The 144,179-nt window shown below is 36.9% G+C and overlaps 3 protein-coding genes and 1 long non-coding RNA gene across 25 annotated transcripts; 3 read left to right on the top strand and 1 right to left on the bottom strand.

Annotated features, from left to right (window-relative positions):
- Window positions 1-14,370: 14,370 nt before the first annotated feature.
- Window positions 14,371-16,492, bottom strand: LOC148782768 (uncharacterized). The gene is made up of 2 exons (XR_016052225.1): window positions 15,253-16,492; window positions 14,371-14,980 (listed from the first exon to the last, which is right to left on the bottom strand). It is a non-coding gene; the product is annotated as an uncharacterized LOC148782768 (long non-coding RNA).
- A 2,306-nt stretch (window positions 16,493-18,798) lies between these two features.
- On the top strand, window positions 18,799-19,638 carry LOC105420389 (uncharacterized). Its single transcript, XM_011623815.1, has 2 exons — window positions 18,799-18,900; window positions 19,072-19,638. The coding sequence occupies exons 1-2, from the start codon at window positions 18,799-18,801 to the stop codon at window positions 19,636-19,638; spliced, it is 669 nt and encodes a 222-aa protein (XP_011622117.1).
- A 2,139-nt stretch (window positions 19,639-21,777) lies between these two features.
- Window positions 21,778-22,233, top strand: LOC105420388 (putative ribonuclease H protein At1g65750). The gene has a single exon (XM_011623814.1). The coding sequence runs from the start codon at window positions 21,778-21,780 to the stop codon at window positions 22,231-22,233; it is 456 nt and encodes a 151-aa protein (XP_011622116.1).
- Window positions 22,234-29,098: 6,865 nt separating this feature from the next.
- Window positions 29,099-119,229, top strand: LOC18430839 (protein MICRORCHIDIA 6). 22 transcript variants are annotated; one of them, XM_020665167.2, is made up of 21 exons: window positions 29,108-30,181; window positions 36,252-36,316; window positions 36,403-36,619; window positions 37,169-37,243; window positions 37,383-37,417; window positions 37,645-37,723; window positions 37,875-37,964; window positions 38,048-38,123; window positions 38,300-38,362; window positions 60,011-60,089; window positions 79,078-79,212; window positions 84,132-84,230; window positions 84,531-84,629; window positions 85,183-85,329; window positions 85,955-86,047; window positions 110,063-110,117; window positions 110,382-110,493; window positions 117,673-118,072; window positions 118,326-118,405; window positions 118,764-118,806; window positions 118,897-119,229. In XM_020665167.2, the coding sequence occupies exons 2-21, from the start codon at window positions 36,305-36,307 to the stop codon at window positions 118,996-118,998; spliced, it is 2,091 nt and encodes a 696-aa protein (XP_020520826.1). In that variant the 5' UTR covers window positions 29,108-30,181; window positions 36,252-36,304; the 3' UTR covers window positions 118,999-119,229. The 22 variants fall into 22 exon arrangements, with proteins under 22 accessions (XP_088718319.1, XP_020520826.1, XP_020520824.1 ...); XM_088862201.1 differs by having other exon boundaries at window positions 29,282-29,415; XM_088862200.1 differs by having other exon boundaries at window positions 29,565-29,592.
- The last annotated feature ends 24,950 nt before the right edge of the window (window positions 119,230-144,179 follow it).

The raw sequence follows: 144,179 nt of genomic DNA, 5'->3' as shown, positions 1-144,179 counted from the left end.
AAAACTGAGAGTAAATGAGACTTTATCTCATTAGAAGAGGAAACAACCCAAAATCTCCATGAGAACCGCTTTTTTACAAGAAACCAATATCTCAACAAGAGTCTTCAGGAGGCATCATCAATGTTTCTCTTCATAAAAAGCTCTATTCTCTCTAAGAGAAAATTGCATCTTATGTATAGAAGGCTCTAGCTCCCTTTCTCTCTAGAAGAACCATCATTCCCATATGGTGACCCAAATAGGGTACACAAATTCGCTGTACTTTCATCTTCTATATATAAGATTAGCAGTACATAGTAAATAATAAACTTCCTATAGATATTATATATATCTCAAAAAACCAAGAGATAAATCTAAGAGTCCTAATCTTTTTGGATTTCTATTTCTTTTAGGTAACTTATCAATATTAATATCAATCTTTAAGGGAATATCTCAATCCCACCTAATATGGGAATATCTCAATTACACATAAGTTTGGAATATCTCAATGTTTGTGTTTTGGGATATCACCAAATCCAACAATCTTCACCTTGATATCAAAATCACTTGCTCACTATGCCAACATCAATTGGATAGCTTCATGAATTCTTCATCTTTTGCAAAATAAATTTTTTCATCATTCTTGTTGAAAAATAATGCTTGCTATCAAATTTCTCGACCATGAACTTTATATTCGAAACCTTTCCTGCCATTCTGAAAACCCCAAACCGGGCTACCAGGCTCTAATACCACTTGTTGAGCTCTAATACCACTTGTTGTGCTCTGATACCACTTGTTGTTCACGTGAAAGCAATAAACCTGATGGGTTAATATTTGACAAATAAAGTATGAGAAATAAAGTATGAAACACATACCAAACCCTATGGGTCAATATTTGGCAAATAAAGTACGAGAAATAAAGTATGAAACATATACCACAAGAATACAAATATTTACGTGGTTCACCGCAAAATGGTTACATCCACAGGTATGGTAAACTGAAATCACAACTGTTGATCTCTTCTCTCTATTTCGTAATTAGATATTTGTCAAGGAAAAGAAATTTGAGAGAACAAATGAGACTTTATCTCACTAGAAGGGGAAACAATACAAAATGTCCATGGGAACCGCTTCTTTACAAAAAACCAATCTCTATACAGGAGTCTTCAAGAGGCATCATCAATGTTTCTCTTCATAGGAAGCTCTCTTCTATCTAAAAGGAAATTGCATCTTCTACGTATGAGGATCTAGCTCCCTCTTTCTCTAGAAGAACCACCATTCCCAAGCTGACCCAAAAATGGCACACGAAGTATCTGTACTTTCATCTCATATATATAATATTAAGAGTCCATAGTAAATAAGAAATTTCCTATAAATGTTATATATATTTCAAAAGATCAAGAGATAAATCCAAGAGTCCTAATCGTTTTGGATTTCTATTTTTTTTTGGAAACTTATCAATATTAATCTCAATCTTTAATAAAATATCTCGATCCCACATGGGAATATCTCAATTCCATATTATTTGGAAATATCTCAATGTTGGTGATTTTGGATAGCACCAAATCCAAGTGCTCTAGCTCAAGGTGGTTTTGTGAAAATCAGAGATACCCATTTCATAGTTAATGGTTCCCCTTTTTATGTTAATGGCTTCAATGCATACTGGTTGATGCAAATGGCCTCTAACCCTGGGTAAAGTAACTTTTGTTTTTCAACGAGCTTCAAGCTATGGCTTAACTGTAGCAAGGACTTGGGCTTTCAGTGATGGAGGTTACTTGCCTCTGCAAATTTCTCTTGGTTCCTAAACTGAAGATATGTTCAAGGTAAACTTGAATCAACAAATCCATATTTCATCGTGTTATTCATGGAGAATTACTTGTATTCATTGCTCCTTTTTTTTTTTTAGCTTGATGAGATGTGGGTTTTGTGGCATGGGCTGGATTTTGTGATTTCAGAGGCTAGGAGATATGGCATTCGTTTGATACGGAGTTTTGTGAACAACTACAAAGACCTTGGAGGAGGGCCTCCGTATGTTCAGTGGGCCAGGAACCAGGGCCAATCTTCGAACTCTGACGATGATTTTTACACAAATCGTGTTGTTAAAGGCTACTACAAGAACCACGTTAGGGTAATGCAAATCTCTCTCTCCCTCTCTAGTTGAAAGCCCCTGCATGCATAGGCAGAGAATGAAACAGGCAGTTGTTGTTTGAATTGATTGAAATAATCCAATGTAGCCTCTCTCTCTAATTTACTTCTTCCATTTATGCATATCTTCGATTTGTAGAATGTCGATCCTCCTTTTCTGTATGATGGTTCTCTCCTTTTCTGTCAATTTATTTTTCTCAGTCTCTTATTTTTTGCTTTTCCAACTGCTGAAAAAGCTGGCCAACCCATAGAACAGTGAGTGAGGGGAGAGAGATGGATTCAAGCTTGTTTTCCTCTATACGTGCATTCTCTTTTTTTCTACTTTGTATTTGGGAGGAGAGAGAATGAGAAGAGAGATGAAAAACATGAAGAGCGAGAGAGTAGGATGAGAGAAGTGAAGGGTTAGATGGAAAAGATGGAGAGATAGAGAAAATGTGCGGGGAGAGAGATAGAAAGAAGTTTGGGAGGAAAGCTTTTAGAAAAAGTATATCTTTCGAGATTTGTTTGGCTTAAAAAAAACATGTTTAAAGTAACTAATGAGTTAGAAAAAATAAAATCTACAATTTTTATGTCTCAAGATATATTTTAAAACCTTAAGTGTATTGAAAATAAAACCTCAAAATAAAAAGTATGAAGATATTTTTTTTTTTTTCATATTAAAACCCAACTCAAAAGGTGAAGCAAGTGAAAACCAAGTTAAAAAGTGACGTTAATGGAGATTAAAGCTGAAAAATCAGCAACCTTACTAAGGAACTTGAACTCTCTGCGATTGGGAGGGCGCCAACATTGGGACAAAAAGTAGCCACGACCATCCTGCTTCGAGAGTGCACAGATGTAAAAAAATTTAAATTTCAACACCCTATAATCAAAACTTTCAAAGCAAATTTACATTTTTTATCAAATGGGTTTTCAAAATGAGCACCAACAAATTTCCTTGTCAAGAGAGGGAGAGGCCAAACAAGTTTTTCCCATACGTTTGGGTCCTTTAATACGCAAATATTGGAATTGTCATGATACTTAGTTTTGCATGAGTCGTGGTTTCTATAAGGTTGCAACCTTAAACAATCCAATTAAGGCGCACTTCCAAATTTTATCATAACATATAACTTTGGTGTAAAAAATTCTTAAGATTATCTCAAAATCTATTTTCATATCTCATTATAAAATTTTAAATACCAAAAATATTTAAAATCAAGTAGATTTATAAATATATGAAAATCTTGAAAATGGATGGTCTAGATAACGTGTTTCAAGATATAATATTTTTAAGACTCAAAATCTTTATTTATTGTTGTCATATTCATACATCTTGATAGTGAGATGATCAATGAAAGAGTTTTTCAACATTAAAACAACCTTTTTCCAATGGAGTTTTGAGCTGCATCTGTACTTTTACATTTTAAGGTTGTGACCTTATATAAACTTAAACTTTTTCCATTAGTATATGTAAAGGGAAATTGTTTAGTGTGTCCAAGCTTGCATTTGATACTATGTGGGCTTGAAAGATCTACACCATCCACCAAAATTTGGTCACATAAATAATAATCATTCAAAGAAAAAGTAAAATAGACAATTCAAATATTTTCTCCAAAAAATATCTTTTCTAATTTTTAAAATATATTTATTTTTTAAGTAATGATCTTATTAGGTCCTCCCATATACAGGCTGTATAGGACCCCATTTTGTTACTGTCCGATCTCCATTTGCATCTCGAGGAAAGATGCAGTGCCACGTCCTTGGTAAAGCGGTAAAAATCAACCCATTGAAACGGTTGAAAAAAAAAAAAAGCAACAAACCTATCTAGTCTCACACTCGGCAATTAGATAAAGGGGAGCTCTTTGATCCGATGAACCTTCTCTCTTTCCTCTCTCTGGTGGATCAATTTGTGGAGGGTCCGCATTTTCCTGCATTATCCAATACAATGACCACGACGACAGAAAAGCAACTATTACTCCTAAAATAAATGAATAAAATTCAAACGAGGGGCAAAATAATAGGATGAGAGAGCCAATGTACTCAAAGAGAATCACAAATAAGGTGGGTCGATCACGGAGAAAAAAGATAGTGGAGGAATTAGAGAGAAAAAAACATAGAGATGGTAGATCTGAAGAGCGAGCAAGAGAAAGAAGGGGGAAAAGAAGTGAGAAAGCCTAGTCAGCATTTTTTATTTCAGGACCTTGAAAAAAGTTTGGGCTCTCTGGTTTTTGGAGCCTTTGTGTTTTTTCGTTTTGCTTCTGTTTTGGTCTTATCACTCCTGATTGTTCTTATTTTATTTAACATTTTTATTCTCTTATCCTCTTCTTATGCTCTTTTTTTTTTTTGATAAGAGTGTTGAATATTATTTAAATCATGGAATCATTACAACCATAACAACATAGAAATTGCAACAAGGAAACCAAAGTTAGAACAAAGAAAGGGAAACCCTTAACGAGGGAAGGGATGCCCCCTTCTTAGCAAGGTCATCTGCCAAAGTATTAGCCTCTCTATATATATGGTTGAAGGTAATGTTGTTGCCAGCAGATAATTCTTTAATGTGCAACCAAATATATCTCATACGCCAAGGTGTAATAGATAAGCAGTTACACCAGTCCATCGCATTCTTAGAGTCCATTTCCACAAATAGGGAGTCCCCCAAGCTCATCTCCTTCCATAGCTTGATACCTTGCAGGACCGCTGCCATTTCAGCATAGTTCGCAGTAGCATCACCACACAGTTCTGTAAAACAGAAAGCTAAATTCCCACTTGAGTCCCTACATACTCCACCCACCCCAGCCCTACCTGGAATTCCTATAGAAGAGCCATCAACATTCAATTTAAAGCAACCACTCAAAGGAGGCTGCCAGCTGCTTCTTGGCTTCACCTTAATAAATCTTAACGAGATTAGTTGATCAAGATTCTCATCTACATCCATTCTTGAAGTCCCCCAACCTTCTTTAGTAATTCTAAACCATTCCATGTATTGAGTAAGATCTTATTCTTTAAGGTTGCCAAAGCCACTGCCACGCCTTCAAAGGTCATCCTATTTCTTTCAAGCCATACTTCCCATAACAATGAACCACAAAACATATTCCAAAGAATTCCCCCAACCTTTGGAACTCCAACAATTTTCAATTGATTCACAATATGCCAAAAAGATAAAAGGAGATTCATAGAAAACCCAACTTTTTGCAAAACCCAATACCAAAGTGCAGAAGTAACAGGACAAAGTAAAAACAAGTCATCATACGTTTCCTCATTACTTTTTCAAACAAGACAAACATTAACCATGATCTTACCTCGTTTTTGCAACTTGTCCCCTGTTAAGCATTTACTTTGTGCTAAAATCCAAACAAAAGCTTGCACTTTATGAGGGATTTTCCAACTCCATATATCTTTTAAAAAAGGATGATTCCATCTTACACGATCATGGAACAAAATATCATACGTTGACCTTACCAAGAAGGCACCATCAGATTCCAACTCCCATATGGCAGCATCCCTTCAAAACTTGAGATAAAAAAATTCCCCAAGACACTTTGCAATTCCAAATATTGATCAAAGGCAACAACAGGTAATCTATTGTATAAGCAAGTAACATTCCATACAGTGGACTGCCCACTGCTACTACCTACTTCATGCACGGTAGCCATCTGTTGCAACCTTCTATGATAAATATCAGGGAAAAATGCTTTCAATGGGAGGTCAGATGCCCATTTCGAGTGCCAAAACAAAGCCATATCACATTTACCCACTGTCCATCTTAAATGGCAAAGGAAAAGATCGCATAGACACTACTGTCCTCCAAATGGTTGACTATCTACCAACATGACCTACTGCAACCATATTATAACATGGATCAACTCCATATTTGGCTTTCAAGACATCAATCCAGAGATTACCATCCCTACTCAAAGACCGCCACCACCATTTTGCAATTAGAGATTGATTGACAAGCTTTAATTTTCGAATCCCCAATCCCCCCTCAGCCTTGGGTGTACAAATTCTATCCCAACTAACAAGATGATATCTCTTCGTTTCATCATCAGATCCCCACAAAAAGTCCCTCATCAACTTTTCCAAATTCTTGATGATATCTGCAGGCATGAGAAGCATTAACATTTGATAAATAGGGAGGTTAGAAAAAGAAGACTTAATCAAAGTTACTCTTCCTCCTAACGATAAATGTTTTGATTTCCAAATATCAAGTTTAGAACTAGCTCTCTTAATCACCGGATCCCAAACCTCCTTAGGCAACCTAGAATCTGAAAGAGGCATACCCCGATATGTAATTGGAAATGATTCAACTTTACATTGAAGCAATTGTGCCAATATTTCCACCACAACTTGATCACAACAAACCCCAATAATAAATGTTTTAGTGAAATTAACTTTAAGACCCAAAGCAAATCCGAATACTCAACACTTGTTGAGAGTTTGCCTCACAAAAAACTAGCGTACCATCGGCATATTATAGATGAAAGATTGATGGACCGTTAGGGCTCACTTGAACACCAGAAAAAATATGACTATCCACCACATTTTTAATCATCAAACTGAATGCTTCACCCACCAAAGTAAGAGGAAAGGGGATAAAGGGTCTCCTTGTCTAATGCCCCTAGAAACCTGAAAAAAACCTTAGGGAGAACCATTAACCAAAACTGATAAATGTGTTGAAGACAAGCATCCTGAAATCCACTATAGCCATTTAACACCAAAATTCGCATAAGGATTTCATCTAATACAACCCATTATATACGGTCAAATGCTTTTTCCATGTTGAGTTTAAGGTGTCCCATTTTCTGTTCTTGCATGAATGCACTCTTGGGCAATCAGAACCCTAGCCATAATCATTCTACCCTTGATGAATGTCGATTGAGTGCCTGAAATAATACTAGGAAGAACCATTTTTAATCTTTCAGCTAAAACTTTGAAGATGATATTATAGAGGCTAGTCAAAAGACTAATCGGTCGGATATCATTAATACTCGCAATTGAGGATTTTTTAGGGATCAAAGCAATGAAAGTTAAATTTATACCATTATTCAACGATCCCCAAAGCAAAAACTCATTAACCATCAACAAAACTTCATCATTAAGCAAATCCCAGAATTTATGAAAGAAAATCAAAGGGAAACCATCTGGCCCAAGAACCTTATCTCTAGGCAATGCAAAAACAACATGTCTCAATTCATTCATATCCACCCTCCTTTCCAAAAAAGTTATTTCCACTGATGAAAGTATTTTAAAAGGGAGTCCCTCATAATGAACCCGAAAATGAAGCTCACTAGTGAAGGCCTTTTTAAAATGGTTAACAAATTCATTCTCACATGCTACATGCTCATTATTATCTATACCACTAAATTCAATACCAGAAATATCATTTTGTCAACGCCTGACATTGGCAATAGAGTGAAAGAATTTAGTGTTAAGATCCCCCTCTTTCAACCACTTGACTCTCGATCTTTGTTTCCAATATATTTCATCCATTCTCATCAAATTATGCAAGTTCCTAACCAAATTCATCCTCTCCATAGCCAAAACATTTGTAATCACTCCATTATTCAAAGAAGAAACATCTATATTTTGAATACGATTAGCATTTCGTATACCTATTTGTTATACAAAAATTCCTTCTTTTTTTTCCACTGAAGTAACTTATGCTTGACAATAATCAACTTCTTAAACAGTCTAAAGCCAGCCTAGCCCATAACAACATTACTTATCCAAGCATTTCTAATAATATCACGCACTTCATGATCTTCCAACCATACCACATCCATTCTAAAAGGCCTATGTCCCAAAACAGAGTTTTCAGTCAGGATAAGAATAGTTGTATGGTCCGATGAAAATCTACCCAAAGCATTAACCTTGGCTAATGAGAATTGAGATTCCCAAGCCCCATTAATCAAGAATCTATCCAACTTACTCATGATCAAATTATTCACTAAATTATTTGTCCAAGTAAGAACAGTCTCATTCAATGGAAGATCCATCAGCAAATTACGATGAATGAAATGATTGAACAACCGCATATAAGAATTGAGAGGAGTATTAGAACTAATTTCATCTGGCCATCGAATGAAATTGAAATCCCCTCCCCCCCCCCCCCTTCCCCCCCCTTTCCCCAAACAAACAGGAAGATCATAGCTCTAGATAATATTAGTCAAAGCATCAAGAAAACCAGATTTAATAGAGACATCATTCGGACCATAGACATTAACAACCAACCATCCGAAAGCTCCAAAAGGACCTTCCAAAATAGCACCCACAAAAATTCTCCCTTAATAACATCCAAAACCAATGGTTTAAAAAGCGGATCGGTGACCCGAATCAGGCACCTCAAAAATCGATCCGGATCGGCGAATCGACGATCCGGATCGAAAATCGGCTGAATCGGTAGGATTAAAGCTTCAAAAAAATCCGAAAAAATTATTAAAATTCATTATAAATGTTGTTTTTTAGGAATCCAATAAAAAATGAGGGTACTACATTATTAACTTTCATTTTTTTTATCAATTTGTGAATATTGAGATGCTCTTTCCCTGTATAAACTTATTTTAACTTTTAAATTTGCATTACATAAAAAAAAAATCATAGAATTATCATGGATAAAATATATAATTATATATGGACTATTATAAAGAGTAGACTAATCAATCAAAGAATGGCCATTAAAATCTCGTTTAGGCGAAAAACCCTAATCCGCTAAAAAAACCCAAACTATTACAGCCTAACTAACTATAATCCAAAATTATTACAACCTCACTAATTATAATATTATATACTGAAATTATAATTATTAGTTTACATTTTATAATTATTTTATTAAACAAATAATAACAATTTTAAAATATTTTATAATATTATTTAATTTAAAATATATTATTGACAACTGTAAGAAAAATAGTACATTACATGATTTATAATATAAAAATTCATAAATAAAATAAAAGATTTGGTTATCAGTCTAAAAATTAATAAATGCGTACAAATTTTGGAAATAACACTTCCATTTTTCAAAAATTTATTTTTTTAGGTTTCTATAATAAATTTAGTAAAAGAAATTGTTAGTAGAATGCAACACATGCCCAAGGGGATTCGACCTTGAGAAATCAAATAAAAAGACAAAAGTCATAACCACCAAGCCATCTAACTATATGTGATTATAAATTGCTGATTGATAAACTATATTTACATTTCGTTTTCATTTAATGATGTTTGGAAATTATCCCACATCGAAAGATGGGTATTCAACTTTGGTATATAAATACCTATGTAATATGAATAATAACATGTGTACAAAAATATTAGGGCAACCTCACACGTGCGCTTGGATACACGTGTGCACACGTGAGTGTGCGTGGAGCACGCTCGCACGTGCGCTTGGACACACGTGTGCACGCGTGAGTGTACATGGGGCATGCTCGCATGTGCGCTTGGACACGCGTGTGCACGTGTGAGTGTGTGTGGGGCACGCTTGCACGTGCGCTCGGACACACGTGTGCACATGTGAGTGTGCGTGGGGCACGCTCGTACGTGCGCGTCATGCGTTACGTGTGTGAACCGGGACCACTTTTTTATGTGCAGCCTTCCTAAAAGACAACCATTTTTCCGCCATATCAAACCCCAAAGAGGAAACGATCTTATCCGCTTGAAAAAGAAGATTAGCCAAAGCAAAAATCACCTTTTCCTTACTCCAACAAATGGGTTGCAACAATTCACCGCCTTCCTTTTCTAAAACCGTCTTTACTGAGGCGGTATTTTTGCAGATAGTATCTGCAATCACAACATTAGAGGCAGGCGGCTCCTTCTCCAACACAAAATTAGCACTGTTGCTTAAACGTTCCACATCTTTGGTCCCTGAGCAATGACCATTCCAAGGCTCCCTACTTCCTTCCACATGTAGGAGCTCCTCAATCTTCTCTTCATTCAAAGAATCACGTCCCCTTATCATAAGCCTCAACAAATTGAGAATCCTCACTAGAATCCAAAAAATGTTTGCTACCATCCAAAATAGAGACCACCTTTTTCCCCTTATCGTGAATAGAAGTATATCCATATTTCCTACGGATGCCACCTCAAACTTCTTTTTCTTAAGCAGCCATACTTGCTTCTTGAAAAAAGGCAATTTCTTAGAAACACATGAGAGGATTGACTACCTTTCCATCCTCTACATGGTTGTCCCTGACCTTGCAAATCGGATATGCAATTTCGTCCGTTGAACTCATCATTCCGTACTTTCAATCACCGACCTTGCAAATCGGATATTCAATCCTCTTCTTATGCTCTTTAAACTCAAGGAAATTTCAATCACCATACGTTCACCTTTTCCTCTGATTTCTATCATCCAAATGTATTTTCCGGCGGTAGTTATATCTACTGGTCTTTTCTATGGCGACCCACTCGTTTTTCCGATTGTTAATGGTGGTTTCTATATTTGCCTGAGTTGGCGTCAAAAAGGAAGAGAAAGAAAGCTTTAGGAGTTTGGAGGAAAGGAAGCTTGAGCCAAAACCAGAGACATTCAACTTAGACAGGATCCTCCGGGTGACCACTAGGCCATAAATTGCCCCTTTGGTTTTCAAATATAGTAGTTTTTGGTGGGGCAAAGTGTAGTTTTCAAGATCCAATAGCATCAAACCCTGCAACTCATGAAAGCTACTCTTCCATTTTTAGTGAGAGAAATAAGCACCTGTAGTGAGAGAAACAAGAAAGCTAACTTTTCTTCCATCAAAACAGGACTCGTCAATTTTAGTGAGTGAAACAACAAGCCCAAAAATTGAAACATAAAAGAGAGATGAAAGAGAAACTGCTCCACGTCCATTTCAAGTGAGAGAAACAAGCAGCCCAAAGTGGAAACACAAAAAAGAGATGAGAGAGAAACTGCTCCACGCTCGTTCAATGCTTCAACCAATCTCAAGAAACCAAGTACGATGAACTCCACGCATGTTCAATGCTTCATCCAATCACAAGAAACCAACAACGATGAGCTCTCAACAAATGTAAAGCAGTAAAAATAGAATATTAATTTCCTCACCTTTACCATTTCACCTGGTTGAGTTTTACCATTTTACCAGAGACTTGGCACTACACGTTTTTTCGAGATTAAAGAAGATCAGACGGCATCAAAGTGGGGTCCTATGCAGTCCGCATGTGTGAAAGGCTCATAGGATCATTAATCTTATTTTTTTTACAAATTAGAAATCTCCATGTTAAAGATTATATATTCTTTAAAAATTAATATCAAATTATATTTCAAAAATAAATTATTAAGGGGCCCGCATTTCTACATGTGAGTCTATTGACTTGTACAAACTGTGTCCATAAGTAAAAGCTAAATTTGAAAACAATGTTGTTGAGCTAGTTGTTGGAAAAACCAAGTATATGAAAAATACCCTGTTTGGTACCATGAAGATAAAAATCAGGTGTTGATTGTTTGCTAGTTTAGCTGTTCATTTTATAAGTTGATGAATCCTTAATAATACATGGCCAATAAATTCTTTTTTTTTTGAGAATAAATTATCAATAATATAACAAATAAATTAGATGCTTCTAATCATATTTTTTAGTATTTTTATAGGTCAAATTATGCTTCTCTATAACTTACTCTCTGTATATAAAGATACATGACTAATGATAAGTCATTCTTATATTACATCATATCCATAACACTGCATCTCATTATATAATAAAGAAGTTAAAAATTACGAATGCATCAGACAGTTTGGGTAATATTTTCTTATCTTTTTCTAGGCCGAATTATGTTTCTCTTTCTTTTTTTCTATCGCTCCCCCTATACGTACACAACCTATAATAAGTTATTCTCAAATTGCATCATATCCATAACTCTGCATCTCTGTAGATAATGAAGAAGTTAAATACAAAGTCCCCAAGATGTCCAAAATTGCATTTTGCATAGGTTCTGATTTTAGTCTTCTGATTATAATGAAATTAAATTGTTCCATATACTGCACCATGCCATGCCCTTTGCAAAAACTTGATCCATGAGCTTCATAGGTGATAAAACAATGTTGAACTACTTCCCTTCAGCTTCATTAGCCTATGCAAATACAATTTATAAAGTTTCAATAGTTGTCCCAGTATGTGGGTTTTTTAAAAAAAAAATTACACCCATATTTTAAAATTACCTGAACATACTCATCCCAAGTGGGCCCCGTTGTTCTCCTAGTACTTTCATCAAATTGGAAACTAGGTTGATGAAAGAGTTGTTTAACAGTCCTATAAGTATAACTCAAACATTTAACTTTGTTTTTTAGCCTCTCTATGCAAAATTTGGGTCCATACTTCTCACATATGACATATGATATTTCTCTCCAATCCTTCTTCTACATGTTCGTAGCACCCATTTCTACCATGCTCTCAAACAAAGTTTTGTCATGTTCGGGATCCCATTTGACATACCTTATTTTTTTGCCATTTGGTAGAGTAACATGAACGACAACCATCCTGGTTTTTAAACAATATATACGAAATTTGTGGAGGCTATGAACATTTATTACCAATCGGCAAAATGAAAGAGTTAAAATAGGTAAAATAAAACTGTCTGAAAACAGAAGTTCATGAGAGCATTACAATAGATCAAAGTGTATATACATTGATACTAGGCAAAACAAAGGCATCTTCCATAGGGTCTAGTAAGAGGAATTCATGAGGCTAAAAAGCTAACAACACAATTTACATTATCCCAACCTTGACTTAACTAGAAAGATAACCATTAACATAACAATAATGGCCTTTGTGCCTCTCTTTCAGATAGAAGCCCCGTCCTCGATGTCCATATTAGTATTTTGTACCACCACATTAATATTAATGCAGGTATAAGTTGGGCGATCATCCCTTCGATATTATAGGAAGTGTTCCTCTGCTTCCTGCAATGTTCGACAATGGACAGCCTTGGAGAAACCATTCACTTGATGGTTACACACCTCCCAAGTTCTATAAATCCCAGGAACGCAACCCACAAACATTACATAATAACGTTGCCGCTACATTGTCTGATAGTTACCACAACTTTTTTTTAATTATTATTGCACTCTTAAATAATTTACTATAGTGCAAAGTAGAAAAATTTACTATAATGCTCCAGTCTCCTATATGTTCCTTGGGACATTTGTATCTGGTTACGACAATTGATATTTGTAGTATTAACAATGTCCTCATCTTTTGTCGTAGGTGATACCCTTATAGGAATCGGTCTAGTGATACTCTCCACTACCAGAACACAAGCTGTATAGGCACCTAGCAAGGCTACTTTGACTTTGTTGCTCTTCGTAAGATCATCTTCCATTGTATCCATGCTATCGTTTGTAAACATAATTAGGAATACATCCTAGATAGAAGAAGGCTCTAATACAAGGACACGGTCTGCCAAAATACTAGTCAACAACTCGCTTTTAATACCAGTTTTAGCAAGGCATAAACAGATATTAATAAAACATAATAATTCATTAACAACATGCTAATGGGCTGGTAAATGATGCTTATTTCCTCGAAATGCATAGCACTATATGAAGTAGATATTGACATATTTCTCAGATAGAAATCAATATAAAAAGAGAGATTCATCAGATAAGAGACGAGTTTATCACTACCTATGCAATGAAAATTAGATGAAGAAGAATACATGTATTTTAGACTGATCACATGCATTGATGCTTAATGCATGGTTGTGGGTCATGTGAAATCTTAAATAATACTTGTACGTTGTAACATTCATTTGACTCAAATGAAGATCAACAGTGCATTGCTACAATGTTTATTAATATATGCTTTGATGACTAGTACTTCGTAGGGGAAAGGCTGGTTAACTGCAATACCATGACGTTCTTGTGAATGAGCCGAAAATGGCACGAGGTTATTTTTAGATTGATTGGAATTTTACAGTACTACATAAAGTGTATTGCAGAAGCCAAGAATTTATGGAAACTAGAACCCCAGTTAATCATTCCACCATACTATCCTAGTAGAGAAATTTTTTACAGTTTTACTCAGCAACAATTATCTTGTAATGGCAATATCCATTTCTTGCTCAGAAGAACTACCATAAAGAGAAACAATATATAACAGTATCTTCTTCATTGCAAAAATATTAACAAACATAACACAAAAAATAGAGATTAATAAAAAAACTGCATAGTACCATATGAAGTAGAGATTGACATATTTCTCAGATAGAAATTAATAAAACAAGAGAGAGATTCATTTGATAAGATGCAATAAAAAGTAGCTTTAAAAATAAAAATAAAAATAAAATAACTTTCAATGGTAATTTCCATTTCTTTCCCAGAATAAATAGAAACAATCATAGACGTTACAACACAAAGTAGAAAAATTTGTGGGGTATAGAAACTACAACAAATTGACGCCAAGTCAAACCAAACTAGCAGCGAATCCATCAGACAAACCCCTGTTTCTTATTCAGTTGCTTCTATCCATATTTGCAAATAGAAATCAAAATCAGAATAACATCGAATCCACTGAGGATAGAGTTGCAAAGAACAACATCAAAAAGGAGAAAAACGTCCTAGAAATCAAACATAAAATGCCTAAATCCTTACCAACCAGTAGATGGAAAATTACATAAACAAGCCACAAAAACGATATCGATTTGTACTTGCCAATCTTCAAAAGTCACACAAATGAGTCTTCTTGATGGAGGTTTTTCTCTTTAAAAAAAATCCAGTAACAATGGAGTGGGAAATGCATGTTTCAGGCGGGGGGTGCAATAGCTTGGGGAAGAAATTAGGGCTGGAGAGAGAAAATGATGAGGCCCGAGTGGAACCCAATGGGCGGCGTCGATCACTAGGCCAAAGCTAGGCTTCTACAATTATCGGATTCGTTCCAGGTTTCTTTCGGAATATGCCTGCGCTCATTTTGGGTGCTTTTGAGGATTAGCCAAAACTAGTTTTGACGGGTCCAAATAGATTCAAACAACCCAACAGGGGTCAAAACTAGGTTATCTGAAACCAGGTTTTCCATATGATAGGTCCCAAACGACCCATAGGCTCGTAACTCCAGTAAGACCCCCAACAGGCAAAAAATAAATAAATAATAATAATAATAATAATAATAATGAATGGCTTTAAGATAAGATAAGATCTCGAACAAAATGCCCAAAATTGATAAAGGACCAACCTGAGTTCAACGCCTCCACCAGCTCAACATCAAGGGACCTCGCCACAATGTCGACATGACACTGGAGAACCCAATGTCAACGGCAAGACCGGCAACATCCAATGGACAGTGGTTCAAGTCACAAAATTGACACTCTTATAGTGTGGTTATAGAGGGTCATGATTACTTTTGATGCCCGAGGTAGCAGTGTTGGTGCCATTACCAGCAACATTATTTTTTCATTGGTGCAAATTGCCACCAATTACGTGACATTAAAATGTTCAAACTACGATAAAAAGTAATCATCATTTCCCAAGGGATGGGGGTACCACTATTGAACGTGGGCACCACTAACGTCTGTTTCTCATTAGCCAAAACCATTGCCCATCGTCAGACCTCAAGATGCCCACATTGTGGCAAAAAGTAACCATCTATGCTTGGATGGTGGAGGCAAAATGAGAAGAGGAGGAGGAGGAGAGAGAGGGACAATAGTTAGGGTTGTGATGGTAATGAGGAGGGTGAGATTTTTTGCAAGGATTTTGAAGGATTTTTCAATGATTTTGGACGAGCTTTGAGCATGTGTGTTTCCACTTGTATTTCATCCATCTCTCTCTCTAGAAATTGGTCATTCACAAACAAGCTTTTCTCTCGAAGGTCACAACCTTATATGAGGTTAGGGTTTCATGGTTACAGTTTCTAAGATGTGAGAGGGTAGGGACTGCTGCTGATTGGAAAAACCATGGATTGGAGGAATGTTTTGGTAGGGACTCCCACGATGGTGGAGTGAAAGGGGACGCTTTGAAGCTCTCATCGTCTTTGGTAGAGGTTGATCGTAAAGAGCTAGAACTTTTCGATGTTAAAACTGAGTTTTTGATATCAGGTTCATTTTCACCTCCTGCGAAGGATTTTTTTGACTTGGCTGATTGGGCTCAAAGAGAATGGAACATGTCTTACTGTCCTGATGTTAAGATAATTGGTTCCAACAAAGTCATCTTCAAATTACGCTCGAAGGAGGAAGTGTCCAAGGCGTTGTCTAATAGATTTTGTAAAGTTCGAGGTAGTCTTTTATCTCTAGAATTATGGAAGGTATCTGACCATTCTTTCGTCAAACGTATGGATCATGTTTGGATCAAAATGTGGGGTATACCTTTATCGACTTGGAACCTGTCCATTATGAAAAGGATCACATGACAATGTGGGGTCTATTTGGATGTAATTGGGATTCATTTCTTAGCTCAATATCTCATTTTGTTCATGTTAAGATTGGTTTATGTACTGGTATGATTATCCCTGGTTCGGTTGTTTTGTGTACTGCTGATGTTCTTTTTGAAATTTTCATCTTGGATGATGATGGTCTTCGTCCCTCCAAACTATTTTATGTGGAGAGGAGTAAGGCAGAGACAAAGTCCGTATCCGATAATCCTAAGTATGATGGTAAGCCTTCTGGTAGTGTTCACGATGCTTCTTTAGAAAATCCTGGTCGGAATTTTTCCCAAAAAAATTATAGGGATGCCAAGAATTTCAAATTCAAAAATAAAAAATACGTTACCTAAAAAATTAGGAAGCGGTGGATACCTACCCAAAAAATTAGGAAGCGGTGGACACCTACCCAAAAAATTAGGAAGCATTGGATACCTGTTGGACAGTTCCCGAAATCTTCGCAGGGTTTTTCTAAAATATTCTCGCAGATTGGGGTGGATAAGTGCACGTTGATTGGTTCTCATCTTGGCTCGAGAGTTCATGAGCCTATTACGGGCCCTTCTATAGTCTATCATGGTGAGCTGGTAGGACCACCTTTTGTGTGTTAGGATAAAGGTTTGGAAAAAGGAGAGATGGCGACGGTAGATCCCCCCATTTCGGAAGGTTGCTTGTTGGATAAAGATAGTAGGGTACACGTGTCTTTTCTTTCCCTTTCAATTTACAAGACAAATTGGTTCTCTCTCTCCTTCTTTTGGAAAGAGATTGAGTTGAAAAGGTTTGTGGGTGTTCACCTCTCTTCTTTGGTGCTTCTCTGTTGTCTTGTTATCTTGAAGGAACTTTCCTAGTGGGAGTTTAAACATAGGGTTTGGAGTGTTTTGGTTTCGTTAAAGCTTGGCATGTATCCACTATTCTTCCGGGTGGTTATGGCAAAGGGGGTGGAAAAGAAGTCCAGGTCTCGGGTTCGACCCACTTCTTATTGATCAGGAAGCTATTGTCTTGGTTGATGAGGAGTTGTAGGATAACCAGCCGGCTACTGCAATGCTTGAGGATGGAGCTTCAATGGAAGAAGTGTGTGATGGTGGTTCGATGGTTGTGGCTGAGTCAGACTCGCCATTACCGATTAGTATGATTCAAGATGCGTAGTCTTCTTTATTGATAACTGGCCTGCTTATTGAACAGGTTCAAAATGTAGGTGGTGATGGAGATGATACACTGATAGTGGGCCAGATGGTGCAAGATTTGGGCATGGATGAGGTGCTCCTTTGTGTGGTTATGGAGGAGATCAGTGTTCGATGCAGGGAGCATTTGGTGGCTCAGCGGGAGTAGGAGGTGCCCAATGATGTTTCGCAGCTTGAAGGTGGTGCTGATGATGGGGTGGCTACGAAATCACCTGCTCGAGCCCTGGGGTTTAGCAAAAAGAAGAAGAATATGGCTAAATGGGGTTCACACTCCTCTATTAGGCTCCAAGCTAGAGGGATCATCAAATCTACCCCTCGTAGCAAGGGTGTGGTTTCTTGTGAGCTAGAAATGGTACACCTTGACACATCCTCTGATTCTTCTCTGAGTGATGCGGATGAGGAAGTGGCTTTGTGCATGGAGGACTTGCACTTTGATTTTGGTCATAATGGACCAGGTTCTTCCTCTAACCCTTTCCCTCCTGAATTTTAATGAATTTTATTTCTTGGAATATAAAGGGGTTAGGCCACCCCAGTAGGAAGAAAGATGTTAGGTTTCTGGTTGTTAAGTACACACTTATGGTGTTGTTTTTGCAAGAAACTAAGCTCCCAAGCCCCAATGTTTCAAGGGTTCGGGAGATTTGCAGGTCAGGTGCAGTCGGTTTTAAGGGGATTGATGTTACTGGTGCTTCTGGAGGACTGTGGGTCCTTTGGGACCCCACAGTTCTTTCGAATTTTGAAGGTATTTTTAGAGACAATTTCCTGTTATTGGCTTTTTGTAGTTCCAACTGACTTCAATTGGGGTATTGTGAATGTTTATGGCACATCCATTTTGGCTTTGAAAGAAGTCTTTTTCTGTGAGTTAAATTTTGTTATTCGTTCATTCGGTTATCCTGTTGTGATTGGGGGGGATTTTAATCTCATTCGATGGTCGTGTGAATGTTTGTCTGGTACTTCTATTAATACCTATATGAGGTTATTCAATAAATTCATTGAGAGTAATTCTGTATTGGACCCTCCAATTGTGGGTGCGAAATTCACTTTGTCAAATGATAGTTTTACCAGACTGTCTATATCTCAAATTGACAAATTCCTTCTTTCAATGGAGTGGTTGGATTCTTTTCCTCTTGCTACAATAAGGGCTTTAACTAAGCTTTCTTCGGACCATTAGCCCATTATGCTCAATACTGGAATGGTAAAGGGTGGCCCAAAACCTTTTAGGTTTGAAGCAGGGTGGTTGGAGGAAAACAAGGTGCTGGAAATTATTAGAACCATGTGGGCCAACACGATTGTGGTAGGCTCCCTGGATTTTCAATTGCACAAAAAATCGGCTAATATCAAACATAAGTTGATTTTATGGAAGCGTGAGAATCAGTTTGATGTTAAGGCCAAAATTGATAAGGTTTTGGGAGATTTATAAGCGATTGATTGCTCTATTCAGGAGAGTGGTTGTATTTCCCAACAGGTTATCAGTGATCGTACTCCGAAATGTAATGAGTTAGGAGAGCTTCATAAAGTGGAAGAGATCTACTGGAGGCCAAGATCTAGATCCAAATGGCTTAAAGAGGGTGATTTGAATACAAAGTACTTCAATGCTATTGCTAGTGCTCGTAGAAGACATTATGAACTTTATGGCCTCTCCATTCCGAGGGTGGATTTTGAAAATGATAATGCATTGGAAGAGGCAGTGATTGGTCATTTCAGAAAGGCTTTTTCTTCAGAGGTTAAGGTAACACCTTTGTTGAATAGAGTTCCCTTTAAAGTTCTTTCTGTGGATGGGAAGTTACAGTTGGAAAGGGAGATTACCATGGAGGAGTTGCAGAAGGCTGTTTTTGCACTCCCTAGAGACAAGGCCCTTGACCCTAATGGTTTTCCGCTTTGTTTTTTCCACTGTTTTTGGAATATTGAAGGAGACTTATTGGTTTTCATGAAAAACTTTATGGCAACTGGGAAAATTTTTAAAAGGGATGAACTCCACTTTTTTGGCCTTGATCCCAAAAAAGGCTACAATTTCAGGCCTCTCTGTTATTAAATCGATCAGTCTTTAACTAGTCTTTATAAAATTATTGCAAAAGTCTTGGCTGAAAGACTAAAGGTTGTTCTCCCTTCTCTTATTTCATGTACTCAGTTTGCCTTTATTCAAGATTGACAAATCACAAATAGTATGTTGGTGGCGTAGGAATGTCTTCACTCTAGAGTTCTTAGTAAGAAGCCGGGTATTATGTTAAAACTGAATTTAGAGAGAGCATATAATTATGTTGAATGGGGTATTTTACTTGAAATCATAAGAGTGATGGGCTTTGGTGATAAGTGGTGATCTTGGATCAAGGGATGTGTCATCGGCGTACTTCTCTGTGTTATTTAAAAGAAGCCCTATAGGTTTTTTTAGTGCTTCTAAAGGATTGAGACAGAGTGATCCTTTGTCCCCTTTCTTGTTTACAATTTATGCTGAGTGCTTTAGTCTTATGCTAATCAGGATGGAAATTTGAGGTATTTTTTGGGGTTTTCGATTCCTAATTCTGAAATAGTTATTTCCCACTTTTAGTATGCGGATGATACTTTGATTGTTTGTGATGCGGAGGCTGCTCAGGGTTCTAATATTGCTTGAATTCTAGAGATCTGTGAAGTAACTTTGGTCCTTAAAGTTAACTTTCACAAATTGTCAATGGTTGGGATTAACTGTTTGGAAGGGGTGGCTGATGATTTGGCTACTTTGTTTGGCTGTAAGGTTGGCTCCTTCCCTATTTTATATTTGGGGTTCCCTATTTCTGACTGGAGGCTTACCATTGCTATGTGGGATATTGTGGTTGAAAGAGTACAAGGTAGATTGGCACTCTGGAAGCACAAATATTTGTCTTTAGGCAGTTAGGTTACCTTGTTGAGATCTTGCCTTGCTAACCTCCAAGTGTACCAAGTGTCTCTAATCCACATGCCTGCTTTTGTTGCTAAAAGATTAGAAAAAATGATGCGGGATTTCCTGTGGGGATCAACTGAAGTGAATATGGAGTTTCATTTATTAAAGTGGGAGAAAGTTTGTTCTCCAAAGACAGAAGGTGGTTTGGGCATAAGAAAAATAAAATTAGTGAATCAGGCTTTGCTGTGTAAGTGGTGGTGGTGGCATAGCCTTATTTTTAAAGATCAGCTGTGGTATAGAGTGCTTGCTTCAAAATATAGGGTTGAGAGAGAAAATATGTGGATTGGGGGTGGTAGAGGTTCTCAGACCTCACATATGTGGAAGGCTGTGTATAATTGTAGACCAATTGTGTCTAGTTATTTCAAATAGAGTGTGGGGGATGAAAGGAATGTCTCCATTTGCCATCACAAATGGCTAGGCGAGTATCCCTTAAAAGCGGCGTATCTCAACTTATTTAGGATTGCTACTCAACCTGATGTGACTATTTGGGAGGTCATTGACCATAGGGGAGAATTAACTTATTGGAATATTACATTTGCATACAACCGGGTGAGTAAGTTGATTCTTTCATAGTGGTGTGCCCTTATGGCATTGGTGAATGGGGTTTATGTCTCTTATAATGCTAAGGATGAGGTGATTTGAGAGATTGAACAGGATGATATTTTCACAGTAAAGTCCTACTACAGACTTGTCTTTCATGACCAATGGAGAGCCTCCTGCCCCTCGCTTTCTAAAGTCTGGAAGTGGCTGGTTCCTCATAAAGTTTAGGTCTTTATTTGATTGCTCGCTATGAATAAGGTTCTCACTACTGACAATCTTATCAAAAGGGGACCTAATGTTTATCTCCTCTGTAAAGCGGATGAGGAAACTAGTGCTCATCTGTTTATTTATTGCTCCTTCACAGTGAGAATTTGGTTTGGTTTTTTAACTCAGTCGAGGTTTCTATGGTACTCTCTTCGTGTGTAGCTGACATTGTTTCTCAACTTTCCATTCCTCATCTGCTTAAGATGGGGAAAATTATTTGGTAGATCACAAAGGGAATCATCTTCTGAGAAGTTTGGAAAGAGAGAAATAGGCGGACTTTTGACGGGAATTCTTTGCCTTTTTCTGTTTTATTAAACAATATCAAACTCTCTATTTGGAATTCAATTTCTATACACAAGGAAGGAAAGAATATTCGGCAAGGAAGATGTAATGGCTAATCTTGGTAGCCTTTTCCTGCTAGGGAGACCATGTACAAGGGTAAGAAGCCTTTGGATGGCGCCTCCTACTGATTGCCTAAAGTTAAATTTCGATGGAAGTTCATTGGGAAATTCAAGTGTTGCAGGTATTGGTGGGGTGGTGCGTGACTCTACTGCCAGTATCATTTTTTCCTTCGCTGGCCTGATTGGAGTTAGAATAGCCAACTATGCTGAGCTTAGTGCCTTGCTATGTGGGGTTAAAGTGCTAGTTGATAAATTTTCGGGTTGTTCTTGTATCTTTGAAGGGGACTCCTTAAATGTTGTTAAATGGTGTAAAAAGGAACAACGCTTACCCTGGGAACTTCATGGCCTTTGGCTGCAAGTCATGGATATAGTTGAAATAATCTCTGTTTCATTTGTCCATGTTTTTAGGGAAGCTAATGCTCTGGCGGATTCTTTGGCGAAAAGTGGGGCTCATTTATCTTCTCTTGTTGTTTCGAATGATGTAATATCTCTCCCTACTCAGCAATAAAATCTTTGAATCTTTGTCAAAAAAAAAAAAATGCTTGGATGATGGAGGCACCCTCACCAGCCATATCCTGACCAATTTTGAATGTGAAATGCCAATAGCAATGCGAACACTGCTAGTGGGGTTGTTGGCCATTTGACACACCACTATTCAAGATCATGTCTACCGTAAATCAAGAGGTTGTGAATTACACAACCCACAATCACACCAGATGAATGTCAATAGTGGCATCTCCATTTTAAAATGAATTAATGACAACAAAGCCGAACGTTGTTGGTGGCAGTATTGACGAGGTCATCAGTTGCATTCATGTTAATGGCCCAACTTAAATCTTTGACTTCCAACAGAATTTTAGAACAAAGTCGAAACTTTGCCGCGCTATAGCTGGATCCAGTATTAACCCTCGACCCATTTGACCTGGTAGGCCTAGACTCAGACCTAGCACACCTAAACGTAAATTCCGCACATAGTAACCTTCAAAGCCACATTTAGCCTTGATTGCCTCACCCAGCAGATCCTAGAAGCTTGGAGAAGGTCGACATGTTTATACTGATCCTAAACTGGCACTGGCTACAGGCGTCGGACCTAGGGGCACAGCTTAAGGTACGATCCTCTTTTAGTTTCTATTATTTCAGTTTCATCTATTTAAAAAATTCGTTTAGAAATTTCTCCCCTTCTTCTTGAAAAACCCTATCTTTATAATTTTTTGGCAAGTTTCCAGTGTCTATTGTCTTAAAAGCCCGTACTTTTGGTAGAGGCATTCTTGTGGCGAGTCTTCCATTCATATCACAATTCAACTGTACCCATTCTCTACCAATCCTCTCTTGATGAGTTTAGACCCAAAATGGAGGCGGAGCTTACAATTGCTTTGTCACCATTTTCAGGCGTATAAACACGAGGATATCTCAAATGGAGGGGATGCTTACTTTATGATAAAGTCAATGTCTTGGTAATGAGCACCAAGAAGATCTTAGAATTACAAGAAAAATTATTAAGCAGCTCTATGGCCTCTCATGAAACCCCTTAAGAGCTCCTTTATGAGGACCAATTGAACTTATTCCAATTCCTGATTGGGGGCAAAAGGGTCTACCCAAAATAAAGTTGTGGCCTATGATGAGACTTCTTCTATTAGTAAGAACATCCTCAATTCCTTTCATATTTGTGGATTTTGGATTATAGCAAATTGAACATAAAAATGGTATTCCTTTACGGAGATGGGCTCTAAACGATCAAATTAGAGCCCATCTCAAAAATTTCACTAGAAAATGTTGTCTTGATGCCCAAGTAGCCTCAAATTGATCATCTCGACATCAAGACGCGTAGACATGACAAAAAAATGGATTTCAAGTTTTAAAAATAGTACATCTTGTAATGCATTTTTGGACCATTAATTTTCAAGTATTCATAGATTTATTTAATTTACTCTATTTTTTAAGTTTTAAATTTTATAATTAAAGATAAAAATATATTAAGGCTATTACAAAGATTCCAGTATTGAAACCACACTTTTCGACACTTTGAAGGTGCGCTTTACTTTGATTGTTTAGAGCCTCAGCTCTATACAAACCACACCTTATATATATATATATATATATATATATATAGGAAAAAGCTGATATTAGCCCACTAGCTCATATGAATATATGAGCCCAACGGCCCAGATGAATCTCGTCCGATCTGATGATCATAGATATCTGGAAGTATTTAATTTTTAATTTTTTTTATACAGATCCAAATGACTTAAAATTTTAGGTGTGTGTTCTTCTCATCAAAACGCATCTAATAAAAATATAAAAAAAATTATTCATATAAAGTAAAATGATCAAAAGACCCCCTGAATATTGTCAGAGGTATTTTGGTGAATTTATTTCATGTAAAATATTTTTTTGATATTTTTCGAAGATTCTACTATTTTTTATGAACAAACACCTAAAATTTTAAGTGATTTGGATATGTAAAAATAAATAAAATAAAATTTAAGCACTACCGGACATCTATGATCGTTAGATCGGCCCAGATTCAATATGGGCCGTTGCGCTCATATGTTCATATGAGCTAGTGGGCTAATCCCATCTTTTCCCATATATATATATATATATATATATATATATATATATATATATATATATATATATATATATATATGGGAAAAGTTTTTATAGAGCCTAAGCTCTAAACAATCAAATTAGAGCCTACCTAAAAAATTTCACTAAAAGAGGTTGTTTTGATGTCCAAATATCTTCAAATTGATCATCTCGACATCAAGATCCATGGACTTAAGAAAAAAAATGGATTTCAAGTTTTGAAAATAGTGCATCTTGTAATGCATTTTGGACTGTCAATTTTTAAGTTATTCAAGTTTTCATAGATTTGCTCGATCTCCACTATTTTTGAAGATTTAAATTTTATAATTAAGATGAAAATATATTTTACAGCTAGTCAAAGATTTTCAGTATTGAAATCACATTTCTCGATTTTATCCAAACCAATATACATATATATATATATATATATATATATATAAATCAAAGGGCTACACGTTCTATATAAAAGAATCTAAGGTCTATAAACTTGCTAAATCTATTTATGGACTTCAATAAATTTTTTAGACAATGATATGTAGAATTTCATAAGGCTATAAGTTCTAATGAATTTTCAATCATTGAATATGACTACTACTAGGATGAGCCCACTAGCTGATGGAATAGTATAAGCCTAATGGTCCAGATCGAATCTGGGCCGATCTGACGGTCAGAACTGTATATCGGTAATATAATTTTAATATTTTTTATATAAATTCAAATAGCATGAAATTTAAAACATAAAATCTTCTCATCAAGGCGTACCTAATAAAAATATTTTAAAAAATAATTCACATAAAATAAATTGATTAAAATACCACTTTAATATTTCAGGGGTAGTTTGGTCAATTTAATTCATGCAAATTATGTTTTTGATATTTTTATTAGATTCTACTATTCTTGAAAAATAGGTGCTCAAAATTTCATATAATTTAGATTTGTAGAAAAAAATTAAATTTCAATTACGAAATAGAATTGTGATTATTAGATTGGTCCAGATTCATCTGGGCTATTGGGCTATAGATAATCAAAGGGTTGCACATTCTATAGAAAAGAGTTTAAGGTCTATAAACTTGCTAAATCAATTTATGGACTTCAATAGATTTTTTAGACAATGATATGTAGAATTTCATAAGGCTCCAAGTTCTAATGAATTTTCAATCATTGAACATGACTACTGTTCATTTGAAAAATATCGTAATTATTTGAAAAATATCATAAGGAAAATTTCATGATCATGTCATTGTATGTTAACAATATCTTAATGGCAGAAAATGATAAGGAGATGACCAATGCCAATGCGGATGGTTTTCCTCCAAATCTGTTATGGGCATAGCTGAGCGTATTATGTATTTTTATCAAGATCAAATTTGATCATTCTTAGATTTTTCCTTCGTTTGTTTCAAAAGATTTACATTAAAAAAAATCCTGGAACAAGTCCATAGACACTCCTATTATTGAGGGTCATGGCCTCAGCCTAAATCCTTTACCAAGTATGGAGGCTGAAAAGGAAATGATGTTATGTGTGCTCCATGCAAGCGGAATCCATTGTCTTATTTATGCCTTATTTTATAAATGTCTGGGCATTTGCTATATTATATAACCTTTTACTCCTGAAAAAAAAAACAAAGGGGGTATAGAATATAGGGAGGCCATGAAAAGGATACTTTGATATCCAGACCAAGTGATGAACATGTATAAACTTAGTTCAATACTTTGGTATTTTTCTAAAAATCCAAGGGATAACATCTAAAAGGCCCCCTAGTCTGCATCATTGACATTGATTCACTCTTTATGAGACTATTTGATAAATTTAAATATTTTACGAGCCTCTCCGATAAATCTACTCTCTACAACCCTCCAGGCTCCGATGAATGCTTAAAACAAAATTTTCTTTATTACCCAAGATATTCATTTTCCCACAAATACAAAAATCCTTCTTACTCCTCTTAAGAGTTGTTATTGACAAAAATATCATTATTTATCGCTTTCATAAATAGTGAGGTCCGAAGAACTGTGAACACGTTTCGGATGAAAACAACCTTTACACTTGATAAAAGCGTAAATTAGAAATATAGGCCCTTTCCTACAAGTCACTCCTGATGAAAAAATTATATCTTTCTAGAATGTTATGTTGGATAAAAATTATATTCTCTCTTTATAGTATATGATGTAGTTCTTGTATGGCAATGCACTTGCCAATTATTGATGAAGAGAACAACTCATTTATATGCACCCATTGCAAGATGAATGGGAGATGTTGATTTATGTAGAGCCCTTTTAGTTGGAAGAACTCCATAAGAGTTGCCAATTGGTTAGGAATGCGAGCGATAAGTTACTCCTAAACTTTTAGGATTTATAAGGGACATAAATAAAATTGTATGATGATTATGGAAATCTTAATCCAATTTTAGCTTTGGATAGATAATATTTAGAATAAATCATGTTCAACTTAGAAGATTTAAATAAGGAAATCTAAACCGAATCATAATCAAATTCTAGCCAGTGAGAAATAAGTATTGGATGAGGGAATCTAGATATCTATTAAGCTTGAAAAAGCAAGTAGATAAATGTGATTTATAGCAAATCCTATCCAAATATTTCTTTGTGAAAGAATAGAGGTGATCTATAACGAGGTAGTTTTCTATATTTTGTATTTCTTGCTTTATATATAATACTGATCCTTTTCATTATAGAATACAGGTCACAACTTATGTTTTTGCTTTGTTTTCTTAACATGCAATGATTACTTCAATTTTTAAAAAATCTCCTAATCATGTACGAGACCAAAGGGAACTGTATGTTTTCAAAAAGTAAAACTTAAATGCTCCGGTCTCTTAAAACCTAAATACCTAGTGGATTGCCCGTTTGGAACAAATAATCTCTTCGGGAGAATACTCTTAAAAACATTATGTTGTTAGCTATTTGGCATATGATATTATTATATTATTTAACTTTTAAGGTGATTTTTCATCTAGTTTTAGTTATTTTTGGCTAAAAGCATGCAAGTAAATTACTTCGAATGATGTAGAAATAACTTTTTAGGAAATACAAAATCTCACTATAGGTTTATTTCAAATAATTTTATCAGAGACACTGAGCAACAAATAATTTATTATCAAGATTAATTTTAACAAAACAACAAATTATAGACAATAATAAATGTGTTTGTCTAGAATTAACAATCCTTTAAAATACAAAAGCTAATACTATAATGGGTGGTGATGACTGTATTTATCATAAAATCATTATTTTTTGTTTAATATGTAATTTAAACATTAAATAAGAGTAAATTGAAATTTTAATAAAAGTATAATGGTATTTTAGAAGATATTGTGCTAAAAAATTTATTTATAAAATACCATTATTTTTTAGTAAAATTTTCAACTTTACCCCTTATAAAAATAAAAAAAATACCCCTTATCTTTTCTCATCGGTACTTAGCAAAATACCATAAAATGTAACTTTATTCAGAAAAAAGGTTATAGTTAATAAACCGCTCTGGACAATTCATTCTAATGTATTTTAAAGGGAAAATTACAAAAAAGGCCCTCACCAACCTAACTTTTTCATTTTTAAGACGGAAATTCCCTTGTCGCACATAAAAATCATTTTGGTCGGATTTGAAGTTGATTTTTGGACCCAATAGCACATTATCATAGTGCGCCATCACATTGTCGGCGCGCACAAGTGCCGGACCGCCTAAGACAACTACTAGACCGAAACTGAGTTCAGTCGAACCACCTTTTACATAGTGTTGGACTATTGGAATCCACCAACATCTACTGGCGAACCGCCTTTTCCAACTGCCGTACCATATTTTGCACAATGCCAGAGCCTTATTGCTGGACTGCACTTTAACAGTGCTAGAGCGCTACTGCTAGATCTCACTTATCGGAGCCCCTATTTTGGTGGGATAGAAGAACCACATGTTAACAGTGCCAAGCCCTACTGCCAAATCTCACTTACCATAGCCCCAATTTGGTTGGGATAGTAGAAAGATGCGTCGGTAAAGTAAAAGTAAAGACGGTAGTTTAGATATTTTTTATTTGGTTGGGGGTATTTGTAAAGAATGTATTTTGGAAAAAAAAGTGAAAACAAAAGTTAAAATAGAGGCTTTTTGTAAATTTTCCTATTTATAGGGTTGTAAATCGTAAATTAGCCTATAATAACTACATCCCATGAGCCACTTAATTCGCTGACATTTGTCCCTGTACATCTTCTTCATCATAACCCTTGAAGCTCTTGGTTCTTTGAGTCAATTTGGGCTTTTGTTATATGGAAATGTGCCCTAAAATCAAGGGTTGGATGAGATGCTCGTAAAATTTAACGGCCGTGATCTTGCCTAAAGCATGACCAAGAATAGGATTTGGGCGTGCAAACGTCTTTAAACGACTCTTTACAAACGAATGACGCATGTTATCCTTTTTTATAGTTGCAGGACACGTGTCATTATAAATGCTAAACCAATATACTCCCGCGGGAGCACGCAGACACATCTCCATTTTTTTTTGGTACCCAGCGCCTATGCGCTAAGAGGACTTCGCGGCATAACACAAACACGTCACACCAACCGCTGGATGTCACGAGCTTACGTATTGGTAGGAACTGTTCATCTCAACCGTCGATTTCTTGAAGTGCATTGGACCCATTCTGTTTGTGTACTGCATTGTATCACAAACACGCTTCGCCGTATTTACAAACATGACCTCTTTGTTTCAACTTATTTTCGACTTTCAAACCCAATAGTACAGTATTGTGGCGCTTATTGTACTTCTCTTAGGTAATGGTGCATTGTCTTTTTGTATTTTTTTTTTAATGTTTTGGGGGTTTTGAATGTTGGCTCTTTTTTTTTGAATTGAATAGTGAGAATTGCTTACCCCTGCATTTGTCTTTTGAAAATAGTTGATTTTATTTGAAGTCGGATGTTTTTTTTTAAGGTATTACTGAGAATAGAGGCCTAGTTCTTTGAATGGTGGCTGTTTCTATAGGCAAAATTCACTATGTTTTCATGGAGGATCAATTTGCCCTAGTTTTAATTCTTGTGTTGTAATTTGCTTCCCACTTGCGCTTATGGTGTGATTTGCCCTCAACACTCGGTCAGGTTAGACTTCCTTAGGCTCCCTCTGGTCCATTCATTCAACCTTTTATTTTATTTGTTTCCCTCTTATCTGCCACTGTTTTTTGTTCCCTCTCATGCTTTTATGAGTTGTGACTATTGTTTTTTATAGTAACCTGTCACCTTGACGTTCTAAATTGGATTTACCATCTCTCTCTTTGGGTAACTTTTTCTTCTTTTTCATTTTCTTACTTTGTGCATAAACCTCTTATTTTCTAGCATCTGAGCATTTTTTCTTCTTGGAGTTTAAATTGGAGGAACTATGGATATGGCTCCCTTTTCCTAAGCTTGGTCTCTCTCTCTCTCTTAAATCCGTATCTTTCTTTTCAGTTCATAGTAGGTGCATTGCCTCCTCGCTGTCCCCTCTTAAAATTTTGCCAGTTATCTTCCCTGTACACCTCTCTCTCTCTCTCTCTCTCTCTCTTCGCTGTGCACACTGGTCTCTTTCTCTCTCTCACCTGTGTTTGTTCGGTGCTCAAACTTCTGTATCTGCGAGTGTGTACTGTTTGCTCCTAACAACCTTTTGGCTATCTATCTCTACCACCTCTCTTTCCCCCTCTTATACTCCATTTATAGACTAGTGTTCATATTCTCTCTCTTGCTCTGCCCCCAATGTAATCGCCATTATCGTTTATCGGTATTTGGATGGATTTCGGCACTAATCGCGATGGGTGAGGGTGAGAAATGAATGCGTTCACTCCTCTGCTTTATATTCACCATCGGAAACACCTGAACAATGGATGCAAATTAGGTTACGAATCGACTCCTTTGAAGATTTTGTGCATGCAATCCATTTTTGTCTTATTTTTCAGTAGTTTGGCCTGCAATTATCATATTTTCTGTTCATGGTTGTTTTTTTGTTCTCTCTTCGTTTCTTCTTTTCATCTGTTTATAAATTAATTAAGAATATATGGAGCTTATTTATATGTCTTGTAGTTTCATTTCCCCCTCTATCAATAGGTGTTTTTTTTATTTTCTTGTGCTTTTGACAACCAATTGGCATTTTGTTTAGCTGGATTCTTCCCTAAAATTTTGACTGGTTGAATCACAATGCTCACATGTTGTTATTTATTTGTTTATTTATTGTTAGAAATGATGCTGGTATGTTCACCATGAAGCTCCATGAGCCAGACTATGTTTGTTTTCTGAATATAGCCTCATTTATAGCTACTGTATTTGTTATTCAAGCTTGCAACAATCATGCCTGCTCCTTTAGCATGAAATGGACATTACTTTTTTTGTGAGATGAATAAATATTTAACTTCTCATTTTTATTCTTGGGTCTTCTGTGTTTTGGAATCATCCTCATTGCCAGGTCTTTTGTGCCATAGTTGATTGAAAAGATTGAGGTGGAGCACTTTAAGGGTCATGCATACCCATGTGCTCTCTTCCATGCAGTCTCTGACTGATAATCATCAATGAGTCTTTTTTTTTCTTGATTCTTTTTTTTAAATTGTTATGTATTCAATTTTATGTACGAAAAAATATACAAGTGTGGGTGTACCTAGATAGAAGATTGATAAATATATGTGGGGTTATAACAGGATTAGTTCTAGATTAGGGTGATCATAAGCGAGGATATAGGAGCCCCTTCTCTGGCCAAAGAATTTGCCAATTGGATGGTTTAACCACAAGTGTGCAAACAACACTGAAAAGTCAGAAAAAAGCTCCAAGTGTTCCACAAGATGTCAGATAAATGCCACGGGCCATTGGCCATGTGAGTAGCCCATGTTACAGGCCATTGGCCATGTCAATAGCCCATGTTATGTTGTTGTCTCAGTCCCGTTTCAACATAAGTGGGCCTCAATTAAGATCAAAATAATGCATTCTTTGATGACTATTGAATGATTCTTTGTATTTTTGTTTTTGGGTGAATATGATTCTCTGTATGTTAGTTTGGCCTTAGTTGCCATTGGTTTCTAATTTTGCAAACCTTGTTATATTCAATTTTTGATCCATATTTACACTTTGAAGAGATTTTAATGCCTATGTGTCTTATCTACAAATTCGTGTGACACAGATGTGCAATTTCAATGGAGGTTCATGTTGTGATTTATATTAATTCATGTATGTTTTGTAATTAAAAATAGGACACATATGCTTCAAGTATTTGTTAGAGTTTTGTGCTTTGTGGTATGATTGTTTATTCTGGCCATATTTCACTGACCTGGATTGTCTGATCGTTCAGGTTCAAAAAGACATAAATCTGGTTTACCTTTTTTATTTTGTCAATTCTAGAGAGGTTGATTACCTTAAAAGCCATCTAGAGCATTGGAAAACCTTCCTTTAATGAACATCCAAGTCTTTAGAAATTTTTATTGCAAATAGTCCTAAATCCTGGTGCATTAAAATAATATGAATAAAAAACAAAAACTGATACCATTTTTTTTTTCCAGGTTTAAATGAATACCTAGATTTAAAAGTCTGTATTAATTGCTGCCTCTTTTATCTCGGCTAGTCACTCTCATTGAAGGATACCAATGCAACTAGCTTTCTATTTGATATCCCGTTGCCCCTCTATTTCCTTTTTCTTTCACATCTGTCCGTTTTTTATGGGAATTTGGATATAGCCTCTGTTTGGGTCCAAGTTCCTCTCTGTGGATACAAGCAAAGATCCTCCAATTTCTGTGCACAAAACGGCACTTATTTACTATAATGCAATTTCTCTGATAAGGTGTTTCGCTTCCATCACAAATAAGCCTGCCTTGTTCCAGCAATTATTGGTGCATCCTGACAGGGCCTTAGGGTGTTAAATTTGGAAAAAGTTTATATAAGGTTGATACCTTAAAATGTAGAATTAAGGTGCACCTCTAAAACCCTTCGAAAAAGTTTGTTTTGATGTTGGAAAAACATCTAATTGATAATCTCGACATCAAGATGTATTGATATGGAGGAAAAAAAGAGATTTCAAGTCCTAAAAAGAGTATATATTGCAACACATTATTTGGACCGTCCATTTTCCAAATTTTCATGCATTTATAGATCTGTTTGATTTGAACCCTTTTTTAAGTTAAAAATTTTATAATTAGAGATAAAATAGATTCTCGCTCCATCCTAAGAATTTTTGTCACCAAAATTGCATTTGATGACAAAGTTTGGAGGTGCACCTTAATTTGATTGTTTAAGGTTTCAACCTTATGCAAACCACACCCATTAAATTTTGCTTTAACATTCAATGTATGAGAATTCTTGCTTTCAGTTTAGGTTCTTTCTTATTTTTTAAAACATTAGGTTCTTTCTTTTAAGTGAATATAATTTATTTTATTAAATTGTATGCTCGAAGATAGAATCCTTACAAATGTTTTGAGAATTCCATAGTTTGACCTCCTTGGGATTGACTGAACCTGGTGCTGCCAGAGTTTAGTTCTGCGAACTATGATGTTGGGTACATATGCTTTATTTTGTTATAATTAAAATGCTTTGCCTTCTTATCTTCTTGTTGTTGGCTTATATGTTTTGGATGTAACAAATCTCTAATGCTTCCCTTTTGCCACGTTAAGAGCTAGAAGCTTGCCTTGCCTAAGTGCTTGCCTTTATTGCCTTTAACACAAAGCTAGTGTTTGTTAATATTGCACCCTGCATTTCTTCCCTTGAATCCATGATCTCCAGTAGCCTTCTCAAATTGCAGACAATGACCTCAAAGCTTAGTCTAATCTGTAGCAGTCTTGTTACCTTGCTGTGTATTTTGGAGGGACATGTAAAGACTTTTCTTTGCAATTGCCTATGTTGCGTAGACAAGGCCACAAGTGTCAGTCTTTGAAACCGCTACATGCATCAAAAATGCCAACCCTAAAATTGACCTTTTAGGCATAACACATCCATATGCCATTTAGAGAGGGGGTGAGGTGGGATATTAGTAACATTGAGTACATTGGTAGTGACATCTCTAAACTGTGCAAGCAGAAGTGTCTAAGTTTGTAAAGTGGCGGACACATTTCGTGTCCTTGGCATATCGAATGCGTCAAGAACCATTGACAAAATGTCCAAGTTGCATAGAAAATACCCTAAGAAGCCTTTTTTGGATCTAATTACTAACTATAATTGCCTTCGGGCATCTATTGGTGGGAATGCTCCTTTAATTCTTCTTCATCGTGGGCAAAATCCCCTTTGTAGTCAACTTCCTGTTCTTGATAATGTTCTATCAGCTTGGAACTTGGTGGAACCAATTATGCATCTGAATATTTTTATTTTGTTGAGCAGGACCGGAACTTCTGAAGTTACAGTCTTTTAAAAGCTTTACTTTGGTTCTCAATAGGCCCAAAAGGACATGATTGGAAGTAGTGAGAAAAGATATGGGGACTCATGATTTCACGAAGGGTATGCCCTTGGTAGAGTAGAATGGCGGATCAGGATTCATGTAGCTGACCCGAATTAGTTAGGAAAAGGCTTTGACGATGACGATGATGTCTTTGGTTCGTAATAGGTAACTATTGGCAAGGTTAAGAAAATAAGTTAGATACCTTTGAGTAAGATTTGGAAGCAAGTAGGCTACGTTGCTATTGGGAAAAGATCCATGGGACACAAAACCCAAAAGTAACTCATGGGCACCCTCTTGATAAATGGAAAAATATATGACCTAGAGGGAGTAGGAGCTGTTTTGGAGCAGAGTGGCCTTATTGTAACACTTTAAAAAAATCACTTTCTGGCTATGTAATATTGAGTATTTTTGAAATAACTCCTTTAAAATACTTATGTTCACTTCAATGCGAGCTTTATATTTTGCCTTCTTTTATTGGCAATATTTTTTTCTTTCTACCTCGAATTCAAGGCACTGCTGGGTTGGTGCATCTCCCCCTGAACTGACATGAGTAAAGATTGATCGCTGTTTGGATATGCATCTTTCCTTGCATGGGCATCTTTATGAGAAAGATGTAATGTGTGTTCGTGAGTGGAACCATTATCATGAGCTGGGTGAGATGGGCATCTTCATTATGACATGGCTTTTTCTACGAAGGAAGTGGTACGATTAGTATAAGTATGCAACCATGATAGTTGCATCAAACTGGAAAGTTTTAGAACATTTATCTTAAATTATTGATAAGCTCTTTCAACATCGAGAAGAAGATATAATTTTCCTTTTGAGATCCATTTTATTCCTGGGCTATAATAATAAAACAATTGATGATAGTGGTTAATCAAGAAACTACTCATGGGTGAGTCAATTTATTCTCCCCACTATTCCACTGGACATTTTCATGGACCTTGAGACTGATAATAGGAGCGGTTTTTGAAACATTGGAAAAGTTTGGGAGCTGTGCTCCCATCCGATATTGATGGAGGGTGATCCATTCAATGTAATTGGGCGGGCTAGTGGGCATGGTGCTCCTCCATGGCAATTCCCTGAATTCCTTTATTTGTAATGAGAGTGCCTCCTTTAAAAAGTCCTAAGGAAAGTGAATGACCTGGTAGACTCATTTGTTTGTTGCGGTGAGTTGTGGTAATGGAAGAACTCTTTTTGTTTGCTGAGAGTGCCTCCCCTTTCTTTGTCTGCCTCTTAACCCCAACCTCTCCACACACACTTTTTGAGTAACTAGATGCAATTGGTTTTCATCTCTTTAATGTTCCAAAGAACAATTGATGATGGAAATGTCATGGTTAATCAAGAAACTGACTCATTGGTGAGTCAATTTATTCTCCTCAACATTCAACTTGAGATTTTTGTGGACTGATAATGGAAGCAGTTTTTGAAACATTGAAAAAGTTTGAGAAATGTTCTCCAATCTGATAGTGGTGGAGGTTGATCCATTGAATTTCATTAGGCAGGCTAGTGGGATGGTGCTTCCCCACAGCAGCTCACCGAATTCCTTGATTTGTTATGGGAGTGCATGAATGGCAGACTCACTCACTTGTTGCGGTAAGTTGTGGTAATGGAAGAGATCTTTTTCTCTCCCATGTCAACACACCCAACCTCTTTGGAGTAACTAGATGTAAGTTTTGCCTCTTTTTTTGCCCCGCCGTATTGAATTTTAATTTGCATCATTTTCTTCCACCAATGGAAAGTCTAGATCTTGGATTTCACATCTTTAATGTTTGAAAGGAACGGAATGAGAGACTTGAAACTTTCTCCTCACAATTGGACAATAATGGTCATCCACAAAAAGAAACCATGTATTGGGAACCTTATGAGGTCCAAGAATAGATCTTTGGTTTCATAAGCCTAAATGGTATAGAACATGAGTAGTGGTAGATTACACCAATTTCCATATGGCTAATGAATGAACCATTTTTCAGTGGAAATGAAAAAATGAAATTTTGAGTAGCCTGATAAATGGGAAAGCCTTAGGTTTCCACATTGAGAGCCTTGGTGCCATGTGACGAACATAAAATAGTTAGTCTGTTCATCAAATAACAAATGAGTTTGTACCAATGGAAAATGGCTAATGAATGAACCATTATTCAGTGGAAATGAAAGAATGAAGAAATGAAAGAACGAAATTTTGAGTAGCCTGATAAATGGGAAAGCCTTCGGTTTCCACATTGAGAGCCTTGATGCCATGTGACGAACATAAAAGAGTTAGTCTGTTCATCAAATATCAAATGAGTTTGTACATATACAACCGCATGAATGAAGTAAGTACTGAATATGTCAATTGATACTATAGATAAATATGTGCATTTAAGTGAATTAGATGCCTCATAAAAGTTGAACTCATTTTATTTCACTGATTTTATGAATAGTCTCTCACTCTCTCTCTCGAACTCTATCATTGCTTATAGTTCTTGAAATATTTATTCTTATTGTTATTTATTCTGATTGTGTTCTTAGTTATTGAAGTATTTTGTTCTATTGATGTTCTGGACTCTTTTTCTCCTTTCTCCAGGACAGTGCCGCATATAAACATGGGCTCTCCGATGGTGGTAGATTTGAGCAGTGATGATGACAACGGTGAGGCAGAAGTCAAAGGAGTTATTTTAGAGTTCCCATCTGTGCTGAAAGCACCAGATAACTCTCTAGCTGAAAATGTTCAACAGGAAAATGTTGAACAAGTTGGCAGAAATGACCATAAAGAGGAGATCACTCCAGCCGGTCCACCAAATTCTGAAGAAATTAATCAGAGTAACTTGGAGAAAAGAAATCCAGCATTGGACATGAATCTTATTGCTTCTGGATCCTCTCAATCAATTTGTCGACAGTTTTGGAAGGCAGGAGACTATCCTGAGGGACCACCCACTAAAGAAGTTGTTAGAGGTACTGATTTCCTCTTCAGTTAGTATGTTGTACTCCCAAGGGAACACATTGTACACGTCTTAGGCAAAATACCTGCTATGGAGGATTTTCTACCTCTGAAATTTTGGGATCCACTTTAGAATCATCAAATGAGTATTTATTTATTTATGTTAAATGGATTTTGAGTTCTTAAAGACAGAACTGTGCTGATCTCTGTTCAATCTTAGGATTTTCCTTTTTGCTGGCACACAGAGAGTGTGTATGAATTTTGTTTATTTATTTTGAAGTTTTTGTGAGGTTGGTCTCTACCTTGAGGAGGTTTGATGCCCAATATTTGGTCGCCTAACAATACTCCTAGACAAGGTTTTTGCTGAGGGAGAGAATGTACAATAACTTCCACATGAACATATAATCTTTTGGCTCTTCTCTTACTTACATTGTGAGTTTTTCCTCTCTGTATATTATATCAATGAACGAAGGATTATCCTCATCCTTTATGTATTATTTTCTTTGAGAGAAGGTTGTTTTTACTACCTGATTTGGGAGTGCTGATTTTATAAGCTTTTACAGAGAGCATGGATCATTTACGTGTTCATCCCAAATTTCTTCATTCCAATGCTACTTCACATAAGTGGGCGTTGGGTGGTATGTTCTTCTATGGAGTGATTTATATATTTGATATTTAGATATTTTTTTCTTTAGTTGCTTTGGTAGTTAAAGAGAGGTTCCATCTTCTGCTTGGAGCCTGCTGAAAGTCCAATGCATGCGTTTTGTGTTCTTGCAGCAATAGCAGAACTGCTGGACAATGCTGTCGATGAGGTATCTTTTGGTCTCTCTTTCACTCTCTCTCTCTCTCTCTCTCTCTCTCTCTCTCTCTCTCTACTGCACCCTCAAAACGGAAATGAAGTAAAGGACACACAATTACTGTTCAAAGTTGTACTTGTAGGCATTTAACAACGTCATATGGCTCTGCTGTTAGAAAATCTACTCTTATTTTGTAATTTCCTATTTTTTTAAATGGATGATTTGTATATTACTGATATCAGATCAACAATGGGGCTACTTTTGTAAACATAGATAAAGTGGTGAATCCTCGAGATGGCGCTGCTGCCTTGCTTATTCAAGGTATTTGTGAACTATTAACTCATGTGATACTGGATATCAACCACATATCTTTTGACTCATCTCCATAGATTTTGCAGTTTCTTTTTATTTTTAATTTTCTGACATTTCCAATCCTAACTTTTGATCGAAATCATTTTGGTCTGGCAATAAGATGATGGAGGTGGAATGGGTCCTGAGTGCATGCGCCAGTGCATGAGCTTGGGTTATTCACAAAAACAATCGACCTCTACAATAGGACAGTGTATGTATCCGATGCCTCTCATTTGTTTTTTTTGGCTTTCACTTGTTACTGCAGTTTTTGTTGATTTATTTGTCACCTTTCAGATGGAAATGGTTTCAAAACGAGTACAATGCGGCTTGGAGCCGATGTAATTGTTTTCTCTCGCTGGACAAACAAAAGGTTTGGTTCCTATAATTGGCTTTTAGTTGCAATTGCCAAAAATGGAATATTCGCATTGCTGTTTTAAAAGGATTTCTTCATTATCCTTTTTTCTTTTGTCGACCACCCTTCAATTGTATTTCACCCCTTCAATTGATTTTCTTGAGAATGTTACGATGCAAATGACCGCATTTCAGGGTTCAAAACATTAGATGCTCAAGTCCCACGCTGGCTCTAAGGGCATGCTCGCTCTCTTTGGAGTGAGCACTCTACTAAAGATCCATGCTTGTATTATACACTAATATGAAATTCACCTGCTCCAATTGCTTAAATAGTACACCTTTATTCTTCTCGCTTTGCATATGTTATTAGTCTCATTTTATTATGTCATTATCAATGTTATCATATTCACTTTGGAGCTTGCCTCCATTTGGTTAGGGATGTGCTTTGGTGCTTCAGGTGATTTGATGGGATGTCTTTGGGTATTCTTCTAAACATAGCAGATGATAAATTTCTGACAACATATATAAGCAATAAGTTTTTCCCAAAAAGGGTTGAGGAAGTCATGGAACAGAGCTTAATGTTTTTGTATAACTTTTGTTAGATATTGGTAATTTGATACTTGTAATTTGAAAAGTATTTAAAAAATTAATTTTTAAGGCAATGGATTATGCTACAAAAACTGTGTATTTGTGCTATCTGGCCATGCTATCTAGACATGTCATTTAGGTAGGTTATCAATTAACATAGGGAGGGATGAATGGAAATTTCCTTCATCTTATTTACTAGTCCATGATTAACTTGCTTTTAACATCAATCATTTTTTTTAGGTAACTTTTTTATGTGCATTTAAAGCTCGTTCAGCCCTTGTGATGCATCGTTTTTTGCTTTCAGTCAAGGAAACCCAAAAATAGTTGGTGAGATTTGGTGAATATTTGTTTTTAAACATAAAATTTCCTTTAAATAGCATAAAATCCTAAAGATTGATGTTGATCTTCAAGTACCCATTGAGGAAAGATGTTTTGTCTCCCAAAAAATATGACTGTAGAAGCCCTATGTTATTTACATATTTGAAACTGTAGAAGTCCTAAGTTATATACATATTTGAAACTGTAGAAGTCCTAAGTTATATACATATTTGAAACTGTAGAAGTCCTAAGTTATATACATTTTTGAAACTGTAGAAGTCCTAAGTTATATTTAAACAACTCACCGAGTTTTCAAAAATTTTTAATGCCTTTTTCCAAGTTATTGTTAGTTTTTTTATTTAAATTTAAAATCTTACCATTTTTAAATAATTACTGCCTTTTAGCATACTGAAGCTGAATTCTGCAGCCTCTTTAAAATCGTGCCATATTCCAAGTTATTGCTTACTTATGCATGCCACAATTTGTCATCAGACATATGGCATATGTCTCCGGGCCTTCTCAGCCATGCCTATCTTATACAAAATCTGCAAGAAGTCTCTCTACTTCTTATTTGACAAGTCTCTACTGGCATCATTCAGGGAACATCTACGACTATTTTATTTTGGAACTCAGATAGCTTTAATTCCCATAAATTTGCTGCTTAACATTTTTAACCTGTTGCCTTTAAATCCTAAACCGTAGAGAGCCCATGGTACCCTCTGAATTTGTTATAAAGAGAGGCCTACCATACTTTCCTCCAACTTTGAAATGGCGGTAAATTTAGAACTTTCTATTGTGCTTTTGAATCTCTTATTGTGTCACCTTCCTTCTACTTTGGACTGGATTGCGAATTAAATGAAAGTTGGACCGGGTGAACTAGCACGGTATATACGATTTTAAAATTTTTCTTTTCTATACGGCTAGAACACTTACAGAGTCCAAATATTACAAATTGAACTCAAAATAAACAAAGATGAATCACAAAATGGATTCTCACTTGTTGCCATTTAATATATTCCAATAATATAAATTACATAAGACTCACTTGGGAACAAGAAACACAAACTTCATAAACAAAAAATAAAGTGTCAGAAGATTACCTCAACTGGACGTGATACATTCCACTGCGGGTCTCCTCCTCTGATGGTGCATGGGATCAAGGTCCTTCAAAGATCTCACAGCTATGGGAAGCGTTGGTTAGAAACTCTTCAAGGATGAGAGCAATGTGGAACAATCTTGAGCCTACAAGACTGTGTATGGGGCGAGCCTCTCTAGGCTCTATGCTTGGGGCGTGGCCCTCTTTCTTTCTTTCAATAATATTTTCTAACTCTTTTGGGGAGGCTAAAGAGATGAGAGAGCTTAGAGAGAGAGAGAGAGAGAGAGTGGCGTGCCACCTTTGTGAGGAGAGAGAGAGAGTTGTGTCTTGAGCTGTAGAGATGGGATCCCCAAATGAGGCATTATATAGACTCAGGTTAGGGTTAGGGTTAGGGTTAGGGTTAGGGTTAGGGTCTCTAGGGTTTAGCCATCCTTATGAAAATTCGTTCTTGACCATTGATCATAGGAGATCTGTGAGGTGAGAGATCTTATCCTTACAATCCATAGATCAACTATCATGATCTATTGGAAGGTGCTAGAACCTTATCCTTCTGTTTTGTTAACCTAATCCCATCAAATATTCAATACATAGAAAATATATTTCTCTTTCCTTTTATTTCCCTTCATTCTCTACACAAAATATCCTTATATTTCCTTTTATTTATAAATCTATTTTGAGAAAATAAAATATCCAGAGACTTCTAAAAATTCATTTTATCAATCTAAAATATTTATAGTCAAATTAATTATTTCTAAATTAATTTGATGGGATTTAGATCCAATTATGCTAAAGAAAAAATGAAATTACTAAAGCACTTCATTTTCTACTAGAGACCATGAGCCACACCCACTTTCTCAAATTGACCCAGTAGTTCCCATGACCCACAGTCCATCATAATTCATGTTTGGATTACCACAGTCAGTCAATAGGTGAGGGGACACAATCCTGGTCTATGGATTACAGCTTCCCTTGTGGGACAAGTCCTAGGTCACATAGACCTGTGCACACATATCGCAATTGGTGCATAGGGGGTTATCTCTTGCATACGTACATGCATCACCCTCAAGGATGCTTTGCTTCTTGATATGACTATCATGTGTATATGCCATGTAATGGTCTATGATGAGGCTTTGGCCCTTGTCCTATCAGGTCTATCAATCACATGTAAGGGTCAAACAGTTCCTTGGCTCACTTACTCTGGGCATCTCTGACCTCATCAAGGAATAACCCTGCTAACCCTCTCGGTTGTGCTCTATGCCCTTGTTTCTTAGGGTTTTTGTACTCAATTGGCCTAGCTCGTCAAGTCTAGTTTGAGTCTTGGCATCAGTGTTGCCAAATTCGGTCCCTCTGGATCATAATCTTTTAGTCCCTTTGGACCATACTCCCACTGGAGTAATCATGTCACTATAATCATAGTTTTACATGCTCTCCTAAGGCCTTTAAATGGCCACATAGCCCCAACATTAAAATCCCTCAGAGTGCCCTAATAACCCCTCATTTCTCAATATTCAATTTTTGCCTTCTCACAAAACCGTCTTCATATACTACACATCTGGAACTTTGAGGCACCTGTATCACTCGTTGGTGCCTTTCATGGGATTGGGATACCCTTTGGATGGGTTGATAAAGTAAAGTTAAACACTCAAGGAATTCATATTATAGTCATTTTCATTTAACTCAAATGCTACAAGGAAGAAATAACAAAGCAACATATATTACTGTATGGATAGTCACCTCTAGTATGTCTCAAGTCAAACTCTCCAGGAATTCATATTATAGCCATTTTCATTTAACTCAAATGCTACAAGGAAGAAACAACAAAGCAACATATGATACTGTATAGATAGTCACCTCTAATGCGTCTCTCAGCTAGGTTGGCTAAGTTAGCGAGTGTTGGAGTAGGTACACCCAAGATGCAATTACAATGATAAAATGAGCTCTTTGGAGCTCTCTATGTACAAAAATCCATACTGCTACTCTATAGCCTCTCAATGTGAAGGTGTCAGGGTTTAAATACGGGTATATTTTGTAATTTGTTCCATGTGATCAATATATAAAGTGTGCATTGTCTACCACAATAGACTTATCCACATATTCTCTCATATTTGTCTCTCATATCTTTTCTTCCTCCTCTTCTTCTCTATTCTGATTTTATACGGACTAGATTTAGACCTAGATCTAGATGTCTTTTCAACTTGGTATCAGAGCAACGTTCAGATCTGATAAATTTACTTTTTTGAAAGTCGATTTGTGAGATTCTGGCCTTACTGCTCATGTTATTAGTTGTATGGCCAGTTAGCCTGTTGATGTGACACAATGGGTATCATCTCATTCTTTGATTATAATGGTGAGAGTACATATACATATACGTATACACATACAATTTTTGGAAAAGTTTAATTTTTGGGAAAAGTTCAATATTAAATATAATTTACGGGGGGAATGATCCTATGTATTTTAAATACACCATAATAGGATGTATCTAAATTTTCGATCGTTCATTCTAATGATCTATAAATCTTTAAATTAGTTACGTAGTGGAGCGTGTGAATGGTTTTTAATTGTATTTTTTTTTGCCTTTTTGGTACTTCCCTCATCCCCTGTTGAAACCCGCTCATATTCCTCTCCCTCCCTTTTCTCTCTCTAAAACTCTTGCCCCTCCTCTTGCCTGCAACCCTATGGAAGCATCAACTCTTTAAAGTCTCATTGATGCAAATGATCACATCAAAAGCTCTAATGGGAAAATGAAATTTTTTGGAAAGAGAAAAGACTGCTCTACAGATCTTTCTTTCCTTCTATGGCTTCGATGATTTTTGCAGCAAGGAACTTGATGAACCTCCGAACAACAAAATTTATCTAACCATAGATATGGTAAGCTTGCAACTCTCTTGGAGTAGTCAAAAATTCAATTTCTTTTTATTTGACTCATACAACTCCAAGTTTTTCTTGATCATAGGAAGAAAAACAGATAAATCTCTCTTAAAATCTCATTGCCGTAGCTCTTACACTCTTCTAGTTCAGACCCAAAAAGGCACCCCCTTAAGGCTTTCCCTCTCTAGAAGAAGAGATTGGTATCCATTGCTTTCACCATTCATTCCTCGTATACTTTCTATCAATAGGATTACAGTAAAAACAAACTATCTTTCTCCTTGCATTTCTTTATGCAGATCATAAAAACAATCTTTCTGCATGTCTCTCATTTCTTAATAGCAGGCTCAAAGACAAGTTATATTAAGGAAAGGCTACGAGTGGGTAGAGAGAGAGAGAGAGGAGGGGAGGGGGGTTGGATTGGATAGGTTTTGGGTATTGAATATAAGAAGCTAAGCATTTTGGGTGTTGGTTTCAGGGTATAGAGTACAGGACGTAGATACAGAAGGATAATGGTCATTTCTTAAAAGAATGGTAAAAAAGACTTCCATACACCATAAGACGGTGTATCTAAAAAGCACAGGATCATTGCCTAATTTTCTAATATTAAAATAAATTTTATATTGTCATCAAATATTTTATTTTTCTCTCTGATTAAAATAAAACCAGAAAATTAATTTTTCTCATTTAAAAATCATTTTTAAGTAAAATAAAATACCTAGAAAGATCTAAAAATTCATTTTAATTATCTGAAAAATAATTAAAACATATCCAAGAAGATTTGATGGGAATTGGATCCATAGAGTTAGGATTACAACAAATATACGTAGGACTCCATCCTTTTTAAAGACCGTTTTTCACTGCACTTTCTCAAACTGACCCAATAGTTTCTATGACTCGCAACCTTTTGCAGGGGTTCATGATTAGACTATCAAAGTCAACCAGTTAAATGAAATAGAGACAATCCTCGTTCATGGATTACAGGTCTCTCCCTTAGGACAAATCTAGGCTCCATTCTTGCACTATGCTTCATGGGTCTTTCCAACACAGTCTAGTGTTGCAGGGAGTCATCTTTTCAACACATACGCAAAACACACCCTTATCCAAAATGGCCACTTCCCAGACGGCTATCTAGTGTACATCCTGTGCGATGATAATGATGAGAATTTAGGCCCTTGTCCTCTCAAGCCAACCTGCACACATAGGGGTCACATCCAGTTCCCCTGGCCAACTACTCTGGGCACAACTCCAGCGTCATCAAGGGGTAGCCCCATATCGAAACCCTTATCGGTTGTACTCACAGTGCCTAAGGTTATGGTTTTTATACCTCAGCAATAGCCAATCAAAGCTCACGTGAGTCTTGGCATTAACATGCCTCACAATCCAATGTGGACCACACTCCCACTGGAATTATTATGCCACTATAATAATATCAGTTCATGCTCTCATAAGGCCTTTAGATGGCCACATAACCCCAACATTTCAATGACTATTAGCTTCCCATTTGTGTGAGTGAGAAAATCCTTGTGATTAGAGCCATCCGTGCTATCATCGATGAGACAATACTAAGGTCCTAAAATATCTGTTTTATGATCCGAGAACAAGCGGTTCAACCATTGGCTTCCCTTGCATATTTTGCACTCTTTTCTTTGTGATTTTGAGTTTGTGAAAGTTTTCAAGTCATCGGGATTTGTGAGTGATGCGTTGATGTGATGTATTTATTGATGGGAAAGTTGTATGTGCAGTTTATATAAGAGTTCATGTGTAAAGTGACATAGTTTACACTTTCATGTGCCAAGTATATGTGTAAATGACTTGGGGACTCCATTGAGTTGTAATTTGAGTTTTTTTTATATATGAGGCATAGTTGCTGTACTTTGAGGGTGTCACAGTGAGCAAAGTGTATTTGTGCATGTAATGGTTGTAAAGTTTTCAATTCCATTTCCAAGTTCAGTGTTTCGTAAAAGACCACCCTATTCTCTATATCACTTCATTCTGTTTATTAGCCAGCGACAAAAGGTTGCGAAATGGGGCTAATAAACTTCCCTCCACCCACATATCCTGCTGTAGTCTGATCCTCTCCCCTATTTTTGCCATGAATTGAGTCCTAGAGGGAATCCTCTTGGATCCAGGTGATACCCTTCTAGGTCCCTAAGGGACTGTTTGGATACCTGTATTTCTATTACGGGGAAATAGATTAGGAGGAGATATACAATTTCCAGTGTTTGGGTACGCACATAGTGGGCAGAAATTGAAATACATTACCTAAAATTTCCTTAAAAACCTTGAAATCTATTACCCACCCCAATAGCTAAAAAATGTATTACGAAAAAATATGGGTAATATGAACCCAACGGACCCGCTAGAAAATATTAAGTATGCTTTATATAATTGAGATCCGCTTCATCGCTATCTTCCACCCCTCTCTCTCTCTCTCTTGCTCTCGCTCAAAAGACTTCCTTGTGCCTGCAGTAATATGGCATCGCACCGGTAAGATTAGCCTTACATCCCTCAACTTGGCACCTTTGTGGTTGCCTATTTTGGCTTGACACCCAAGTTTTTTGACTCGAACCACTTAGATTTTCATTTTCCGGTGGTTTTTTAGCAGGATTTCCAGATCTTCAAATTAGATCCTTTTTTCGAGCTTTAATCAGTGTTTTAAAATGCGGCCGCATCATGCGGGATGCGCTCGCATCCGCATCCCGTTCAAGCGCATATGCGCTTTTGACAGATGCGGCCACATATGCTCCGCATCAGGTCGCATCATGGCCGCATCAAACCGCATCTCGCCCGCATATGTTTCCACGAATTTTTTTTTCGATTTTGCCCCTCGAGGAGGGGCAAAATGTTTTTTTTTTTTTTCCAATGTTTAGGGAAACTGTTTGGGGGCGTACTATACCCCCTAATCGAAGATTTCCAGCCACTTTTGTAGCTTTGTTTGCATCAAATCAAAGGAAAAAAAAAATTTGGCGAAACTTTTTTTTTCATCCAAATCTTTGATTTGGCGGTTGTTTGATACTTGGATGTTCATTTGATGCCTTTTATTGTTGATTTGGGGATGTTAAGGTGAATTTGTGATAAGAAATTGGGGATTTCAGAGGCCATGAAGAAATCGAGCACTACTTCACAGAGTCGGTAACTTTTTATTCCTTCTTGTACAATAATACTGTTATACTTATTTTTGGGGCAATGTCTTCTTCCCAATCATCTAGTAACAAGGATCTGGCTTGGAAATATGTTAAACTAAAAAATCCAAAAGATAGAAATTGTGTGATATGCTTGCTCTGTGGAAATACTTATATGGGTGGTATTTTTCGACAAAAGAGCATTTAGCCGGAATTTTTGAGAATGTAAGAGCATGCCCACAAGCTACAGATGATATAAAAAAGGAGATTAGAGAATATTTGGGTAGATTGAAAAAAGATAAAGAGAAAAAAGAAAAGAAAAGAAAAGAAAGGAATTACTTGATGATATGCAATTATTTGATGATGTTGATGATGATGATGATGATGATGATGATATGTCTGAGGTTGCTATGAGGCAACAACCTCAAGAGAGAGGGTTATAAATATTGGCGGTAGTGCTGAGAGAAGAACACCTCTCTCTAAGGGGCCAATGGATTAATTTTTTACCCCTAGCCCCGAAATTGTGGTTCAGGAGAGAAAGAAAAAAACAAAACAAACCACAATTGACAATAAATATAAAAAAGAACAAAGGAAGTCGGCATATAAGTGGATTGCAAAGTGGATTTACATTGACGACATTCCTTTTAATACTATAACTCTGGATAGTTTTGCATGTATGGTCCAGGCAATTGGGCAATATGGCCCAGGACTTATTCCTCCTTCACTACATGAGGTTAGGGAGCCCTTGTTGAAGGATGTTGTATTTGATGTGAATAAAATTTTGATTTCTCAGAGAGAAAGGTGGGAGAAATATGGGGCCACTATTATGTGTGATGGTTGGTCCGATGGGAAATCATGGGCATTCATTAATTTTTTGGTTAACTGCCCAACAGGTACTTTTTTTGTTAAGTCTATTGATGCATCAGACAAGTCACATGATGGTATATACTTATCTGGCTTGATGGATGAGATTGTTGATTTTGTTGGGGAGCAAAATGTGGTACAAATTATCGTGCCAACTATGCTGCAGCTGGGCATTTCTTGACTTTGAAAAGGAAGCATATGTTTTGAACACCTTGTGCAGCTCACTGTGTTAATCTTATGCTTAAAGAAATGGGTACAACATCTTTATTTAGTGGGGTGATTTCAAGAGCTATGTTTGTTGTTGAATTTATTTACAATCACACCATAGTCCTAAGCATGATGAGGTCTTTTACAAAGAAGAGAGAATTAGTGAGAGCGGGTATCACTAGATTTGCCATGTCATTTCTCACTCTTCGAAGCTTAGCCAAGCAAAAAAGTGCCTTGAGGACCATGTTTGCTTCAGGGCAATGGAGTCAAAGCAAATGGTCAAAGCAAATGGTCAAAGCATAAGGATGGGAGGTAGGCTGAAAAAATTATTTTGAATACATTTTTTTGGAGTCAAATAATTATTGGATGTGGCTCGCCCTTTGGTGAGAGTGCTTTGACTGGTTGATGGTGATGCGAAGCCCGCCATGGGCTACATACATGAGGCAATGATTGGGGCAAGAACTGAAATAAAAAATGTTTTAAAGGATGATGAAAATATGCGCAAGGCTATGCTTGAAATTATTGATAGGAGATGGGATACCCAGCTTCAAGGGAACTTCCATTCAGCCGGTTATTTTTTAAATCCATCTCTTCACTACAAGCATCCATCCATTGAGTCAGATCGTGTAATAAATGGTGGGTTCTTAGATGTGCTGGAGAGGTTGGTGCCAAACAAAGATATCCATGATGAGATCCAGAGCCATAAATTGATTAAGTTCAAGTTAGCCTTTGAAAACTTTGGGAGAGATATTACCACTCGAAATAGGGACACTACAGATCCAGGTATAGGCCAATAGCCCAAAAATAATATTACTTGTCTGTTACTTTATGTATAGTTCCATTGTTTATTTTATACCCTTAGTTTTTAACTATATTCTAAATTATAAAATATTATTCAGCTGTATGGTGGGCATTATATGGAAGCGAGAGACCAATTCTACAACGTCTCGCTATTTGAGTGTTGAATCTCACATGTAGCTCATCTGGTTGTGAGCGCAATTGGAGTGCATTTGAGCATGTAAGTTCTTTACTCCTTAATCCTTATTTCTTGAATTTCAATCTTCTAATCTGAAATCTAATTTATCTGATTTCAAATTTCTACCACAGCTCCATACAAAAAAAGAAATAGGTTGGAGCAGAAAAACTAGAATGATTTGGTTTATGTGCAATATAACGAGCGGCTTAGGGAGAGGTATGAAAATCGCATGAAGCTCAACCCTTTTCAATTATATGAAGCTGATGGTGATTCCATAAGTGAGTGGACTGTGGATCCAAGACAAGAGCGTGTGTTTGAGGGTGAGGATCTTACATGGCTTGATGTCGAGCTAGCAACAGGGGTTAATGAAGAAGATCGACCTAACACTAGAGCACAAAGGAGTAAAGGAGTGGCTAGGTTTAGTCGCACTCACATATTAGCTTTAGAGGTCGAGGAGGAAGCTGACTCAGCAGAGACCGATGAAGAAGAATACATGGAGGCCGTCGAGGATGATATTGATGATGCGCATGACGACTCTCAAGATGACTTGTCTGATTGATATTTGAAAAAATGAAGTTCAAATTTCAAAATTGATTCTCAAAATGGATAATTGTATTAAGTTATTAACTATTAACTCTTCTTGAGCTTGACTTTTGGTTTGTATTTTGTAATATCACTATTTTGTGCTATGGTTGTACTTATGGTTGTTGATGGTTGTGCTTATGGTACATATTTGTGCTTATGGTTGTTGATTGTTGAATGCTTTATGAAGCTGGTTTCTAGTTTCTATCAGGCGATAGTGGATAACTGGATACAGAATCTCCGACAGCTAATAGTTTTGAAGTTAATCATTAAACTAAAATACCTACTATCACATATCACCTTCATATTTTTTTTTATGCATTAACTTTTTTTTTTAGATTTTTTAGAATTTTTTTGCATTTATTGACCTTATCATTGCGATGCACCGGCATCAGGGCCGCATCGCCGCATCGGCCCCCCACCGCATCCCGCATTTTAAAACCTTGGCCTTAATCCATTCATGGTCTCATACTCCATTTCTCTGTCTCTGTAAAACTGTCTCTCTCTCCAAGATCCCTCAAATGATTTAATAGTTTCCTGGCTCTCTTTTTCCCTTAGTTCCTATTAACAGAAATATTGACGAGATAGGGGACAATCCCTTTTGTCATAACTGATTGGCAATGATCATAACTCTGTGTGCATAGTGAGAGGAAGAAGATCCAATGCTCAAGAAACTTTAGAATGAAGCAAGTACAACCATCAATATTTCTATATAAAGATCGTTCTCCTGGTTCTTAAAATCCAGAAGAGCTTACTCTCCAAAGGAACAGTACTTTAATATCGAGTTTCTTACTGGGAATTTTGTTGACAGATACCATGACAGGTTTATCATAATATAGAATGGTAGTGATTCAGTGATCATCAAATAACCATTTCAAAGACTGACAAGATAGAAATTCTGGGAGAAAACCTAATAATTTCAGGGTGAATCAACTTATCTTAAGCTCTCTTCTAAAAGGATGTTAAAAAATCTGATAGTTTGAAAAAATTCTCTCTCTAGCTACTCCACTGTCTCCTAGCAGCCCACGCACATAGGAAGTTCCCATCCATGTGTGCTACAAAGGGATGGTATAATTAATCTTGACTTACAAGCCCACGTTACTGGGCACTCGTCGTCTCATCGCTATAGCAATTGATTTTGGTATAGTCTGTGCTCTCTTTTTTTTGGGATAATTTATGTAGTGTAGTAATATGGTGTTTTTTGAGTTCGATCGGGATTAGGATTTTTATTGGCTGATTCCTTTTTTTTTTTTTTTAATGTGATTCTTGAGTAAAGTGTAGTAATAATAGGGCAAGAATTTTATTGAGTTATTGTGGGTTTTCCTTTTAATGTTTTTATGGCGCAAATTCAAACTTGTTGAGTAACTGTTGCCGGATAAAGTTAACCCATGTGGATATTACCTTTACATATTAGAAAACAAAGTAGTTTTAATTGATTTTTTATCCTAAAACAAAAAAATGTTATTAAAAAAAAAAAACCACATTACTATAGATAAAATAAACACAGTATTTCCTTGCCCTGATGTCGGTAATGCATTTCTCAGATTTCTTCCAACAATAGCCAAACAGTAGCAATGTGTTTCCCAAGTTGCATCTAGATACTACCCAAACACTAACAATCCATTTGCAGGTAATGTATTATGCCAGTAATGTATTACGCTAGTAATATATTTCTCAGACAATATGTTTCCAGGTACCAAACGACCCCTAAGAAACAAGTATTTGCTGGAGCCTTTGGAAACTAATCCTACTCCTCTAGTTCATACTCGCCCTGAAATACCTCTTGACACATGTGATTGTTTAAATGGAAAACCTCCACCACAACACACAAAGAAGAGCAATGTTGTAGTCCTTCAGCTTCCTAACAGCTTCCTTATCCCTTGAGCTACCGTCCTTCTTAGGCTTGCATTCACGATCCCATCTAGCCTAGTTGATTTTGTGTGAGCTTCCCCCAAACCTGATCAAAGGAAGTCTCGCTTAGGTCCTCAAGTGGCTTTGCCATTTCAAAGAGAGACATGCAAGGACATGTGATACACTAGTATGTTGGATAAGGTGGCTTTTATGGGGGGATCTTGCCCTTGAAGGACAAAAATCTGGTTTTCCATTTCACAAAACTCCCATGAACCTTCCCTACCACCTTGTCCCACTATGCTTTATAGGTTTGCCGAGTAAAAGAGTGAGGCTGAGGCACTTAGTAGGCTATAGCTCGGTCCTACTGCCTAGCCTCTTGGCCAATGAAAGCTCGGATTGCGGTTCAAGCAAACCTGTATCAATTTGGACCTGGTCAAGTTAATCTTCAGGCTTGTGAGTAGCTTGAACACTGGAGAAACAATCAATAAGAGTCTCTTTGCTAAGCCTCCTTGGTGTTATCCACATATTGCAGGTGGGATATATGGGGGCCTCTACTTTATGACGAGTAACCATGAACAAAGTTTTTTCTATATAGGTTAGAGATTGATTGGATGAGCATCTCTCCAATTATGGAGAAGAGGCCAGGGGAAATGGGTCGCCTTGGCAAAGATCTTGCAACAAGGAAAAGAAGCCTTTTGGGCAACCATTAATGAGATTTGGAAAATAATGGAGTCTCAATGCAACCTAATATCCAAATTTTCTATTTCCTACGAAAACTCATATGATTTAGTACCTGGTCCAATATAATCCACTCTACGTGCTTAGAGGCCTTGTCCCAATCCAACTTGAACACTAGACCCTAGTTTCTAGCATTGATCCACTGGTACGTACACTATGAAAGCCCCATCCAAAATCTATTGATCCTTCACAAAGATCACAAAGTTGGGGAAACCGCAAAACTAAGGACCTGTCTCAGGCAGGAGGTTAACGCTTTAGGCATGATCTTTTAGGAGCTAAGTAGAATAATAGGCGAGAAATGTTTGAGCTCTTATGCCCCCTTGGTCTTCTGAACTTGGGCAATGAATGTGATGATACCCCTATTGTAGAATTCAAAGAACAATGCTAGGATGTTTGGGGCTAAGTTGTTTCGCAATCGCACACTCCCAGAGTTGGACCTTGGGTGAAGCTTTCTCCCATATGGGGGAACTTGATCCCATTCCCTTAGGGCCTGTTGGTTCCTTGGATTCAGATTTCTAGGAGTCACTTTTCAAAGTATATTATATTAATCTGTAGCACAATGTTAGATCTTTTCAAACAATCTTGTGGAAAAAAGTTATATTATATTCTCCTTCCCTAAGCCACTTGATCCAGGACCTCTGGTGCTAATAAATTTCTGGGAAATATCAAAATACAGCTAACATTTTTACAATTTAATAAGTTACGATTTTTCAAGTATTCCAATTCAAATGTTAAATAGTTGATCTCTATGTGTATTTTGATAAATTTCTCAAAATTTTCTGTTATTTGAGATTTAATTGGGATCACCCTTTGCCTCAGCTCACCTCACTCTTAGAGGTCTCCTCCATGAAATCCTACTCACCGATGTCACCAAAGAGCACTTGCTAGTATTCCACTGAAGTGTTGGAGATTCCAGGGCCTTAGTTTAGCCTTAAGAAATCACTACGTTTTTTCAAAGATTGAACCTTGCTTAATAACATTGAAGGATGACCACCGCTGAGGTGTATAAGGCTGTGAAAGTCCTTGTCCTTGGCCCACATTATCAAAGCTAAAATGGTCTTTACCATTGACTGGGTATGTATCTGCACACAAGTGTATGATCCATATCTGTTTGTGGGAGGGATCTAGAGTGGACACCTGTGAACTTCTCTTTCTAGTAAGGGTAAATTAGGAACTGATCCGGTTTAATGAGGGTCGGTCCATCTACATGATCTGAACAGATGAAGGAGAAGCCACTAAGTTGTAGATCAATATGATTATTCCTGAACACAAAAACTGAGAAGGCCGACATGTTGGCTAATTATTCTACTATTTTTGCTCTTTTCGAATGCCCACTTAATGATGTTAATGAACCCCTAAAGGCACAAGGCACTCAGAGACTGGAATTCTGCCTCCTGTAACTTAGCTCAGGATCCTTCCCTATAGTGGGGATGATTAGCTCCATAAACCGCTGTAGACTTCCCGACCTAATAGTTGCATGCTTAGAGTAAACACTCAAATCAAGAATCTACGAATAGCAACCGATGATTTTAAGAGCAAAAAGGGTCCCATGAGACCCCAATCCCTCTTGGAGCCCATTTAACAAGAACTTTTTTCCTATTGGCATGGTCTTCTCCCACGGTGCAAAAAGTTGGATGCGGCCAGGGATCTTGACTGCCTAGATAGATGAGAGAGCATATGGGTCCGTGTGCGTGTGAGAAAGAGGCCTCGCATCGAACATGTCCTCACACTTGAGGACATGTTTTTCTTTTTCTTCTATGTAGAGAGAGAAAATAGTCCCTTAGAGACAGCGGCCTTGCATCGATCACTTGGAGGTCAACTTTTTCTTTTTTCTTATATTTAGAGAGAGCATCTGGGTCCATGTGTGTGTTTGTGAGGTGGCCTCACGTCAAACACTTGGAGGCATCTTCCTTTTCTTCTTCATCTTATATGTATGAGATAGCACATGGACTGATGAGTGAGAGAAAGAAGGGCCTAAAACAATTTTTATAGGCTTTCATTAATTTTTTTAAATTTTTAAGGGGGTGCTATTTTTTTTTTTTGGCTTTTCCTTTTTTTTTTGTTTTTTTATCGGATGACACTAGATACCTGCCAAGGAACATGTGCACCAAAGCCGCTAGCCTAGGCCTATATTATGCGTTTTTCTTTCTATCAGGCGACTGGACAGCCAAAATTTTGAACCTTGCTTCTGCCCCAAATTTGTCAGACTAAGCTAAGGTTACGGGGGCCGAGCCTAGTTTCTAGGATCATAAGGATCTTGGAGAGAACTTGTGAGAACTCTCCAACATTGCTCCTTTCTCCATTGGATGGCACAGGGCCCAGATGTTTTAGAGCAAAATCTTGTTTTTGAGCAAAACATTCATTTTGAGTGAGGATAAGGGGATTGTAGGCACCTCTGGGAGTGTTCACATGGCTGTAATTCCGAGGAAGAAGTGACCAAGATTAAGGTCTAGACAGTGGTGCCTCCAAGTTCTCATGATTAACACTACAGGAAAGGTTTTTAAGCTCTTTAAAACCTTTCCCTTTTGCTTTGATATTGAGAGTGCCATTGATAGCGGTAGTAGGGTTGCCATAGACAAAGGCCATGACCCTGAAAATTTGTTCAAATATTACCCTCCACTGATCAAGGCTTTCGATCTCCTCTGAATCAGCTGATTCATAGGAGGACGAATAGCAGTGGTCCAATAAAGAGGAATCAGTAGTATGGGAGAGTTCTTGGGACAGGAACTCACGGGGAACATGAATCGGTATATGCTAGAGTCATCAGAGAGTTGGCTCATGAAAACTCTATGCAATGGGGCTTCAAAAGTGCACAATTTAAAATAATTACACAACAAGCTCATAGACACCCATGCATGTCCAATACAAATTGCAGCCACCACTTAATTTTCCATTCAAAGGCAATTGCTTTATACGAGATGTTTCACACTTATGTAAAATTTCAGCACCAAGTATACAAGGACAAATGCACAAAAACTTATATACACATCAAGACAAACACTTTCATGGCAATCTTAACATTACATACTCATAATACACAACTAACTGAAGTCACAAGAGCTAATGGACCATGGGAAGCCGTAAATGCAAGGTAGAGTGCCCAAGATTACCACAAGTGACTAGATACAGCCCATGCCGGATTTCCCCCTCCGATAGTGCTTGAATCTGAGGCACATCGAGCTCCAGAAGTGGGAAGCCTGAAGAAGCACTTTAACTCCCTTAAAATGATGAAGAAGGGGACTGATTTTTTGTGGATTGGCTAATGCAAAATCAGTAGAGGTGGCATGCCAAAATATGTGCTCAAATGGTGGTCACGGATTCAACATTGGCCAAGACAATGACCAATCAAATGGGGGCTTCAACGTCCACACCAAACAGCATTTAATGACTGACACCAAACAACATTTAATGACTGATGCAGTAACAGAAATTGGGCTAAATCGCTATGCCAATAGGTCAAGTAGAAGTGTCTTGGAGCTTCAGTGAGGATGGGGAGGTCCATTGAGGAAAGGGCTACAAGGTGGTACAAGGTGTGGTGTATACAAGGCTGTAGTCCAAAGAACATGGGCTGATCTCTAATGTTTGTCGGCTTGATTCAAGAAAGAAGATGAACACCAAGAGGGGTGTTGAGGCTAAGTGTTCTTTGGTGTAAACGTTCAGCAGCATGAGGTACTTTGAGATGGGTGAGAAATGAGCCTCTCATGACCCCTTTTTGTATGTGAGAGTCAGGGTTTAATTTGGGCAAAGAAGTTTCTTCTTTACTTATAGCAATATCCAGGAAATTTATAGGGTGAAGAGAAGCTTCATCCAAGCCTTTCAACTCTTGAGGAACTATCATCAATCAAGGGTTGAGATTGACACCTTAACCCCTTGCTTTCCAAACCCTACTTCCCCTTGATTTAAAGCTATACATACCTTATATTTGTAATATCACATGAACCCATAAGAAAATCTTCATTTTTAATTTATACACATTTATTAATTGGAGAAGGTTGAGAGAGAAAGAGAGTGGCATGCCACACAAGGGAGCCGATCTCTCCTTTCACAAGAGGACACAAATGGAATATTGTTAAAGATTTTTCTCTCACTTTAACTAAATCACGTGTTACTATCGAAGGTTGAAATGTAGCCTAGGTTACTTTACACATGGATGGGCCATCTTATGACATGAGTCTAGCCTTGATCCAAAGACAAATATGCCTTTTCACCTTTGGGGAAAGACAAAGCTTGCCCTTGATCTCCCGTGATATGTGCCTTAAACTCAGAATACCACATGAGTTATCAACAATAAATACAAGTACACCAAGGGGGTCCTTGGTGCTCATGTCACCCCTACTTCATAACTTCATGGCCCACCATGGGGTTAATGTGTGGTAAGGGTTCATGTGTGGTCCATTCGCCATTCAGACCTCAAATTTTCTATTGTTTCCACATGTTTGGTTCCTCATTTTGTATTCTAGATTTGTTGCATTTCACTATTTTCTCATCTAGATTTTTTTTTGAAAAATCCCCAAAATCTTTTAAAATCACTATTTAATATGATTAATGAAACCAAGCTGGTTTGGGTTTTCAGAAAAAATCATCAAGGGAACTTAGGTTTGCAATCACCGATCTAGGGCACTCCAATGGGTTACCCTGAAACACTGTACCATTTTCTCAAATTGACCAACGGGACCCATGACTCTCAATCCCTAGCTAGGGCTCATGAGTGGCCTATCAAAGCCAACAAATAGACGGTGGAGTTCCAAAGTTTAGAGGATTATAGGTGCGTCCCAAGGACAAGTACACTTAGCACCACCCAAGGATGTGGGAGTTTCTCATTTTGCACGCGTTGCACATCCTTCATTGGGTGCTCTACCGGGAACGCGCTTCCCATAAAATATAGTTGTCATATGGACATGCCGTGGATGAGGTTGTTGTCGAGGATTTGGCCCTTGCCCTAACAGGTCACCTCTTCCACAGGGGAAGACGTTGTCTTGGCACCGACCAGGGGCACCCACTGACCTCTATTGAGCGTTTACACTTAAACCCTCACAGTAAATGGGCTACTACTCAAAACCAGTGGTCAAGGGTTTCTGTGACTCGGAGACACCTCTTCTAGGTCCAAGTCTGCTGTGCTTGGTGAGTCACAGTGGGTTAGTTGGCCACCCAAACGTTCCCTTTAGGGGCTCGAGCTTGCTCTAGAGCCAACACAACCGTAAAAGGGTATGAGTTACATGGTGACAAGGCCTTGAAAGGCCATATGACCGAACAGTTCATAGGGCTCCTTTTGGGGACTTTGGGTGAAAGGAAGCTGCTTTGAACAAAGACCCATGGTGAGGTGCATGCAAGGGAAGGGAAAAGCCTATTCTGAAAAGAGAAAACCGTTGGATGGCCAAATATTTCTTGTAGCAGCTTTTGGCTGAGTAAAATGGGAATTTTTAACATAGGCAGAACCGATGTCAAGGTTTGTGAGGGACGAGTGACCAGGAACAGGGAACAAGAGACTGCAGTTATTGTCAAATGCAAGAGTTTGGACAAAAGGACTGAGTGGAAGAAGGGACTTGGTGTACCAAGATCATAGAGATAGCAATATGATTGGGAGGAATGAGAGGTGAGCACGGGAGGGGTTGAAAGGTTATGCCAAGTTGAGTTTTTTTTTTGGGAAAGTGGGGGGGGGGGGGGGGGGGAAGGGGGAGGGGAATGATGTACTTCGCCTTGTAGCTCACGGGTAGTTCTGGCATGTGACACGCTATTTGTACGTGGGCATTTATGTACTTATTTTCCAGATCCTAGTGCAATTGTTTACATGTGGGATCAACACGTTATTCTTACGAATGGCTCATTCAGAATGAGAACTTCACAAATTTTCTTTGGCTCTGTCATATGCGAGCTTCTTTGCCAATACAACATTTGCACATCTACTTGGTAACAATGGTATGCTTTAATTGGGAAGCTACCTCCCAAAATAATAATTTCTTGGTTGTTTGGTGCTCCAGCCAACTCGCTCAACAGTTGACTCCAAGTGGTCATCTATTTATTTTTTATTATTATCATTCTTTGACCTTCTCTCAGATTGAAACTTTGGGTGTGCCTTTCTCCTTTTCCTGGCACAACATCATACCATTAGTTCCTAGGGTAGCTTTTCTTGTATTTCGTTTTTAGTAGTTGTCCCATCTTCATGCCTTTTCATCTTCCTTTTTTGATTTCATTGCTTCACTCATCCAAAGTTGCCAGCCATTCCCTCCATTAAACGAAAGAAACCATGAGCACCAAACAAAGAACAACCAGCCAAAAGTGACACAAAATGACATATAACAAAAAGGAGGATTAGACAATAAAATGATCTCCTAAGAGAAACAAGCAAAACCGTTGTTATGTGAGGGTTGTGTGCTCTGACTTGTTGCTTTTGTTTACATACATGTGCTGACTTCTTGTTGTCAATTTTCTTTTTCGAGAGGAATCCTTCTAGATAAAGTTTGAAAATGCAATCCATGACCTTCTAGAGAGTACTTGCTTTTATAGATTTCCATTGGGATGTGTTGCAGTAGTACTCGAGATTCGTGAGTTAGACTGTTTTTCAGTTTCTGTGTCTTATAGTATGTTTTATAAAGTGAGTTTGGTCATGGGCATTACTTATCGTTTGGAGAGCTTTGTGGTTTCTATTTCTAAGATAGTGGTCTAGGATTCACTCCTTTAGGTTCCTCAGTTCTTACTAGATGGTGCCTTTTATTTGATACTACTGCACCAAATCAATCAAATACATGGATTGAAACTTTTATTACACTTCTCTATTTTGTTTTCTTGATTTCCTGGATATCCAGCATTAACCACATTGATTTTTGACGTTATTGTGAAGGTGGAAATTTTTTCGAAGTTTTAGAGCTACAAAAATTACCAGATATTTTTATGGAAGTTCAATGTGCCTTCTCTTTTGGGGTTTCTGATGCTTAAAACCTTTGAGAAGCCCATTGAATCTGGATTGTGCACAGGGCTTATGTTCAATTGTTGCGGAGCTATCTGCTCTTTTTCAAGTATTGAAGTCTTCCTGATTTACCTAATTGTTTATGAAAGCCTTATACTAATTTCCGTGTTAGGTTGTGATTTTCTTATACAGGAGATGCCCTCTTTCTTCAATGATGCTCTATTCTAATATCAGATAAATCTCTTAAGTCTTTTGTTCTAAGAATATATCTATAATTCATTTGATAACTAATGAAATGAAAGTCTTCTACATGCTTTAGATGAAAGGAGAGTTTTTTGCTTTTTTATATTGTGACATATTAACGCAGTAGTAGTTGAACCATAGTTACTGCAATCGCCTACTTTGGTAGGTTACGATCCCTTCTTGGATCTCGATTCTATCGCTCCAGGAACGGATCTCTTTTTTAATTTTTGGAATATCGACCCCCATTGTTGGGGATCTCGATTCCTACTATCAAGGATCTCAATCCCAACTTTAAAGATCAAGGCAACAACCAAACTGATGGTTTTCTTTAGGGAAAATTGCATAAAACCCCCAAAAATGGACTTTCAAGCAATTTACCCCCAACCTAACTAGCAATTTTTTCCCCAAAACCATGTTTCTTAGCAAATCCCCCCCCAACTAAAAAAAAAAGAAATGAGACTAAAATACCCCTCCCTTACCTCACACGTTGACCATGGTGGTCTGACATTTCACCATGGCTGTCCAACTTTTGGAAGAGGCGGTCCTTTGCTTAAGTCACTGATTTGGAACGGTCCGCACTTCACCATGGCGGTCCGGCTCTTCATCATGGCGGTCCAAAGTTTGGAAGAGGCGGTCCGGCATTTGCTTTCGGATTAATGAGTGGTCTAGCATTTGTGAACTACGGTCCTGCAAAATTGAAAACTATGTTTGGAATTTGCAGCCCAGCACTATACAATTTTGGTCTGGCAAAATCAATGGATTCGGCAATATACAATCGCGGTCCGGCGTTTCTTTTTATTGGGATCCGAAAATGATTTGTTATATACGGGAAGGGTATTTTTGTCAAAAAAATTGAACCTTTTGTATTGGGGGGGTATTTTCTATAAAACTTGATTTTTGAGAAAATTATGCTAAGAAAAATTAGGGTGGGGGTAAAGTGCCTAGAAAGTCTATTATTGGGGGTTTTATGCAATTTTGCGGTTTCTTTATTTATAACTTGCTAGAAATACAACTATACTTTTAATATAGTTGCATTGCTTGCTTAGTATATATCAGGAGATCCCTACTTTAAAGGATGTATATAGTCCTAGATTATCATATACTTTAAGGTTGATGGCAAGATCCCCAAAAAGTTGGGATCAAGATCTCAAAAGGTTGGGATCAAGGTCTCCAAAAAGGTTGGAATCTCGATCCCTAACATGTGCAATGTGCGGACGACTCTCCCAACTATAGGGTTCTTCTAGCATTTCAGGATCCCCCACTTCTGATCCCAATCTTAGTACCGTTCCCTCTCCCGATCCCAACAACTACCCTTGACGTCATGTTGTGGAGCCACCACTTTGACCTCTAGGCCAAGGGGTCCATTTCTAATTTTCTGTTTATCTTTTACATATCTGAATTGTCAAATTTATTTTCTTTTCATTTTCTTATCTTGGAAAAGTTTTTCTCCGAATCAAAACACTTGAAATTGGGAAATATTGGTATTTGAGAAATTTGTTTTTTGGATTATAGTATTTTATGTGTAATAATGACCTTTTATTATCAGGTTTAAAACTGAAAGCATTGGACTACTCTCATACACTTTCTTAAAAGAAACCTGCCAAGACGATATTGTGGTACCTATGGTGAGTTTCCTTTTCTAGACTTCTTTAGTTTTTCTTACTGATGCTTTCTTATGGCTCTAGAATATCCTTAGAGGCAAAATAAAGAAAATATGGACTGTTGTCCTCTCCTTGCAATGTTTTGCCAATTTTTGTTTTTTGGATTGGCAATGAATAATAACCATAAGCACAATATAATGGGAAACATGCACCAATTGCATGCTCAGCAACCGACTACATTTCCCAAGGGGCCTGTGAAACACTTAAAACTGCTCCTTTTCTCTTCCAGTAGGCTTCACCACTTCCTGCTGGCCATAGGCTAAAGGCCAACCATCATAAACTATCTTGGCCACTCTTGCGGGTATTGTTCTCCATTCCACTTGTGGCCGCTTCTCTTGCTATATGGCTCAATGACTTGCGCTCACAAACAACAAAATTGTTTGGATATGAATTCCTCGAGGTCCCAGTATTCTGGTCATATCTATCTATTTATCTATAACCATCTATGTACATTGTATGTGCACACATCTATTGGTCATCAACCTCTATCTATGGAGGTCCAGGCATAACTTTCTGATGTAGGGTAAACCCTGAACAGCAGATAGAGTAGATGGATTGTAAAGAGAAAAAAAAAAAAAAAAAAAACAGAGAAAGCAAAAGGAAAAAACACTGATCTTGCTCATCACTGCAGTTTTTAGTGGGAGACCTAGGTGAACCTTCTGCAGGGCAACTGTAAGAGCCTCATGCATGCATGCCACAGCAACATGATGAATCCTATAATTGGAAATTCATTAAATTATTTGTACGATAAAAACCATCTCCTGACCAAAGCTTTACATGGCTTCTTTTGATTTTGAAATGAACCTCAATTTTGATTTAATCTTGACTATAAAATCTTAGGTTGACATTTCTTTAAATTTCTATTATAGCTGTGGCGCTTTATAATGCTTTTTAAATTTTTTTTTTTTAATTTCTATAATGAATAACAGTCATTAAGCACCATTATAGAATATCATGTCGATACTCAAAATTTTATAGAGACCTAAAAGAAAATTATTTGTTGACGAATTTTAAGACTGACATTTAGGCCTCGGGATGAAAGTAATCTTGGAAAACTTCTGGGGATAGCCAGCATAGCTTCTCGAGAGAACATATGGATATGTCATTAATCACTTTTAATGCCCTTCTAGAGTTATGCCTTCTGGATGCAGTTTGCATTACCGTTAGTCTCTTCGTGTGTGAGAACCTTCGCCATGAAATTGAAAAAGGTGGACTTGGCTGCTTGGAGGCCAGGCAGCCGCCTAGGTATCTTGGTGGGGGTGGTGTTTTGCCTCCAAAGTATGATGTTGGGGGGATTGGATTAGATGCCAAACGCCCTAATTGAACTTACAGAATATTTACAAAAAAGGAAAAAGAAAAATGTTGTCTCATAGTTGTCAGTGTGTTATTTGCTGTATTATTTCAAAATCACACATATATGAGTTTGAAATAGAAAAGCTATAAAGATTGGAAGTTGCCTAAAATTCATCCGTTATTCCACGACATAGAAAAAACTATTACATACCTATGCCATGGTCAATTCATACTTGATGCAGGAAAATAGAGAACAGAGGTAAAAAACAGTTCAGTAACCCATTAAAACATGCCAGATTTGAGTGGATTTGGTTTTCCGTGCATAAAACAGTGACCCCAAAACCCTCGATAGGGCTTTCTGACACTACTCACAATCTGTTTTAGTGTTCACGACCCCAAAAGTGTTAGAAACCCGAACACCCCTGGTCCTCTAATTACATTATGATAATAAGAAGACCAAAACTACCCCCTCTTAAGTTAAAACATTGTGAAAATACCCCATAAGTCCATTCACTTAAAATAAAACATAAAAGATTCCGAAACTGCCCTAACTTTAATTAAAACACTAGAAATTAATGGAAAACTGCAAAAACAACAATAAACTAAAAATAAACTCCTTCAAAAAGTTGGCCTTCTCCTAGATCTCCTTGCAACCTTGGGATGTGGATCATCATAAAAGGGGTCATAAAAGGATAGACTGATTGGATCAAAGGGCTCATGGGAACTTTCTTGACTAGTCAAAGGACTGCCAAGTGCATCATTCTCCTAGGGTTGGGAAGAATTCGACCTCAAGTTTAGCTCTTCTTCCATTGCTACTTCAGGTTCATGGTACTCGAAATGATCAGCAACATTGAACTCATTGGATGTCTCAATCTCAGCTGGCAGGTCGATCCCATAGGCATTAGTCCCCATCTTCTTCAGCACCTGAAATGGTCCTATCATCCTATCATTTAGCTTCTTGTATTTGCCCACATGATGTCTATCTTTGCATAGATAAACCATCACGAAAGCGCCAACTTGAAACTCTTCGAATCACTTATGTTTTTCTGCAGCTTCCTTGTACTTGGTAGTGGCTAGTTATGGACATCTTTATGTGTTTGATCATATTGTCAGCATTTAAGTGTCCTTCCCCATTAGCTAGTAGAGGAGTCAAATCCAGCATATGGGTAGGATTTTTCCCATACACGACTCAAATGGGCTCTTCCCAGTTGACCTCTGGCCGTAATTGTTGTAAGCAAACTTGGCTTGTGGCAAAGCCAAATCCCGTTGTCTTTTCTTGTCACCCACTATGCTGTGAAGTAGGTTACTAAGGGTTTGATTAACCACCTCAGTTTGACCATAGGTCTGTGTATGATAAACACTGCTAAACTGTAGCTTGGTACCCAACTTGCACAATAAAGTTCCCCAAAAGTGGCTGAGAAATTTGGTATCCTTATCCGATGTAATCGTTTTGGGAATCCCATGAAGTCTCCCCGCCTCACAAAAATATAAGTTGGCCACCTGAGTTGTGTCTGGAGTCTTCTTGCAAGCAATAAAGTGCACCACCTTTGAGAACCTGTCAACCACCACAAATATATAGGTCTATACCTCGTTGAGTCCATAGAAGACCCAACACGAATTCCATGCTAACATCTTCCCATGGTAGATTGTGAATGGGAAGTGGGGAATGTAAACCTGTGTTCTGACACTGCCCCTTTGCGACTTGACATACTCTGCACCTCTCCACATGCCTTGCCACATCTCAGCTAGTACTTGGACTCCACCAATGCAATGGTCTTGTCTCATCCAAAGTGTCCCCATGACTCCCACCATGTAGCTCTGAAATGAGGACCTCTCTAAGAGAACCAACAAGAATGCATAATTGATTCCCTTTGAAGAGAAACCCATCTTGTAGCTCATAGTCTCCTGCAACTCCACCTTGGCACTGCACCTAAATCTCTCCAAAATCGTCATCATCAGCATACAAGTCACACAGACTCTCAAACCTTGTCACCATTGCTGCCATAGTGGTCAAAAGTGATGCTCTTCGACTCAAGGCATTTGCAACTTGATTCTGACTCCCAGACTTGTGATGAATCACGGAGGTAAACTCCTGCAAATATGCCACCCACCTAGCATGTTGGCAGTTCAGCTTATGCTGCCCATTAATATACTTCAGCGCCTAATGGTCTGAAAATTAAAGAAACTCCTGCCGAATAAGATAATGACGCCAGTGTCTTAAAACCTGAATGATTGCATAAAATTCTATGTCATATGTGGAGTACCGTCAGTGTGTCTTATTAAGCTTCTCGCTGAAATATGGGATTGGTCTACCCTCCTGGCACAATATAGCTCCAATTACAACATGCAATGCATAGCACTCTAGCTCAAATATCTTATCTAAGTCTGGCAATGCTAGCACGGGGGCCTCAGTCATGGTTTGCGTAATCCTCTCAAAGCTCTTTTCTGCTTTTGCGGTCCATCTGAAAGAACCCTTCTTCGAACGGTCCGTGATTGGTGCTATGATGGTGTTGAATCCTCTAATGAACCATCGATAAAAAGTGGCCAGCCCATTGAAACTACACACATCATGGACTGATGTAGGGGTTGGCCATTCTCGTATCTCTGCCATCTGTCTCTCTTCAACCTTGATTCCCTTAACAGAAACCACCAAGCCCAAAAAATTAAACTACTGGTCATGAATTCACATTTCTTCAAATTTGCATACAGCTGCTCCCCTTGTAACAACTCTAACACAAGTCTTAGGCGGTTCATATATTGCCTTTCACTAGTGCTGTATGTGAGGATATCATCAAAGTATACCACGTCATACTTTCCTTCATATGGCTTAAAGACTTCGTTCATGAGCCTCATGAAGGTGTTAGCTGCGTTTGATTACCGAATGGCGTAACTAGCTACTCATACAATCCCTCGTGTCTTAAACGTTGTCTTCCATTCATCACCCATCCTAATTCTGATTTGATGGTAACCACTTCTTGAGTCTATTTTAGAGAAAATCATGCCCCCCACCAGTATGTCTAACATATTATCCAGGCACGGTATCGGAAAGTGGTATTTTATGGTAGTTTTATTAATTCCCCAGCTGTCCACACACATGTGCCAAGAACCATCTTTCTTGGGTGTCAGCAATGCTGGCTCTGTTCATGGGCTCATACTCTCCTTGATAAACCCCTCATGTAGCAACTCTGAAACTTACCTCTGTAACTCATGCCCCTTAGGGCTCATTCTATAGGCTGCTTTATTTGGGAGGCTATAACTAGGGATTAGGTCGATGTGATGTTGGATGTCTCACATAGAAGGTAATCTCTTTGGAAAATCATCCGGTAATGACATCATTGAGCTTCCTCATCCATGGCTCTAGCTTAGGAGGAATGGAACTAATGGGCTTTTCTTCAACTGGCACCACAACATACAACACATCCTACTCACCCAAAGCCTTCATGAACTCTGTCAAAGATAAGAGATTAGTTCTGCCCTCTTCTAATTTTGAAGCACTTTCCGTCTTAGAGGGTCCCAGAATCACTTTAACTCCATCTTTGACAAAGGATTAAGTGCGTTTTAAAACATCATGACTCATGAGTGGCACGCCTGTCATACTGTCATTGGCTTCTCAACAACAAATGGCAGGCATCCATAGGCACTACATCTCATATTTCATCTTTGTATGTTTTTGCAATGGAGAAAGAAACAAGACATCGTTTAGAAACAATTACCTCAATGCCCTTCTTGAACCATTCAATTTTATAACGCTTTGGATGGTTTTTGTTCTTGAGCTTAACCTTGTCAACCATCTCCTAAGAAACTATGTTTTCACAACTCCCTCCATTGATGATTGGATTACACACTTTCTATCTGCAATAAAACGTGTATGAAATGAGTTTTTGCACAGCCAGTCATTTTCCTCCATGACCTGAGGCGTAATCATGTTGCATTGGATCACCAATGCCTCCCCATGCTCACTATAAGTCACTTATGCGTCGTCTTCGTCAACTGGCGCAATGTAGATGGGATCCCCTTCAAAAGAGTGCTTGCTGTCCTCATCATAAAACTCCTCAGAAAGGTTAAAAAACTTGCGATTTGAGCACTATGATGAGACATGCCCAATTCCATAACACTTGTAGCACTTGTTATTGATATCGGAACCCCTTTCGGGTCGCCGTACTCCTGAAAGAACCCCTTTTTGGTCCAGGGCACCTTGCTTGTTGGCTGTTGCAGTTGCGTGTGATGTCGAATCAGCACCACTCATGCTGCCTTTTCTTCCAAAATCATCACCACCGGCTGCTGCCCTATTTCCCCCATCACTTGTACCTGCACTCCATTTTGTTTGAGGGTCGTCTTTCCTGAGTTTCAAGCCTGTTTGAAAGGTTATAGACCTCATCAAGGGTCCAATACTGCTACAAAACTACCACATCTTGAATTGATTGGGGTAGCCCATTCACATACTTGGCAATGGACTCCTTCCGCTTCGTCGCCTCACTATGGGCAATCAAAAGGTGAAACTCCTATGTGTATCCACCGACCTATCACCTTTTTGCAACACATGCATCTTTTGATATAAAGACTGCTCCTTTAATTTCTTTTTCATCTTCTCGCAAGTGTTAATTTTAGGCTTTCCCATTCGCTTTCACCTTGCTCTCAGCTGTTCCCACCATACCGAAGCACCTTTCTTTAATATAATCGCAATGATCTTTACCTTTTTATTCTCTGACACATCCTTGTATTCAAAGACCTTACCTACTGTATTTAACCAATTTATAAAGTCGCCGGGCTGTGACTTTCCTTAAAAATTAGGAATATCTACTATTAGATCAATAGATTTTGAATGCCACCCATTGTGATGTATAGAAACCTATTCTCTTATAATTGACTATAAAGTAGACAAGAACAACCTACTACAACTTGAAAATTTCTTCAATATACTTGAATTACAACTTCCAAAATGAAATTACAGCAAGGTCGTTGCAACTACAGTGACCTATACATTTCAAAATACACTAAAAACGAGAGGATACAACTAAATTAAGGTCCCTTATACATGAACAATACAAGCCATAAAGGGAGATCTTCAAACTACGCATTAATAATGTGCTCTTGAAAATTGACCACCACTCAAACTTACACGGCAAAATTATACACCAATGAACTGTTAAAAACTCATCACAACATGATCTCTATTACATTAACATACAAATGCTCAAGTGTAAAATGCATCATGACCATGGGAAGCCAATCAGAGCTCTCGGGTGCCCGGTTTATAGCTTTGGGTTTGAGCTATGTGCCAATGGGTGACATGTGATGGCATATCACAAAGTTGGGCTAATTATCGACTAATACACATTTCAAATATGGAAGGATTTGCAGAGATTCAAAGATCCAAAACAAGTGGGAAAATCGTGGGAGAGATCTGGATCTTTAAACACAACCGGTTGTATTGAGTTTACAATTTGGGTCACAAAAATTCGGTAGAGTCTCTTCTTTTAAAATCAACAATTTAAGAGGTCAAGAAGATGATCTAAGTGTTGGTATGAGCCTGAAAAACTTAGAGAAATTATTAGTAAAAAATACTTCAAAATTCAAGGGGGGTAACCCATGGAAAACTATGTCAAAATGTGCATGGATGAAGCCTTAAACTGTTGGAAATATGGCCTATCAAGGCTTAAATTCCAGTAGTCTTTCATTCAGTGGGAGTGATTGAGAGATTGAAATCTTAGCGTCTTGCGAAATGGAGCCCAGATTTATTTACCCCGAGTACGCATGAGGCATCAAGTGTTCACGTATTGAGAAAGCAATTTCTCAAGGAGGCGTGTCAGAATTTTATAGGTTAGCCTCATGTTTAGTTGCAATCGGCCAAGGCTTAGAGAATCCAAATGAGAAAAATAGAACCAGAGTACTTATTGAGTATTCGCCCTGTATGGAATGGTCAAGACTTATGGGACATAAGTCCTTATCCTGACACGAGACCATTGCATGGCATGTGTATTTTCATTTCGTATGGGAAGCCACACTTTCAAATGCATTATCCGAGTTTCGAAGAGCCAGTGCATATGTGCTTTGAGAGGACCCCTGTAATTTAGTTGGATCATGTCCCACAGGGACACCTGTAAACCATTGAGAGCCGAATGATCGGAAGTTCTGGCTCAGCGGTTTTGATATGACCAATTATGTGTCCCTGCTTTAGACTGTGGAACATATGTCTATTGGGTCGATTTGAGACTCGACGGAACATCATTGGGGACTAGCCCAATGGAGTATTCCGATATCTATAGTTATTAGCCTGAGATCTCACTATACATTTTGTCTGACTTTATAATGATGAGAAAAACTTAATAATTTCTCAAAAATACTTTAAATATTTATTGTGAATTTTAGAGAATTTTACGGAATTCTATTTGATAAAAAAATGAAAGTTTCCATATCGTTTGGCTCAAATTTCACTTTAGTCATGACCTAGTAGTGCCATGTGGCGTCCGAGTGACCATAGGGCTGCCACATGGCACTCCACACCTCACTTTAGGATCACCGCCCAGATGGGCACTAATCCTTAAGTGGGGGACTAGATTGGCATTTGGTTGCTTGTTTTATAAGGGGTTGTGTTATGGTGTCTTGTTATATATTGTTATATTTTGTTATATAATGTTATAAATTAAGGCCCCATTTTTTATCACATGTCTTAATTAACTCACACATGGGTCATGCATGGCATGTGTGATGTTTAATTAATTAATTTATTTGATGTTAAAGAGAAAATGTATTTTCAAATTTGAGTTGAAAAATATCTTCACACACATGTGTGAATGGGACATTATCTTTAAATTGATTGGTTTGAAATTTTAGATCTGCAAAGCGATTGGCTTTGATAAAGTAGAATATCTACGCATGTGTGAGCTTTGTCAATTACTTCTTTGCCCTTTAGCCTTTGTTGTTATCTACTCTAATACATTATTAAAAAAACTAAGGGTATTTTTGTAAGGCCATATTGGATACAATTGGAACAAAAACATAGGCCAAAAACAAAATGGTAAAGTGGCATAACTTAGGGTTATGGTGAGTGATAATGGTGTGAAATCCCATCCCTTCATCCTAGTGGGTGGATGGAGATGGGTGGCTAGGTACATTAGCCTCTCATGTGCCTTTGGATTAGTGCATCAAGGGTGTTGATTGAATCCAAAGTTACCCCCATGCTATAAAAGCACATATGAGATCTCAAACCCTAACTATCTCAACTCTTGAACCATTTTGAAAAATTGTTGCTCCCCTTCTTCTTCTAAGGTTTTGTGAGAGAAAATTGAAGAGAGAGATTTTAGAGTTCTAGTAATGGTGATCTTGATGGTGGTCCTCTTTTCTTATGCCCATGGTGTGCATTTATCATGGTAAACTCCATTGAATTTTCTTTTCTCATAAGATCATATCCTTGACATCTATAGTTGCTGGAGTTTTGAATTTAGAAAAGTTTCATTGATATTAGAATCCCCATTTGATCATCATTTTCATCATGCTTTGTGGTCCTTCTTGAGTTATAGCCTATATGCATGAAAATCCATAATCATGCATAGTATCCATTAATTACTTTGCTTCAAACCCATCAAATAAATAAAGTCTCAGAGTGTCACTCCATTTTCAGAACTTTTTCATCACGTTTTTACTTATGGGGGTTCATAATCTTTCCATACAAGATTGTTTTGGTGGTCCGAGGGACCACTGTGTGTAGTTTGGCCATAACTCTCTTTTTCTTTATCCAATTCGATTCGAACCTTTTTTCATTCTGTTTTGGATGGTAATTCCAGTGTGTTGAGATCTTAAGAAGTGATTTTAAGGTGTGTAACTTCTTCTCCTTTGGATTAGATACTCTTGTGAGATTGAACCACTTTTGTACAATCCGAAGGAACAAAATTATGTCCTTATAGGGCCGGATTGCGTGGCCTTGGCACAAGGGGTTCGAAACATGGCGTCCCTATTTTAATTTGGCATTCTAATTCCTTGTTTGGTTGATTTTATTCTTTAGAATTTTGTTTAGATTAGTTGCATGATGTATTTAAGCTTTGGGATATAGTCGATGTAATTTGTGCTCTGAAAGTGTAATTCATAAGCTAGTCTTGCCTTATATGTAATTGCCCCATAAGGGGTTGGTATTTGAGTTTATTTACGGTGGTTATACAAGGCTAGAATTGGTTGTAATTGTTGTGTAAAAGGATTGTAATTTATTCATTTAGCTTGGTTTTTAGCAAATTGTTTGTTGAAGGTGTCCATTTTGCTTTGTTTTTCGGCTTAAAAATTTGTTCCAGTCTTTGTATGCACTTTCATAAACTACATGGATCAAGAGATATCAATGATGATTCAAGGAAGCTTATATCTAATCATCAAGGAGGGAAGAAATATTGTTGTAGTTGAGAATTTACAGCAAGGAGAAAATTAAACGAACCAACGGAAATTGAAAGACCTTACTCAATTCTTGACGGCTTGAAGACTAAATCATCTATGGTTTGAATTTTGTGCTTTGGATCGCCATTAATGAAGTAGTATGAGACCCTTCAATGGTACTCTTCTCTCACTTCAACATGAACTTTTAGAGACAGAAAAGAAGAAGATGAAGGCCTTGGGCGTGCGACAGACAAAGGGAGAGTGGAGAGTGTGTGGCGTGCGCCTTTTGGAGGGAGCTTGTGAAATGAATTCAAGTCAGAGAAGAGAGGCTTAAGGGGATAAGTATAGCTTCTTAACCCTCAGGTGTGGAGATGCTTTTAGATGAATGAATCTTGGCCTTTCTTGTCATCTACCAAAGGTTATAAAGAGAGGTATGATCCTAGCCCATCATCCACCATCATGCTATGAAGATGTGTAGTATAAAGTTAAACGCCTTTATCTTCTTTTAATTCACTCCAATTTCCCTTGTTATTAAAGTAACCATGCTTCTTATATTTAATTAAACTAAAACTAAGATGGAGGGCATACCCTTATGGTAATTTGACAAAAAATAAGCAAAAGCGAATCTCAAAAATTCCCTCCATTTTATAAGAGCATGTAGTGCTAATGAAATCATGCCACATAAGCTAGGTGGTTAATTGCACATTTACCATAGCCCTTAGTGTTAGGCTCGTAATTACGAACCCTATACCATTTTTGTATCCTCCACACATGTGCACAAACCATTTGTGTTAGACTTTTAAGATGTGGAAAAATTAATTTTTTCAATACTTTATTTTACGAAATGGCATACAATGCCCTTAATATAAATAAACAACAATCATTTTGGATCTGCCCCTACCGTACTTCAGCTTGGTAGTTTCCACCGCCTGTCCAAGGTTGAGCCCTGGGATTTGATGGCGGACTTGAAAAGCCACCTATAGACGCTTTACGTCCAATCATTCCCGATAATGCTTGCATACTCTGTCTTACTGCGACTGTTGGCACAATGTTAGTGATGGAAGAGGTTCGTTGTGCTTTGCTCATATGAGATTCGTAGTGAAGAGGTCTGAATAGAGAAAGAGAAAAACGGAAATGGTGGAAAGCTAGATACTGGTCACTCTTTTATGAATTTCATTTGATTAACTTTAAGTTATTTAAATACCTCTGCTTTCTTTGAAATATCATGAACAATTATTGTTGGCTGAGGTCCTTTTTCCAGGAAATATTGAATAGCGGGAATACATTTGGTCTATAAGGTAAGGAAACCCTACTAATTTAACTTAATATGTTATCTTGATTGAATGGATCGACCTTAGAGGATCACGAATCGATCTCTCAGTTGGAGATTGGGTGCAATTACTAATTCATGATTTGGCAGGTACGGAATGAAAACTTCATTCTCATTTCTACTAGAATTTTTATGAAAGCCCTTCATTTGCTTTTCTTCCATGACAGTTTCATTTTAACAGAATGTATCCTAATTTTTGGCCTAATTCTCCTTCTAATGATTGATTCAACCTCTGATAAAATTGATAGGCCTTGGTTCTATTTCATCTCTTCAACAAGTTTAGTAATGTGCACTATGCTTGGTTTAATAATGTGGTTGTGGAAGCACTACGTGTGACGGGAGGTGCATGACAATACCTAGCAATGTGCTCGAATCTCTTACATTTATGGCGTCGCACATTAGAGTAGTCCTTAGGTGGATATGGCTATTTCCTTTCCCATTCCTTGGATTATAATTCCCATAATTCCCCTTAAATGGATATGGTGGTGGTGACTTGAAATAACTACCCACTTTGTCCTTGCTGATGATTAGGAGCATTCCCACATACATTCACATGCAAACAATGAGAAGGGAAAGAAGGCGAGGAAGGTTTACAGTTTACCACATGGACCATAGTCTTATGTCCATGCATACTCATGGTTTGGTGCTTCTCGGCTTCAAGGAATAATGTGAGATTCTCAAGACTCATGAGGGTGTCACTAGCCACTAAGTTGGCTGTAAAATTCTCCCATGAAGTGGGAGAGAGTGGACAAGAAGAGGGTCACTTGAGTTGGCATATCAAATGCCATGCTGGCCAACTCAATGTCCTTTCGCCATATGGTGGAAATTTCTCACGTGATCACCAATTCTCAAGTGATCCGGCATTCGGCAATCCATGAGCGTCTTCCTGCTCATTACCTTGCGAGAATAACATGGAGTATCAAATGCTTTCTTCATCTTTTCAATGAGTTCTTTGGCTGTCCTTCACGTTTCATACTCTCTTTGCATAATTGTAGAACATAATGGCGAAGAGCTTATTCTCAGCACTTTGGTTTTTGATCCTCCATGTCTCATAGGCTTCACGTGTGGCTTGAGTGGCATTAGATCTAGGTACATTTAGAGGGTCTTGTGTGATCATGGGAATGAGACCCTCATCATGGAGTACATAGCCCACTTTCCTCCTCCATTCGTGGAAGTTCAACCCATGGAACTCCTCTTCTTTGAGCAATTAAGTGACTACCCTTTTAGCGGCCATGTGCACACATTCGAGGAAATTCCTAATACAATCTAAGACTCACAAAAAGACTCAAAGGTCCTTTCTTAGAGTTTTGGCTTTGATAACACTTGTGAGTGTATAGAGACAAATTCTCTTATAATGGACTACAAAGTAGACCAGAACAAAGCTAATACAACTTGAAAATTTCTTGAACACACTTGAATTACAATTTTCAAAATGAAATTACAGCAAGGTCAATATAACTACAGTGACCTATTGACTTCAAAATACAATAAAAAAGAGAGGATACAACTAAATTAAGATCCCTTGTACATGAATAATACCATAAAGGGAGATATATCAAACTAAACATGAATAGTATGCTCTTGAAAATTCTGCACCACTCAAACTTACAAAGCAAAATTATACATCAATGAACTCTTAAAAACACATCACAACATGATCTCCATTACATTAAAATACTAATGCTCAAGTGTAAAATGCATCATGACAATGGGAAGCCCATTGGAGCTCTCAGGTGCCCGGTTTATGGCCTTGGGTCTTAGCTATGTGCCAATGACTTACATGTGATGGCATATCACAAAATTGGACCAATTCATCGTCTAATAAAGTGGGAAACCGAGCATCTACTGTTACAGATTTCAAATATGGAAGGATTTACAAAGATTCAAAGATTCAAAACAAGTGGGAAAATCGTGGGAGAGATTTGGCTCTTTGAACACAAAATTTGTTCAATTGAGTTCACAATTTGGCTCATAAGAATTTGATATAGTCTCCTCTTATAAAATCAATAATTTAAGAGGTCAAGAAGATGATCTAAGTGACTGAAAAAGTTAGGGAAATATCAGTAAAAATTTTCCAAAATCCAAGGGCGGTAGGCCATGGAAAACTATCAAAATGTGCATGGATGAAGCCTTGCACTACATGGATCAAGAGAGATCAATGAGAATTTACAGCAAGGAGGAACTAAACAAATCAATGGAAATTGAAAGAGCTTACTCAATTCTTGAAGGCTTGAAGGCTAGATCATCCATGACTTGAATTTTGAGCTTTGGATCACCATTAATGGAGTAGTATGAGACCCTTCAGTGGAGCTCTTCTCTCATTTCAACATGAACTTTTTGAGAGAGAAAAGAAGAAGATGAAGACATTGGGCGTGCCACACACAAAGGGAGAGAGGAGAGAGAGTGGCATGCCACTTTGTGAGGGACTTAGTGAAATGAATTCAAGTAAGAGAAAGAGAGGCTCAAACGGGTATTTATAGCTTCTTAAACCCCAAGTGTGGACATGCTTCTAGATGAATGAATCTTGACCTTTCATGTCATCTACCAAAGGCTCCAAAGAGAGGCATGGTCCTCGCCTACCATCCACCATCATGCTATCAAGATGTGTGGTATGGATTTAAACACTTTTATCCTCCTTTATTCACTCCAATTTCCCTTTTTATTAAAATACCCATATGCCCTTTACATTTTATAAAACTAAAACTAAGATGGAGGGCATGCCTTTATGGTAATTTGACAAAACATCCGGGCAACAAATAAATCTCAAAAGTTCCCTCCATTTTATAAGAGCATGTAGGACTAATGAAATCATGCCACATAAGCTATGGGTGGTTAATTGCACATTTACGATATGCCCTTAAGGTTAGGCTTGTAATTACAAAGCTTGTAATTACAAACCTTATACCCCTTCTAGAATCCTCCACACATGTGCATAAACCACTTGCTTTAGACATTAAACATGTACCAAAATTAATTTTGGAAAAACTTAATATTTTGCTAAATGGCATTGTACAATGCCTTTAATAAATAAACAACAATACAATGGACATGGGGGTTCTCATAAGGGGGTGACATCACCCATAGGTCATTTCCATTTTTTTTTTTTTGGTGGGGGGGGGGGGGGCGTGGACACTCATTGGCCATTTGGAGGTCCCTTGTGGGTCTTGGGTTCTGTCCTTGTTTGTCATTTGATCCAAACAATTTTGAAAAATGGATTTTCTTGCTTAGAAAAAATCCATAAAAACATGTACTCCACTCGGCTAGACACGGAATCCAAAACTACCTTCTCAGTATGACCGAACAGACTCATGACCAACCTATAATGAAGGGCTCATGATCTCCAAGCATATGTGCATTTCAGGTGCACCATTTAGAAAACATGCACACTCAAGGTGTTGGGGTTCCTATATTGGCACATGTGCACAACTCTATCTAATGGATCCCTAGAAGAGTGGATTCCTATGCATTGTAATTGTATATGCACATGCCATGAGAAGATTTCTAGAAGTCAAGGATTTAGGCCATTGTCCTCTATTGACCGTAACCTTCCCATACAGGTTTTAGTCATCCAGCTCATACATAAATCGTATTGCCTTGACCCATCACTCAGTCATGAGGCACATACATAACAACCGACCCAAATTAAGAGGTAGCCCTCAACCCTCTCAGTACCTCCTGTATATGAATCGTCCTCATGACATAATCAGGGTTCCATGACTCTTGGTACCAGTGTGCCAAGATCTTAGAGTCATATTGTTCGTATACTCCCCTTGAAGTCAAGAGCCATTTGAAAATGTTGGAATTTTAAGGCCTTGAAAGGACATAATTCCAACGCTCATACCTTCAGTCATATTCCTCTTCGCTCGACTCATCTCACGGAGCACAATAGTGAAAAGGGTTGTACTCAACCATCATCTTGGACGGACAAATTTTCATCTCGCCCACGATTGATGCCTGCAAGCCGCCTTGTAAGTTCTTGAACTTGATTTCTCAGATACTGTTATCTCCTAGTCTTGCTCATTACGAGATGGATCCATATGAATACCCTTTCCTCGACCTTTTCTTGCTACCATCACTAAATTCACAAACCCTAAGCAGAGAACCAACGAAACTGAGCTGCACCAGCAAATTCTAGGCTGATTTGGCGAAACTTGGTCCAAATTCAGCAAATCCTGGGCTTGTTGTAGATCCCTAGCTTTGTTGTTGAAAAAAACCTTGCTTTGATACCAATTTGATGCAGGAAAATAGAGAAGAGAGTCCAAAAATAGTTCAATAACCCTCAAAACAGGCCAAATTTGAGTAGATATGGCTTTCCTTGCACAAAAACGTGACCCCAAAAGTGTTAGAAACCCTAACGGCCCAGGTTGTTTTATTTCATCATAATAAAAAGGACCAGAACTACCCCCATGTAAGTTAAAATATTATAAAGATACCTCATAAGTCCCTTCACTTCAAATAAAATATAAACGATCCCTAAACGCCCCTTAACCTTAATAAAAACACTAGAAGTAACTAGAAAATTGCAAAAACAACAATAAACTAAAAATAAACTTTTTCCAAAAGGCGGTCGTCTGCTCCTAGATCTCCTTGCGACGTTGAGATGTGGATCATTAAAAAAAGGGTCATCAAAGGATGGACTCATGGGAACTTTATTTATCAGTCGAAGGATTACCAAGTGCATCAATACTCCACAATCCACATCAGTCATCCTATACAATTAAACAAAGTCACAACTTGCAACGCACAAAAGTTAAAACTCAAAGGACCTAAAACAAACTCAAAACAAGACCACAAATTTAATGAACTCAAAACTCAAAACAAGACCACAAATTTAATGTACCCAGTAGTTGGGTTGAGTTTCATCATCACTAACAACATTATCTCCATCTCTATGACCGCCACTATATGCAACTGAATTTGATTATCCCTTGTCTCTAAGTTTGCTGCCTTCTCATCGCCCTCTCTTACTCTCCTCAGCCTCTTTCTGTTCCTTTTAGATTGAGGTCTACTGCCTTTTCCAGTGCTTGATGCGGCTGCAGCTACCTCACGAACTTGGTTCCATGTCAAGCTCTCTCTTGGTGATACTGGTTCATTCCCGGTGTTTTCCTCAATCAATCACTTATAGGTTTCATCTATATGTTTCAGAGCAATGGGGTCACTTTATTGTGATCGATATGTTACTCCTTCAGCTTTTGATCGTACTAAACTAGAACAATGACATTTAGACTCTTCTAATTGAGTATGTTCCTCTTTTTTGTTATGTGTTAAGATTGAGAGAGAAGAGAGAGGTGAATAGTAAAATTCAGGCACAAGATAAAGTAAATACATCTGTTTTTCACACACTACAAATCATAGGGTAATGTGCCCTATGTATGCACATATTCCTTGGGGGTTATAGTATGGGTAGGAAAACATGCAAAAGAATTACAACAAGAGTTACAATAACTGTTATAGCATGTTCTAATGGGCATGAGGTCCATTATTCATAGGAGTTGCATGTTTTTTTAGGCATTAGCCCATAACAACTGCTACTTGAGGCCCATTATGCGTAGAACTTACAACTGTTACACAGGTTTTAATGGGCATGAGCCCATAACAAATTTTACACTCCCCCTCTAGTTGGAGGATATATATCATAGATGCCCAGCTTGTCCAAAGTATCTTGATCAAAGTCGATTAGAGGCCTTGGTAAGTATGTCTACCAATTGATTCTTGGAGCGAACAAATGGAGTACATATTATCTTTGAAGCGACCTTTTCTCTGACTAAGTGGCAGTCGACCTCAATATGCTTGGTTCTTTCATAAATTATAGGATTCGAGGCAATATAATTTGCCGCTTAATTATCACAATATAGAGGAATAGGCGTTGATACATTAACACCCATCTCTTGAAGAAGAGAAAGGAGCCAAATTATCATGGAGTGTGGATCTCCATTTTTTTGTGACCAAACTATCTTAATGCCATGATTTCGTATATATTTTACAGTTTACAACTTTACACCACCTTTGAATTTTGACTTTAGTTTAGTTTTAAAGAAAGGCAACAAAAGAGGGCATGGAGAGAGAAGAAAGAAGTTGGGATGTGATATAAAGGATAGTCATGTTGCAGTTCTATTGAGGAATTCGGGCATGAGAAATACGCTGAACTTCCTTGAGGCTAGTTCATTAGGACTTTTCCACCTCTTGACAGGCTTCTACTATTTGATTGTTGGTTTACCAAATCGCTTCATATACAGGGTCACCTTGTAGGGGGTGGAATAATATGTATCCTTGGAAAATTTGAGGTCTCTCTCGTGTATATGTCATTGAGCTCTTAGTAATCTTTGATGGAGGTGAGCTATTGGGAATTTATTTGGGAATGTCGTACCATTTTTGTTGTTTTGCTAAAGGAGAAATTAATTGTCTCCTGAAATGTTTTTTGAAACAATCTATCACAACATTATGAAATTAAAAAATTTTAAGACCAAATCGAAGTTCAATATTGTTAAATGGAACTAACTCCCCGATTCCAATACAATGAATCATTTCACTTCAGGAACCTCGATTCCAACACGATCCCATCGTTTAAGGGATCGGCTCCTTTACAGATATGGAACTCAATCCCTAAGGGGGCGTTTGATAATCATGTAAAGCGGTGATGGTGCTTGACGTTCCCTATTACTGTAGTTTTCACCTAGTTGGGAATAATAAAAATGAGGGAAAGTCGGAACACATGTTCTCCCCATTCATATTATAATATATTATTATATTATATTATAATATAGCTTTATTATCTTATATAAAATATAATATAATATATTATTTTATAATATATAATATATTATATAATTTTTATATTGGTGTGGTTTCTATAAGGTTGCAACCTTAAACAATCCAATTAAGGTGCACCTCCAAATTTTATCGTAATATGTAATGTTGGTGTAGAAAAGTATTATGATTATCTAAAATCTATTTTCATATGATATGATATAATAATATATTATAATATAGTATAATATAGCATGATAAATATATACATTATAATATTATAATATTAGTATCATATATTATAATAATATAATATAGATTGTATTATATTCATGTTATATGATATATTTTAATGTTATATAATATAATATATTAATGTGATATAATAATACATTATAATGTAATATATGTTCTATATATATATATATATATATATATATATATATATATATATATATATACATACATACATACAAGCTTTCCAAATGCCAAATAGGTGAAAATACTAGCACCACAATTTATTAAACAAGGTCCCCAGCTTTCAGGTTAGCAATTTTCATCTGCATCCCAAAATCTAGGAAAGTTAGTTGTAGGGATTTCACTAAGGAAACTGCGGTGAAAGTTGTCAAATACTACATAAAAGTCGGGGATCTCATTCCATACATTTTCCATGTACGGAACTCATTCCCTCAACCACAAAACTTTGCGGCTTACTCGCTCTGTGCTTCTTCTTACGATCCAAGAGCTATTTTCACTCCCGCACTGGGTAACTATGATGGGGAGTTCAATTTATCTTGGTCCATGTGTTCCCACATGGATCATACTCCCATTGTAGTAAAGTATTACTATAGTTTTAGTTCCTACATGCCCTCAAGGCCTTTTAAGGGCCACATTCCCCATTACTAGTTACCTAACTCCACTCTTCTGGGATGAGTATGGACTGTAGATTCTAGGTATAAGTGTCCAATACTGTACGCATAATGAGAATATGATTGGTCCTCATAGGAAATATCACAATGTCCTTAGTTTCTTGGCAATATCGTGAAATTCCTTTAATGCTTTGAGATTCATCAAATTCTGTTTATTTCATATTTTATACTTAATTCACCCTTATTTTGCTGATATGTTTTTATTTGCAGTAATAATATTTTTGTTTAGGAATCCATGGATTTTATGAAATATTGTTACAAATATCTGAGAATATTTGTTCTCGATCGTATTTAGGTGGACTATGAGATATTGCCTTCCACTGGAGAGAGGAGAAAGCTACTCAGATCCCGGCAAGAAGATTGGTCATTTAATCTTTCCACAATTTTAAAATGGTCGCCTTATTCAACAGAAGAAGATTTGCTAAAACAAGTAAGCTTGTTATATTCTATGTATGGTGAAATAAAAGTGTTTTCCTTTGAATCTGTCTATGTTAAATCTACCACCGTGCGAGATTGAAACTTATGTTTTATAGTGAAAGATGTGGCCTCTCGTGTGTGATGTTCCAATATAGGGCTCTATTTGGCAAATATACGAGCAAGCTGACTGATTGTGGTCTTTGTTCCTCACAAAAGGGATTGACCTTTTGATGTTGGCATTTCTTCATTAATTCAATTGCAGTTCCTGTTGCTGTTATTCAATGTTTTGTCTTCTTGTGTTCTATTCATGGTGCATCATTAGTTAAAAACTTCTGTGCAATGATGGTTGAAACAGTTTGTGACTTAAACTCGTAGGATGCAAATAAGATGAACCATGTTGAGCGATTAGTATGCCCTAGCCTTTTATACCTTATGATATTGGTTTCTACCTTGATTAGATAGGGGAGATGTATTTCCCAGAAAATTATGGTCACTCTAGATTTGTATGGTTTTCAAATGTAAGGAAGTGAGGGGAAATCATAAACAGGTGTTTCAATTACCATATAATAAGTGTCTTACCTTGTTGATGGGTAGCTTATTTCCCTCATTTGAGAAGCATCGTTAGTATTTTTTTTTATTTGTTCTTGAGTATTACATAAGAGGCTAGGCTGCTAGTGCATTTCGGCTTCTTCTTTCTCCTTCCTAGGTAAAAAGCTTCCACATAATCCTCTAAGCCTTCATTTTCATTAGTGTAATGGATAATTTATGCCAAATTTGAAGTGTAATACATTCAATATTTTGGAGAAAGTGGTTTTTTCTTTTTGTTTAGACAACCATTTCATTGAATTGGATAGCATTTTACTGTTTAAATTTCCTCATGAGGGACAAATATGATGCCCTTTTAATAATTGGAAGAAGGTTTCTTGAAGCAAATGTTTTCAACAGTTGAGCATTATTTTTTATTTGCTCTAATGTTTGTAGTTGTCTTTTAATTGCTTTGTTACCTCTTCGAGAGGGTTAGGAGATTGTGCTAATTTCTCAAGTGGAGTGCCGTTCTTGGAGGTGATTTTGGCAATTAAAAGGTTTTACTCATTTTCTACCCATTTTTCTGGTGATAGTGGTGGGTTTCTCTCTATTAAAACAGAGCAAAAATATGCTTTCTATTTTGTTCAGTGGAAATGCTGCTCTGTCCTACACCATTTACTTTCCGTTTGTTTCTGATTTTTTATCAAACAACGAAGACTGCAAACTGGAAACTGATGATTTGTTTCCTTGAATTGAGTGTTCACTCGTGTTGCAGACAAGTTACAGGTTTGAAAAGAGAACAATATTTTTTGAGCTTAATGAAATAATATCCATAGGATCAAATGACAAGAATTTATACATTTGATGGAGGAACAAACCTCAGAAAGTAAGAAAATAAAAGATTAAATGAATTGATTGAAATAAAAATTCAAAGCTTACAAGCCATGCGTCAATGTCTCCCTAGAATTCCACAAATTTCTCTCTAGTTAAACGAGAAAGCAGAATCTCAAGACTCAAAAACTTTAATTACATCTGCCTGATAGCCTCTATTTTTATAGACCACACTGTCTCTTAGTCTCCAAATAAAATAGTAGTAAATTAGCAACTGTCTAATACCTCCTTTTTATTCTTAATCCACACTCCTCTAATCAAATCCTATTTTTTAAGACTCCACGTGACTTCCTGTCTATCCCTCTCTCCCACGCACTTCATCCCTTTAATAAATCCCAAGAAAATAAGAAATCCCATGAAAATAGGAAACCCATCAATAAGGACTCTCTACCTAAAAGCGACATACTTCTTTCCTCTTTTTTCCTAAATTTATGGACCACATGTAAATCCCTCCCAAGCCCACTGTAATGAGAATATATGTATTTTCCCTAGTTAAGAAAAAATGAGGCCAATTAACTAGCTAAATCTAAAAAATTCTCATGCTAATTCTCAAAATTGAGGAATTGGCCACTTTACCCCCCATAACAATAAATCAGAACCCACTTTAATCCCCCTATGATTCATTCCTGAATTGACTGATACTAATAAATGAAAATGCATCCATACCCTGGAAATTAAATAAATAAAAAACTGTTAGAATTATGAATCAGCAGCTCATGCATCAACATTGTCCAATGTGCATTGCTTAAACATAACGGGTATGCTTCCCAAAACTAGTTTTCTGAGGGTCTTGATAGTTTCTTTAAGATAGGCCCCTGGTCTTTGGCCAAAGCTTTAATGAAAAAGATGACTAGCTGATGTCAAGAAAGAATGTGAGCAAAATAGATGTGCTGGCTATGAATTATTGCTCACAAAAGTGATAAAACTTAATCCTTAAACAATAAAAATTGATAGACTTTGATATGCTTTATTCTTATGTGAATACTCTGAAGCACTCTGTAAGGCTCTGACAGTTACAATAAATTGAACTAGTTGCTGATGCTGTGGTGTGTGGGTGTGTCATGAGTATATATTTTTTAGATAGTATTTCATATAGAGGATAATCTGAGGGTAAGCAGTAGAAGTTTCTAATGGTGTAGGGAAGTAAGTTGGGATGTTACATCAAAATCCTATGCTGAGGATAGTTTGGTTCTTGAAATTTCTTCCTAAAGAAAAATGTCTAATTTCTCATTTTTGAGATCTTTCAAATAAATTATCATCTCATGACACCTCATCCATAATGGTTGCATCCACATGCCGTAAGATCAGCTGAGGATAATTTGGTTCTTGAAATTATTTCGAAAAGAAAAGTCTCTAATTTCCCAATTTTGAGATCTTTCAAATAAATGATCATCTCACGACACCTCATCCATAATGGTTGCATCCACATGCCGTAAGATCTGGTCCCTAATGGGACAGATAAGAGGGCAGAGTCCCATCAAATTAGTGGGTATCATAGTTTGTGTAATCTTCCACCAATGGCGTCGCCCCAGCTCCTGAAACGCTGTTCCAGATTGGGAGCATCAGTACATTGCTACACGTTTCCATTCTCTTGGGAGCATTTTCTTCATCTTTTTGGTAACTACTTCCTGTAAGGGTATAAAGGAAGAGCCCCTTCCCTCCTTCGGCAGGTTCCATTGTGGACCTATAGAAATGGAAGGTATCACAAGGTATATTAAGGTTTCAAAGGAGCAGAACGTTGTCATTCGAACTCTGACTATTTTTTTGCATGTATATTTTTCTAAAAGATATTTATTTAGTTATTATATGTTGTATTAGTGTTCTCATGGCATTCCCCATGTATGGAGCTTCTAGTGAGGAATGGTCCTCGCTTTTGACCCCGCTCCCAAAAAAAACCTTACCCCAAAAAGGTAGTAGATGTGGGGGAAGGGTCATAGAATGAAAAATCTTCCTTGTCTCTAACTTAGAGCAGTGCAGGAGTAAGAAAGAGTGACTTAGTGACAACTGAACATTCAGATGGCTGGGAATTTTGGGCGACGTTCGAATATTTGAGTTTGCGTATGCTGTTTGTTTGATACAAATAAGGCTTCTGTTATGTGCTTTTTCTTTACATAAATTTAATTAAAGTTTCACCTTTTATGGGGATTTTCTTCCTTCATTGGTTTACAGAAACCAACTATTTGTATGGACCAGAATTATGTATTTTCGCAAATTTGGGTTTTTGTTTAGTGTTTACTGCCTCCTAGAATGAGGTTTCTTAAACATTGCTATTCCTCGGGTTATTGTTTTTTTTATTTGTTAATGTGATTGCTGTGTTTATTATTGGCTTCTTGTTTTAGTGTATGCTCCCAATAAAATCATTGCATATTTTGTGCTGTGACAGAGGAGGAAGCATGGGCAAAAAAATTGTCAAGAAGGACCCTAATGCTACCAACTCATGGCACAAAGTAAATTTTTAATTGACTTTATTGTAACCTCACAATAAAATCATTGCATGTGCCCTTTGCAAATTGGGACTTGTTTTATGTCATCTTTAGATACCAGATTTTTTCATTCCTGTTTTTGAGCCAAATTTGAACTATTCACTATTTTTTACCTCACCTAATTTTTTTGCTATCTGTACTTTTGCATCTGATTTTTTGGATAAAACCGGTTTAGTATCGATTTTTTATTTTTGCAAGTATATGGTTATTCCTTTATTTGCTAACATGGTTTTGCAAGGTCTGAGAATGTATAACCTGGATGGGGCCATTTGTGAAGGGCCGAGCACAGGTCTAGAGGTTTCTCACACAGCAAAGGTGGTAACGATGGAGGAGTTGGTGCTGTGCTGTATGCTTTGATAGGTAGTCTATGGTTGCCAGAGCCAGAAAATGTAGGAAGCTTGTGGCCTACAAGATTATTAGTATATATAGGAAAAATTGTTTCCTTTCTTGTTAGCAGTCGTAGTTTATGCATTCTTTCTTGTTTATGTGCATTCTATATTCCCTTGTTTATGAATAGTTGGTGCAAAACCGAGTACTAGTATATGGCATGGGCTTTATGAATTGACCAGTATCTATCGAGTTTAGTAATTGTTTTTCTCAGACTGCTGAGGATTCTTTGGTTTGCAGTTTTCTACAGTTGACACGACATACGGTCTAAGTCCCTTATGGAGGCAATGTAGCATAGGTGAATCTTTCACCTTGAGCCTAAGACTCGATTGTGTGATTCATGCTACTCACACAAATGAGCAGACATAACTTTGGGCTTGTGAGGCTTTAAAGAGCTTCTTGCCTACTGGGGAAACACGCTGTCCCAGCGGCGAATGCAATGTGCTTTCTTTTTTTCTTCCTAATGTATTCATTTGTATTGAATGCATTTGAGATCTTTGATGAGAAATACCTTATTTAATGTGTAATATTGTCACTTAACATTTTATTTCTTTCAATTCCATGCTAACCTATTTTTGTCGATCCACTTTTTAAGTTCTTTTTGAAATTTTTGATTCATAATCAATTGTTTGAATTGCGTGAGCAGTTGGATGATGTAGGTCCTCATGGCACAAAAATCGTTGTTTACAACCTATGGCTGAATGATGTGGGGGAATTGGAGCTTGATTTTGATTCTGATAAGGAGGTTTGTGTGCTTTTGAAATATTGCGGCACTCATCTCATTTTCACATGGGCGTTAGTGCATCTACGTGCATTTATTTTTGACAGTGGCCGACATTTATATGGTGATGGAACGTAATACAAAATTTATTTACTGGAATTTCTTTTAATTTGTTGGTTTCTGATCGGTCGTATCTGTCCGTCAGTTCTTGGGAGGGGGCTTTAATTTGAGCTGCGGATCCTACTCTGGAAATAGAAATACCCGCACATTTCTTGAACTTTTTTTTTTGGTGGGTAATGAGTTTGTTTTATTTTAATTTTCCAGGATATTCGGATACATGGAGCTTCCAAAGTTGCAGAGTCTGGTACCTTACCTGACAAGCAAACTGAACATGTTGCGAACCGCTTCCGTTATTCTCTTCGGGTAATCCTTTCTCTCTTACGCTCTTTCCCTATGTGTCTGTGGGTGGGTGGGTTTTGGGGGGGGGGGGGGGGGGGGGTGAGAATTAGCTGTCCCCTAAGACTCCCAAATCCACTTGGTCCTTGCCCGAAACACACAGGAACTTTTGTGACCCTGAAAGTCACAAGTTATTTTAGTCCTCTTTTAGAGCAATTAGAAATGAAAATTTGTTTGAAGCTCAAATTACACTCCAATCAAGTCACCCTTCAAAACTGAGTTTGGACTGTCGATTTGATGAATGATTAGATCTAGTACTGTAAGAGCTGGAAATCATTTATTTTTAGAATTGTTCACGAAGTGAATCGGAGGTGCTTTGTCAATTTTCAGATCAAAATAGTTCCCTTAACTAGGTGTTGGGACCCCTGAACAAAGTGTATAATGTGGTTAATAGGACCACATGTACGATATGTTTGTGTGCTTGTGTAATAATTTTCATGCGTGCATTTCAAATTATTAAATGGTATCCAGGCGGTTTACTAATTAGTTCCATTTATGTTCCATTGAACTGTTTGTCTAGGTTTATTCATCTATACTCTATCAGCATCTGCCGAACAGCTTCACAATTTTATTGCGAGGTCGAGCTGTAGAACAACATAGAATTGTTGATGATCTCAAATTTCCACAATATATATTGTACAAACCACAAAGTGGCGGCAACAGGGAGGTCTGTATGATTTTTTTGAGTAATTATTCTGATACATGACCGGTGTTCTGCTCTTTTATGTACAAACTTATTTGCGTCTAGGTTTTCTTGTGACTTTTTCAGTGGTGAGTTGGTGACCTAAGCACCCACTGTCATAAAAAAATGTTTTTACTTGGATTTTTTCTTGGTATTCTATAATTTGTCATAATGTCATGGGGGATGGGGTATTGATGTGATCCTTTAGCTTTTCCAACTTGCTCAGTCTGTATCAAATACTCATTTCCTTTCCCGTGATGCTTTTTATATTCCACTATTTACTTCGTTGACTTATTCACTCCTTTAATTTTTGATGTTTTACCCTATAAAATTTCATTGTTGGTTTGGAGAGGAACTGTTAAAGTTTTTGTGGTATTTCTCTTGGCAAGTGCACTTGATGATCAGTTGTAATGATAATAATGTAGAGGTTATGTATGGATTAGCAATGAGATAGCATTGCTGCATTGCCAATCTAGGCTCTTCCCTCTTAAAATGATTAGCCTCCTCTTTTTTTTTTTTTTCCGGCCTTCAAAGCTAGCATATTTTTTTAAGATGTAACAAGGTCGCAAATGGGGGTCAAAATCATAACTAATTGATTTCTTTTGCACAGGTTTCTGTCATTACCACAATAGGTTTCATGAGGGATGCTCCAAAAGTCAACATTCATGGTTTCAATGTTTACCACAAGAACCGTCTTATATTGGTAGACCATGTTTTGCTCTTTCCCCTCTTGAGCTGCTGATGTCATTGATGTTTTATGCTTTACTACCTTGCACGTGAGGGCATATAGATATCAAGTCCAAGTGACAACATAAAATTTCTTTTCATTTCAATACAACATAACTCAATTACATCAAATTTTACATCATCATATACAATTCCAGCCACTAAACGGGGTCTGAAATATACTTTTAAAACAAAATATGACTGTAATCAGTCCCTTGCCTTAGTCCATGACTTGATTAAGCACTTGATCATACACATGATCTCCAAAATACAACAATATACAAATACATTATCAAATTATAAATAACCTTAGAATTACATCATGCATTTTAAATTCAAACTCCTTTCTCCACCAAATACACATATTGCATGTGTACCAGTGTTTTAAAATGCGGGATGCGGCCAAAAGCGGTGGGGAAGCCGATGTGGCGATGCGGGTGCATCGCGACGATGCGGGTGCATCGCGACGATGCGGTCAATAAATGTAATTTTTTTTTTAAAATCTAAAAACTTAGGTTAATGTATTGAAAAAAATATGGAGGTGATATATGTGATAGTAGGTATTTTAGTTTAATGATTAACTTCAAAATTATTAGTTGTTGGAGATTCTGTATCCAGTTATCCACTATCTAGAAACTAGAAACTTGAAACTAGTTTCATAAAACATTCAACAATTAACAACCATAAGCACGGATTTGCACCATAAGCACAACCATAAGCACAAAAACACAACCATCAACAACGATAAGCACAAAATAGTGATATTACAAACCAAAAGTCAAGCTCAAAAAGAGTTAATAACTTAATACAGTCATCCATTTTGAGAGTCAATTTTGAAGTTTGAAGTCAATTTTTCAAATATCAATCAGAGAAGTCATCTTGAGAGTCGTTGTGTGCATCATCAATATCATCCTCGATGGCCTCCATGTATTCTTCTTCCTCGGTCTCCTCTGAATCAGCTTCCTCCTTCTCGACATCTAAAGCTAATGTGCGAGTGCGACTAGACCCAGCAGCTCCTCTACTCTTTTGTGCTCTAGTGTTAGGTTGATCTTCTTCATTAGCCCCTGTTGCTAGCTCAGCATCAAGCGATGTAAGATCCTTACAGTCAAACACATTCTCTTGTTTTGGATCCATGGTCCACTAACTTGTGGAATCACCATCAGCTTCATACAATTGAATAGGGTTGAGCTTCATGCGATTTTCATACCTCTCCTTAAGCCGCTCATTATACCGCACATAAACCAAATCATTCAACTTTTTCTGCTCCAACCTATTTTTTTTTTTGAATGGAGTTGTGGTAGAAAATTGAAATTAGATAAATTAGATTTTAGAAATTAAGATTAGAAAAATGAAATTCAAAAAATAAGGATTAAGGAATAAGGAGTTAAGGACTTACATGCTCAGATGCACTCCAATTGCGTTCACAACCAAATGAGCTACATGTGAGATTCAACACTCGAATAACGAGACGTTGTAGATTTGGTTTCTCGCTTCCATATAATGCCCACCATGCAGCTCTATAATATTTTATAATTTAGATTATAGATAAAAATTAAGGTTAAACATATAAACAATGGAACTATACATAAAGTCAGAGACAAGTAAGGTTACTTTTAGCCTTTACCTGAATCTGCAGTGTTCTTATTTCGAGTAGCAATATCTCTCTCAAAGTTTCTCAAGGCTAACTTGAACTTAATCAATTCATGGCTCTGGATCTCATCTTGGATATCTCTGTCAGGCACCAACCTCTCAAGCACATCTAAGAACCCACCATTTATTACATGATCTAACTCAATAGATGGGTGCTTGTAGTGAAGAGATAGATTTAGAAAGTAACCGGCTAAATGGAGGTGCCCGTGAAGCTGGGTATCCCATCTTTTATCAATAATTTCAAGTATAGCCTTGCGCATAGTTTCATCATCCTTTAAAACATCCTTTATTTCAACTCTTGCCCTAGTCATTGCCTCATGTATGTAGCCCATGGCGGGCTTCGCATCACCATCAATCAGTCGAAGCACTCTCACTAAATGTCGAGCCACCTCCAATGCAATAATTATTTGACTCGAAAAAGATGTATTCAGAATAATTTTTTTAGCCTTTTTCCCATCCTTATACTTTGACCATTTGCTTTGATTCCATTGCTTTGAAGCAAACATGGTCCTCAAGGCACTTTTTTGCTTGGTTAGGCTTCGAAGAGTGAAAAATGACATGGCAAATCTAGTGATACTCGGTCTCACTAATTCTCTCTTCTTTGTAAAAGACCTCATCATGCTTAGGACTATGGTGTGATTGTAAATAAATTCAACAATAAACATAACTCTTGAAATCACCCTACTAAATAAGGATGTTGTACCCATTTCCTTAAGCATAAGATTAATACAGTGAGCTGCACAAGGAGTCCAAACCATTTGTGTCCTTTTCAATGTCAATAAATACCCTGCTGCATCCTAATTGGTACCATTGTCAGTGACAATTTGTACCACATTTTTCTCTCCAACAAACTCGAGAATCTCATCCATAAAGCCACATAAGTATGTAGCATCATGTGACTTGTCTAATGCATCAACATACTTGACAAAAAAAGTACATGTTGGGCAGTTAACCAAAAAATTAATTAATGCCCTTGACCTCCCATCGGACCAACCATCACACATAATAGCGGTCCCATATGTCTCCCACCATTCTCTATGAGAAATCAAAATTTTATTCACATCAAATATAGCATCCTTCAACAAGGGCTCCCTAACCTCATGTAGTGAAGGAGGAACAAGTCCTGGGCCATATTGCCCAATTGCCTAGACCATATATGAAAACTATCCAGAGTTATAGTATTAAAACGAATGCTGGCCATATAAATCCACTTTGCAATCCACTTACATACCGACTTCCTCTGTTCTTTCTTGTATCTATTTTCAATTGTTTTTGTTTTTTTCTCTTTCCTGAACCTCAATTTCGGGGCTAGGGGTGAAAAAAGCATCCATTGGCCCCTTAGAGAGAGGTGTTCTTCTCTCAACACTACCACCAATATTTATAACCCTCTCTCTTGAGGTTGGAGTATGAGTACCCGTTTGCCTCATAGCAACTTCAGACATATCATCATCACCATCAACAACAACAACATCATCATCATCATCAAATAAATGCATATCAAGTAATTCTTTTTTTATTCATTTTTTTCTTCTCTTTTTCTTTTTTTAATCTTTTTATACATTCTCAAAAATTCCGGCTAAATGCTCTTTTGTCGAAAAATACCACTCATATAAGTATTTCTACAGAGCAAGCATATCATACAATTTCTATCATTCGAATTTTTTAGTTTAGCATATTTCCATGCCGGATCCTTATTACTAGAACCTTGGGAAGAAGACATTGCCCCAAAAATAAGTATAACAGTATTATTGTCAAGAAGGAATAAAAATTTGACTCTGTCAAGCAGTGCTCGATTTCTTTACAGCCTCTAAAACCTCTAATTTTTTATCACAAATTCACCGTAATATTCCCAAATCAATAATCAAAGGCATCAAATGAACATCCAAGTATCAAACAACCGCCAAATCAAAGATTTGAATGAGAAAAAAAATTTCACAAAAGTATTTATTTCCCTCGATTTGATGCAAAAAAAACCATAAAAGTGGCTGGAAATCTTCGTTTAAGGGGTTTAATACCCCCCCAAACTGTTTTCCTATGCTTTGGATGGTCAAAAAGACCATTTTGCCCTTCCCCGAGGGGCAAAATCTAAAGTATTTTTGGCGGAAGGAGATATGCCATGATGCGGGGAGATGCGGGATGCCGCTACGATGCGGCGCATATGCGGCCGCATAGGTAAAAAACGCATATGCACGAGATTGCGATGCGAAGGCGACCACATACTACATGATGCGGCGATGCGGCCGCATTTTAAAACCATGGTGTGTACATAGAATTTGATCATGGGAAGCCCATCGTAGAGCTCATTTTGTCCAGTTTATGGCCTTGGGTCTTGGCTATGTACCATGAGAGGACTTCCGATACCATAATCTCATAGGCCAATAGCAAACTCAAATAGGGAAACCTTTACGCATCATATCATCTACACTAATAGCAACATCAAATAGAGAAGCTTTTAAGCATCATATCATCTGACACATTTTAACATATGAGAATATAAAACTAGGAGGGACGTGCCCCTTAGAGAGAGATAAAGGAACTCTTCAATTGTGTACAAAATGAGATATTAAAGGGATATTTATAGTGTTGAGTGTGGAGATGCTTTGGATGTGCTTTAATCTTGGCCATTGAAGTTCAACATCTATGGCTACAAAGATAGGCTTGATCGTAGCCTAAGCTTGATCGTAGCTTACCATCCATCATCATGCCATCTTGATGTGTGGTATGGATTTAAATACGTTTATCCTTATTTTTTAATAACCATAATTCACTCCAATTTCCCTTGTATGAAAATACCCTTACTCTTTTCATACAATTGAACTTAAAACCAAGTTGGAGAGCATACACCCTTAAGGTAATATGTCTAAAATTACAGCAAAAATCAATTTTGAAACTTCCCTCCATTTATAATAGCATATGTGGCTAATCAAATTATTCCACGTAAGCTAGTTGGTTAAGTGCATAATTAACACATACCCTTAGGGTTTCCATTTTAATGTCGAACCCTATGCCCCTTCTAGAAGGGCTCACACATGTACACAAACTACTTGCTTTATGCATCTATCATGTGCCAAAATTAATTTTCTCAATTTCTAAAATAACATAAAACTCAATATTACAAAATTCCCCCCATCATAACAAATTACACTAAACAAAGAGGCCACCATGGCCAATGACGTCATCCTCATGTTGTCGCTATGTGGGGCTGATGTGAAGGCCTCCATGGCCCCACGTGGACACACATTGGCCATTTGGGTGTCCTGTGTGGTTTGGAGGGGTTTGTTAATCATCTTTTGCAAAAACCATTTTCAAAAAGCACCTTTTCTTATCTGAAAAAATCCAAAAAAATCTCCAAAAATTCCCAAAACTCATTTTAATAATTTTCCAGCGACATAAACCATTTTCACAATGTTTAAAAATATTTCCTAGGGAAATTATGATCTTATGGAGTTGAATTAGGAATCAGAGAGTCCAAAGCCACCTTCTCGGTATGACGCAACAAACTCATGACCCACATTGTATAATCAGGGGCTCATGATATAGCTTATCAAAGTCAAACGAATGAGTAACTTTGAATCCCCAAGTACTAGTGGAATTTAGGTGCACCCCCTAGAGGATATGCACGCACAAGGTGCGGGGGTTTTTCTCTTAGCACATATGCATACCTCTTATCAATGGATCCTTGGAAGAGTTGGATTTTAATGCTTTGTGACTGTTTATATACATGCTATGGGAAGGTTCTAAGAACCAAGGATTTAGACTAATGCACTCTGTTGGCTCTAACCTTCCCATATAGGGCTAATCATGAAGCTCATCATACGCTTAAAATTATATTGCCCTGGCCCAAACAATTAGTCATGAGGCCCAATCGAGCTCAGTAACAATAACCGACCCTAACTAGAGGCAACCCTAAAACCTCTTGGTTCCTCTCATATATAAAAATCCTTCTCATAATTGGCCCAGGATTTCCATGACCCTTGGTCCTAGTGCGTCAAGATCCTAGAGTTATTCGCTCTTGTCACTCCCAATGTGATAAAGAGCTTTAACATGTCCGTGTTACAAGCCAACTCCAATAGCAACGTACTTTTGATTTGCTGAAAAGATTCATAGCTTACGAAATTATTAGAGATTGATTTATTTTTTAACAACATTGACACAAAGGTAAATTGCACAAGTGTTGTTACTATATAACGTTTCGCAGTTTCATTGAGCAAGCATTCAAAAGCACTATTGCGTTTTCTGTAACAGCCTGTATGTGAAGCCATGTTAGGATATGTCTATAATGAGTGTACCAAAATACCCTTTAAAACAGAAAAAAGCCTATAGCATGCTAGCCCTGATGCAGGAAGGCAAAATGGGAAATTAAATTCAACCTTCTACTACCCTTCTCGCTGTCATGGGTTCGTCGAAATCACAAACCTTAAACAAATAATTTACAAAAACTGCTGCAATCAGCAAGATCTAGATTGTTTTAGCAAAACTTTGGCTAAAATCAGCAAACCCTAGAATCCCAAAAAACCTTAAAATTCCTAAAATTGAATCCTAAAACTAAAGTCAAAATATACATCGTTTAAAATTGAATAGAAATTAAAAATAAGTATAATTTTGCCCTCCATCAATCTCCCTTGGTTGGAGAAAACGCATCCATGGGTTTTGAAATGTACTAAGTGAAAGGTGTGGCTATGTGGAACTCAAGGTATTAAATTCAAAAAAATTTATTTTACTTTTATTGCAAATACTTGAATTCTACTTACATGTACCACAATATATTGCTGGAAAAATTAAAACAATGTCCTTAATACATCCTAATATCTTTATTATTACTGTCAAGAGAAAAAGAAATTATCCAGGAACTTTAAACTAACTTTTATTACAATTTTAACACAATATAAGTTCTTGAAACTTTACAGAAAATAGAAGATAAAACTGAAAATAACTAATAACTAATGGGAAGACTTACTGGAAGTTGTCTGGAGTTACTCAACCATGACTTAGTAAGCCCCACTTCTGATTCCCTTATCAATGACACACTTTTGCTCCCAAGGTATGGCTGAAAATTCTATGATAGGGAAGCTTTGTAGGCAATCATTCTTCTTTTAGGGTTTTGGAGAGCTCTAAAATAAATCAGGGTTTATACAAACCCTATGGCAACAAAGTAAGGTGGATCTTGGGATTTGTTTCTCTCTTCTTCTTTCAAAAATACAGGAAACCCTAGTCTAGGGTTTCTCCAAGAAATGAGGCCACCTCTATTTTTTTCTAAGATAAAACTATAGTGGAGAGAGAGAGGTGGCGTGTCTCTTTGGTTAAGAGAGAGACGTGAGAGACAGAAAAGAGACTCCCAATATTGTGTGTGAGAGAGAGAGACCCCCCCCAATATTAGTGAGTGAGGGAGAGAGAGATCTTTGGGGGAAAAAAGATCTTTGGGAACAGAGAAGACCAAGTGTATTTTCAAATAGGTTCAAATATCTTTAAATAGAAGGGAATCTAGAAGAAATCTATCTATTAGTTTTAATAGGATTTGTCTGATCTAATTTCCAGCTATACCTTTTTAGGATAAATAAGAAATCTGTGGGGTGAGCGATTGATCAGAGCCATCTATCCAAAAAATTAGCCATCATGATTTTGGGTGGAAAGATTAGGAACATTATCCTTACACTTTGACCCAATCTACTCCTATTTAAAATAAATCCAATCAAATTTAAACTTAATCTTTTTAAATTTGAAATTAGATTTAAATATTTTCTAGATAAATATTATCTAGATTTCCCACAATATTTCGGAAACCAAATCTAATTTAAATCAATATGATTTTTCGTAATATTTCAATCAAATATCAATTCTAATTTGAAGGATATAGGATTTCCCATTATATCTGAAACAAATATCAAAACAATGGGGCGTGCCCCCTTTTTCCTCACAAAGTGGCGTGCCCCCTTTTAAAGTAGATAAACATATTTTAATAAAACAAAAAAAAGGCATGCCCTTTTCTTCCTAAAAAACGTGGCATACCACTTTGTATTACAAACGAAATAGGGTGTGGTCCCTAGGGTGCACGTGGTCCCACATGTGGGGTTGGATCTTTGGTCCCACATGTGTTATTTAAAGTTATTAAAATTTTTAAAAATACTTTTTTATGAAAATTTAGGGCAGAAATAGTATTTTAAAAATCTTAAAAATATTTAAAAGTCAAAGAAACATTTATAATACCAAAATAAAATATTTTAGGAGTGTACTGGTATCGATGGGTCAAAATAAGCGATACTAAGGGCGCTCCACTCGCCCAAAAAATCATGATCCATAACTGTTCTCTTATCCAACTCAACAAAGTCCTATGGCCGACAGTCACTTTGTAGGGGCTCATGATTGGCTTGTCGCTGCAGTGCAAAGGGGGTTCTCTTAATGTACTTGCACACGTGTCCCCCTAAAGGGCTGCTTCTCATACGGCTGTCATGTGTACATCCCGTGTGGAAGTTTGTTGAGGATTTGACGCTTGCTCTCACATGTTTACAACCGCACACAGGAGACCATGAAGTTCTCGTGGCCTACAATCATGATCCTTGGGCATCTCTCCGACCTCAACAAGGGATGACCCACTTCAAACCCTCTTGGTTGTACCACATGCCCAGGGCCAAGGGTTTTGGACATGGTCAGGGCCATAAAATCGTCCAACCAACATACGCACTCCATTGAAGTGCACATTCTACAATATATGTAATTTTTACAAGCTTTCTAGGCCTTTAAAGGCCACAAAACCCAACACTAAGATAAATTCAGCTTCAAAACTGCATTCTTCAACCTTCTTCTTCTTTGTTGGCTCTAATACCATTAGTGGTACAATAATTTTAGAAGAAACGGTTCTTGATATGTATATTGAGGATTCAATGCAAATTTATCAAATTCAATTATTCTTGAGCTCCCATAGAAAATCATGGAAGATACTTCAAATTCAATTTTATGTACTTTAGAGGGTTTCTCGGCACCTATCTCATTACTCTTTGAAACCAGGGCCACAATTTGCTTATTATGAGTCGACCATACTTCCATTGCGCTACTCTGATTCCCATGCCCTAAATGTTCCACCTCTTTGATATCTTTAAGATCTCGATCTTCTTCTTCGTCAAAGATTGGTTCACTCATAAACTCTTGATCATCAGCATCTTAGTATGTATCAAAAATTGGTGGTAGATTCCAATCTAGAACCTGTTAATTTTCGATACGACCTACACCAAAATCAACCTCGTTGTCCTTCAAATCATGTAGATCAACTAAATCCCATGATTTTTTCTCCTCAACATGAGGCTCCCAACACGAAGCGCGTGCATAGAATGGGTAGTTGAAGGTAGCTTTATCATTCCAGTTCAACTTTGATTCACTCCATTCTCCATAAAAACCCTCACAATTTTGATCTATCCTTGTATATTCCGCTTCATTTAGCGCACATTGTTGCTGGCCTTGCTTGCACAACAATAACTCTATCACGATCTCCGTCAAGTTGTTGATTACCTTGCACAGTTGGATCAGATTGGCATCCCTACGGTTGAGACCTCTACGGCACGCCATCACAATCTCCAGCTATCCTCGAACCATTCTCTGATACTACTTGATGCAGAAATGAAAGGTGGGAAGTGAAATCCACCCTTTTCCTGAATCTTAAACAAATAAAATCAGCAATAATGGAGAAAAAACATGGCTGTAAGTCAACCAAGAGAAGAAAAACTTTCTTCTTTCATAAAATAAATTTTATTCCAATAACATATGCCTCCTAAAATATGACATCCAACTTTTTATAAACCAATAAAACACTAATTTAACTTGAGATCCAAATAAACATTTAAGACTCTAAAGTATATCAAAACAATACTAAAATTCCAAAAATTCCACTATTAACAGTAATGTGTGAACAATACGTGTGAACATTTTCATGAATAGTAAATAAATAAAATATAAGAAAACCCTAGAATCCAAAAAAACATTAAAAATCCTAAAAATAAATCTTAAAGCTAAAATCAAAATATGCATAGTTTAAAATTGAATAGAAATTAAAATAAGTACAAATTTTACCCTCCATCAGTCCCACTAATGTGTTTTTAGATCAAAAGAAGGGATCCAAACCCCTCTTCGGAAATAATGCAGCAGAAAACGGTATTTTATGTGATAATGATTTGGCTTGGGGGCTATCAAATGCCTGGCATTGGCTGCCAATCTAGCATCACACAAAAACATGTGACATCAGTCTTTCTCGAACACTATGACTTCTAATGCTCTGCCATTTCATTTCATAGCTTTTTCTTATTCCAAATTTTGTAGATGGCCTTATCATCATTAGATGAACAATTTTAAGGAATAAAAATGTCATTTTGAGTTCTTAACAGCGTAGATATCAATATCCACCATATGGACATTCTAGATTCATTGTTGGAGAGAGACTCATTTGACCTTTTCTAGGGTGCAAATTCAAAATGTGAGGTTGTACAAATGCCGCAAACTTAGGATGTCTGATTTTATAAGAAGCCACTATGCAATGCCTATGGGCGAAAATAAATAGTGCTTTTGCCCATAGGCCTTGTGCCGTCTGATTTTTTCGGACAGAATTTGAAGGCGAGGATTAAAGACCGCCACAGACCTAGCATGTCCGTGGCGGAACCCATCATGTCCGAGGTGGTAAAAAAACACACGGAACCGCCACGGACATGCTTAGGTATATGGCAGGGCAAAACACTGTTCAAAATGGCTTATAGGCATTTTTAAGACTTTTCCATATACATATATATACACACTCATGCACACACACACACACACACACACACCCATATATATATATAGGCAACTCATGAGTAGTGTAGCTTCGAAATTTGCTAACGTTTTGCTCGTAGCTCAAATTGAGAATATTGGTGCTCTATAGAAAGCTCTTCAAGAGCCCTATGACGGTTTAATTGCTCCGTTGGTTGCTGGAACCGATTTTGTTAAACAATGCCTCTAGAGGCCTGAAAATGGTCTTCAAAGCACAAACTGCGAAATCAGGGTAGTTTCATCTTTTGGGGCATTTTGGAATTTGCTGTCTCTTCTTAATTTTTTTACTTCCTATTTACAGTTTTGATTTAAAGTTTGTAATAGATGGTTCTGATTGTTCTTTATCAGGTTTAATACTAAAATGTGTCATGTCTAAGGACGTTAGTGTTTGAGTTCATTCATTAGGTTTCCTGGTTTATCTAGAGGTGAGGCTATGCTTGGCTTGTAAGCTCCTTTACTATATCAATCAATAGAATAGGTTATTGATTTTTTTGATCCTTGTACTATTGACCTTCAAGTGGTATCAGAGCAGGTTGGCTCTGAAAGCGCCTTAGATGTTGCAGTTTTGCATGATGGCAGCTAGAGAAGCATGTGGTGGTTTTAGGACTACAGTGGAGGATTTCATTGGCCTGTTGAGGTGATTTGAGGAACTAGTGTTGGAGGTGGATCAAACCCATTTTGAGCGGGGTTCAATTGTTCATGAGAGTGACGAATTAGAGCCTATAGAGGAGAACCCTCTGTATAATTAGGGGAGGGATGAGCTCGCTTTGTACCAAGGGAGGGGCTTTAACCTGCCTCTCGAGGAGTGTCAAGTGCAAGCCTTGGAAGGAAGCGATAGAGGCATCTGAGTAGATGTGACTGAATTCTTTGATTGACTATAACCAGATAGCTTCTTTGGTTGGCTTGCTAGTTTTGAGAAGTTTTCGAGTGGAAGGAGCTCTCCAAATAGAGGAACACGATGTTTCTAGCCATCCGTATGAAGGGGCACGCCCTCATATAGTGGCAATTGAAGGCAAGCTGCTTGTGGAGAGTTAAGGAGAAGATCTCAACTTGTAGGAAGATGAACTCGTGTTTGAAAGGAGAAGTTCGTCGTAGTGGATTGTGCCCAAGATCTATATCAAAGGTTTCGTCACTTTCACCAGAAGAAAAGGTTGTGCAAGAGTATAATTGAGGAGTTTTATGTTTTGATGAGTTCGTTATTTTAGATGTGGTTGCATAATGCATCACTCTGCTGAAAATGTTATGCACCTACATATGCGGTGCATCAATCACATACGCGGCAACATCTCGCGCATTGGATCACAAGTGATGCGCTCTTATATGCACTTTGTGCTCGTGCTCGTGCCTCGTGGGCAGAAAATAAGCAAACGTTTTCTTCTTAGGAGCATGGGCAAAAAATTGTATCTCCTCTCCTGAAAAGGGGGGAAAGAGTTTGGGGTAGCCCCCCCTTCAAAATCATCAATCATCATTTGAGTCTTGGCCCAACTCTATTTGTTTGGGGTCGGCTATACAAGTCCTGTCTTGCCATTCCACTTTGTCATGGGCCATACTCTCAGTCAGACCATTATATCTCTTCTCACTACTTCTGTCCATGTCCTTTTAGGCCTTCTCCTTCTGCTTGTAGAGCTTTTCACTTGAACCAAATTATCTCTCTTAACTAACGTTCTAGGTCGATGTTGTACATGGCCAGACCACCTAAGTCTACTTTCTCTCATCTTATCGCCTATTGGAGCTACCCTTTACTTCCTAGATGTACTTATCCCGAATTCTATCTTTTCTTGTCTTGCCACTCGTCCATATCAATATCCTCATCTCAGCTACAATCGTTCTATAGATATATTGTTTCTTGACCACCCAACATTCCAGCCCATAAAGCATGGCTGGTCTTGTAGCCATTCCTATAGAACTTCTGTTTGGTATTTTTGTTATGCGACAATCACATAAGACTCCAGAGGCACATCTCCACTTCTCTCCATTCTCATGGATAGGGCTGCCAATGGACCTGGACCCGACCCGGGACCCGGTGGGTATACCCTACATAGGTCTGGGTCCAAACCTTGGATCCACGGGTAGGGTTTGGGTCCTTTTTGAGGAAGGAGGTCTCTAAGCTCTCTCTCTCTCTCAGCCCAACTGCCCTGAAACCCTTGCCACCAGCCCAGCAGCCCACCACTCTAGTCTCTCTTCTATCGTTGAATAGAAGAAGGAAGAAGGTATGATTTTAACATTGAACACCCCCATCAAAATTTTAACATTTCTCACCCACTTTTCAACAATTTTTGTAGACATTAAGGGGTTTTCTTTCATTTTTTAACCCTCTATTAGATTTGTAAAAACGGCTTGTGGATCTAAACTCCGGATCAAAAAAAATCTGAAGGACAAATTTTGGCTATTTTTTTTTTTGTTAAGCACCCTAGGTTGGTCCAAATTTTTGTCTGACCCCTAGTTGGTCCAATTTTTTGTCTGTGACCTCTGGTTGTTCCTATTTTTTATAATTGTAATTATTTTCTTTCTTCCTTTTATGTATTTGTTCTTATTTTTCTTCTCATCTCCTCCCTCCATTGATACTATTAGCATCCGCTTGAGTTGTGGGATCTCTGTTTTTAACATTTTGTAATTTTGGTTTTAACCTTATATACAAAGTCAACAGTTCTAAAAAAAACAATTTCAGTTTTTTACTCTTTTCAGACTCGATCCACCTTTTTGCCCATTTTTTGCTTGATTTTGATCTATTTTTGTGGAATTAACTTTATCTTTGTTAACTGCGCTACTAGATCATAACAAAAAATTCTGGATTCTCCGAAACTCGTCACTCAAAAATTCTCACACCGGGTTTTGGGTCGGGTTAACGCACACAAAGCGGGCTAATAGGTATCGAGTCAGGTACAGGTCCGGGCGGTTGGTGAATTAACTCCAAGGGGCTAGAAATATTACTTAAATTTTTTTGATTATTCGAAACTATAGGGCTTTAAAAAGCATGAATCATTCAATATAAAACTTTAATACATAAATTCCAGCCCACAAACTTGGCATGTACAATTCTTAATAATGAAAAAATATCAACTCCAATAGGTCCCTTCACTAATCCCTTTCTGAAAATACAAATAAGTTCAATATCATCATCATCATTTTAGCCTATTCCCAATTAATTGGGGTTGGCTACATGAATCTTGGCTCTCCATTCTGCTTTATTAATGGCCATATCCCCAGTGAGGCTACAAGTCCCTAGATCTTTTCGGACTACTTCCAACCACGTTCTTTTGGACCTACCCTCTGCCCTTTTCAGTCCTTTCACTTGAACTAACTCGCACCTCCTAACAGGTGTTGTACTTGGTCGGCGTCACACATGGCCAGCCCACCTAAGTCTACTCTCTCTCATTTTATCGCCTATTGGTGCCACACGTAAATTCTCTCCATTAGATTCATTTCGAATTCTATCTCTTCTTGTCTTGCCACTCACCCCTCATGAATCTACAAATAAGTTAAATATAATATCCAAATATACAACACATTGCATGACATGTACTCGAAATTGCAAATCTTTCCAAATTACATGGTAATTTCTTCTTCAATCTTCATCCTCATCATATACCACAATGTTACATACACACCATGTACTCGATCATGATAAGCCAATGAGATTTCAATTTGCATACACACCATATCTTATTTTTCACATAGCATACTCAATTCCTTCAATTATGAATTATTCAATAATTGTAAATACATTTAATAAACATGTAAACATACATGGGGGAAGCCAGGGTCGAACCCTTTGTGCTTGGGTCACATGCGGACCTTTTGAGGACCTAATTTTGTCTTATTGTCAAGGCATGAATCATAATAATAACCCAATGAGATCAATCCAATAAGGGAAGCATATGATCACTTTTCCCCAATGAGGAGCAAAACATGAGAGAGATAGGTATCATAACAGCCCTTCAAAGATTGAGAGATATATCGATGATATGGTGAAACTACACTGTGGTTCAAGAGGGACCACATGAAATTTTCAATGTGCAATAAAGGGGTTAAGAAACTATCTTATATGCTCAAATGTGATAATATGAACCTCTGATCAGATATATAATCTCAGTAAAAATTTCAAAAAATTCTAACCAACGAAATCAAGGTGGAACTATTCTAGATCATGGAATAATCAATTTAGTCTACACATCCTATGTGTATGCACTACACTATTACTTTTAGATCCCTCAAAAACCAAGCATCCATGACAAAAGTGTGAAGAAAACTACTATAAATTGAAAATTACAACAAGCTTTAATGATGGAAGTGAAGTGGGAAATGAAATAGAAGAAGATAGATCAATTACCTTGATGATAGAATAATATGGACATGATTACAAGCATGAAAGACCACACGATGGAAATGTATATTGAATATACTCAAAGCTCAAGGTTGAAGACAACCATGTTGGGCACGTGACTCTCAAAGAGGGCTCTCTCTCTTTCTTAGCTTTGAAGTGAATACTCAAAATTAGGGTATGAAAATGATCCCATAAGTTACTTTTGTGCTATATCATAAGTGTGGATTTGATCTTGATCCTTGATGCCTTAGAATCAATAGCACATGAGAGGCATTTATCCAAGTCACTCATCCACATCTCATCACGTAAGATCAATAGATGAGATTTAACACCCTTCACTCCATTAAACCTAGGTTATAGTCATTTTACCTTAATGCCCTTGTCCCATATTTTATTTCCCATCATATCCAAATCGAGTTTACACTTATGTTCATGGTTTTTGAATTATTTGTGAGACTCACGAAAAAACAAGGGCATGTCCAAAAAGGTAACATGGGGCATCCACACATGTGAATAAATATCTTATGACACGACCAATAGGATTTCAACAATATTAAAGCTTCACATGGCTGAAGTCCATGTGGTGATGCCACATAAGATACACCCACATGCCATAAAATCATGTGGATAATAATTATTAATCAAATTAAGTCCCAAAAATCTAGGGCTTCACACATGCCAAAAAATTGGCACATGTGAACAAAATAGTCATTAAACTTAACAATATATAACACTTTAAATAACAAGATAATATGTTATAACACAATATCAAAAAAAGAACTAATGAAAAATAGGTCCCAACATAGATATGACTTCAACATGATGTCATCCACGAGTGGGGAGGTGGGCGTGCCACTTGGGATCCATGTGGCTCCCCATAGGATGTCCTTGTTTGGTATTTATGTTAAACAATTTTGAAAATCATATTTTTGATGACTTAAAAATGTCAAAAAATTCTCCAAAAATCCCAAAAATTATTTAAATGATTTCTCTATATTATTATATATTTTCTTATCAATATAAAATTAATTGGGCTAAAGGTAAATGATTTCTCTTGACTTTTAATCAGTGTTTTAAAATGCGGGATGCGGCCCTAATGCGGTGGGGGGCCGATGCGGCTCGATGCGGCCCGGATGCAGGTGCATCGCGATGATGCAGTCAATAAATAAATAAAAATTCTAAAAAATCTTAAAAAATAAGTTAATGCATAGAAAAAAATATGAAGGTGATATATGTGATAGTCGGTATTTTAGTTTAATGTTTAACTTCAAAACTATTATCTGTCGGAGATTTTGTATCTAGTTATCCACTATCCCTTGATAGAAACTAGAAACTTGAAACTAGCTTCATAAAGCATTCAACAATCAACAACCATAAGCACAAATTTGTACCATAAGCACAACCATCAACAACCATAAGTACAACCATAAGCACAAATTAGTGATATTACAAAATACAAATCAAAAGTCAAGCTCAAGAAGAGTTAATAGTTAATAACTTAATACAATCATCCATTTTGAGAGTCAATTTTGAAATTTGAACTTCATTTTTCCAAATATCAATCAGACCAGTCATCTTGAGAGTCGTCATGCGCATCATCAATATCATCCTCGACGGCCTCCATGTATTCTTCTTTATCGGTGTAGTCAGCTTCCTGCTCGACCTCTGAAGCTAATGTGCGAGTGCGACTAGACCCAGCAGCTCCTCTACTCCTTTGTGCTCTAGTATTAGGTCGATCTTCTTCATTAACCCCTGTTGCTAGCTCGACATCAAGCCATGCAAGATCCTCACCCTCAAACACACGCTCTTGTCTTGGATCCACGGTCCACTCACTTATGGAATCACCATCAGTTTCATATAATTGAATAGGGTTGAGCTTCGTGCGATTTTCATACCTCTCCTTAAGCCGCTCGTTATACCGCACATAAACCAAATCATTCAACTCTTTCTGCTCCAACCTATTTCTTTTTTTTGTATGGAGCTGTGGTAGAAATTTGAAATCAGATAAATTAGATTTTAGATTAGAAAATTGAAATTCAAGAAATAAGGATCAAGGAATAAGGAGTAAAGGACTTACATGCTCAAATGCACTCCAATTCCGCTCACAACCAGATGAGCTACATGTGAGATTCAACACTCGAATAGCGAGACGTTGTAGATTTGGTGTCTCGCTTCCATATAATGCCCAATTTAGAATATAGTTAAAAATTAAGGGTGTAAAATAAACAATGGAACTATACATAAAGTAAGAGACAAGTAAGATTATTTTTGGGCTTTTGGCCCTTACCTGGATCTGTAGTGTCCCTATTTCAAGTGGCAAAGTTTTCCAAGGCTAACTTGAACTTAATCAATTCATGGCTTTAGATCTCATCCTGGATATCTTTGTTTGGCACCAACCTCTCCAGCACATCTAAGAACCCACTATTTATTACACGATCTGACTCAATGGATGGGTGCTTGTAGTGAAGAGATCGGTTTAGAAGATAACCGGCTGAATGGAGATTCCTGTGAAGCTGGGTATCCCATCTCCTATCAATAATTTCATGCATAACCTTGCGCATATTTTCATCATCCTTTAAAACATCTTTTATTTCAGTTCTTGCCCTAGTCATTGCCTCATGTATGTAGCCCATGGCGGGCTTCGCATCAACATCAACCAGTCGAAGCACTCTCACTAAAGGGTGATCCACCTCTAATGCAATAATTATTTGACTTCAAAAAGATGTATTCAAAATAATTTTTTCAGCCTTTTTCCCATCCTTATGCTTTGACCATTTGCTTTGACTCCATTGCTCTGAAGCAAACATGGTCCTCAAAGCACTTTTTTGCTTGGCTAGGCTTCGAAGAGTGAGAAATGACGTGGCAAATCTAGTGATACTCGCTCTCAGTAATTCTCTCTTCTTTATAAAAGACCTCATCATGCTTAGGACTATCAACAAACATAACTCTTGAAATCACCCCACTAAATAAAGATGTTGTACCCATTTCCCTAAGCATAAGATTAACACAGTGAGCTGCAAAAGGTGTCCAAAACATATGCTTCCTTTTCAAAGTCAAGAAATGCCCAGCTGCAGCATAGTTGACACCATTGTCAGTGATAATTTGTACCACATTGCTCTTCCCAACAAAATCGACAATCTTATCCATCAAGCCAGTGAAGTATATACCATCATGTGACTTGTCTGATGCATCAATAGACTTAACAAAAAAAGTACCTGTTGGGCTGTTAACCAAAAAATTAACGAATGCCCTTGATTTCCCATTGGACCAACCATCACACATAATAGTGGCCCCATATTTCTCCCACCCTTTTCTCTGAGAAATTAAAATTTTATTCACATCAAATACAACACCCTTCAGCAAGGGCTCCCTAACCTCATAGTGTGAAGGAGGAATAAGTCCTGGGCCATATTGCCCAATTGCCTGGACCATACATGCAAAATTATCTAGAGTTATAGTATTAAAAGGAATACCGGCCATGTAAATCCACTTTGCGATCCACTTACATACCGACTTCCTTTGTTCTTTCTTATATTTATTGTCAATTGTGGTTTGTTTTGTTTTTTCTCTCTCCTGAACCACAATTTCGGGGCTGGGGGTGAAAAAAGAATCCATTGGCCCCTTAGAGAGAGGTGTTCTTCTCTCAACACTACCACCAATTTTTATAACCCTCTCTCTTGAGGTTGGAGTATGAGTACCCTTTTGCCTCATAGCAACTTCAGACATATCATCATCATCATCAACATCATCAAATAATTGCATATCATCAAGTAATTCCTTTTTTTTTTTTTTTTCTCTTTATCTTTTTTCAATCTATCGAAATATTCTCTAATCTCCTTTTTTATATCATCTGTAGCTTGTGGGCATGCTCTTACATTCTCAGAAATTCCGGCTAAATGCTCGTTTTGTCAAAAAATACCACCCATATAAGTATTTTCACATCCAAGTATCAAACAACCGCTAAATCAAAGATTTTGATGAAGGAAAAAAAAAAATTGGCATTAAGTTTTTTTCATCAAAATCTTTGATTTAGCGGTTGTTTGATACTTTGATGCAAAGCAAGCCACAAAAGTCGTTGGAAATCTTCGATTGGGGGGTTTAGTAACCCCTCAAACAGTTTCCCTAATTGGAACAAAAAAAAGACCATTTTGCCCCTCCTCAAGGGGCAAAATCGAAATTTTTTTTTTTGGAAACAGATGCAGGCTAGATGCGGTCTGATGTGGCCATGATGCAGGATGCGGCCATGATGCGGCCTGATGCGGCGCATATGCAGCCGCATCTGTCAAAAGCGCATATGCGCCCGAACGGGATATGGATGCGAGCGCATCCCGCTTGATGCGGTCGCATTTTAAAACACTGCTTTTAACATTAGTAATCTCTTCCATTGGGTTAGTCTCAAATGACGTTCCACCGTTATCTCAAGCCGACCCAATGGATCTATGCTCCACGGTCTATGATAGGGACACATAATTAATCACATCAAAGTCGCTGAGCCAGAGTTTCCTGTAATCGAGTTTCACAACGGATTGTTGGTGCTATAGTTGTTGGAAACGTCTGTGACTTCGAATCATTTCTAGAATCCGAAACGTCCGTACGATTTTGAGAAAAATGATTCTCACTATTTTGGAATCACGATTCAAAAAATTAGGATTCGTGTTTCCTATTTGCAAGAATCGATGTCCCTTCATGTTGGAATCGCATTTTATACCTATATGGAATCACACATGACCTCACTTGTTTTTGTGGTTGCTGGAATCATGATTCCTCAAAATATGGAATTGTGATTCCTAAAATTCTAGAATCGTTGCCCCCATCAACTTGGGATCAACATTCTCACCATTCAAGAATCGTGATTCTTCCCATATTGGAATTGAGATTCTCCTCTTACTGGAATTGTGAACCAATTCCGTCCGGTACATGAGAGAAGTATTTAGAAAATATATATAAATTTGCCCATTACTACAAGATCGAATTTTGGTCTGTATATACTTAGTCCAAGACTCCAAGTACTAATGTCAACCTTTATGATATATTTGTGGACAATCCCATACAATGGACTCGGTCTATCGATAACCGTATTTTGCCTACAAGGTTTGGAGCTAGTCTACGACCTACAATTTGTGAGAAGAAGAGCAAGCTCCGTTTATCTCTTTTCCTTGAATTATAAAATAAGTCCATGACAGAGTATTTTTTCTTTGTTAAATGTAATTTTGAGTCTTTTGACATTTGAAAATTGAGTTATTCAATTCTTAGTCAATTTCTCAGATATTTAATGATTAATTTAACCTAAAACCTACACAGGGCACTTCGCTCATATCCTTATTATCTTCTTATTTTACTTAAAGAAAAGCATATTTATCCTCTTATTCAAATTGATGAAATGACGGTTCCGATCATATATTAAACATTATTACATTTGTAGTTTAGTACCCAACCATTTACCAAACATTATTAAATTTGAAGTAACATATTTTTTTAGTATTATTTATTTTTGGTAAGAGTTCTTAAAAAGTAAAATGAAATGAAGGATGGAAATTAGTAAATAAGAAAATAAAAAATTTAACATATTACTTATATTTTAAATTTTTATTTTATTGCTGTATGCAACAACTTCAAATTCTCTCACGCTCTCATACATGTCGCGCTCACTCATGATTGAGCACACATTGAAGGGTTTCTGCTCTCTCTATGCTCACATATTACTCATATTTTAAATTTTGATTTTTTTGCCGTGTGCAACAACGTCAAATTCTCTCATGCTCTCATAAATGTCGCGCTCACTCATGATTGAGCACACATCGAAGGGTTTAAGCGCACGTTGCTTCCTGACAACATGGATTTGCAATTCCTTAATACTTTGAATCAATGTTTAGTATAACTAGAATCGCATAGTTGTGTAGCAAGGAATCACGATGTCTGCGATATTGAAACTTGATTCCAAACAACATAGATTCGCAATTCCAAAAATTTTGGAATCAACGTTTCCTACAAGCAGAATCTCATTCTTGTGTAGCTAAGAATCATAAAGTCCTTGATATGGAATCTTGATTCCGGCAATCTAGGAATCAAGATTCCTAAACTAGGTGGAATCGTGTTCCGTAAAAAATGGAAACATGGTTCCTTTCTTTTACAATCGACTTTCGCCTGGGGAAACGCCGAATTGAGATTCCGAAACGGAATTGCTACCCACATAGGCGATTCGGGTAACTATAGCTGGTGCACCCCTGTTGGACATGTTCCTACTCAAGTACAAGAGTCCTCTCAAAGCACATGTGCATTTGCTCTTCTAAGCCGGATAATACCATAGAAGAGTGGCTTCCCATGCGGTTGGAAGTGCATATGCCATGAAACGGTCTCTTGTCAGGATACTGGCTCATGTCCCATAAGCCATGACCATTCCATACGGGGCAATATTAAATAAATACTGGGGTTCTATTGTACTCGATTGGATTCTTCAAGCCTTGGCCTATCACAGTAATACTATGAGGCATCCTAATCAATATTGTCCTGACTTGGACGTGACCCTCTCACCTCCCCGAGAGATTACTCTCTCAAAACCCAAACTCTCAATGCCTCATAACACGGGGTATGTGAATCTGGGCCCCAGGTCGTTAAGAACCCAGATTCTCTCTCTCACTTACTCCCACTAAGCGAGGTATTCCTAGTATTACAGCCGTGAAAGGTCATAAAGCCAACATGGGCCTTGGGTCCAAACTGTTCTCTCGAGTACGGGTACGGATATGCTTATTTTGGAGCCGTCGGGTATAGGTTCAGGTCCGGGTACACATGGTATTATTTTGGGTCTGGGTCCGGGTCCAACGGGACCCGACCCATACCCAACCCATTGCCAGCCGTACTCATCGATTATCAACCAAAAATATTGAAAATAATATCTTTTAAGTACTTTTTGGCTATCAATCGTAACTAATTCTTCGTTTCCACCCTTATTATTACTAAACTTGTATTCCATATATTTTGTCTTAGTCTCACTAATTTTAACTCCAAACTCCTTTGTGTTGACATGGTGTGTAGTCTCATCAATCAAAGCTATCTCATCCGCAAAGGGCATACATTACGATACTTCATCCTGTAGATGCTTAATTAACTCATCTATAACTACAGCAAGGAGATATGGGCTCAACACTTACCCATGATGTAGGCCTACTGTCATTAAAAATCTAATGAAGGGATTGCCATTACCTAACAGATGCGTCTTATGCGTTGTAGAGGAAGAGACGAATGTTCACCGCTTCATCCACTATAAGACATCAAGAACCCTTTGGGGAGACCTCCAGCTGTGTGGTTGGTTGTGGGAGAAGATCTCCAGCTGTTTGGTTAGTTGTGGTCAAATCCTTGGTCACTTTTTGAGAGAAAAACTCCACCACTTTCCAACTGTTCTCCCCTCAGACTTTCACCACAATTGGTAAAATCTATTGAATCTTAGGATTACCTGCATCTATTAGTAGCCATGGCCCCTATGGCATTGGAGGCATTTTCGGAGAAAAGGGTGACATTACCCCTGTTCCCCTTCTCCCGTTTCATTGGTCACACCAACTCCAACACTGTGGAGGCAGTAGCCCTTCTCAAAGGTTTACACAACTTCAATCCTATTTGGGGTCTCATTTTGATGATAAAAGAGGACTCCAAGAACATTATAGCCTAGGCCTCCATATCTTCCCCATGTTGTTGCCGATTGGATCACATTTTTGACGAAATCTTCCACCTATGTAGGGATATGCACGTTGTCTGGCGACATACTTGCGAAGCCAAAGCCATAGGTAATGCCTTTACCAAGGCAGGCGTCACACAACAGAATTCTCAGGGGTCTTTTGGGCACCTTTTCGAGAACTAGAGCCCCGCCTTTTGTTTATCCTTTGTTGGAATTGTCTATATTTTGGATGTATACAATTTTGTGGGCCCAATAAGGGGTTTTCGCTACGGAGCACCGCCTTTGTGGCTGCTCAATCTCTTGTTATACTCTTTACTTGATACAATAGTTGACACTTTCAAAAAGAATAATACATGGAAAAAGGAGCATTAGTGACAATGATATGGTGGTCAAGGAAAAGAGAAAGGTCTCATGTGACTCATGGGATGGGGTTTGTTGTATATGTAGATGAACCATATCACCGACACGTGTACATGTCTATATTGGAGAGAGGGGGGGGGGGGGGGGTGTCATGCCCTCCACAACTCCTGAGTTCACTTGCGGGGTTCATGTATGATCGCAACTTCTCGCTGGTTAGTTTGTTGACATCCCTTAGTGATTATGATATATTTTTTGGGTTATTTTTAAGAGATCGTAGGTGTGTTCTCTTTCTTAATGGAGTGCGACATATATGTATTATTTCCACTCAGTTTTGGTCCTAGTGGTTAAAATAAATAGGAGGAGGAGCATTAATGATAATGATATGTTAGCCAAAGAAAATAGAAAGGACACTCCATTTCATAATTTAAAGTCATCATCATCATCATTTTAACCTTTTCCCAATTAATTGGGGTCAGCTCTATGTCTCCATTCTGCTCTATTAAAGGCCATATCCTCAGTGAAGCCAGAAGTCCCCATATTTAAAGTACCACCCCAAAATTATTCTTGTTTTACTAATATATTTTTTTTAAGAATATTTGTCTTTCATAGTGCCTAAAAAGACGCTGACTAATTGGAAATCGTTGATCCTGATTAGGGTCGCTGGACCGAGATAATTCTTGGTCGGAATCGGTGATTCGTAAGATTTATTAAAACATACGATTTATCTCCTAGAGCTAAAACTAACCAATTGATTAGCTCTTACCGCTTTTTACAAGGTGGTTCAGGGTTTGAACCCCGTGAAGTCTACTTTCTTCTTTTCTCCTTTGACATTAACCCCTGTAATTTGTCTTTTTCCCTATGACAATGACCCCATACTCCCCTCCCCCCCCCCAATTGTAACTAAAAACACTTGTTTTTTTCTAAACTATAAAAAGGGTGTGATGCTGGATTTTGAACTTCCAGTTCTCATGTATCTTCAAAGCCCTCTAGCCAACTCCTCTAGCCAATGCGGGTCTGGCTCGGAGGGTAGGCAATCCACCGCACCTTATCATTTTTTAAAATATTGATTTTATTTTTCATTTGGTAGACACGTGCACACGTAGAAAAATTCTTTTAGAAGCTCTAAACTTTAGTACTTTTTTCCTCTTATGTTATTATGTTCATCATGGGAATGTTTTTTGTTACTCTTCTTTTCCTTACAGCCTTTCTGGAGAGTTGTGAATGAGCATGGTGGCAATAAAGGGAGGGGTGTTGTTGGTGAGAATCTACCTCCCATTTTAATTTGGTTGCCCCATGGTTTTTCTATTTGCACTTTATCCAATTCAAACTGCTGTGTATATACTGGCTAGCACAATTCCACCTATGTACATGGGTGTTGATAAAACTTATTGGTTAAGTAGGAATCTGCTTTGTCTATCGAGAACCCTATGCACTGTTTTCTTCTTGCTGCATAACCCTCTCAACAAACAATTGTTGCAGTTTGTATTGATTGTAGCAATAACTCACTGCTGTTTCAATCAGGTGTACTGGAAGCAAATTTTATCAAACCTGCTCATGATAAGCAGGACTTTGAGAGGACCTCTGTGCTACAAAAACTCGAAACTCGCTTGAAGCAGATGACAATTGAATATTGGTATATTTCTAGGGCTCCTATCTCCAATGGATCTCGTGTGCATAATATGGGAACATGTTGCTTCTGTATCCTAATTGTTAGTACTATACAAATATTTACTGCAAAAATTTGCCACAGAGAAAACATGTCTTTTTAAAATAGTCACATCACTTGTCAATGTGCTTTCCATCCTTGGTTGTTTCCTGTTGACAAGGGAACATGGTTATATTAACCTTGAGTTCTTTTTCTTGATTAGACTACCTATGGTTGACCAAGCAAGAGGCATTGTCTTGGGCAGCCTCTATTTTTCTTCTCTTTAAATCAGAGATGTTGATCTCTCTTATTTCCATGTGTTGCCAGTCCCAGTTGTGCTCTCTTTGATCCGGAATTCTTATAATGTGCACCTGTTTGCTTTTGTAGTTTCATCTTTGTGTATGCTTGAATTATCTCTTCGGTTTTGCATACTGAATTTTGCTTTACTACATACAATGGATTGGTTTTTGTTTTCTGTCAACCTGATCTAAAGTCTTTGTGTTTCATAGCCACTTGATGGATTTAGAAAATTATAAGGAGCTCAAAAACAAGCCCACACACACTACTTCTTAATGCTGATTTTGGTCGATATAGTTGATAGATCTTAATGAAATTATCAATCATATAAAGGAAAAAGAAATAAATTCCATAGGATATGATCTCTAGATGTAAATATGTTATAGCTCCAACGTCAAATAAAGATTGTTATAAGTGTATGATAGATCAGAAGCTGCTGCAAGTCCTAGTAACTGCAGGATTCCAATGTGCACTAACTTTTTAGCCTCCTGTTTTCATATAGTAGTTGTAATTATGGAGTTGTTCTAATCTCTTGAAACTTAACTCATGTACTGCCTCCTGTAATTGTAGTTTGCTGCATTGTGGGTGCTTCTAGTGGCCTTCGCTACCCATTATGGGCCTTCGCTACCCATTATGGAGTACGCTTTGCAGGACTAGTGCATGTTAATGAGATATATGAATTATTTTACATTTTTTAATAACAGTATATGTTTGGGGTATATTTGGTGGTTCTTTAATCATATGCATGGTCACCCGAATCTCTCACCATAGGTTGAGATTCTGATTCGGAACCTCGATTCAGCGATTCTGACAAGGAATCTTCATGCGACCTATTTTCGTGAAGTTTAGATTCTTGATTCTTTATGTTAGGAATCTTGATGCCCACACTTATAGAATCTTCTTTCAAATAGTTACTGATTCTCGATTCCGTAATTGGTGAATACTGACTCTACACTTGTTGAAACTGATTTGCGCATATGACGATGCTCGATTTGATTGTTTTTTAATCCAGATTCCTGAACAATAAGTACTGCATTTCATAGATGCAATAAACGACGAACTAATTAAACATCGAGTGTTGTTTCCACCCCCATAGAACCTTGATCTATTTTTCTTGGAATCATAGTATCACAAAATGAAATACTAATATTCTAGGCGCAGAAATATGTGACTTACAAATTGGCTGAAATATTTATGGATTTTGATTTTATTTATTTGGAAACTATAACTGGAGATGATTGTCTTCCATAGTTTATTTGCACTCTGAACAACAATATGATTAATGCATTGTCGAAGTTTTGGTTCCATAAATCAACATTCAAATGCAAAAGCCCATAGTATCTCCATCTTCTGCCGGGAAACAAGCCAGCCTTCACCTGGACCGAGCCCTAGATTGTCTCCACTTGTCACACAGAAGTTCCTTGCTATAGCCTGAAGGGGTGGAGAAAGGAAGAAACTATAGCACGCGCCCCCCTCCCCTCCCAGGGCCCTCCTCTCTCTGGGCAAAACTCCCATTAGTGTGTAATGAAAGTCGTGTATCGAACATATTGTATTTGTAGCAACTGTTATGGGCTCATGCCCATTAAAACCTATGTAACAGCTGTAACTTCTATGCATAATGGGCCTCATGAAGTGGCTGTTATGGTGTTATGGGCTCATGTAGATTAAAACCTGCAACTCCTATGAATAATGGAGCTCATGCCCATTAGAACCTGTTGTAACAGCTATTGTAGCTCCAGCTGTAATGGTTAGAATTCTTTTGCATGTTAACCTACCCATAGTGTAACCCCTATAGGAATATGTGTATATATAGGGTGCAATGCCCTAGGATTTGTAGATTGGGAAACACATATATTTACTTGTACTAGAATATTACTCTCTCTCTCTCTCTCTCTCTCTCTCTCTCTCTCTCTCTCTCTCTCAATCTTAACATGGTATCAAAGCATGTCTTGAAACCCTAGGGCTAGGATATCCATGACTTACAGCAGCCCTAGAGTCATGAACTTTCTTGCTTTCTTGGGCTTGAAGTTATGGTGTATCAGCAACCTCATATTCCAAGTAAGATTATCTCATTTTCCTTTGCTAAAAGTCGTTTTTGTCCTAAACGTTTTCCATCTCCAGCACAAAAAAAATCCTAGTCACTAACTTATCCCACACAAAAAGGAAGCCTTTCTGCCGAAAAGGAAAAACTCAAATGCTGCCATTGTGGTAAGAGGAGACGCACTCAAGATCACTGTTAGAACTTGCATCCACCCTTCAGATTGAAACCAAGGAGTGCAAGTGCCCATACTGTATCAAGGGAGGAGAAGGAAATCTTAGCCACACAACACAATGAATCCGATCCAAGAGATCAGTTATCAAAGATTTACAAACACTAGTAGAGCAACTAGGTACATATGCAACTGCAAACCATGCCTCGAACTCCACGTTTTCTACACCCTGGATCATTGATTCAGGGGCCACTCACCATATGACTAGTAAGAAAATCGGTTTCTTGTCTTTTTTTTCCTACTTCTAGTGAAGTTAGACTTGCTGATGGATCCATGACCAATGCCTCTGGGAGTGATACATATAAACTTTCATCATCCTTTTCCTTACCCTCTATAGTACATGTTCCTTGTTTTCCTTCCAATCTGTTTTCTATTAGGAACCTGACAAAACAACTAAATTACAGTGTCACATTTTACCCCACATTGTGTTTTTCAGGACCTGAAAGGGAGGAAGACGATTGGTGGTGGTCGTGAAGACAATCGGTTGTACTTGTTTAACATGGGATGCACTTCTACTGCTATTAGCACGGAGTCTTGTAGTCGTGAGAAAGTCCTCTTGTGGCACACCAGCTTAGGCCACATGTCTCGGAAATCCTTAAAGTTGTTGTTCCAAATAAGTTTGTTTCTTTGAATGTGCCTTAGTTATAATGTGAGACTTGTCAATTGTCTAAACATTGTAGGAACCTCTTTTTCTACTAGTGAAAATAAAAGTTCTAAGCCCTTCCATCTTGTTCATTATGATGTTTGGGCACCTGCTCCTATCCCTTCTGTGTTTGGATATCGGTATTTTATCTCATTCATCGAGGATTACTCTTGTTATACCTAGATCTGTCTTATGAAAAGTAGAGATGAAGTACCTTGAATGGTAAAAATATTTCATAAAATGGTTCAGACCCAATTTGAGACCCAAATAAAGATTTTCCGTTTTGATATTGCATGAGAGTATCTAAACCACGGATTAAAGACTTATTTTGAGGAACATGGTATAGAAACTCAAGCATCATGTTCATATACACCACAATAGAAGGGTGCGGTAGAACGGAAAAATAGAGACTTGTTAGAAGTGGTGAGAGGCATCTTAATAGGAATGAAGGTTCCTAAGACATATTGAGATAAAGCAGTTCTTACTGCTCCCTAAATGATCGATAGACTGCCTACACCTATTCTTGATGGTTCTTATCTTTTCAAACATCTTCACCATACACTTCCTTTGTTTTCTCTTCCACCAAAACGCTTTGGTTGTGTTTGCTTTGTGTATACACTGGGGCTGGTTAAGAATAAATTAGGCCCTCAATCTACCATATGCGTGTTCCTAGGATACTCGAACTCTTAGAAAGGATACAAATTATTGGGCGGAAACTAAAGAAAATCTGTTTCAAAGGATGTTACCTTCTTTGGGAATATAGCCTATTCTTCTTCCCAAAGAGATTCGATATGCACTATGCCACCTGACAATCCTATTCCTCTTCCAATGGTCACAAATAGTTTCAGTATCCAAACAAGGAATAGGTGCAATCCACTAAGAAATAGCTGAAAGTTTACACCCGGAAAAAAGACAAGGGAAAGTATGATGTAAATGATCCACCAACTTGTTGACTCGTCATGTACTTCTTCTCCTCTTACCCTTATACTTCCTAAATTCAATTTAACTAATTTCCATGAGAAAAGAAAAAAGGAATCGATCAGCAAGTTTGTTTCGTATGCTTCACTTTCTCACCTTCTTTTCGTGCCTACCTTTTCTCTACTTCCTCTGTTTCTATTCTCACCAAAGTTGCAGATGCATTGGCTCATTCACAGTGGAAAGCAGCCATGATTGAGGGAAATGATTGCCTTAGAGCAGCAGTGAGCTAGGGATATAATTGATTGGACGTAAAGACAACATGTGGTAGAATGCATGTGGTTGTATACCTTGAAGCATAAACCAGATAGTTTGATTGAGAGATACAAAGCTCGTCTGGTGGCTAAGGGTTTTACATAGTTATATGGGGTTGATTATAAGGAAATTTTTGCTTCTATGCAAAGTTGAAATCACTACTAGTACTGTTAACTATTGCAGCAAATAGGAATGACCACTCCACCAACTAGACATGAGGAATGTTTTTCTCCATGGAGATCTGCAAGGGATATAATTGATTGGCCGTAAAGACAACATGTGGTAGAATGCAGGTGGTTGTATACCTTGAAGCATAAACCAGATAGTTTGATTGAGAGATACAAAGCTCGTCTAGTGGCTAAGGGTTTTACATAGTTATATGGGGTTGATTATAAGGAAATTTTTGCTTCTATGCAAAGTTGAAATCACTACGAGTACTGTTAACTATTGCAGCAAATAGGAATGACCACTCCACCAACTAGACATGAGGAATGTTTTTCTCCATGGAGATCTGCAAGAGGATGTGTAGATGGAATTACCATCTGTTTTATGCTCCAGGGGAGAAGGGAAGGTTTGCAGGTTGAGGAAAGCTATATATGGATTGAAACAGTTGCCTCGGTTTTGTTTTGGGAAATTCAGTACCGCAATATGTCAATTCGGATTTCAAAGGAGTGTTTTTTATCATTATGTATTTGTTGAAAGAGTGAATATTTTTCTACCACAATATTGATAGTGTATGCAGATAATATTGTGCTCACATGAAATAATGATCATGAAATTCAAAAAGTGAAAGAGTTCCTAGGAGGTGTTTTTGGCATCAAGGATCTTGGTCCATTGAAATACTAACTTGGAGTAGGGGTCGCTAAGTCTATTTTGTCTCAAAGGAAGTATACTCTTGATCTCCTCAAATGACACATGAATGCTTGGAGCCAAACCCGTAGAATTTCTATAGAGGTTAATCACAAACTATATGATCGACTATCGGAGCCTCTGAGTAACCCTATTAGAGATTAGTGGGTAGACTTATTTATTTGATTGTCACACGGCCAGACATTGCATATACTGTAAGCTTGGCGAGTTAGTTTATGCAGGTACCATTCTCCCATCACTTGAAGTTATTTATCGCATTTTACGATATTTAAAATCTACTATAGGGGGAGGGCTACTGTATACCAGTCATGATCATCTTGGTGTACAAGATTTCTGCAATGTAAATTGGACCAGGTGTTCTCTTAATTGATGATCTATCGGTGGCTACTTTATGAAAATGGGTAGTGATATATTTAATGCCTGATTATAGGGGGTTTACAAATCTCGATCTTGAATCCAAACTGCTATGAATCTCGATTCCGAACTGGTATGAATCTCGATTCCAAATGCCTAGGAATCTTGATTCCATAAAGAAATCTCAATTCCATATTGGTCGATTCCAAATAGGTTAGAAACTCGACTTCATAGGGCTAGGAATCTCGACTCCATCTATGTAGGGATCTCGATTCCATTTTGGTTGAATCGTGATTCCTCTTGTACGGACGTCAATTATGAAAACATGAATCTTCTAGCTGGCCATGATTCTGCGATTCCAATTCCTAGAACGGTTAAAATTTGGAATCGTTTCCAACAACTATGAACATATGACTATAATGTATGTTACTCTTAAAGGGTGTGTTTTGTCTCTTTGGGTTGAAATTCTAGTTTGTGTTGTTGTTCATGGATATGTGTGTGTGCATGCACTTGTGTGTGTGTGAATGTGTGTGTGTTTGTGTCTATGTGCATGTGCTTGTGCATGGTGCATGTGCATGCACGTGTGATGAAGCCGGGAAAAAATGTGGTTAACATGGGACACATTCAAACTTAAGAGTACAGAAAAGGAAATGAGGGTTGAGGAATAAAAGAGCTTCTAAGAACAAGAGAAAGGAAAAAGGAACAAAGAATTCTATGGGGCTTCATTGTTCACAGTTTGATGAATGAAGTGAGGTACAAACTATGTATGACTAAACTTAGGTTTTCTTGACGATTCGAACTATAGATATTGCATGAGGATATCAATATGTTTTCTCTCTAAATTACAACTAGAATATGTCATAGTGGTCCCTGATGATTATGCAAAGGATCACTAGGTTTTATGCTGTACAATATTATGCCAAACAACTGTTTTTCCCTAAATTCTAACCAAAACTAATGAGAATATTATATCAACTGCCATCAATGAGAGTTGGTTTTCTCTCATTTTTAACTGTGAGAAGTCAACTTTAGGAATTAGGCATTTGAAACCCTACTGATAGAATAACGGTGTTTGGAGTTTGGTTTTTGGGATTTTTTTGATAATCTTCTGTGATATATTTTAGCATCTATTGCTTCGTATGCATGACCATTAGTTAACTGTGCAGTACATGTGAAGCTAAATAGACTTCTAGAAACTTTGGACTTACAAATAATAGTTGAAAGGAGTCTATCTACCATTATCTTATATCTGTGCATTATCCATGAAAATATGTGTAATGGTTTTGGGTAGATATTCAAGTTTCCATCTTTTTTGCTCTTGTGAGACGTCGAAGGAAGATGTAACAACTTTGAATGGTAGATTTGATGTATATGTTCAGAGTTTAAGCAAGTGCATTTCTCCATCTTTCTGTTTACTGTGGGATTTGGATGTTAGTACTTTAGCAACCACGATTCTTGGGTATTGCATCAACTATTGCAATCTTTCTTTGATGAATTCAACAGGAATTTACATTGTGGGTTGATTGGTTATCATCGTGTGCAAAAGTCTCGCTCAAAAATGGTACAGTCCACCAGGACCATAATCGGAAGCCTTGAATCTGTTACCAATTGCACCTCCACTTTGCTGGATACTGCTCCTTTGAGATCAACCCAAGCACCTCCGGCCTCTCAAAGAAATCATATTGTTAGTTCCCCAAGGGAGGAAAACATATGGGGTCTACAACATGGTGTGGGACAACCTGTAGTTATGGCATGCGCTGCTCCCTCTGCCAGTAATTGTACTGATTCAAGATTGATCGCTAAGAGAAAAGTTGGGGATGGTTTGGTGGGGCCCGAGTCTTCCAAACGACAGGCAGTTGATGCTGGGGATGATGGTGGCAGTAGTAATGATCATGACATTGAGGTTAGACAGAGATGTCAAACCCTCTCTTTTGCCATGTTTGGCTCCAAGATTCTGTATTGAGTTGTTAATTTTAATTTTTAATTCTTGAAATATGGGGTCTCTTGAACAATACTGAAAATCAGGTCAAACTGTGTGAAATTTGGAAGTTCGATTCCTGGTTTTTCTGGATTTTTTCTTAATTGATGGTTCTTGATACTGTGGAAACACCTGAAGTCATCTCAATTTTCCTCATTAGCTATTCCTTTTCTGGCAGCTGTGCGATGTAGCTGAAGATCAAATGCACTCTCAGGAGGTTCAAGAACTAATGAAAGAATCTAAGAAACTAAAGGCCTTGTAAGTATAGTGTCTGATCTTAGCATGTTTCAGCAGAAATCCACCCCCCCCCCCCCCCCCCCCCCCCCTCCCCCGCTTCTTTTACATTTTCCCCTTTAATTTGTTTCCAATTATAACATTCCTTAAGAATACAGACTAGAGTTGGACTGGTATTTTCTTGAAAGTTGCATAAATCAATTGTTAACTCAGCAGTTGTTGCCTGAACCATGAGCTCTTGGTAGAAGTCTGTGCACTTGTTTTGTCATCTCGCTCTCTCTCTTAAGCTTGCTCATCGTATAAAGCCTTACGACTCTTCTAGTTCATTCTCTGTCGTATTCTTGATTTAGTTCTGTTCTCATAATGGATCTCTCATTCTCAGGTGCTTGGAATATGAACAGCAGGGTGAAGAGCTAGAGCACACGGTAATATCTTCAACTGATCAATATTAACTTGATTAACTCATACTGATTGCTTAGAAATGATATGTTTTTTATATTGTTCATGAATTGCAGGTGCAGCAGCTTGAGCATGAGCTTCAAGAAGTTCAGCGTGAATATGCTAGACTACTGATAGAATCACAATCCGTTAGCATCGTGAAGGAGGAAAAAGATTAAGAAGAAAATGTGTTTTTTCAGTTGTTTGTATTTGTTATCATTTTTTTTGACAAATTCTGCAAAGGTATGGTCCTATTCAAATAGTTAGCAACTCCATTTTGGCAGTTATAGCTGTTAATTTCATTTTGGAATCTCTCTCTCCCATTTTGGCAGTTACAGCTGTTGATTTCATAAATTATGGAATCTCTCTCTCCTATTTTGGCAGTTATAGCTGTTAATTTCATTTTGGAATCTCTCTCTCTCTCTCTCTCTCTCTCTCTCTCTCTCTCTTGCTTTTTCTGTAAAATTAGTTGTGGTTCTTGATTTGGGCTTCGACTTGATTAGTTAAGGCATTGACAATTGGAACACAACGTGCCTGGTTTAAATCCTGCCTGCTGAACTACTAAAAAAAAGTGAAAATGGTATCTCACAATTTCCCACTTGTGTTCTTGGAGAGCACAAGAGTACTTTTTCATGACAGATTTTAAGACATGCATGTGTTGGTCTTTTTGGATGGAGGTGATTGAACCAGATAAAATGGAAGGGCCCTATTTACATGATGACAATGATGGATGCGTATTTTGAGGCCAAATTTGACATGGAAAACTGGGGAAATTCCAGAATTTCCAAGTTATTGTAACTGTCCCTAGTTAGTCAATGGGGAATACAGCAAGAGATCGCAAGAAGCGGGGCAAGATGGCAAAATTTTTCCTCTCTGCCCTAGCCTCTATAAATGTCTTTCTTCGCCCCTGAACTATAGCGTCCCCCTGCTCTATCTACAATACGTTGACATAAGTCTATCTCCAGAAATCATGATGGTCGAAAAACTGAAATTTCTCTAAAGTTTCCTTTAAAATTCATCTTATTGTTTTCAGTGAAGTTTTTTGTTGCTACAAGTGCATACAAACATGCTTCCGTTCTAAAAACCGCGGGCTTTCTGTTCTTCTTTGTTGGAATTCCTCTTTGAAAAACCCATCTTTAGCTGCAAGTAAATTATCATTTTTGTGTATTTGAGGGCTCCGAGTCTATCTCCAACACCCATCTTGAACTGGGAATGGACTCAAAGTTAAGTGGTGCAATGTGATGTCTTTGAATTTTATTCTATGGCTAAATGATTTTTTTCTCACTAAATTATTTGGCAAAAAGAAAACACCATGGAACCCATTCCAAAACCCTTATAACAAATCTTGCCTAATTTTCATGACGCAACCTACGATCTACCGTTCCTGGAAAAGAAAACCTGCCTAATAGGCACTTATATTGAAATAGTTTAATGTGACACGGCAATATGAATCAATTAAAGAAGGATGGGGTTTTATGGCTGCCTTTTATGTACTTTTAGAAGGTAGTTTGTGCTATTGTGACATGGCTACAAATGTGTTACTGTTTATTTTGTAAGCAATGGTATGGATGCTTAATAAGAAAAAACGCACGCGTAGTAGAGCGTGTAGAATTCATGGCTGCAGCTAGTAGATGAAGCAGCCACAAGGAGAATATTTAAAGAGTAAGGATCTTATAGGATCTTCCCCCACGCATGTGTATAGGATCTTAAAGGATCATCATTAAATTTGATATGGATCTTTAAAAAAGATATCACATGGGTGTAGGGTTTGACTTTTTTAGAGATCTGTATTAAATTTATTGGTGATTCTTTGGGGTTTTATACACATGGGTGGAGAAGGGTCCTATAGGATCAGCTCATATTTAAATCGGAGCTTAAAGATTCTTTTTTTGTGAGATGCAGTAGAGCATGGAGCGAGAAAGTTAATAGTTGACAATGTTTTTCTCTAAAATCTTTCATAGAGAGAAATGAGATGGTTCAATAAAATTTTCCCGACGTAGATGCTTCAATGTTCCTCTCTTTCTCTAAATCCAGCTCTGGCTCTCACACTCTTGCGATAACTTTTTCCCTTTCGCAATCCATCTCTCCCCTAACGGGAAAATAGACAGGCCAAGGAGAACGGGTGAATGCCTACACAAATTGGTGACGGCCTGCCCAACTTGATAGTCAATGAGAGAGAGAGAGAGAGGAGCCTGGCTGTTCGGTGGCGCACTGCTCCATATTTATGGCGAAAGAAGTGTCGTGACAATAGCAAGGTGGTGCTGTTTTTGGAAGGTAGAAGAGGAGAGTTTTTGGGGCATCGAAGATTCTTCCCCACTTTATTCTCTCTGCACTGATCAGCAAGGCATAGGGCGGCTCTTTTGCTTGATCGCTGAACTTCCATTCATGGTAGACGTGTTTTAAGCTTTGAAAATTTCTAAGGTTTAGAGTGAGAAGGGGGTTTCTTCGCGGCTGAGACTCTGGATGAAGGGGTCGTTTCTGGTCCTTTATACGCAGAGGTGTTAGGGTTTTCACGCAGAGGCAGCAATGGTGAAGGGCGAGGAGAAGTTGCTCTGAAACACCCTTTTTTTTTGCAGTTAATCGAGGTGTTTTCATTTCATTCCTTGTGCATTTTCTCTCTCTATGTATGTGGTTTATTCTATGAACTGTGAAGGGATTTGGAGTATTGGGTATCAAATACAATCGTGATTTGTAGAGAGTGAAAGCAGGAACTTCTCCTGTTCCTTCAATTGCTTTGCTTCATAGAGTTTCGTGGTTTTGAAGAAGGTTTTCACATAGAGAGTTCCTTGCAGAATTCTAAAGAGAAATATTTTGATAGATGATTCTAGTCTATGGTGTGGTGAAGGTGGGTGACACAGAGAGGACAAATGGGTGATACAGTTGTCGTGGCTAGGAAGTGGTGGTGTGGTGATGATGGCAATTGGTTGGTAGAATGATGAAGAGTTAAAAAATATGCATTTTGAGAAGAAGGTGAAGAAAGGCAGTGTTTCCTATGTTGCGGCTTTATGTTCTATTTCAAGTTCTGATCTCCATAGGAACCCCACTATTTTGGTTTGAGATGATATCATTAAAGAACAAGAAAAGAGAATTTAGTCAGTAGTGATCATGACTGTCAGGAACAGATTTTTTGACATACAAATGTTCCAGGAATGGGTTGATGGGACTTGGACTAAGACTCCGAGCTTTTGTCGCTCGACCCTAAGAGGTAAATTTATTTGTTTTTTGGGTTATTGTGAGGAAGCTATTAAAGTAATCGATATGAGATTTTGGCGCTTCCGGGGGGTGATTTGGTAGCAGAAAGATGGGTCCCCTCCTTAAAAGCCTCTCTGATCAAACTAAAATCGTCATGGATTGCGATTTATGGTATTCCAATCATTGCTTGGTCCTCTGAAATCTTTAAAGAGATAGCAAATCTATGTGGTCAGCTCATCAAGATTAATTGGAATTTAACCACCTATCATGTGCTTGTTTTCGTGGTAGAAACTAAAAATATAAATCATCCTAAATAGGGTATCCTAAAGATGGGAGGCTTTGATTTTAAACTTGTATTTAAAGAGATTCAAATTTAGAAGGGAGGTTTCGTTGAAGTCTCTTCTGAAGAGATGAAACATAGCTTGAATGGTGAGCAAAATGTCTATAAGGTTGACAGTTCCCAGAAGCCATTAATGTCGGTCCCAAGCTGCAACAATGGAGTTTAAAAATTTGACAACCGATATCATTGTCGAAAATTTCGTGGGAGGGCAAGTTCAAGCCATTCTTACGCTGCCACGTTACCTCTCAAAGGGAAACATATCATTAAAAAATGGGTTGTTAAATTTGATGGAAACATTTCAAAAAAATCTGTTATGGAAATTCTTAGTCAAAATCTTTTGTTTTGGAAAACAATGATATTCCCTGCCATAACCGGTTTGAAACTTTTGGAAAGTTTTCTTCTGGATGTTTGGATGATAGGCCAATTAATTCCTTTCTACAAACGTCCATCAAAGATAAAAAAATTCTGTAGCTTAAAAAAGAAGCTATCATCCCATAAGTAACCCAAAAAAACATCATTGTTGAGTTTCAAGCTGGTTATTTCTCTGATGCAAGTAAAGAGAGGAAATCTGAAAAAAAAAGATGCAGCAGATGAGTCTATTTGGGATGATTGCTTCTAAGAAGTTAAAGGGCAAAAGAATGGGAAGTTTGTTGAAAATTCAATGTGGGTTTATAATGCCGAGAGTGAGGAAGAAGATATGGAAGGAAGATATGCTCTTTCTACTTATAGTGATAAACTTTGGTAAAATCTTGAAAGTGCTGTTCTTGATAACAGTAGTTGAAGCCTCAAAGAACACGAGCTGGAAGAACCTCTTATAATGCGTCCTATTGCTATAAGACCACCGAGTGATAATGCTGATGATGAAGTTCCTGTAGTAGATAATTTTAAGGGATATGATGACTATGACAATGTCAATGATGGCATGTTCTTAGTGATCGACCTTTGGAAGTTGGTACAGTTTTGGATCCAATTAATGTGTGTTATGGTGACTCTCTTGACACCATTACAGATACCCTAAAATAGGAGAAGGCTTATCAGGAGAAAAATTCAGAAATCCAAAAAGAAAGGAAGGCTTCAAAGAGAACTTGATGATTTGGTATGCCATATTAACTATGATCACAATGAGGTAAGTGCTCGTTCTCGTGCTCATTCTTAAGTTTTGCTACCTATATTTGCTGGTCCTTCTATGATCACCAAGCATAGAGAAGGTTACCAGTTTGTATGAAAGTATTATGTTGGAATGTCAGGGGCCTCAATAGTATTCAATGCAAGAGAGATGTTCTTTCTTTTTGAAGAAAGGAAATGCCTAATCTCTTGCTTCTCCAGGAAACTAAATTGACAGATTGGTTTGGGAAAATAGATCCTAGATTTTTTGGGAATAGATACTTCTGGTTCTTTTGGTGGTATTTGGATCCTTTGGAACTTTTTGGTTTTGAGAATTTCACAAAACTTTCTTTCAAACAAACACATTTCCATTGTTTTTCAGGGGCCTTTAGATAATTTTTCTTGGTATTTATCTGTGGTATATTCGCCTAACAGAGCTGCTGACATATCTGCTTTTTTTGAGGAATTAGCAAATAGTCAGTTAAATTTAAATGTGCCTTGGTTGGTTTGTTGTGACTTTAATATTATTAGATGATCAAGTGAATCTATATTTTCTCCTTCTATGTCTTCTTGTATGAGATTGTTTGAAGGTTTTATACGACACCATGAATTGATCTTTCTATTGGGGCTAACTATACCTGGTCCATTCATAATTTACAAGATCCTATTTTGACAAGGTTAGACATATTTTTTGTCTCTTCTGAGTTTGTTACTCGTTTCCCAAAAATAAGTGTTAAAGCCTTACCAAAAATTTCTTTTGATCATGTCCCTCTTCTCTTAAACTATGACGATTTCTTGTCTGGACCATCCTCGTTTAGATTTCAATTGGCATGGCTATCAAAGAGATCTTTACTCGGCCTGATTGAAGATTTCTAGAAAAATATTACCATTGACTGTTGGAAAGGTTTCCAAATTTCAAAGAAGCTTCAACTATTCAAACAAAAGATTATTATATGAAAGATGAATGTTTGGGGAGATTTACATATAAAATCAGGGCTAAAAAGTCTCACATAGAGGAGTTAGATGATGTTCAGTTTATGGGAGTCGTTTTAACACATGATCAATTCAGAGACAGAAACTTATGGGTGGCTACGTATAAACAGTTGCTTAATTTGGAGGAAATTCATTGGAGACAAAGATCTCATATGAAATGGCTTAAGGAGGGCGATAAAAACACAAGATTCTTCCACGCTATTGCTAATGCAAGGAAAATGGATAACTCAATTCATTGCCTCCGTATTGAAGGAATCGATTGTGACAATATGTCAGAGGTTGAAAGTCCTGATTGATCATTTCAAGAAGTCTTTTGATGTCAATAGTGGGATTCAACTATCTATTCAAGATCTACCTTTTACTAGGTTGCCGTTAGAATAAGCTCAGTGGTTGGAGAGAAAATTTGAAGAGCAAGAAATCAAAGGTGCAGTCTTTGGCCCAGGTAGAGATAAGACTCTTGGCCCAAATGGATACCCAACGGTGTTTTTTCAATCTTCTTGGGATATTTTGAAAGATGATATTGTTTAATTATTAGAAGAATTTTATTAGAGGGGGTAAAATTAATATTGCCATGAATTTCACTTTTATTACTTTAATTTTAAAAAAATGTCATTGCGGAAATCAAAGATATTCGGCCTATTAGTCTTATTGGTCGTCTTTATAAAATCATAGCAAAGATTTTAGCTAATAGATTGCACCAGGTGATTCACTTGGTTATTAAAAGACCACAATCAATATTCTTGAAGGATAGGCAAATTATGGATAGTATTTTGGTTGCATAAGAATGTATCCACTCAAAAATCAAGGATGACAAACCGGACTTTATTTGTCAGCTAGACTTTGAAAAGATATATGATAAGGTTGATTGGGGAGTACTACAAAGTATCATAGCTAAAATAGATTTTCATTCAAGGTGGAGATTGTAGATTAATGGTTGCCTGTCTTCTACCCATTTTTTAGTTCTTGTTAATGACAAAACAACTGGTTTTTTCAAAGGATCAAGAGGATTGAGACAAGGGGAGCCTCTTTCACCATTTTTATATACTTTGATAGTTGAGAGCTTTAGTGTCATGTTTAATGGATTGAGAGTATTAAAGATCATATCAGGTGTTAATATTGGTAATAATGGTTGTATAGTATCACATTTATAATATGCTGATGATACCACTATATTTTGTGATCCCACGGTTAAAGAAATCACTTGCTTATGAAATTTTCTTAAAAAGTGTAGAACTCTCAACTGGACTCAAAGTTAATTTGAGTAAAACTAAGCTCATTGGTATTGGTTGTCCGCAAATGGTAGTTTCAAGAATGTCACATTTATTAGGTTGTGGTGTTTAGTCATTACTTTGTACTTATTTGGGAATTCTTCAAGTGGATTCAAGGATTTCAAGATCAATTTGAGATCTGATGGTGGAGAAATTTAACAAGAAACTTGACACTTGAAAAACTAAAACACTGTCTATAGGGGGAAGATATACGTTGATTAAATCCACCTTGTGCAACCTCCCATTATATTTTATGTCATTATTTAAGATGCCAAAAGAAGTTGAAAAACAACTAGAGAGAATTATGAGAAATTTCTTGTGGGGAGATGACATAAGAAGGAAAAGATTTCATCTGGTGAGTTGGGAAAAAGTTTGTAGACCAATGAAGGAGTGGGGATTGGGTATTAGGAGATTGAAATATATGAACTCGGCACTTTTAGTAAAATGGTGGTGGAAGATCCATACACAACCTGAGTCTTTCTGGGTGCTTGTTCTGAGAGATAAATATGGAATGGATTTGAACTTTGGCCTTATTAAAAGTCCAAGAAACAAGACAAGTTTGTCTTATGTTTGGAGAGGTATTGACTATGAGAAATCTGTGTATCTACGGTAATTCTGAAAAACAGTGGGGAATGGAGAATCCACTCTCTTTTGATTTGACAAATGGATTGGAGATAACCCATTGAGAAACCTTTTCCCTGAAGTTTTCTCAAAAGCTTTAAACCCGCTGGCATTTATCAAGGAGGCTAGTGGGGATGTTTATATTAATATTGTTTGGTCCATTCCTTGCAGGTACATGAGAGGTACAGATAGATTCATTGAGGAGTATCAGATATTGTTGGAATTATTGAATCATACATATTTGACTCCAAATATGGATGATAGCTTTATTTGGGATCTTACACCTTCGGGAGATTTTTCGGTTAAGTCAACCTATAATCTATTATTTCTGATCGTTGGAGAGAGTTGGATGCTGGTTTATTCAAAATTAAGATATTGCATGTGCCTCTTAAAGTGCAGCTATTCTTATGGATCATATTTTAAGATAAATTAGCAACTGTTGACAACTTGAGAAATATGGGGTTTATTATCACTAATGTATGTATCATATGCAAAGACAGTGATGAAACTTCGTAACATCTTTTTCTCTCATGCCCTTTTGTTACATATCTTTGGGATTGGGCTCGACAGTGCCTCAATCTGTCATTACCTTTGCCCCAAAATGTCAGAGCTCTTATTGACCAATGGATCACACCCGATATTTCAAAGATGGAAGCTATATTCTTTGAAAATCTATTTGGGTTAGCCTTATTTGGAATGTGTGAAAAGAAAGAAATAGAAAAGTATTTGATAGTATAAGTACAGATCTGTCTACATTAAAATTGAATATTTTGGCAGTTGTAGTTGATTGGTTCCTTTCACATAAGGATAATGGATTTATTCCTAAAAGTCATATCATTAGCAAACCCTTGGCAATGACAACTATAGGTGTTACCACCAACACTCGTAGTGAAGTTGTTTGGATACCACCACTAGTGAATTCTTTCAAACTTAATTTTGATGGAAGTTCACTTGGCAATCCTGGGCTAGCTGGCTATGGTGGACTCATCAAAAATAATTTGGGTCACATTCTATTTTCTTATTTGGGTCATTGTGGTATCACAACAGCTAACGAGACAGAAGCACGAGGTTTATTAGAAGGTTTGAAATTGCTACGCACTTTAGAAGGGGGCAGGATTATTGAAGGAGACTCGGCAAATGTCATTGCCTGAAGTAAGAGAAATGCCCATATTCCTTGGAGATTAAGAATTATTTTTCATCAAATTTGAGATATTTTGTTAACCTCTATGACAACGATCCAACATTATTATAGAGAGACGAATGAAGATGCCGATGTTCTTGTTAAAGGAGGAGTCCATACTCCCTCTCTGTTGGTTGCTTCATTTCTGTAATATTGTGTCTTTGCTTGAACATCTTGTATTTTACATATGAATTAATGATAAGTCATACGTTACCATTCAAAAAAAAAAAAAAAAAAACTTATTTAGGTGACAATTTGAAGCCTTTAATCATTGAGCGAAATAAAGAAGGTAGCTAACCTTAATCAACCAAGAGTATCATCATAATTTGGCAGTTTCAGTTAAAAAGTACTATAATTATTCAGCATGGGCCACTTAAGTGAGACTAAATGATCAAAATGTTCATGCTTGGTCACAATTTCCAATCAACAAGGGCCGTTTGGAAAGATGATTCCCTTGGTTTGATCAATATCTATGGGGGTTGTCGATGATGTTGTTGTTCCTTTGATCTCCATAGAATGTAAGGAGGTTAAGGGATTAGGAAATAAGGCTAGATCCATGGTCGTTAACTCTTTTTTGCCTCTTTTCAATCATACGTTTGGACTGAGTGATTGAGTTAGAAGATGATGGGTTTGCCTTATTTTCTTGAATTGAAATATTTTGAAGGTAATTGTGTTGTGTTTATGCTTAGATCATAGAGTGATATATGTCATGTACTTCGGCAGAGGTTTTGGAGAGTATGACGTAAGATTCTTAAGCAGGATCAATGGAAACCTTCTTCACATGTGTCTTTTATGTAAAAACTGTGTTTGGGTTAGAAATTGGGGGACACCTTTTCATGCTTGGAACTTAGCTATATTCCAAAAATTGGCTAATGTGGAGAATAATGTGATGTTGATTGGTATTTGTTTAGGAGAAATGATCTAAGCTCAGTCAGATTGAAATTATGAAGGACTTTCAGGCATTCCTTTTCCCAAAAAGGTGAAATTATAGATGGGACAAGAATGTTTTTTAATTGATGTTACTTTAGAGGAGTACGATGGGAAAGTTATGCAGCTATTGGATGAGCATGTTCTTGGATCTTTTCTGAGGTATGGATTGTAGTGAGTAGAAGATGAAGGAATCTGTTTGGTTCACGCATGAGCCATGGCGTTCAGAGCTTTGGTTTACTGCTACAGTGCACCGTAAATGGCATGATCGAAATTTTCGGGATCGTGGGACATGTGGAAAGACCAAGGACACTTAATAAAAACTACTTTTTTAAATGGTAACTTAGATGAAGAAATCTATATGGAGCAATCCGAGAAGGGTTTGTGATACTAGGTCATGAGAAAGTTTGTAAATTAATTAAATCTCTTTATGGATTTAAACAAGAACCTAAACAAGTAAAAAGAATTTGACAATATGTTAATGTCAAATGGTTTTTAAGAGAATTGAGGTTGATAAATGTGTACATGGTAAGAAAATAAACTCTCTGTGTTATAACATGTCTATATGTAGATGACATGCTTTTCTTTGGTTCTAATATGAAAGTTGTGGAGGAAACGAAAATATTCTTCACATCCAACTTTGATATGAAAGACTTACGAGAGGTTGATGTGATACTTGGTATCAAATAGTGTGAAAAGAAAATAAATTAATCTTGACTCAATTTTACTACAATGAGAAAATGTTCCATAAATTTAAGCATATAAATAGTAAGTCAGTCTCTACCCCAATAAATCTTCACATTAAGTAAAAAAAAAATGATGGGAGATGTATATCTCAAATTGAAAATGCTAGGTAATTGGTAGCTTAATGTATGCAGTAAGCAGCACGAGGCCTAACATTACATATCCAATGGGAAAACTTAGTAGATATACAAGTTGCACAGGTAGAGAGTATTGAGATGTTATATCTCAAGTATTAAGATACTTGCAATGAACTATTAATTATGACATACACGATGTCGGTATCTTGAAGTGTTGGAAGATTATAGTGATACTAATTGGAATAAAGAAATCCAAGATTCACTATCAGCATCTAGATGGATTTTTATATTTGCAAGCGGTGCGATGTTATGGAGGTCAAATAAACACGTTGTACTATGGAGTCTAAAATTATTGCTTTAAACTTTATCGGTAAAGAGGCAAAATGACTAAGGAATTTGTTCTATGATATTCCCATGTGGCCAAAACCAATACATGTGATCACAATATATTGTGATAATCAAGCTATTATTGTGAGAGCGTTTAATGATGTATATAATAGAAAATATTTATATATATTACGAGAAGGCATAACTCCATTAAAATTTTAATTAGAGAAGAAGTAAGTAATGTAGAATCTGTAAGTTCAAAGCAAAATTTGGTTGATGCTTTGACAAAAGGACTTGCAAGAAATGGCATTAGTAAGAGCAAAAAAGAATGGGGTTAGAGTCCATTGAGTAATTATCAATAGTGGGAACTCAACTTAGTCTTTTGTAACCTCAAAATTCTATATTCACCTCAAAATTCTACATTCAATGTGGTAAAAACAAACTATATATATAATTAGTTTGGTCACTAGACGACAAAATATTATAGGCACTCATTCTTAGAAAATCCATATGGTAGATATGTCTAGTGATGACCCGTATGTTAATAGGTTGAGTTATACTCTTAATATTGTCTATGGAATGTACATAAGTCGGAGGGTTTTATATACAAAGGCACTCTTGATAGGCATACCTATATAAGGGTGGAAGTGAAACCACTTATTATGAGATGAGACTCGTCTTTAGAGCTCCTATGAAATCGAGACATAGGCACAAGGCCCAAAATATGCTGGCACTAAATGGCACAAGAGTCCAGTATTGTTTGTGAGTTATATTAGTGGCATGTTAGATAAGCAACCGGGTTCAAAGCTTTATGCAACCACGGTACTTGATGGACTTTGTAGTATACACTCGAAGTGAAAGTTCAAATCGAAAGATGCCTCCATAATATGCAAATAATAATTTTATATGTTTTCGTTATTATTTTGAAATAATGGAGGAAAGTGTTAGTATTTTTTGTTTTGAAAAATATTTATGTATCTTTCAAAATAACACTATGGTTTCATGTGGTTTGTCAAAGTTGTATTTTGTAGAGATAGAAAGTTGTGGGTTTTTAGTCCCACATTGAAGAAAATAATATAAATTAAGCATTATTTAAATGTAAGTATTCTCATGCCTTATACTCTTAGTAAAAAGATGAGAGATTGTGCATGTAAGGAGTACGTGAAGCGTGCGACGCACACGCGTATGGGAATGTGCACTCGGGTGCATGGGCTCAAGGGCTCTTAGTGGCGCACTTTGCACTCGTGCATGTAATTTGTGACTTTTGGTGGTGCATGTTACCATTTCTACAGTAAATATCCAGCCTCTTTATAGATCTATAAAATGGGGTCCGTTTTTAAATAGAGCCTTGAATACAAAAAGTTTGCAACTCTCAACCTGCCTTTCTCTATGAAATTCTAGAGAGCCTAACAATGAATTCATCTATCTCTCTACTCGATTTTATCTCTTTTCTCTTTATGACAACATAAGACTCTGGTGTCTACTATAGGCTTCAAGCTAGGGTGCATAAAGCTTTGGAGCATCAAAAGAGACCTTTATGTTTTCCTGTATCTTGAGGATGAGTTGCTCTTCTTATGTATATTTATACAGTATTGAAGGGGAACAAATATCGTCTTGAGATAACACTATTGCGTGCCCACAAACAAGAATGAATCAATCTTCATTTTTCCTTATTTTATACTATCTTTTCTCCTTTTTCACCCAATCAATTTCTAACACCCTTAATATTAGACTGCCTCATTTCTTAGGTGGTACGATATTGGAAACATTAACAGGCCTATCATTCTATATAGTGGATTTAAATATGGGTGTTGTTTGTATAGAGCCTAGGCTCTAAACAATCAAATTAGAGCCTACCTTCAAATAGTATCGAGAAACGTGGTTTTAATACTGGAAATCTTTTTGATAGGCTCAAAATATATTTTCATCTTTATTTATAAAGTTTAAGGCTTCAAAATTAACGTAGATCGTGAAATCTATGAAAACTTGAAGATCTTGAAAATTGATGGTCCACAAATGCGTTACAAAATACACTATTTTCAAAACTTGAAATCAATTTTTTTCTCATGTCCATGCATTTTGAAATCGAGATGATCAATTTGAAGATATTTGGGCTTCAAAACAATCTCTTCTAATGAAATCTTTTAGGTAGGCTTTAATTTGATTGTTTAGAGCCTTGGTTCTATATAAATTTTTCCTTTTAAATATTGGTAGTCAAACTAGACTGAAACATTCGACCACTTATAAATTATAGATAAAACTCTGTGCAGCCTGATGCTGCATTGAACCGCCCAATGCCACGTCAGAGAAACATAACTATATGTAATGATGCATAGACTCTATGCCATTTGTTCGAGAGACATCACTATATGTAATGATGCCCTCTTGTGGTCATGATGCATAGACTCTATGCCATTTGTTTGAGAAAAGAAATTAAAAATGGCAAAAACATAAGCAAAATCCAAATGAATTCGGTGTAAGAAACTAAATAAATTGAGATTCATACAATAAAGAAAATTTTGATTCATCAAGAAACCACATAGGCAAGGAAGTGCAAGATGTATATTTGTCTGATTTGGGATCGGTCAGTTTGATCTTGATAACATCAGACTCATCTATTTTTGTATTATAATTCAAAAGCGGTACGGTGTTTTAAATTTCAGACTACTATTCAAACCAACTATATGAAATGAAAGAGCGGTCCACTATTTCTAATATCGGATTGCGCCATAATGGTCTTGTCCGATATCTACAGCATCAAATTGTTTAAAAACCAAACAAAAATAAAAAATATGGTTCGATGTTTGTAACATCAAACTAAAGTAAAATTGAAAAAAAAAAAAAAAACACATAAAACAAGGACATCACAGCAAAATTTCAAAAATTATGGACTAAAGCGTACTTTCATCAATTTAACCGAATCTATAGGTCAGTTTCCCAAAAAATGAACTTATTACGTAAGTTGAGGGCTGATTAAGCAGGATCCTACCCCCCAAAATTTGGTGCATGCTCATAGTACCCACCGTTGGATCGGTGGTGACATTATTTGGGCCGTCCTTTCCAACATTTACAATATATCGTTATGGTACAGATTAAAAACACCATCGTTATGGAACCTCCCTCGCATAAAAATATGTTACGCAGACGAGTAATCTTTCTTAAAAAATACGGTGGAAAGAGGACCTTAGAGCCCTTAAGATGACCATTTTGCCCCAGTAATTTCGCGAAAGGCACGTAGTTTAATGTTGAGCTGGGAGCGCGTCCGGTAGTCTGGCTCCACCCGGACCTAGATTCAAAACTCCATATATGGGACCCCGACCGGTTTCAGAATATTCAGTCCTAGACAACCAGACCCAAAATTTATTTGCAGGACTCGTACTCGGACCAGGACCCGATGGATTATACATAGAAAAATAAAAAATAAGTTAAAAATTAAAAAATTACCTGCAAATTTACCAAAAATATCACCAAAAAATATGAAAAATTATAAAGAACATGTCAATATTTAATAAGAAATTTTGAGTAATAATTCATCAATTTTTTTTCATTTTAACACTTGAAAATTAACGGTCCAGATAATGCATTGCAAGATGCACTATTTTCAAGATTTGAAGGGTTTTTTTTTTTTTTTTTTTTTATGTATTTCAAGGTTAAGATGATCGTATCTAAGAATTTTTAAGTATTGAAACAACTTCTTCTACTATTTTTTTGAAGTACACCTTAATTTGATTGTTTAGGGTCTCCATCTTATATAAACTTTTTCTTAAAAAGAAAGTGCCGAAATAAGATAAAGACTATGTACATATTGCTATCTTAACCTTTATAAATTTATATATAAAAGATCTTATATAATATTTTAAAGGAAAATTTACATACGGACCGGATTAAAGGTTCGTTATAACGAAATGGCCCAAAAATGGGCCGTTATTATCATGGTGGAATCCCCAATTTGTTTTGGACAATTTTGCGCCAGTCTCATATTCCGCATCTTAACTCCACTCCTTGACCAAGTACTTTTTGTGTTTTTTTTTTTTTATTGTTGTAGCGTTGGTCTGATGTTAAAAAACATCGGTTCGACATTGTTCATAGCAAATAGAACTAAGTTCAAACGGTCCGATGTTAGAAACTTCGTGGTTGGATGTTCCGCATTTTGTTCAACTTTTTCTTGAGGAAATGCGGTCCGATGTTTTTCTAACATCGGACCAACATTGCTCGCAACAAATCGTTTCATGGGTGTTTTACCAAACACCCTACGGGAAGCAATCAACCTGGAATCTCTGCAATTAAACGACAACCAATTTGAAGGTTTCTTCCTTGATATCATAGAAGACCTCAAAGAATTAGAGTTTATGAATCTGGGTAGCAACAAAATGGAAGGAAAGATCCCAGAGTTTATTGGAATCTCTCTAAGCTTCGTATTCTTGTTATCAAGTCCAAAGGAAGCATCCCCAAAAAGATAACTCAGAAGAACCTCAGTTTATCGATTATCGCAGAAACAGATTGTGGGTTCCATTCCTCTGCAACTAAGTGGCTTTCAGGCTCTTCTTCAGAAGCAAATTAAAGGCTATCTTCTCGGTTACGTAATAGAGTTAATGTATCTCGGCTTTGAACGAGAAATGGTGAGTAAAGGCTCAGAACTCATCTTGAAATGAGTGTTAAATGGATTCTTATTGAGAGAGTACGAGAGCGAGATAAAAGATTGGGGAAAATTAAGGGGTTTTTAACCTAAATATCGGTGGCTTGAGGGGGTTAATATAAGGGGTTAAGGGTTAAGAAGTGGTCCCATATTTGAGTCAAAATTATCAAGATAAAAATAAAAATAGGAGATTCCATCCTTCTTGGGAAACGGCCCATTTTTAAGGGTCCATACGCAAATTTTTCTATTTTAAAATAACCAGGTCAGGGTGGACCCAAACTCAAATGGTATTCGGGTATAAGATTTGGACCTAACTTGCGATGCCCAAAAATTAAACCCATGGTTGGACTTGTGTTGGTTCTCCTGTCGGGTCTCGAGTCGGTTCCGGGTAAAATGGCGCCACTAGTTTAAGGGGTCGTTTGGATACTTGAAAATATATTATCTGTGAAATATATTATTGGCGTAATACATCACTGTAATATGCAAATGGATTGTTACTGTTTGGGTAGTATTTAGATGCAACCTGGGAAATACATTGCTACAGTATCGCTATGTCTAGAAGAAATATGGAAAATTTGCTCTTACATTTACACATAACGATTTAATATGGAATTGTCTACAAAGAGACCATTTATTTTTTGTACATACAATAACCCTTATCCTTTAAATTTCAAAATGGGTGGTTGTACTGTTATTATCAAATAAATACAAAATTTCAAAAAAAAAAAATCACTTCACGACTCACTTCAAGCCATCCAATTTGGCATCTAATATTTGAGAATGATTGTAACCTCTATTCACAAAAGATAAATGGTCTTTTTGTAGATATTTCTATTTAATATTGAAATACATATGTATAGATAGCATGACTATACCATTCTTGTCATGCCTCAAAGAATAGTAACTTAATAGTGTGAACTAATATTGGTTATAATGAACTATTTTAGTCACAACCTTTAAATTTTAAATAATAAATGGTGATGTATTTTAAAAAAAAATTTATTGTGAATAGTAAACTATTTTAAAAATTAGATTGAGATATTGGAGGAGGCAAATGTGAATAATAAATGGTGATGTATTTTTAAAAAAAAAAATTATTGTGAAGTGGTAAACTATTTTAAAAATTAGATTGAGATATTGGAGGAGGCAAATGTGAAAAAAAATACCTAAGTAATTTATCACTTATTTATCTATATCTAAACCCTAATCCCAAAAAATCTTTATATATATCTAAATCCTAATCCAATTTTTTTTTTTTTTTTTTCTAAAGATTTAGTAATCATTATAGTTTATCCTTTTTGGATTGATGAGGCGAATAAATCTAGCGAAGAGATCTAAAAAATCTTTTACAACAACCCATCAATCTAAATCCTTCTAGATTGATGAGAAAAAATTAAAAACAACATACAACATACTTAAAATTGCTTTAAAGCCACATAATTATATGATAGCTGATTGGTTGAGTGCTCCCATCTAAATTGGGGATAGAGGGATGTAGAATTACATGTGTAGCAGTGGGGCAGAGGGATGTACAAATAGATATACGTCGGAGTGGGGATGTAGAAGTAGATATGGGTAAGAGTGGGAATAGAGGGATGTAGAAATAGATATACGTAGGAGAGTGTAGAAATGGGTAATAGGAGAGTGTAGAAATGGATGTGCAATTTATCAGTGGAGTTTAAAGAGAAAATAGAAATGGATGTGTGTACGACAGAGGGGATAGAAAGATATAAAATAGATGTGCGTACGAGAGTATAGAAATGGGTAGAAATGGATGTTCACACTTATATAGAGTTTATAGAGAAAGTAAAAATGAATGTAAGAAGAAGACAGAGAAAATAGAGAAAGTAAAAATGAATGTAAGAAGAAGACAGAGAAAATGGTGGGGAGAATGAAGGTGTACAGGAGAGAAAAGGGAGGAAAAGAATAGATGTGCACATGAGAGATAAGGGAAGAAAAATGGTGGGAGAATAGATATGCACAGGAGAGAAAGGAGGGAAAATGACGGGAGAATGGATGTGGATGTGCATAGGAGAATGGATGTGGATGTGCATAGGAGAGGGAAGGGAGGGAAAATAGTGGGAGAATGGATGTGCATAAGAGAGAGGGAGAATGACAGGAGATAGAGGATTTTTTTTTTAGAAAAGAGATAGAGGATTTTTTTTGAGAAAATTGCAGGAGAATGGATATTGCATAGGAGAGGAGAGAGGGAAAATGATAGAAGATAGAAGATTTTTTTTTGTGAAAATGGCGAGAGAGGGAGAATGAAGGAAGATAGAGGACTTTTTTGGGAAAATGGCGCGATAATGGATGTACATAAGATAGAAGATTTTTTTTTGGAAAAATAGCGAGAGAGGGAGAATGACAAGAGAGTGGATTTTTTTTGGGAAATTCGTGAAATAATAGATTTACATAAAATAGAGAAAGAATGAGGGGAGATAAATGATTTTTTTGGGTAAGAGATTAAGGGTGGAGCTTAACGATAAAATAGATATGGATATACGCATGAGAGAGTAGAGGAGTTTAAAGAGGAAGTAGAAATAGATATGTATAGGAGAGAGAGGAGAAAGGGAAAATTGCAAGAGATTTTTGGGCAAAAAACTAAATGGAGTTTAAAAGAAAAAACTAAATAATATGTCCAGTAGAGAGGGAAAATTATAGGAGAATATATATAGATAGAAGAGTGGAAGAATAACAGGGAGATGGAGGGATTTTTTGAGCAAGACGATTGAGCGCGTCAATAGATTTCCAATTTATTATCATTACAAAACCCTGTAATAAATTTTTACCGTTGCTAAACCCTGTAATAGATTTTTACGTACCCTAACGGCCCCGGGTTTGTTGGGGCACTTATATTGGAATATCAGATTATGGCATCCAATTTTCCAAATAACAAAAGTACCCCTTACCGGTTTTTAATATTTATCACGACAGCGTTGCCCTAATTTTTCATGTTTATCCCGACAGCGTTGCCCTAATCCTTGTTGAAGCTCCTATAAAAGGCAAACAACACTTCATTGGAAGCTCGCCCCAAGCCGCAGACGCCACTCCGCAAACCTTATTCCCTGTTCTCTCCCCTGCTTTCAGGGTAATGGTGGTATCCCTTTTACTCTTATTTCATACATTTCTTCACTGTAAAGGTTTTTTTTTTTTTTCTCATAACGCAGCTTTCTTCGTCCATGCTTCTAATCTATCTCACACATACCCCTGTTCTTCATCCACACTTTCGAGTCGTCCCTACCGTCACACACACCCCCTGTTCTTCATCCACACTTTTGAGTCGCATCTAGTGCTTGTCCCCGTCGGATCACTAACGCCGATTTTCGTCTTTGTCGGACGGGTGGGTCTTGCAATCAACCTCCCTTCTGCCTTTGCACTCAAGGGCGAATTTCTGTCCAGCCAACCTTCCGGTTTGAGGAAACCTTTTCAAGCATCTGTTATCTTTTACCCACATCCCTCTTCACCAGAGGGACATTCTACTCTCTCTAAACACACGCATCTTACCCCTCTCTCTCTCTCTCTCTCTCTCTCACCTCTATCTCTCGCTCAAAGAGAAAGCTTACACAGGGCATAATAAATTCGTAGTCAAAAGTAAAATAGTAAATATTTAGTAAATATTTGGAGATTATTTTTCCTTAGTTTGTGCTTGGCTACTTTGGGCAAAAAAACATTCCCATAGAAGTTTCTATTTATAGTAGTTGTACAGTACTGGATCTTTTTTACTTTTCCTATTTTTGGTGCGATCGATTTATCCCGCGATCTCATTAAAGGATGGGCCTTTTCCCTTTTTCTTTTCGTGATTTTATTTCTGGATCGCCATTTGAACGATTCAGAGAAATCCGTTGTAATATGAGGAATGGTCTCAAGGTTCCAAGTTAGGGTAGCAATGGGCGGCGTGACCAGCACGGCCTGGCCCTAAAATATGGCCCGAGGGTTTGGCCCCTGGTTGCCGAGGGTAGGGCCCGGCTGTGCCTGAGAGTTCCTAATCAGGCACGACCCTTTTTCTTTTCTTTTTTTTAATCTTTTCCCTTTATTTTTGTTGATTTAGTTGGCCTAGCTCGATCCAGGATCACTTTGGCCGGGGTTGGGCTAAGTTGCCTTTAGCCTTGGTGTGGGTGGGGCTTGGTTTGGTCCAGTCGTATATGGATATGTTGTCCGGTCGTATATGAAGGCATTGTTTTGGATCTTGAATTCCCTTCCTACCATAGTTAAAAACGTCATAAAAATTAATGGGACTGAGATAGCGAATCTGTCTCGGCAAATCTGAACCATGAAAGGCAGCATAGCCACGATATGTGAATATTAGAAAAATATATATAGAGAAGTATTATAAGAACATCATGTGCAAAGCTTCCAATCCGGCTGGGATGAATGTGATCAGCGTGGCCACCCTTTGCGTAGATTGAATGAACCACAATATGCTGCCCCTTTTAACAGTCTCTCAAAACCATGTTTTCGTGAGACATATTTGGCTAGCAAACATTTCCTCTCCCCCTCTCTCTCTCTTTGAAACCTTGTTCTTCGGGTTTATACATAATTCCATCTTTGAGTTTCCTATAATTTGCCTTTATCTTTTTTTTTTTCTGTAAAATTTATACTCCCAATTATATTGATTCGTAAGGAATACTCAAGAAAAAGTTCCCTTGAAATTTTGAGAAAAATAAGCTTTTGAGTAAAAATAACTGGCATTTTATCATTATTTTTGGATTAGAAACATTGATTGTAATTTATTTTTATTCTTTATCTAACAGTGTTTTCTTCTTTTTTAAGCCATTTGGGTTTATAGAAGGATTTGATTTTGTGGCTTGGTGTCTTCTGTTATGGAATTATTTCGCCTGAAAATCTTATACCCTCGTACCATCCCAATATATGAACGTCTTGTCCTAATAGAAATTAGCATTTTGGAACTGTGGACCGTGACTTACCTCTGTCGACTTTGGGTTTCTCATGTTGGGTGTACAACTCGGAGATTAGAGAGAGAATTCAACTTTTTTGAAAAATATTAGAATGTTCTATAATTTTTTTGTATGTGATTTGGTTGTATTTGACAAAGATTGGTACGTGTTTTTAGCCAGTACGATTATATTTTACACTTTTTTTTTGAAATTTTTAAAATGTCTCAAATGGTAAGTTTGTTGATTTTTTTAATCTATTTTTCTCTATATTTTTACGCTTGTTTTAACTTTTTAAAGTTGTTTTATGTTTCAATTTTCATTTAATAATTTTTTTTTCAAATTTTTTAGGTCCCAATGTGTAACCCCCGTGGGGGCCAGGGTGCGAGTGTCTTGGACCAGTCAAGTCCTTTCACACTATTTTGGAATGGTCAGCATTAATTACCTTATAAGTAAGATTCGATTCCAAAAATTTCCTAGCATATCTTCAACTTTTTTCTTGATAGCTCAACAGGATTCGAACTTGATATTTAACGTTAATAATTGTCAGCTGCCAACTATTTAAACCCAAGCTCAATTCCTGTTCATTGAACCTGAACTTTTCTTTTCTCCAATTAATGACCAGAATCACATTACTGAAGTTTGGTTCATATTATCAAAACTAGTAATAAGTATACGTGATATTTAATATCAATCATTGAAATATACTTATCATTGAAAAAATTTCAATAAAACAAGGTCTTATAGAGATAATTTAATGCATTTATCTTTACAATTGAATACTTTTTAATAATAATAAATGTGATAGTAAATATTACTTCTAATATATTATTAATTAACACAGATCCATTTGACATGAAATTAAAATAATAAAGATGATTTAGATAAATAATTTAAGTTATATAAATAAAACTAATAGAAAAATTTATGCAGAGTCTTACTAATGCTAATATCCAATATATTAGTTTAGATCCTACTAATGTTTATATCTAATATATTAATCCATTAAAGCATACTCAAAAAGCATTCACAGATTAAAGCATACTCAAGAAGCATTAACTTATTATAAACAAAAGAGTGATAATAATTTATATATATTGATCAATACCTAATTTGAAGAATAAAAGAGGGGAGAGGGATTTAAGGAAAAAAAGACTGCAAGAGATAAAGAAAGAGAGGAAAGAGTGAGTGAGGAAGAGATTTAGGAGTGAGAGGTGAGATTCACCTATATATTTTTTCTTTAATACACATCTTTCCCATTAAAAATAGACATGGGAGATAGTAACTTGAATGAGAAGGATAAATTATCATAAATAAAAATATGTAAGTTTTTTATTGGGTTGGGGCTTTTTGTTGCACATGTGAAATAATGATTTGAATGTAAGAGAGATAAATTATGCTTAATAAAAATACACGTATATTAATGAGGGATGTACATTTTCAATAGGTTATGTTTTTTCTATTGCATTAACTTAAGAAGTATAAAATTTATTTAAAAAACATGAATTGAGGAAATAATTAGGTGTACTATTTGGCATAAAAAACACTAAATGTTAACAAAAGATTGTCAGTATTATTTTAAATAGAAAAATAAAGGACATATTATAAATGAAAAATAGCAAGAAAAGGTTAGAGGAGATGAGATCATAAAATATCAGTTATGAATAATTTTTAATAATTCAAAATTTACAATTAGAAAATAAAAGATATTCAAGTATCTCAAAAAAAAAAAGAATCAAATTTTATATATGTTGAATCACATTAAAAAAATATAGTATTATCATTAAAAAAAACTAATGTAATGTTAAAAAAGTCATAGAAAATTTTGAAGTATAAAAATTATAGTTAAAATACGTAAATGCCAAAATTGAGATAGAAACAAAAATTTTAATTTATGTTATTTCTATTATTAATAAAAATAATTTGTATAAAAAGAGTAAATTATTATTATTATTATTTTAGTTTTGTCTTATAAGGCTCATTGAGCTTGAATACTAAAGAAAAAATGATTATTTTTCTATTTGATCCTTAAATGCATCAACTTTGTTTCTATCTCAGTTGTGCCCTTTAATTTTATTTCATAATAAAGAATTCATAAGAAGGCAATAATACACCTAGAAAATAGCAAGAGAAAGTTATTACTGTCATAAAAAAACTAATATAATGTTAAAATATTCATAAAAAAGTAAAATATAACAAAATGTAGTTAAAATCATAAAGGGTGAAATTGAGATGGAAACAAAATTGATATAATCTAACGTAAAAATCAAGAAGGAAAAAATTTATTTTTTCCATTAACATTTAAGATCCATGGGCTTCACTTTATATGATAAAAATAACTTATAAAATAAAAATTAATTTATAAGAATTAAAATATTATTTCATAATAGAGGCATAATACAATTAGAAAATAGCAAGAGAAAGCTAGAAAAGACAATAACATAAATAATGCTTTTATGGGCAATCAAAACAATAATAATAATAATATGAATAATAAGTATTATTTTATTAATATGTTCAAGTTTATAATAAAAAATTAGAACGATTCGAGAATCTAAATATTTAGTTTTTTCAATCTAATTGAGTTTCACGGCATGTTAGAGAGAGATCAAACCACTTATTTTCTACATATAAAACAATCATATTACAAATTTGAAAAATATACCACTATTTTATTATTATGTTAAAGTTTATAATAAAAAATTATAACTATTCAAGAATCTAAATCCTTAGGGTTTTCAATTTATTTGAGTTTCATCACCAGTGAGAGAGAGATCAAATCACCGATTTTCTAGGGAAAATATCTCCATACCCTATGTTTTTAGGTTTCATTACAATAAATCCAAGGTTTTAAAAGATATCTCAGGAAATAAAAATTGTAGATTTTATTTCTTCTAACCTCCTCAGTTATTTTAAACCTATTTTTTTAGGTCAAATAAATCTAAAAAACATACATTTTCTAAAAGCCATCTTACATTTCTAAACCTCTATCCCTTCACATTTTCTCTCTCCCCATCTACCAAACCCACGATTTCTCTCTCCCTATCTCAAACTCCTCTATGTATTTCCCCATTTTCTCTCGCCGTGTTTCTCACTCTCTCTCTCTTCCCGTGCTCCTCCTACTCTTTCTCTCTCACCATGATAGATTAAGTTGACAAACGCAGAACCTAATTTGACTGCCAACCCATCTGGTGCTCCCGTGACTCTTTCTCTCTTCCCGTGACTCTCTCTCTTCATGTGATAGATCTGAAAGCGCTCCAATTGACTGCAAACCTCTTCTCATGACCTTTTTCTCTTCCCGTGATAGATTAATCTGAAAGCTCCAATTTGACTGTCGGCCAATTTGAAAGCGCAGATGATGTGTTTTGGGAACAAAGCTCATACAATGTCTTTTGAGAACCATATTTATACTGGTTCCTGAAAATATTTACTATGTCCATTGAAGTTTTGTACTCCATCTCTATTCTCCATATAATTTTAAACGTTTATGTTGTAGATAAAGAGTTGGGTGTGAAGAGAGAGTGAGAGACATGAGAGAGAAAAAGAATGAAAAATACAGAGAGAGAGGACAAAGAGAGAAAAAATAAGGGAAAATATAAAGGGAGAGAGATATCGGGAAGAGGGCACGGGAAGAGAGAAAGAGTGAGAGATGGGGAGAGAAAAAGAATGGGGAATATGGAAAGAGAGAGAGGACTAAGAGAGAAAAAATAGTAGAATACGGAAAAAGGGAGAGGACTGGGAGAGAGATAAATAAAGGAATAGCGAGAAAGAGAGGGGTTTGGGAGATGGGAGGAGAGAGAACAGGGAGAAAGAAGGGTTTAAAAAAAATGTGCTTCTTTTTAGTCTGATGGGAGGAGAGAGAGAGTGAGAGACGTAGGAAGAGAGAGAAAGAGAGAAATTGGGGGTATATAAGTGAAAAGAGAGAAAGGATTGGGTTTATAAAGAGTATCTCTTTCTCATATTTGTTTAGATTAAAAAATAGGTTTAAAGTGACCAGGGGGTTAGAAGATATCTTTTGAAACCTTGGGTTTATCAAGAAATGAAACCTTATAATAGGGGATACGGAGATATTTTCCCTAGATATTTTCTCTATTTTCTATATATAAAAAAAATTATTACAATTTGAAAAATATACTAGTATTTTTTTACTATGTCCAAATTTATAATAAAAAATTAGAATTATTCAAGAATCTGATCCTTATTTTTTTTCTCAATCTAATTAAGTTTCACAACTTGTGTGAGAGATTGAGATCAAACCACTTATTTTCTATACGAAAAAAATGATATTACAATTTGAAAAATATACTACATAGATAGTGACAGACATCATACCTTCTACTTTTCTCTTGGAAAAAAATTTTCGAGCTAAAAAATCCTTGTGAAAGATCAGTAAAGAAATGTACTTCAGAAAAAGAGAGATAACTACATTGTTTTATCATAGGATAAGGTAGGGCGTGAGGGTTTTGGTGAGAGAAGATGGAAGAGGTTTTCACTAAAAAGATATTTTGGAAGGGAGAGATTGAGAAAGAGATGAGTGGCATAGGGAAAATTTTATAAGAGAAATTTAAGATGGGAGTTATCACATAGGGGTGGTTTCTATAAGGTTACAATATTAAACAATCCAATTAAGGCGCACCTCCAAATTTTATCATAACATGTAATTTTGGTGAAAAGAATTCTTAGGATTGTCTCAAAATATATTTTCATATCTAATTATAAAATTTTAAACTTCAAAAAAGGTTAAAATCAAACAGATCTACAAACATATGAAAATCTTGAAAATGGACGGTCTAGATAATGTATTGCAAGATGCACTATTTATAGGACTCAAAATCTTTTTTTTCTTTCATATTCATATATCTCGATGTCTAGATGATCAATTAGAGGTTTTTTCAACATTAAAACAGCCATTTCCGATGGATTTTTGAGGTGCATATGTAAAGGTTGCAACCTTATATAAACTTTTTCCTATCACACAGAGGAATTAATTACAAGTAGTGTAAGTTAGAAAAAATAAAAAGTAATAGCACATTAAAAAAAAAAAAAAAAGAAAAAAAAA

Source organism: Amborella trichopoda, chromosome 3 (genome assembly GCF_054954075.1).
Source record: "Amborella trichopoda isolate Santa Cruz 75 chromosome 3, AtrichopodaSantaCruz75HAP2 v2.0, whole genome shotgun sequence".
In the NCBI taxonomy this organism is placed as follows: Eukaryota; Viridiplantae; Streptophyta; class Magnoliopsida; order Amborellales; family Amborellaceae; genus Amborella; species Amborella trichopoda.
The sequence above is the reverse complement of the archived record's forward strand: the minus strand, read 5'-3'. Positions and strand labels throughout refer to the sequence as shown.

Bases quoted from the DNA above. Each gene is read 5' to 3' on its own strand.
- LOC105420388 (XM_011623814.1), top strand. From the start codon at position 21,778: ATGGCGCCTCCTACTGATTGCCTAAAGTTAAATTTCGATGGAAGTTCA.
- LOC18430839 (XM_020665162.2), top strand. The intron at 37,418-37,644 runs GTATCTTTTGGT...TACTGATATCAG, and splicing joins TGGACAATGCTGTCGATGAG to ATCAACAATGGGGCTACTTT. The intron at 110,118-110,381 runs GTGAGAATCTAC...TGTTTCAATCAG, and splicing joins TAAAGGGAGGGGTGTTGTTG to GTGTACTGGAAGCAAATTTT.
- LOC105420389 (XM_011623815.1), top strand. From the start codon at position 18,799: ATGGTAAAGGGTGGCCCAAAACCTTTTAGGTTTGAAGCAGGGTGGTTG. The intron at 18,901-19,071 runs GTAGGCTCCCTG...ATTTCCCAACAG, and splicing joins TGTGGGCCAACACGATTGTG to GTTATCAGTGATCGTACTCC.